This window comes from Thalia democratica, chromosome 8 (genome assembly GCF_965202585.1).
Source record: "Thalia democratica chromosome 8, ktThaDemo2.hap1.1, whole genome shotgun sequence".
NCBI classification, from domain to species: Eukaryota; Metazoa; Chordata; class Thaliacea; order Salpida; family Salpidae; genus Thalia; species Thalia democratica.
The window spans coordinates 44,280,746-44,424,924 of NC_139172.1; the positions used below are offsets into that span (position 1 = coordinate 44,280,746).

Here is a 144,179-nt window from a genome sequence, read left to right on the forward strand (position 1 = left end):
CCCTGTGGTATAAATTAGTTGTTTGTAACTAAGTAACTAAAACATGCTTCTGAACACCTATTGACCATATTTATAAGCTTTTGTTTTCTTTTATAATGTTTTTAAGATAGAATAGTTGTGTTCAACAAGTTTTTTATACTTTGAAGCACTAAAACTTTATATAGGTCTTAAAAAGAAAGTCATACACAACCAGCTTTTTGTTTGAATAATAATTTCTATGCATTAAAATGAAAATGAATTCAAGAAACAACAAAATCTTAAATAATTAAGTGTTTGAAATTTTCAGGAAAATCTTGACTTTTAAAAACTACTATAAACAATGCAAGATAAAAGAAATACCCTTTTAAGAAACTCTTTTAACAACATGCCATATTTACAACAAACAAGTATTTATTTCGGCCATCATCAACAAAACTGAGATATTCGCTTTATCAACAATAAACGATGAACTTCACCACACGGCCAACAACAACAACAACAACAGCTGAGATAACCTACGACCGGTTTCGTCCTTAGTAGAACTCAACAGACAGGCATAATCGCAATAAACCGCTGTTAAGATCTTACTCGCCGTGGTAAAGTTGATTTTTATATAAAAAACACAAAACTTGATTTATTATTTAAAGTTTTGAAGCTTAAAAAAAGACTAAACAAAGTATTTAATGCAAAGCTGGTACCGCAAAAACAATATTTTGCTTTACTTTACTAACAAGTAGTTATTTCGGTTACCTTCATCAAAACAAATTTTTTTTGTTGTTAAAACTTTATAAATACTAAGCAAGCTGCATTTACAATCCAACCATAAACAGTAGTTAACATGCGACAAGTTGTAGCATGGTTTCGTCCTTAATACTACTTAATAAGGACGAAACTAGGTAGAAGATTGACTCATGGACTGTTGTTGATGGTCCATGCGTCTTTACTTTATTTAAAAAACAGTGCTCTGCTTTGTAAAAACTTTTATCTTAGACTAAAACTATGCGGCTTATTTAAATTTAGCGATGTGTCAAAGGTTATATAATTTGTAGATAACATAAGAAAATTGCCAGAAAAACAAGACTGCAAAATATCATTGAGTTTTATGCTTTTTAGCAAAATAAAAGAAACAAACAAAACAGGTTAAACAGCTGCAAATATTATTTAGAACAATCTTATTTTGGCAAAAGTGGTATACAGTTTAAAAAAATAGGAGTTAGTTTGCAAAAAACGTTAAAGTTTAATCTTTTGTTTATGCTCTTTGCAAAATTAAGCAAATAAAAAAACTTTAAAGATTGTAAGTGGTGATAATTTGCATGCAAACACTGACTGTTGTCAAAACATAATTTTAAAATCAAAAACTTCAAATCTGAAGAAATCGCGATTGAAAAGTACGGTTTCAAAAAGATGCTTTGCACTGAAAAACAGCAAAAAATGCTCGCCCTCATATTTAGTTTTAAGAGAAAATTTGCTTTTTGAGTTTTTCAAGTCGCTATTCAATTGTCACAAAGTTAAGCAAGTTTTGTGGAATTAAAAAAATTGTCGTTAAATTTCGATCCTTTTACTGTTGCCAATTATTTTAAAATAGCCGAGTTTTCTTACAAAGGCAACAAACAATATGTGTTAAAACGTTATGGAAAAATTTTAAGTCCAACATTAGATATAAACAAACGCCTGTTCAGAATCAGCTTGCTAAATGGTGACTTTTTTTCTAATTTATTTTAATTTTTAACCATGGTTTTAAAATCATTTCTATGCTCAGATTGCTCGAACATCAACTTAAAATAGTTTTTTATGCGAGATTTTTCTTACATTGATGAGTTGCTACCAGGAATGGTAAAATTTTAAAACCACTAATTACAGCTGTTTGATCGCTTTAGTAACTAGAAAGCTAAAGTAACAAAATATAGTTTTTTTTCTCATATTTTACATTGGATAAAATTTCATAAGTTAATGTTTATTATTTTTGTTGTTATAAACTTACTACTATGTTAAATTACATAAGCTTTAATTTACAATGTATTAAAACAATTTTAACACCTTTATTGTAAAACTAAAACAGTTTATAATAACATTTTTACATATAGCCTTATTTTTTTTTCAATAACAAAAAATGAAGTTCTTTTCAACTTATATTTAGCTTAAAGTTTTGAAAAAAGAATAGAACAATATTTTAATATAAAATGATTTTCTTTTGTAACTTAATCTTTTATTCAACATTATTATTTATTAACTATTATTTTTTTTATAAATATTTTTTAAAGTTAAACACATAAGTTCTTCAAAGTACATTAGACTTAATTGTATTAGTAAGATTTTAGCTTAAATTAATTGTGATATCTTCAGAGTTAGAAAACTAATCCTAAGATTAAAAATTAGTTATTACAAGTAGTTTTTAAAGTTTATTTACATTTGAGATTAAATCCTACTGTCGGGGATTTTTTAATAGTCATATATTTAATTTGCGACGCTTGTTACCTTCTATGGTTGCTATATCACTTTTTATTTTCAAAATAAATTTGAACAAGTAATAAATTTCATAAACAGGTTAAGCTATACAGTTCTAATTTATAACTTACAATATCGTTCTTATTTAAGGTTTAACTAAAATGGCTTGACTATAGTTAGACTTTTTCAAGAGCTTTTGTGGATAAAATGTATTTTAAAATGGGAATTAAAGCAAAGTTTGTTTGTTTTATATTTATATTATAGTTTGGATGACAAATTTAAGTAATACATTATAAAAACAGTTATAAATTAAAACTATAAACTACAATAAAATAACATGTTACATAAATATTTACACATTGTTAGAAAAATATATATCTAATTAATATTGATAATAAATTTTGATTAGTTAGATATATATTTGTATATAAAATTAAAAATTATTTGACACTTTTATATTTATTGTTGGAATGAATTTATTAAACTAAATTTTTCAGAACAATATATATTTCATGCTTCTTTCGTATACAACTGACGAAAGAAGCATGAAATATATATTGTCCTAAAAAGTTGAGTCTTATTTATATTGTTTGAAAGAATATATTTGTTTAACAATGTGTAAATATTTATGTAACATGTTTTTATATTAATTAAGAAATCCTTGAAAACTAAGCTAAAAAAGTAAACTAGAAAAAAAATCATTAAAAATAAAAATATTTAAACAACTATCATACTAAAAATTATTTAAATAGCGCAACATATATTTATAATTGACATTTGAAAAAGTTTAGTTTGTGCTTATTATTTCTCTAGTATTAAATCTGAATTTAAGTTTGAATTACATTAGCCAAACTTTTGTTGATTATGTCGAAAACTTGCAAGTTAATTAAACAATATATTTAAAATAAGTTGTTTTTACAATACAGAATTAATAATAACCAAAACGTTATTTTAAGAAAACATTAAGTTAACTGATGGAATTTACCTATATAGTTATCAAAATTACTTTCTTGATTTATATATTATTTCTACATAAATAATTTTTTGATAAGTGATTGTTAGTGATAAAGTAATCAACTAACATTAAACGCGAACCTTCGTAAAAAGCTATCTTAAATTACAAATAAGTTAACAGATATTTTTTACAAGATCCGGTTGAAATTTAATTTAATAGATCATGAACCGTGATTATCGTGCACCTCTAGGACCAAATATTTTGAATTGTTTTTGACGTTCAATAAACTAATTTTTTTTTTAACTTGCAATAATCTTAATAAAGTTCAACTTTTTTTGTTACACAGTTTTTTTTTCCTACGCTTACTGAACGATGCGGTGCTCTCTGAATTTTGTAAAATAATAAACAAAAAAAATACTCGATGTTAGTTAAATGTAAACTGAAGAATAAAAAAATAAAGCTTATAAAAACATTTTAAATTGGTAAGTTGTAAAATAAAAATACTCTTTATAGTGTACACATAATTTATTGGTCGACAAAAAAAAAACTCAGTTATGAAAATTCTTTAACATATAAACTTCAAACAGAAAAAAGATGAAGATAATAAAAATAACCAGTTCATATTTACCTCAAATAACGTTCACAATCAACTGAACAAAATTTTACAGCTCATTTTTACACATGGCGGCCTTACAAATAACCACAGTTACAATCACACAAACAACCAAGAGCGCAATGATGTAGAGGATGGTACGAAAATGTTGAGTGCACCAACCTCCATTAATATACCTGTTTAAAATCGCAAGATCATCGAGAACGTCTTTTTTGTTGCGACCGCTGTAAAAATGATCCAATCTCTTGGCTTCTTCGACCATGCTGGACGCTTCGTCAATGTAGTCGACTATCGAACGTTCTATTACTTGGCGTTGGTCGGGCCCTGGGTGAGGTCGAACAATGACGGGCACGATAAGTTCTTCTTCTGCTGCGCCTCTGTGGAACTGATTACGACCTGCACTAGGATTAACAGCTTCTCCGGCAAAACCGCTGTTAGTAAGAAAACCATCGTTCAAGACGTTTGTTCTTCGGTTGCTGACCAATTCAGGATGATTCAAACTGGACCGCGAAACCTCGTGGCTATTTAGGATCGAAGACAACGTCCTACCTAGTATTGAAAAGTAACGATTCAAACAACTAGAGCAACAGTCGTCATCGCGATTGCTTGCACATTCGTAACGGACCCCGTGAGAGTTGAGGAGTGAAGAAAATCTACAACCTCTGCTGTTGTGAGCCCCCGCTGCGGCTCGTTGAGACGGTGGTCCAAAGAAGGGAGGTCTGTTGGCGGGCTGATTGCCATTATTCCTCGAGGCTTCAGCTTGCTGCGATCTTCCCTGTTCGCTTGGACTGGGACGTTGTACAGGATTCCTGCCTGGGGAGTTGCGGCTAACCTCATCGTTATATACAAATTCGAAATTCATGGTTAACACTTGTAACTAGCTAGACAAAAGAAACTGGAAAAATTTTGAAAAATAGAAGTTTAGATTAAGCTGCTAAACAGTTTATTAAATGAAGTTATAAAACAAAGTTTGATTATTTTCCTATAAATTGATACTTAAAATTGTTAAAGTTATATATCAATGCTTTAGAAAAATACTTTGCAAGATTTAGTTTCTAACAAAAGAACCCATCTTGAAATAATTACCAAAATATTATATATTTTTATTTGTTATTAAACCATAGATTAGTAAGCTTACTTTATCATTTGAAATATTTAATTTGATTTATATAAAATTTTATTTTTATTTTAAAATTTTAGTCTTAATTAATTAAACTTCTATAACACAAGTTATAAGCTTTTTATTTGAATTACTTTTAATTGCAAACCTTTTAAAGAATATTATAAAGTGGTCAACTCTTATATAAGTATAAACTTTGAAATAATCTAGCATTGTTACAAATTACTTATATTCAACGTTTTAATCAATTAAAAATTTGAACTTTTTTAACAAAAGCTTTTAGTCTTATTAAGCAGTTGAATATATTAGACCATGAATTAATTTAAATACTTTTTGGTGTACCGTATTAACTTAAATTCAAACAATAAAGTATACTAAGATATTATAAACAAATTAATTAAATCATAAAACCAATAATCACTATGAAAACTACACTAGTAATTCTTTTAAGTTTTTCAAGTTTAAGTTGATATAACCTAAACAAGTTTATTTAAAATCATATATATTTTTTTTTGACATACAGCTGTCAGCGTTTAAATTACTATTCTATCTAACCATGCTATATATAGTCTTTTTTTAATATACTGTACTTATATTTATCCATGTTTTATTATTATTTTGTGGGTTTGACTAATAACCAAAACTACTTTTCAGTTTTACAAAAAAGGTCTTTTAAAAATCTTATCAGATCTTTGCAGTCGTTAATTTTTATTAATAATCCAAAATTTAGTTTATAAATAAAACATGTGAAATGACGAGAATTATTAAAAAAATTCTCTTACTAAGTACGAAAAATATAAGAGAAACTATGCTAAACTAACGCTAATAAGTTAAGTTATCATTTATATAAAACGCTAAATAGATTTAATAAACAAGCTAATTAAAAACAGCACCAGTATCTTACATTTAAAGCAACTTTTATATTGACACCTTTTGAGTATTATGAGAAATACTTTTAATAGATACTTTTAGTGGACACTTTTATTGTTTGATGGTAACTTCAATGAAAACAATAGTCAGTTAATTTAGTAAGAGTCGTTAGTAATTTTTAAAATTTCTATTTTTATCTTCCTTTTTTCAGATTCGTTTAAAGCTTTTAAATCAGTTTTAGAAATCAGCACAGCTACTTAAAAGTTTAAAAACAAAATTTTATTCAAAGCTACAAACACGTTTTCGAAACTTTTCATAAACAAATCCACTCTTGTCGTATTGATTTTATGGTGTTGCTTGAAAAAAAATTGATCAAAGAGTTGAACCTTAACTTTTTGAATTTTATTGAGAAAGTTTAAACTCGCTTACAACTATCTTTTAACTTTTTTTAAAATTTTATCGTAAAATTATCTAATACAGCATTACTTATTATATCTTGAGCAATACAAGGTTTATTTTATTAATAGTTTATAAAGTAAGTTATATAAAAGTTTTTTTATAAAGTAAGTAATATGTGTTTTTTATTTAGTTTGATAATGCTTAACAATTGGATAATGCAGTTAGTTTTGTTAACTTCAACAGTGAATCTTGTTTAATTTTTTATGAGCGACGAGTTGTTCTATAACTGTATTTCATTTAAGTAAAGTAAACAAATCTTATTTATGCTATTTTAAGATATTTTCTATCATATTTTTATCTTAAATGTTATGTTTAAAATTCAACCTTTTACTTTGTGCATTACACCATACTATTTAGAAATATCAATTTCGCACACTGAGCGATTTAATTGTCAACTGCATTAACATTCAGCCTAATTTATGTGACCTTTGCTTGCTGTTAATCCAATATATAGACCACTTTTTGGCGAACTTGACCTTTTAACATGCTAAAATAGACCTTTTGAATATTTCTTATTAACAAGCTAAATTAAAACATTTTGGATATTTCTTATAAACAAGTTATAATATATCTTTTAGATACTTTTTATTAACAAGTTAAAATAAAACATTTTATATATTTCTTATCAACAAGTTAAAATAGACCTTTTAAGAATATCTTATCAACAAGTTAAAATAGACCTTTTCTGCTCATTTAATACTCAAGTTATTTGCAAATGTTTTTATTTTGAACATTCAGACACCATATTTTGTTAGAAGTTGAATACGCATATTTTCATAAAAGTAAGAAAACAAATTTTTGTTTTGTAATATATGATAAACGACTTTAGTTAGTTAAACACACAAGAGCATGTTATCATGCAAACGAACAAAGAAGATAATAAAAGAGTATTCAACCGCTAAAATTGTATATTTAATAAAAGTAAAAAAAAAATGCTTACAAGTTCTTTCAAGTTTTTTGTTAACAAGATAAAGTAGCTTTTATAGATAAAAAACACACAAGTGTATGGTAAAATGCTTATTTTTTATTACACGTCAATGTGAATATGTTTTGCTATAAATCCGAAATGAATAAAAAACATTAAAAACTTAAATATCCTAGCGTCTGTATCAATTTAAGATATAATATACTGTGTTTTATTGTTGTCTCTTACAATAAGCTGTTAAGGTCATTTTTAAACAAAGATCATGTTACTTTTAGCTACTTTGTTGCGCATAGATTTATTATGAAAGTTTTTTTTGATTTTAAAGAACCAATTATCATAAAAGTTAATTAAACAGAGTACTCCATGTTTGAATAAACAAAGAGTGTTTTACATTACGTCGTTACTTAGTGTAAAAAACAGCTCACTTTTAAAACATGTTTACTGTTTAGTTTTATTAATTTCATTCACAGTACTTTAGCATAACCAAAACATAGTATGATTTAAATAGCTAAAAATTTTAATAAAACAATCGGAGTAAAATACATTAAACTTAAATTCTATAAAAGTTAAACTTTCATTACAGTCTGTGTTTTGCATATAACTTTGTTTTTATAGTACTTGTTTTCTAAAATTTGTTGACCGTTAAAAAAGGAGAAAATTGTTTTCTTTGTAAACGACATTAAACAGCTTTTGTTTTTTTTTTATGCAAAGCTTAGTTGGCAGGTTTTATACGGTAAACTTTTAAGTCCATTTATTTTATACTGTGAAACATTTCAACACATTTAAAATGAAATATTGCCAAAGTGAAGTGGATTTTACGCGCAAAAAAGGTGTGATGAAATGTAATGCATTTAGTTGATTTCAATTTCACACAATAGAACGAAGACAAGCTGTTTCTTATAGCAATGTTTCTTTTATTTTATTTAAGTTTTTAAGTTTATGTTTTAGAGTAAAAAAAAAAGGTTTATTTGTTTTGGTATTTTTGTTTAAAAAGTAACTTTAGTATTTAACACGTTATTAATAGTTAGAATAAAAAAAAAGTGTCATTTAAAATTAAAAGAAAGGTATTGTGTACTTCAAAAGTATGCAAAGTACTACAATCGACAAAATAAAAAAGTGAATTGATAAAAAGTTTTGTTATGCATACAAAGTACTGACAATATACTGTTAATTACAAATAGCTTACAAGAAAAGTAGTATTATATTGTGATGAGTAGTACCTTTTTATAAGCAGTTTAATATAATCTTGTTTATTAACTTTGGAATGATACTAACAAAGAATTTTAAAAAGTTGCAGACTGTAACAATAGCTTACTTACGTTTCATTAAAAAAAAATACTATTTAAGTTTTAAAGTTAAGTTGTTTAAAGTGATTAGCGGCTAAGCTGTATTAATTTAGATATTTAATATAGAAAGTGTGGTTTAAAATAATATTAAAAAAACAAAAGCCTTTCAAAAGTTAAGTTTTTTATCAAGTTGCGATACTAACTGCCTTGATAAAAGTCACAATTAAAATGTTTAACATCACAACTAGTGAACAGTTAGTAAGTATATATACTTACTACATTGTAGTAAGTAGTATATACTCAAAAAGTAATACTATAAAAACATTACAGTTTGTTTCAAAATCAAAATAAGTTTATTAATGACTCTTGAAAATTAAGAAAAGTCAGCCAGAAGATAACTAAAAAGTGTTTGTAGGTAAAAAAGTTACATTTACATTCGTTAATAATTGTTTTCAGCAACTGTTAAGATTTGTATTAGTTTTAAAGTGTTTTGTATTAGGTCAGTAATTGAAGAAAAATGTATAATAAACTTATAAACTTCAAAGATGACGTTACCCAATAAATTAATTTAAAACGATAGTGTATGACGTATGAGCTGAGAACATAAAATAAATTAGTTTATTTATTATATTGAATTTGAAATTTTTAAAACAAGTTACTCTTGAATTACTTGTTCAACTATCTTTTTTTGATAATCTTGCATAATAATAAAACAATGAATCACCAAAACATGCATTAAAAATAAAAAGAACTCTGTTAAACTTAACCATACCTATTACATTCATAGTATCAATTATTCATCATGTATAATAACAAAAATAAAAAATGCTTATAACTTAGTTGTTAACAGTTTTTTTTTTTGCATAAGTATCAAAAAAGATGAATCAATAAATTAAAGTAGTGACAATACACAATAAAAACTCAATCAAACTGAACAGCAGTCATAGCATTAATTAGCCGAGATGTTCAGTTAAAGCCTTGCTATTGTGCTCTATTCACGAGGCAGATTACGAAAGGCTAATTATACACTGAGCAAGTTCAAACCTTTCTAATTACTACAGTGGCATATGTCGTAGGCTTCAAGTGTGCAATGCTATCATCTTCCAAAATATTTTGCGAGTTGACAAAAGTTTGCATGTATTACTTTTCAGGGAAACTCCGAGAATACGCAAGTGTTTTAATATTAGTTCAGTTTTTCATGTATTGAACTGTTTTGTTAGGCTTTTTTTAGCAAAAAGTTTTTTTTGTAATTTTTATTTGACAAGATTCCAAATGTGTTTTGAGATTTAACAAAAAGTTTGACAAAATAATTTCACTGTTTACAAAAAGTATGACATCATCATAAAATCATTAAAAACTTGCTATACTTTAATTGTGATTTATTCAGATATACAAACTAAAAAGAAATTGTAATAAACATTTTTTAAATGTAAAAAGTTTGCATTTATAATTTTTTAGAAGAACTGCGTACTTTGCACAAGTGTTTAGAGCTTTTAGAGCTTTTTTTTTTAGAGCTTTTTACGATATTTTATCTTTGTTTTACTTGTTTAATTACTTTGTTTAGTTGTAACAGTAAGAACCTTTTTTAATAATTTTAATAGATTCCTATTTTTTTAGGAGGTATATGATAATATTTTTTAAAATTCCTTACGAAATTTCAAACATAAAGGTTTCATTTTAAACGTCGTTGAAATGCATTTGTGTGTTATTTTTGGTTTACTTAAAAAACAGTAGAAAACGTGTAGTTATTCAAATTAAATAATTTCTGGTTCAATTTCTAGTCTTTAATGAGTAAGAGAGAGGTGTTTAGTATTTGTAATAAAGTACTAGATTAAGGCTTTAGAAAGTTGTAGCTTGTAGTTTTATTTGAAAAGTTAAACATTGATTAGGTAAACAGTATCAAAACTTAAACTTAAATTATGTCTTGGTTTTGGACAATTTAAAAACATTGTTTATACCTATAACACATTTTCGTGTTATAAATGTGCTTGTTTTTTTTTTAATTTTGCCTTTAAACAACTAAATTTGTTTGATTTAGCCAAAAAAAAAATTATTTTCTTATAACCAGGCTTTTTGTACTTATAAATGAGTATTCAAAATAAACATATTTCTACATTGTGTAAGACTGATAAAAAAAAGTGTGAAAGAAAAAAGTGCAAATTACTCAACATATGTTCATTAAGCATACTCGTTATGCAAAGTTCATAAAAATATGAATAACTACAGTTTGCATAACCTCAGATTTTATGCTTAGTTTTAATAACTTTATACTGAGTTTTTTCAGCTTTGTTATTAGTTTATATTTTAAAGCTTGAGTTTTTTGTTGACTTACTAAAGAACAAAGAAAAATTAACTGAAACTTAGTTTTTTATTACGATTATTTAAGAAATTTTTAGCAAGGTATGAATATTTAAATACTAGTTATTATTAAAGAAGTTTTGAGGTAATTAGACGTAAAGTAAATTAATAACTTTGTCTTTGTTTCTTTATTAACGCATAGTTGTAACTTTCATTTATTTCTTTTTGAGTGTTTTTTACTTATTTTTACAGTTTGCAAAAAATAAAGTTTAAGTGACCTTGATAAATAGTTCTTGCAAGTGCAGTTTTTTCATAAATACCTCTACTCTACTAAGTTATTTTATAATTTATTATTATACTAATAACGTGTTTCAAAACTTTTATACAAACTTTGAAACCAAACGTGTCGAAAAAAGTTGAGAAATACTTAACTAGTGATGTTTATCAGTTTTTTTTTGTAATAACAACTTAAAAAATGTAAAATAAAGGTATTTAAGTTGTAAAAGTTTTCGCAGTTAAGTTGTTAGTTTTGTGCACATTTTTAAAAAGTTTAAAATATGATCCAATTTTGTTTTTTAAACAGACAGTTGCCAAAGTTTTTTATTTATTTAAGTTTCCCTATAACGACATTAAAATAATTTTTACGTAAATATAACTCTAAAGTTTTTTATTTTTATTTAATCGAAAGTTTTTTTGTTGTTTTGAATTCTTATATACATTTTAAACCGATTTATAACTTATGAATAGTAAAGTTTATTTAAACTGCAGTCGAACACTTTTTTAGTAGTCAGATATTTTCCAAGTTTTATTTTAATCTAAATCTTATTAAATGGCAAATATGTTGAAATTACATTTACCAAGGCTAAAGTTGATCATTTAAAATTACCAGCATTTTTTGTCTAGCATATTTTTTACATAAAAAACCAAGCTCATTACTAATACACAGCGACCTTTGTTTCTAATCGAGCTAAACATACTTTCAACCAGCCACAGTGCAAAACTAAAGTATTGTATACATTGTGTAATACATACATCTGACATGTACAGTTGATGCACATTAGGCTTTTTCATATGTTTAATAAGTTCAAAATCAAAATTTACGTTCAATGCTGACTTTAGAAAAATTTGATTTTTATAAGAAAACAAAAAATAAACTTACAACATTGCAGATTTCTGATTTAAATTTTTAGACTGTCAGTTATACTTACAAAGCCACAGCTTTATGAACTAAAAAAAATATTTTAATTTAACTTCAAGACTTGTAACTTTTGCCAAACTAATGAGACTTGAAAAGTTTAATCAAGTTTTTCTTTTGATTTACTTTGTAAGTAACTAAAATAAATCTCCGCCTCATACAGCCAGCTTAGGTATTGCTCAACCCTTAATCCGCTTTCTATTGTTTTAGAACGCTGCTCATAAAAATTGACTTTATGCCAGCTCAGATCGCTCCATCATGCACAGAGGAGAGGTATATATATATGACACAAGTATATTTAAAACGCCATAAAGTTCGCCAGCTATAAAGGGTTGGCACTGGAACTTTGCTGAGCGGATTTTATGCGGAATTGGATTTATTTTTGTTTATACAAATAGATACAATCGTTTTAGTTTGTTTATAATTTGGTTTTCCTTTTTTTTCAATATGTATAGATTTATAGCTAGGAATGTTTACTTTAAACTGACCTTAACCTGTTTGTGTAAAAAATCTAGCTTAGAGAAGTTAAATATTTATTCAGTGAGAGCTAATTCAAACTTTTAAACAAAATTTTGACCTCTTATTTATAGAAAGTAATGTTTTAAGTTTTGTTTATTTACAAAAATATTGTTTTTTTTTGTTTATACTTTTAAGGTTTATAAGTAGCTAAGCTTAAAAAACCGTTTTTTTTTTGTTTTACCAATCGTGAAACTTTCTTAAATTTAAATATTAGCACTTTTACAAAGTAACTTTTGAAAAAACTTCTGTCAAACAAAAAAACATTTCACACTTTTACTTTTATGAACACAACAAAAAACACAAAAAAAAAGACGAGTTATTATCGATTAACTATATTTCTCGCTTCTCATGCAGTAAAAAGCCTTTTTCTCGACAGAACACTGTTTACATATATATATTGCTTTCTGCTTTCGGGCACTTTTACCACTTCTCAGATGACGATGTCAAGAGTGTCAGGACACATCTTCAGCTCCTACTACAACAAGAGGGGCGACCGGAACCAGTACGTTACCCGCAGGAACACTCTGACCCCGATCATTTACAAATTGCAGGAAAAGTCCAAAAGCGACGAGGTCGGTTGCTAAGTTACTTGTTGATTGTTATGTTCGTTGCTAAGTTACTTGTTGATTGTCATGTTCGTTGCTAAGCAACTTTAACACTTTCAGTTAATATTTTTAATATGTTTATGGTTTTTAGTTATTAGTATTTTTATAAATGTGTTGCTCAAAATAGTAAGCAAGCTAAATTTTGACAAATCATAACTGATTTGAAAACAAAAGCAAATGTTATGAAAACTGTTGTAAATTAGTAATTTGTTTTTACTATTATGGTTTTTTTTAATTGTTTTTATTTTATTTATCTTTACTCCACATTAATTACTAAAATAATTTATGGCTCGTAATAAAAATTTAATGACTACTTTTTGGGTTACAACTTGTGCACTTGGTTTTTCTGTTTTTGAATGTTTAAAACTTTAATTTATTGTAGTATATAGACTATTTATTCGTTACCCTTTAGTATACGTGTTCATAAAAAACCATATACAAAATAAATAAAGCTATTTACCGTAATTTAATAATTTAATGAATGTTAATTTTATATATATAAAGACAGTTTACAGCATTTGTTTAGTTAGTACCTTTAAAATAAGCAAACAGTTTCTTACTATCGTTTTAGTGGTGATAATTTACATCTTTGCTGTTATGCTTTAAACGACTTATACTACTAATTGAATATACTTTATTTTACTTCATACATTATTTACGCATTCTATGAAAAAAAATGATGTTTTTAATACAAACTTTAATGTGTATGCTTCAAGAATGATGAAAGTACATAGTAAGTAAAGTATTTGTTAGCTAAAAAGCTTAAAGTGTAAAACCGCTGCTCACCATATAGTTTTTGGACACATGTAACAATTGCAAAATAAGCGTAAATAAAACTATTAAAAATCTATTACTAAAAATATACGAAGTTCTAATTACTTTACCGTGTACTTTTTAATTGATATTAATCCTAATACATGTTTATTGTAATCTTTAAAAAGTTCTCTGATGTTTTTAAGAAGTGTTGAAACGATTTTAATCGACTAGTTTCAGTTTTTATTGTGAAAGCCTGCTACAAAATCAAGTTAACAAATTACATCGCTGTAAGAGTAATTAAAAAAACTTGGCTGCAGGAATATATTTAATTTTTTTTTTTAATGTTAAAGAATGTAAAGTGCAGTTCCAGTTACTTATATTACTTAAAATTCTAAATTTAACTAATTGTTTAATAAATACCTGTACTTCTTATCATTAAAAAAAATTAGTAGTACATGTTTCACTAACAACAAACGTAACAAAACAAACTTAACAATCATAAAATATTTTGTTTAAAATCAGCGTTCATGTGTATAGTATTATAGTATCATATTTAGCCTGTTTTTTTTTCAAAGCTCTAATAATAAAGAAATAAATATCAATTTTTGTCACATTTATTTATCTTTAGCGCTCAAAATATCGTTCTATAAAGTTGTTTTTATTTCAATATACAATTTGTACTTTATACAATTTTCATTAAACTTTTAATCAAAGTATTCGAAATAGTTTTTATCACTTTATAACTGCTGCAACAAACTTGAACTAACACCAACTTTTATTAGCATAATAAGCACCTTACGCGTTTGTGGTTAATTTACTTTATTTATCTTTTTTAATGAGTTTTATTATATGGATTGATTTCAAAGTGTTTCCATTATTGCTGCAGCATGGAAATCATCTGTAAACCTGCATTTGTATGCTGCAAAAAAGTAACTTTTCATATTGGTTTTTGTTCCTTTCATCGATAATTTGTACTTTTTGAATAGGTAATAATAATAATAATAATAGTTGTTTTAAATATTACTCTGCATACTTAAACAATGGAATTGCTATTGTGTGAATAATATACTTTGTTGTCTGTTTTTTTATACCTGACCAAAAATTTTTTGATCAAAATGCTAAAACTAAAATTTTTAGCTTAAATTTTCTTTCTTATGCAAAAAGTTACTTTACAAAATTTACTAACAATCCTTGAAATTATTGAAACAATTTTAAGCTCGGCTTCAACGCTAATAAATCATTCCTGCAAGCAGTCTTTCAAATCGATAATAGAGCGAAAACTTATTAGAAATATTGTGTCATCCATGTTTCGAAAATATAGATTTTAAGTCGTCTGTGTCTTGCAGCTACTTACAAGAAAATATACAAAAATAAAAGTATTTAGTAAAAATAAAAACCATTTTAAAAGGCTTTTATTTATAAAAATAGTTTTTACTATGGTCATAAACAAGTTATTTCAATGCTTAGCGTGCAGTATTTTGAATCGATAAAAAATATATTTAGAGTCAAAACAAAGTAAAAGTCATAAATGCTGTAAAATAAAATATTTTTAGTAGACAATTTCCAAGCTATGATAAAATAACAAAAAAAAAGGCAATATTTCGAATCGAAAAATTTGAATACTAATAAATTAGACTTTTTTCGAAATTTTTAATTTTATAAATCATTTACAACCTTGTGAAATAGGTTTTTTGATCAATTAAAAAAATTCCCAGCATTTAAAAGTTTTAAAAGTCATGCTTGTTCTAATTTCGTTGAGTTAATTGCGCAGACAATTAAATTTCACCACCAGTGTGACTTGTATTTCTAATTTGGTAACTTTTATACTGTAGGTGCTAATTTGATTTGATTGATAAATTGACAACAATTTGTTTGTGCCAAGATCTACCTTCATTTGTGTTTGAAAAATTCTTACATGTAAAAATAGGTCTTTGATTGAAGTATTTGTGCCTTTATTCACACAGAAAAGTACGTTAGAAATATTCTATTTGTACTTTAGATTCAATTTGGCACTAAAAGAGTATTGGTACAACAAGAATTTTTGAACTTTGTAATAAAAGTATAATAAAAAAAAAATTTCTTGTATTAAAATTTATGTAAAAATGAATCACTATAAACTTAAGTTCTTAAAAAAAAAATTTAAAAGTAAATTATCCTATATAATATTATTTAACAGAAAAATACATAGTTTTCCTACTCCTAAAATTATTAACTTTTTTATACATAAAAAGCATAAACTTTTATAGTTTTGGAAAAGTTTTAGTTATAGACTTCAAAAAAATATGTTTCACTAGTACCAACTATTATCTCATGAAATATTTTGGATAAAAATGTATATGAACCAACTTACCAATACAGTAACCTAAAAACTAGGTACGCACTTTCTAGGTACGAACTGCCGTTATGGTTCGCACGTTAGCCGAAAAACGCTGTGTTTAAAACAGATTGTTTTTACTTTGAAACTTAAAAACTGAAACCAAAACTACTAATAAAAACTATTACTTTATATAAACAAAGTTTTATAAAGTTTAATTGAATTAAAACTTTAGGAACCAGAAACAATAATTTGTCACAAACAGATAGTTTAAACAATTTTAAAACAGTATATAACGTTTGCTTGCTAAGCTTACTCCACAAATACTACACTACATAAATTATCAACTTTAAAGTAGTAGTTTAATGATAAAAGTGTTTTAAATCAAGGTAAAAAATAAATGAATGTTTTACTTTAAAGCTATATTTTATCAAAATTTTGTGATAATTAGACAAGCCTCATTTAAACTTTCAACTTTTGACAGAGACATTTTACCTTAACAGCTACTATTGACTTCAACGATTTTTTTCTGTGGCAATATAATTAAGACTAAAAACCTTTCTCAGCTATAACTTCGTGTAAATATAATCAATACTTAATGAAACACAACTTTTGAGTTAAGCTTCATAACTGTTTTTTGTGATTGACAGTGTTAATTAAAGGAAATCTCCCATCCAGGGTTCGCCTAGGGTTAAACTTGGCTACGTATTACGATTTAAAACGCGGTGCTAAGCATTGTTTACTGCTCTCTATATGATTTGAGTGGGTCATGTTTGTCCTATGTAAACTTCTAAAAATACACTAACACCTCATTAAGGTACTACCATCATTATAATGAATATTAAACAATATAAACTTATCATATTTATGACTAAATAAAATGAGTTTCCATGATACCTATTTTCTTACAATGGTTTCGGTCAAATAAGAAATGCTTATACAAAGGATAAACAAGTTCTAATTAGAAATATAAAAAAAACTAGTATTTGTGTTTGGATATTTAGTTTAAAAAACGTGTAATGACTTTCAAATTAACCCTTTTGTGAGTGTAGTTCTTTATATAAGCACTTTGTAACTTTTCTGTTCGGTTATAAATGTAATAATAAATAGCTTATAGAACTACTGTTGTTTTCTAAGCTATTGTTTAAATATTTTTTGTTGACTGTCATATTGTATTCATTAACTTAATTAGACAGTAATTCTAACTAATACTGTCAGGTTTTCATCTATTGTAAATAAACAAAACTATTTCATTGGTTTATTATTTTTTATATGTACTTATAAAAAAAAAACATAAACTTTATATATTTTTTTCCAGTTAAAAGGGGAAACAAGCGAAAATGACAGAAAACTCAATGAACACAAACTCAAAACATTCGCCAAGCACTGGAAAGACACTTCAGCAGGGTAAATAAAAAATATTATAAAATTAAAACTTTGTGAGGTTAATTAAGTTTTGATAATTATGTTTAAAACTTTTCAATTCCGATTGATTTTGCATGACGGTTGTATAAGCTGTACTTTTTGTAATCAATAATTGTGTCTATAAAACGTTATATAACGTTGATTGATAGGTTATGACAATATTATCGTTTTATAATTGTTTCTATCATTGATAAACGTTATATTATGAAATTTCAATCAATGTGAACATTATTATTTAGATTATTTTCATTATTGTAATAATTTTTGGACTAGTTTGTAATAAGTTCTACCTTAATTAAATTTAGGTTGGTTTATTGTTCTTTAAACTTTTTGTTGTGTTTTTCTTTTTAACATTAAAAAGTATTGAAAAAAATAATTAAGGTTTACAAAACATGTTTTATTAAAAATTCAAAAATTTAACAACTATTTTAAATATTTTTTTCAATGTCTTTAGCTGTTTAACAAAATTTTTAAATTGAATAAATTTTTAGATGCAGTAATAAGAAATCATGGAGGATTGAAGACTATAAAACAAAAAAGCGACACTCAAGTACGTTTTTTATTTGAATATTTTACATATAATACTATTTACATAAAACATGTATGCGTGTTTTCAGATCTTCTCTTGTGTGTACTTAGCTTTAGGTTTACTTATAGTTAATTAAAATTGTAAGTGTGACTTAAAAATGGTTGATCAAACCTTTAATTTTACACGTATTACTTTTTTACATAAAGCAAACTTTAACCAACATCTTTAAAACATAGTATCTATTTAGTATTATTTACATACCATAGAGTTAGCTTTTATACTGGAACACATGACATGTTTTGCATTTAATATCAGCTAACTCGTGTTTATACCAGGCGTTCACGTGTGCACGTGTAGTTTATGTATTTATTATGTCTCAGGAGACTAATGTTAGGCAAGACAGTTTTACAATTTATAACAAAATTATGATATATCACAAAGTGGATGTTTATATCAAATCATTGTTTAAATTTTTAAAAATTAAGTCCCACAGTATTTTTGTTACTATTATACACGTTAGAAATTTTTATATACCAGTTTTATTAACTCACAATAAAAGTTTATGTTTCATAATTTAATTCATGACAAAAAAATTATAAATAAAACAGTTTTTTCAATTGCCATATAACTAGTAATTTTTTAAGAATTTTCAAAAAATGTTGGGATCAAAAAGTTTTAGTTATAAGTTAATGACATTTGATAAATACTATATAGTAGAAATTAATAAAAAATTTTCAACAAAGTTTTTCTAAAACTAATGCTTGATAGTCTAATGAACAGAGAGTATTACTCAAAAGCATTTTTTAAATTTTTATTCGTTAGTAAACTATTATAGTTTTTTAAACATTTACTCGTTTGTAGTTACTGTTAAGCCACACCCGTATGTGCTTAGCTGAAGTTAATTTATAAGAAATGTTTTAACTGTTATTATTACATAAGTTCCATTTATAAATTTAGCAAAATTATAATTTATAATCTACTAATTTCTAATCTAAATTTGAACTTTTTATCATTATTCAATCAAACAATCGGGGGATTAATAAGATTAAATAGTGAGAAACATGTTATTTCAATTTATTTTTATTAAATGTCAGACAAGCGTCTTGTGTCTAATTGTAAATATCGAGCGTCGAAGGCGTGTGATGAGTTAATAAAAGTTGAATTATATAAACTCATTCTATTTCTTGTAAGTTTTATATAAAGTCAATGAAATGTTGTACAACTTAAAATGTGACGCACATATATAAATTAAAATAATATTTTTTAAAAGGGTTATTTCTTTTACAGTTTTATTAAAAATCTGATGATTTTTTTTTAGTCTAAAAGTTAAACATAAATCTCTAGAAAATACCTGTAAAGTAAGACAAAAATTATTTATACTCTTTTTACCGTTGATTTACTTTTTAATTATATACTTGATGCTTCCTTATAAAAGTATGACTTTCCTTCTAAATCCATACTTTAAATAAAAGTACATGTTTAAGACATAGCTTTATTCTTTACTTTTGCTTTAAATTTTCTTACTTAAGCACTTGCCAAAAATAAGCTCAATACCTTTGTAAAAGAAAAGTTTACTCATTGATAAAAAAAAAATACTGCTAAAACTAATCTAAGTTAAATGTTTTAAACGTTTTTTAAGCACTTTCTTTTTTCAAAATTTTGATAAAAAAACTTAAATATGATTATCAACTTATAATCAATCTGTTTGAACTCAATCAAGCTTTACAAATTTAATTTATTTAACACATTTAGACACATAACTTGTCGAAAAGCCTGAAAATATATCAGTGATTTTCTTTCAATACACTAATTTTTTGCTCTAATTTTCCTGAGCTTTAAAGCACTGACTGAATACGTTCGCCACAACTTCTGATATAAAAACATTTAAGCAAAGTGAAGAAATAATCATAAATTATGAATGGGTTGCCGCGACGGATTTCAAATCCATGTAAGACTGTTTAATTTTTTTTCCAGAAAGCTTTCTCAGTTTGGTTTTGATTTTACTGGTTTCTATAGGTCAAGCGAAATGCGTGTTTGCATGTTAGAACCTTTTTTTTTATTGCATTAGATTGTTTGTTGCAAACTTAAATTTTGTTGTTTTTTTGTGTGATATTCATTTTAGTTTGTAAAAGTGGCTAACTACATTTTTACAAACTTTAGTATAGTGTTAGTCAATATCTTTCTAGCTAAAGTATTTAATTTTAGTTTAAAATCAGCTTACAACAATCAGTACATTTTTAGTTTTAACCTAAGTTTAGATCTTTTTATTAGTATTTAAAAAACACTTGGTAAGTGTTGTCTTAGTTAACAGTTTCTAAAATAATGTTACTTTTTTTATATTACTTTACATTAGACGTAAACTTTTTTATTGAGTTGTGGGAGTCAAGTTAGTTCAGGTTTTATTATAATTTTTGTATTTTTAACAGATGTTTTGATATGCAAATTACTATACAGAAATAACTTTATCTTAAAACACCTGACTAGATAAGTACACAGAATATCTATATTAAAAAAAAAGCTGTATTTGTTAAACTTTGACTCAGTTATTTACAGAAAATTCATAAAGAAATGTCTTCTTTTTTATCAGTTCAGTTTCCTGAAGATACCAATTATAACAGGAAAACTTAACAATTTTCTCTTAATTATTAATTAACACTAAAAAACATGTTTTTCATATTTTGCTTAAATTCTACACTGAAAAACAGCTATAAAATGCATTAGCAGGCCTCAGTGAAAAATATTAAGTGGCTGGGATCGATATGGATCAATAGAGTAATTCATTTATTACTTATTGATTTCCATGTATAACCGTGCACCGGTAGTAAAGTCGTGTGGGACAAATTTATTAACAATTCAATTTGCGTTATGCAACGCATGAAAGTATATAGATAATGTTTTGTGGAAACTTTATTTTTAGCTGAAAAAATGTCCTCTAGTTTTTTATATAGCTATAGTAGTTTTCTTCTAAGTTTAGGTTTTCTAGGTAATATAATATTTTTTTGCAATAATTTATACTTTTACCAATAGTTTGAAACTGTAATAATAGTTTTTAGGATACTAATATACTTCAAAATATAACAATGATAATAAAGTTTGTTTGGCAATCTTTTAGTTTAAAAGAGATACTAAAAATTTAGTAACGTTTTTAACTAAAAAACTACAATTAATTTTTCAAATTACAACTAATTAAAAGGTACTTTTCTATCGATTAATAGAAAAATTGTTTACTTTTTGCAATTGAAAGTGCTAATCTTGTCTTTTCAAAAAACAATTACAGTTATTTTCTGAAGTTATAAAAAACAGAAAACAAAATAAGTGAAAGGAATTTAAAAACAAAAATGTTATTTCAAATTGTCGACACTCTAAAACCTACTTATTTCTAACTTTAGAGTTTTGAATAGAGATTTTAAAATTTTTGAATTTTGCAGCTTATAGCAATTTTTTCTTACTAGGAAAAACGAGTACAACGTTTAAATTTTTATGCTTAACATTTAAAGCTAAATATTTTTTAAGATAAAGAAAAACTAAGGAAATGAAAAAGTGGTATAAAAGTTTTCGTAGGTTTCTTAAAATGCAGTTTTATGATTAGTTTTAATTAACGTATTTTTTCGTAAACGTAAAGTCAGGCTCATTTAAAATCAGTCAATTGACACGAATTGATTAAAAATATTCTAAAAAGTTTATAATGACATCTTAGCGGCCTCTACCGGTTATTTTTTGCTAAAAAAACAATCAAGAAAGATACTGAAAGATAAAATGTTTAGAGATAATTTGTATGAAGTTGAATTTGTTGAACCTATGTAACTCAAATAAGTTTTTAAAGCTGTGTTGTACTAAACAATAATTCTAATTATTCAGACTTTGACTCATATATATACGTGACTAAATAGAAGCTTAGTAAGTTTAATGATGCAAATAGTTTTATACATATGTCAAGTTTTAAATCTTATAGTATTATACTCAATTCAACATTTAGATAAAAAAAGTTATAAAAGGTTTTTTGAAAACCCAGAAAAATGTTTACCTTATTTATTTTTAGGATATTTGTTCAATCAATTAAGCTAATTACTTACTAGAAAAGTTGTTAAAAACAAATATTTACTTAAAGCATACTACCATAACGACGTTTCGTTTTTGTTTTTCAGCCTTTGAAACAATTTTTAGTATAACTTAAAATAAAAATCCAACTTAAGAAGATTTATTTTATACTTAAAATTACGTTCAAAAGTTATCTCGTTAACTTTAAAACTATAACATATTCCTTTTATTTAAATTGATGTGTGTAATATGTATAAAAAGTAGTTTTATTAATTATGTCTAAAGGAAAAACTAGCGTTAAATCAGGTCAAACAAAACTAATGAATGGTATACGTACTCATGGTATAACAATTTTATTATATAAACAGTAAAGAGTTTGGTTTCACCTTGTGGTTAAAAAGTATAATTAATTTTAGTTTTAGTCTCAATTGTGTGTCTAACTTAAATATTATCAATCCAACATCTGTTATTTTAATTGTTATTGATTAAAGCTTTAAAGATCAACATTTCAAACAAAAAAAGGTTCGTTAAGTAAAAGGGTTTATATATTTTACCACAGTTTAAAGAAAACAATACTAGTTAATAAAAGACTTTAAGTTCTGTAAAGCTTATTTTTTGGTGCTTTTACAGTATAAGCAGCACGTTAGCAAAACAAGTTTTCACAGTTAATTAATAATACAGCTCTTGACTTTATAAGTTTGTTGAAACTGCTGTTAACATAACAAAGCGTTGTATAAAAGGGAAAAGTTAACTTTTTACTGAAGTTGTGTAAAAAAAATACTTTTTAAAGTTAATATATACTAAAGTTTTGATTATTATTGTTCATTTAAAAAAATAGAGTAGTACACAACTATCTAAATTTGTAATTTACTTTGAGTTTAAAACAACTAGCAATTATTTTTTAGCTTAACTGTTTGTTTACCTCTTTACGGTTGTAAATTTTTTAAAATGTTTTTGGAGTAACAAAAGTAAGCATTAAAATCTTGGATATATAAACACATCTACCAAAAATAAAGATTAAGAATTAAAAAAAAGACGTATCAAAACTTTAAGTTCTTATATTTATTCTAAAGTAAAACTGAATTTAGTTTTGAAATAAACCAAATAGAAAATAAATACCATCTTATAACTTTTTATAATAAACTATTTGTTACTAAAAACGTTTTTTAAGTACTGATACGGGCTAAGACAAAACTTAATCCAGTTAGAAACTTAAACATAACAAAACAGTTGTATTTTTGTTATTAAAATAAATACTTATTCAAGTGTCTGTTTACAATAGAAAATAGTTTTAGTAGGATAAGTGATTTGATTATAGAATTAGATTTCTTTGTTATTAGTTTAAAAATGATTTGTATCAAAAAACTGTTTGCAGGAGATGAAAGTTTTAATTGAGTTCAAACCAGGTTAGAAGAAGACAGTTTTCAATCAAATAATCAATCGAAGTAATTATTCGTTATAAGAAGTGCTCAAAGTTTTAGTGTGACTCAGTGGCGTATGGTTTTATAATACTGGTATTATTAAACGTAGTAAAATCGAAGTGTGAAAAAACTTTTAGCTAGTGATTTTGATAAGTTAGAACTTTGGTCATAAAGTTATTCATTTTAAATAACCGATTCCAAATAAAAACTATTTTGTAATTGCTTTAAAGCTTTTAGAAAATAAATTTAATTTAGGTTACAGTTTTTAAACTGTCATTATATTTATACAAAAAATGTATTTAAACGTTTAAATGCAATATACTGTTTAATAAAGTGTCACAAATGTTTAACTTGTATAAAAAGTTAAAACACCACTTTAGTCATGAAATATTTCAAAAAACAAAACTTATGTTTAAAAGTTGTTATATGTTTCGCAATATGGTATACCAGTAAAACTTACTTTCTGTTTGTAATTAAGCTTATCATTCGATTAGATTTCAAAAAAAAAAAATCCTAAACTAAATAAAATAAACCATTGTTTTTTATATATGTAAGAAAATACACAATAAAAGTATAGTTTATCTTCTATGATTATATAAAACTAGTCAAACCTACACGCAGTTCAACACATAGTTGATAGAACATTTGTTTTATCACTATTAAAATGAAAATTTATTTTTAAGCCTAAAAATAAATTTCCATATAATTATTACTAAGTTCACAATATATCAGTAATATTAAATTAATAGTCTGTTAAGTGTTTTTTAAATTATGTTAACAGAAAGTAGCAAACAGCATTTTTTATCAAGATAATTATTTTACTCAAATTAAAAATTTCAAGTATTAAAATGTCTTCATAATGAACTAATTTAAAAATATGAAGTTGTTAAACTTCTTTTTGAGTTTATAAAAATAGCGCCTATAAACAATAATGTGAGGCTAAGAATTTTTTTTTTGCTAGTACTTTACCAATTTGTTTTTAATGTTTTTATCGTGATTTTATTGAAAAAAAATTCAGAATAATACTTTTCCTATTTTTAAAGTTCATTTTTTTAAACAATACAGGGTTACATAAACTTTGAAAAGTGAAAATAAAAATTGATCTACCGAAAGATAAGGTCGATAAAAAGCATATGTTTTCATGAATTTTTTTCGCTCGACATTATTATTTAATGAACATAAAAATAAATTATTTACGCAGCAGCTGTCTGTAAGAAAATTGTTTTGAACTTGTCAAAGTTCATTTTATTTCGTATAAAACACTTTTTCTGAAATTTAAAAAAATACATACAAGTTACCAAGTTTACGCAAATCGCATAAACTTTAAAATTATTAACTTATAAACTTAAGCAAATTAAATCACTGTTCTTTGGTAAAAGCTTGTATACAAGTTTTAGTATTTGTTTTTTGTCAAACTGAAATTTAAATGCGTGAAGTATAATAAATAACAAAAGGTAAACTAGACTTCCTATAAACGTACAACGAAGTCTGGTTAATACTAATATTTTTGATGCATGATATCTTTTGTTATGAAAACAATTTTGTTTCAATTGTAGAAAAATTAATTTTATAGTAAGACTGACAAATTCAAGATAATAAGTTGTTAAAACAGTTAATATACATACAAATAACAAAATTAGTAAGCTGTAATATAAATTTCAATAAAATATCGAACAGGAATATAAAAGAAGGATATTTGAAACCAGGTTAAATATAAGTAAATTTTAAATTAATACAGCTATCAAATTCACGTTTTAACATGCTTACTCAAAAAATTTCTGATTTTTTGATAAAACTAAAAAGGAATTGCAAAATATCAAAGATTTTAATTGACAATGTGATAAAGTCTTTGTACTTTTTTTGCTGATAAATCAATAGCTACATAAAACTGAAAAAGTTAACCTTTATATTTTAATCTTTAAAAACTTTGACCTAGTATTTGGTGTATATTTTGATGACACAGTTTAAATACTTGAATTAAATTATTTAAATTCACAGTTGCAATATTTGGTCACGAACGAGACAGGAGAACTTCGATTTTTTCTACGAAAATTTCATCCGCTAGTTGTCGCCCGAGGTGCTCGTTAGGATCGGCTGCGTACATGTATGAGCACCACAGAAGATTGTCGGTAAGTTTGATAAGTAAACACATAAAACTAAACAAGTAAATATGTTTACACATCTTAATAAGTTGTCTGTGAGTTATAAACAATATATTTACAAATAATAAAACAAAATATATGCTTAATACAACATATTGATATAAATAAACATACATAATGAACAATATAAAACATTATAAGTTGGTAGTAAACAACAAGATAAATAAAAAAATTAAGTACATGTATGAACATCATAGAAGATTTTCGGTTAGTAGTAGTTTATAAAATAATAAAAAACTAACGTCAACTTAAAAAATATGCGTCGAAAAAACATGCTTTTCAATCTTGTTGTAACCCAGCATTTTGCGAACACTACACAAAACTTTCGGAATTAAAAATGTTTCCATTATAAAAAAGTCAATTGAAACACTCTTACTACAATTAGTTTTTCAAGTTATTCAAGATTCTTTGATCACAAACCTTATTTTGTTGTGCTAAAAACCTAAAGATTAATAATCATATAAATAAATTTAAGATCATACATCAATACAGTATTTGTGCACTTTTTTGATGTTTCCTTGATAAGAACAACAACGTTATTACTCTAATTTCCTCAAAACAAACTTAAGATGTTTTTGATTAATAGATAATTTTATTATTCTCCATAACAAAACGTACATTATAATCACTATAGTATCCATATACTAACCTAAAGAGAGCCATTAAAGTTGTTCATAAACAAACAGAGTAATTCGGTGCAACTAAGTTACTGCTGCAGCTTAATATTAAATAATTAAAAGAGAAACAAAATTTAATCTGAACAATTTTCTATTATGCTTATACTGTTTTGAAGAAGTTGAGCCGTTCGTAAAATAGATTTGTATATTTCTATATACAATTCATACAGTTAAGTTTTGAAATATAAGAAGAATTACCTACAACGCAATCATGTTTTTTAATGAAAGTTATTGAAAATATTTTTCAACGAATGACTCGTTATAATTATTTTTTGAAATAAGTTCATCAATATATATATTTTTTATATTTCTACTCAAATTAATACAATCAAAATTCAGTCGAAACCAGTTTCTCCAGGACTCTTAGAAGAGACAGATGACGATCTTGACAACACAGAAGATGAACTCACTTTTCATAAAAGTTTGTTTTACTTATAAAATTTTATTTTTGAGTTTTATTTTCATTATTCATGCTGCTTTGCCATCAAAAATATTCATATTTAAAAAAACTACACAAATGTTTTATTTTCATCTGATATTTCTAAACTTTCCTAACAGTGTTGATCTTTAAATAAATGTTATTTCTAAAACAAGCAAAAAATATAAAAAATTTCTTAAATCTAAGCTGCTTGAAGTTACCGTACCAATTAAAATGTTTACAATAGATATTTTAAAATTATATTTTATCAATAAGTTTTATACAGTCAAGTTTAGTTTTGCTTAGCTCTTAATGTTACTATTGTTTAACAATATTAAATATTAAGAAGACTAATATATTTATAAACATAGAATATTTCTAATTTTCACTTAGAACGGCTAAAAATAGTTAGGAATGTTATTAAAATCTTCTTGTTTTAAGGTTTGTTACAGCTAGCATAAATATTACCTAAATTTTGTCGAAACTAACTTAAATATAGTCAAAATATTTAATGAAAGAAGAATATTACGAATTAGTACTAAAAACGATAGTTACTTATCATGAAAGAGTTTAACTCATTTTGTTTATAGTTTTAATTTTGCTTTGAATATCAATTAGTGATAACGAGCTGTTAGACTATTAAAAACTAAATAAGAAAACAATTTATCATTCTAACAAAAATTTGAATATGTATTTGGTTAAAACTTAGATAAAAGAATATAGTAACACTAGTTTTTACTACTTCTTATATAATGAAAGAGTTCTTGTTCTGTACATATGTCTTTTATTTACCAAGACTATGGACTTTTCAAAATATGTTTTATTAAAAGTTAACCCATCCAAAACTTTTACAGCAGCTTTGAAGTATAAAGTTTATACATACTAATATATGAATTTTTGATCAAAACACATTATAAAGGAACATAATGCAAGCCTATTGAAACCAGCATTAAATCTTTTTAAAGCGTGTAAAACAATCAATTAACTACTCAACATTTTAATTTTAAGCTGTCTTCAGTATTCAACGCATAATTAAAATATAAAATTTACCAAAAATTATGTATAATTTAACTTTGACATTAAAAGTTAAGCCTATTAACCAATACATAGAAGCAAACATGCAACTACACGATTAATTGACTAATAAATATTTGGTTCAAAGCTGTCTTTATCAGTCAGCACTTACTTAATAAATTTAAATTATTTTTACAATTAAACTTTGATATTAAAACTGAAACCATTGAGAGCAGCTTTTAACTATACTCAAGCAAGTGTGTAATTAACTACTCAAAGTTTTAGTTTATTTTTCTCTTATCATTAAACACCTACTTAAATGTAAAACTATACTTAAGTAAACTTTAATATAAAAATTGAAGCCATTTAAAACACTTTTTAATCAATACACCGAATAATGTAATACCATCAATTAACCACTTTAAAAATTATCCACCGCGCAATTAAAAGTTGCACCGATCTCGCACGGATCACGCCAGACAGCTTTTATCTTGTTATGCCGCGGCATTACATTCCTAATTGACAGGCGACCCGCGCTATGTAACGCGGGATTAAACCGGGATTAAACCCTGTAATTTGAACAATTCAAAGTGGATTTGAGGGTGATTGTTACAATGTGTATTACATATGTACCTTAGGAATACTTGTCGTGTTTTGAATGTAAAAACAAGTTGTTAAACCAGACAGTTGTACAGTACACGTATATAACCAGTTTAAATGAAAAGTTTGTTTTAAGTTGTGTTAATGAAAAGTGTTGTTTGTTTAAATCTACTTGTACTTTTCTTGCATTAAATTTTTAATTTACAATTTTTTATGTTGGTACAAAAAAGTGTAAGGTTACACACACCGACGTTAAAATTAAGATATATCCCATATTTGTTACAATTTATCTCTATATATCATTTAATATTTACAATTCATTAGTTGTTTACGGAATTGATTCAAAATGAACTTTTAGCAAAATTAACTCCAATGAAAAAAAAACGCAAACTATAAAAATTTTATCAATTTAGATATTAAAAAAAATTAAGTATCACAAATTTATAGATGCTCATAAAAGTATACACACTTTACTTAACAATAACTTCAATAATAAACAGTATAAGCTATTTGTAAATAAAGATATTCGAGCGAAACACTTTACAATTCTTTAGTACACATGATTAATTTATTTTTTATTGCGCATAATTTTAAAAGCATCTGAACTTGACAAAACAAATTTCAAAATTGACAATATATAACAAAACGGCATCGTACAGAATATTTTATCATGTGTTTAAAGGATGTTATTCTTAACTAGAAGTTTTTAAATATATATAAAAGTTTTGAGAATTTTAGAGAAGAAATTTAAACTTCTTGAGCATTAAGAAAAAAACAAATCTATGCCTAAAAATAACTTTAAAAAAAGTAAAATAAAAATTGATTTATAAGCAAACTTTCACACTTTTGAGGCTTAATATAGCTTATCAATCAAATATCTTTATTTGTATTTGAAAACGGCTTAATATACGTTTTGTGTATAGTTTTAACAAAAGCAAATGAGCTTTATAAAACACTTAAAGTTGCGCAACAATTTTTATTTAATTCAAAAATTCACACCTACCAAAGTTTGATTTAAAACCGTAATAAAATAACATAACATTCAGAAACCGGAGCTTCTCGTATTATCGTCGCTTAGCAACGCGATAACTTGGCACCGGGTCGCCGTGGCAACTGCTGCCCCCTCAAAAACCTCCCCCTCACAACTTCGGCCCGCCGCAGACGTTTCGATCTCGCCTGAATAATTAATGCCGGTAGATCGAAGCGCATTTTCTCTTCATGGACATGTAACTTCGACAAAAGTGAAAACAGGTGTTTACGTGAAAACAGTGAATTGTCTGCCGTTCCATTTCGATGTTTGTCGACAAAACTCCCTTTCCATTCATTAGCGTCGCTTCTTTGTAAGGAAAATTGAAAATGTGGCGACGCAAAGTCAAGTTCAATTTTTTTTCCTCTCAGTTTTCTTTTTCTCGCCGCTCCGCTGACACTTTTGCGCGTGAGAAGGCTTTGACTCGGCGTGAAAAGCTTTTGAACAAAAAGTTTTATTTTGCAGCTGCTTATTAGAGTTGAGTGCAATCTCCGTATCTCGTGTTGTTATCTCAATTAATCAAGTTTCCTTTGAAGGGCTCGAGTACAAACATGTGCTTTTCAAAGCGTTTTTCTGCAAAGTTTCGAGTTTTGTTACGTCATCAAGTAGCTTTTGCGTCATAATGATGTCAAAGTTTTCTTTTTTTTATTCTAGTTTAAAAAAGCAGTTTATGGAGTTCAAGGTTTAGTACAATAGCTAAGTGAGATATTAAATTATGTTAATTTTGTAGTTGAAAAAGGTGTTCATAGAGTTAAAGACTATTTTTTTTAATTTGCATTTGTTCAAGAATTTTTTCAGTAGACTAAATTTTGAAATAAGTAGTTAGTGTTTACAATAATCAGACTTTTGTGACATGTTTTTATTTTTTAGCCTACTTGAAACTAATAGGTAAAAGTATTTTTTTATACTAAAAAATTGAAATGACAAAGCTGAGTTGAGTATTAGCGCTACAAAAAGAACAGCAGTTAAATGAATAATTCAAAAGACACTCTGTATATAAAATTATATAGATGAAAGTCAAGTTACAAACAAAATATTTTTGAACACTATGTAGTTCTCAAAAATATAATAAATTTCTCACTTTATACCAGAATTTTCTAATTTTAGTTGTTAAAAACTGAAATAAATTGTTTGACGAGTTTAATTAATAATACAAGTTTTATTAAAGTTCAATCAAATTCAAAGTATTGTTTTAAAAAATGTTTAAATATTAGATATAAATTTGAAGCCAAAAAATAACCAAAAGCTTTAATGTTTAATAAACATAAACAAAAAGTTTACCATAACGTACTAAAAAAAATTGTAAAAAATGAAAATAGTTAAACCTAAAATTTGGTTTATAAAGTTTGTACATTTTAGAAATTGTTTGTAAGTCATAATATAGAAAACTTATTAACTCAAAACTAATACCTAATATTTGAAGTCGTATGCTGTACATTTAGCTACATTTTTACTACAATGTTACATTTAAGAAAGTCATTGTGAATTTAAGTTAAAACGAGTTAATCATAATTTGATATTAAAAGAGTAATGGACACAAAATATACCTAGTTTAAGTTTTTACAAAAAGTACGTAAATTTTGCATAAATGTTTGTTTTGTTTAGCTTAAAAGGCTAAAATAAACACATAAACAAACTTTTTTTTCATAAATATCTTGTTTTTAAAACCGATATTCAAAATAATTTGTTTACAAAAATTTAATTTTTATCAAGTTTCATTTTTAGAAAAGTGAAATTAAGTTGTATAATAATTGTCACTTACATTTGTAATATTTGCATTTTTCTAGTTGAAGTTTGAAAATCTAGAAGTGCTAAATTATTTCTCTAGGGGAAATGTAATCATTTTTTACTACAAATATAAACATGTTTTACTTGGATATGGATTTTTTGCATGTTAATATTCTTTTTTGTTCAAAAGATATCATCTCCTATCACTTTTTTTGAAGTAAATTAATACTCTTGTTTGATAACAGACTTTTATGTAGTAAAATAGTGAGATGTGTTGAAAACTTATTAGTATTTTAATTTAGCTTATACTTAACAAAAAACAACTTTGTGTTGTGTTTAAAAAAATACTCAGCAAGAAAGCTTGACAGGCTACTTTGTTTTTTTTAGCTCAAGTTAATTTTTGTCACTTTTGGTTATACAACAGAAATGTTTGAGTTAAAGAAAGTGTTCTCTTTTCACTCAACCTCTGTTACGTAATAATTAATTAATCGTCACTCGGAAAAGAAAAGTCGCTTGTAAGTAAATGTGTTTGATAAAAAGTATCAGCTTGATTTAAACCCTAACAGATTTTTACGAGCTGAAACTATTTTATTTATTTTGTATTTTTGTTTACAAAGCTGTTTTAGAACTAAAAGGAATACCCATAGATTTTATAAAAATATTTTTTTACAAAGTTAGAAATAAGAGTTGGTTCCAACTTTTTTACGTTATTTTTGCATAAAAAAACAACTAGTTGAACATCTAGAACTATTAAGCAGTAAACTAAGCATGTTAAATGACTAACAGTATTTTCTTAAATAAACATGAGTTTTGTAACAGATGGCTACAAGTTTAGCAAAAATTCAGAACCAAGTCGTTTGAAGCTGTAAGAAAACATCAATAAAAGCTTTCAAAAACAATGGATATTATTTAACTATTAAAGTAATTATTAAAGGTTTTCGTTTAGTTAAAAAGTTATTCTTGTATAGATAAATTTAAGAGCTTTAAGTATAGAACTAGTAGGTTTTTAATGAGTAAAATACAAAAAGCTAAATTCAAAAAATTTCAGACTACAAAACAAGTCATGCCCTATAATTTTATTGCCACCAAGGTTATTTAAAACTTCCAAGTTACAATAAACTAACTAAGTTACAACGCAAAAACTAGCTTACAATTATAAAACTTCTTCCTTTGTCTTTTTACATTAACTAGTTTGTACATGTTATTTGATTAGCAATCTAAAGTTAAATATGTTAAAAAAAAACGCAAAGTTCAAAGTTGTTAGGTATCAATCTAATCGAAAAACATTAATCATTTTTTGAAATATTTTTAACTTTAATTTGCTGACAATTATACACACAAAACAATTAAAACTACTCGTATTCAATATATAACAATTAAGTAATCGCTAATGTCAAGTTTTACCGAAAATTCCTAAGAAACCAGAAAAAGCGCCAAATTGCAATCAACGAAATTTCACCGCCAAAATTTTGCCTTCTGCTAGCTAGCAAGCTTCTTGCTGAATATCGATCTGAAGACTCGCGCAATCTGAATATCGATCCGAAGCTTTAATCGGCCATTTCGACTTGACAAGTGTCCAGATTTCGTTTCAATTACAAGTTTGCCGATCGATGGAACGCATCCTGATTCTAAATAATCTGATTCGAAACAATGTTTATCTCTCTCAAGCGAGATTTGCTTGCTGCGTAGCAGAAAAGTATTAGTTTAAACCAGTGATCTTTACTGTGTGCACCCGTGCACACTAGTGTACTCATAAATTATTCTACTGTGCACAGAAAAATTAGAAAATAAAAATCTAAAATAACGTTTATTTTGTCTTTATCTATAATAAAATGCAAATTATAATTTAAGTTAGCTAGTTCTTAACACATTAGTATTTGTATATAGGAACATTCTAAACATGAATATAGTGGAGTTTTTATATAAAGGTTTATACTTTTCGTAGCCTAGTGGGCACAGAATTTAGACTTCAGTAGTTTGGTATTCACAGATTTTCAAAACGTTGAACATCACTGGTTTTAACATTGTGTATTAAAATTTAAAATTTTTAAATAGTTCCATGTTGATAATGCTAATCAAAATAAGTACATACCACGTATTTAAACTGAAATAGTTTTATAAAATTAAGTTTTGAAACACTTATAAGCATATGTTATCAATACTATTATTAAACGCAACAGTTCTACTATAGATCTTTCTCTAGTTAGATTTACATACTGCGTTGAAGATAAGGCTGGTAAGCTTAAATGTCAGTCTGATTTGAATATTTGCTGAGCTAGCAAAAATAGCCTTTTTTCATGTAATTTTCAATTTCAATATCAAAACTTTATGTTTTTATTAATTCTTAACATTTTTGGGTAAAGTTGATTTGGGATAAGGGTATAAATAACAGAAAAAATAACTGTAAAACAAGTTTGCTGACTCAGCAAATATGCAAATTAAACTGACCTTTAAGTATACTTTCCGAAGATAAAAGTACGCTGAAGTTTCGTATTCAAATTGCGCTTTTTTCTGAATTTTGTCATTTGTGCGCTGTCTAAAAATTTGTACTAACATATAAAAATCACTCTATAACCTAAGCACAACTTGCGATAAATCGTGGCCATAAAGTAAACTCAGCACTCAAAATTAAAGCTTGTCCAGCAAACAAAACTTGCTACAATGAGTTGTGTTTTCAAACATTTCGTAAAGCCTTTTCATAAAAGTGTGAAAAATTCCCACATGCAACAAAACAGTTTGTAATCTGTTGAAATTTATGAAAAGCAAATTATTTTTACTACGACTTAAACCCCTCTTTTGGGAATTCATAGAGTGACCTTTTTCGTTTTGGCGCATTGAAGAAAAAATATTTACAAGAGAAATTTTTGTTTGTTTTGCAACAACTTTCGCTGAATACCTTGAGGAAAATCAAAGCGTATTCGATTTGTGTTTGATTTTTTTTCATTGGGTCTTTTGCCAGCATATGCCAGTGTAGATAAATCAATTTTTGTAAAAAGTATTTTTAGGTACGGGAACAGAACTTGTTTTCAAAAATATGGTTTTTGTCATTTGGTGTTTTTTTAGCTTATATAAATACTTGTTAGATTATTTTAGTTTTTTTAGTTATTTTCCTTCTTTAAAGTTGTTTTTATTATTTCAATATATAGTTTTTGTTTAAAATCTTAGATATGACATTTTTTTATGATTTTTTTTTTTAATTTTATGTTTTGATAGCTTTCATAAACAATGGTTAGGACTTTTTATTATAGTTTGTTGCAAACGTTTAAATTTTTGTCTTTCACTAAGCAGTTTTTAGTAAAAGCGTAAGTAGAACTTGTTTTACATAATATTTTTGAGTTATCATTATATTTTTGTAAATATTTTTGTAACTTTTAAACAACGTAAACTAAACAAAAAACTTGTAAATTAAATAGGAAGAACAAAAAAACATTGGAATTGCGTTTTTAGTTAAACACCGTTAAGAGATGTAAAAATTTACAATAAGAGTTATTGTTTAGTAAAGTTAAAAAGATCAAACTAAATACTTGCTAATGAAAACTTTGACGCTTAATAACAAATTATAAAACTAAAACTACTTCATTTTATACAATATTGATGTTTTTTATATTCTTAATGTTGAAATATATTGTTTGATTAATAAGATTTATTAAATTAGAATCATAGTTTTATGCAAATTTTAACAAAAACTCTTAATTTAATTTTGTTATTAGTATAGCTTCTTGCTATTCTTTAAATCATAAAATTTAAGTGACTCGAAATATTTTCAAAAAATGTTATGTTTTATAAATGTTTATAATTTAATAAACTTAGACTTGTACTAAATTGTCACTAAGAGTTTATGCTTTAATGATAGTAAACATATTTTGACAAACCTGACAACTTGAATTTTTTTCTTTATAACATAAACGTACAACTTTAATCTAACAATTATTACGAACACATTTTTTGTTAACAACTTAAAAAGTGCTTAAATTTTTTAATTTTCCAAACAGAAAACTAACTTTTAACAAAAATTATAGGTTAAAACTGTTTTTTATTGATTATTACAGTTGTTCATCATTATACTTTTAAATTTGCTAAAAACCTTCTTTTTAAAATGCAAATTTAAAGTCTTAATTTTTATTTAAAATCTGTTGTTATATGTAAAGTTGTTTTGCTGAAAAATATATATGCTTTATATATATATTATATCAAACAATAAAGCTGTTTTCTTCAATTTTGCTTCCAAAATCTTGTGTGCGAAAATTTTTATATAACTTTATAAAATCGATACCTTTATGGCAGCTGTTACTATTTTTTATATAAGTCCGTTTGTCACAATTTATAAATAAGCCGTCAGTCTAAAAATGCATTTAATTTAATCGATTGTTTTATTTGAGCACCTCAGAATTTTAGATTGGATTTTGAATAAAACGATTGTTTAAAATAGCTACTTATCTTCAAATAAGCTTCAGGGTAATACTTAAATTTCAAATTTTGCAATATTTTTGTATATAAATAAAATTAATAGATCAAAATTTGAAAGAGTTTTAAAGTTACTTTAATTTATTTTGATAGTATACTTTTGTTTCTAAATATATGGTGTTAAATGAAGTCGTAAAGCTAAAAGTTAACACATTTCATTTTATTTTTAATTTGTTTTGTTAATGTCAAAAAAAAGACAAAGTGTTTTTATAAAAACAATAATCTTGGGTAATGAATTTTTTTGAACGCAAGGTTAAGCAAAGCTGGTTGTGATAAAACCTTAAAAATAGTGAAAGTAAAAACACATATTGATCTTAAACTGTCATAAATTAGCTCGTTATAGCACTTTTATGTATATAAGTAAAATACTCTATCATATTTCAAGTAGTAAGTTAACAAAATTAATATTTTTCACAGCAAGTATTGTTACTTTACACATTTTGACTGTAAATATTTATGTCAAAGAAAAGCCACTGAAAATACTTTTTGTTCGCTTGTCTAGCTTGCCTACCTTCAACCACTTAGCTTTATATTCTCTTTATTTAGCTTGAATTTTTATGCAACTTGAGTTTGTGGTTGCTAAGAAAAATTTGTTGTTAAACTCTCGACCTTTAAACTTTAAAGTGGAAAGCAAGCTTATCATTTTAAGAATGCTAGCTGGCCGAGTTTTTTTTAAGTTCTTTCTAAGAATTCAATTTTTATTTATATAATTTAAGTTTTTTTGTATCTAAAATATTTTACTATTCCTAACGCAAAAATACAAAAAAAATAGTAAGCTTAAAACTAAGCATAAAATTTTTGTAAACTAAAATGAACAACGATATCATAAGAAATATGGAAAAACTTAAAAAACATACCAAAGTTCAAATATCTTGTTTATTTTTACGTTTTTTTTAATAGTAATAGTATAATTTTAATATCATTTTAAAGTTTTCAGTCGTTTTTTATTTTAAATATTTATAGCTCGTTAGACAGTTTTGGTTTTACTCTGTCAAAATCTCAATCGAGATAGCAACTTTTAAAAAAGTAAACAGGAAATGACAATAAAAACCTTTATTGTTTAGATTACAAACTTTTTAATCGATACAAATACTTTAGTATTTAGTAGGTGCTAATGACATATTAGTATTGCTCTTACATATCTTAGTTATCACTGCAATATAAAAGTACTTGAACTGCTAACTTTAAAACGATAGTACTTTTTTTCTTGCTTATCTAAAATATTTCAATTGGCCAAGTTCAGTGTTTTTATAGAAATTTCCTATCAAGTCCAACTTTAAAACAAGTCTAACTTTTATTGTTTTGTAGAAGAGTAAGTTTGTATTAAGTCAAAAAGGTTTTGAAAACAATAGTGTAATCCCAATACATGTTTTTAAGCAGCATGAATTTCAAGTTTAAACATTTTGAAACGACATCAAACCGCGGTGTTTTGCGTTAGATTAACAATGCCTCTGGGAGCAGAAAATTTGTGTCTGTTTTCATTTGACGCATTATACACTCATGTTATGTCATAATAGCTCGAATTATGTCATGATAGCCTGTTGGCTGAGCTCGTTTTGTTTTCAAATTGCTTCAAAGTGGCCACCGTCTGCCACCAATTTGAGTTTTATTGAAAATTTAAACAACTTTTTATTCTATCTAAAGAGTAATAGGCAACTTTACATTTTGGTACAAGGAAATAACAACTAAGAGATTTAGGAATTGCAGTTAAACACTTGACTTTGATTGTTTAAAAACATTATTTGTTATTGTATTATTTAACAGAGCAACTTGCTTTGTGGAAACTGCTAATTAGATAAGTATTTTTTTTTATGTTTTAGTTTTAATTAAAAAAAAGCTACTGATAAAAATAAGTGTTACTAAACCAATAAAGTTAAATTATTATGAAAAGCATAGTTTTTGATAAAGTTAGCTCGGTAAAAATTTATGATGAAAAAATAAGTAAAAAAAAATACTAAAACTAAGTTTGATGTTTTAGAACAGATTAGATAGTTAACAGTTTTTCAATCAAGTTAGTTCAGGCAGTAAATAAAGTTTAAAATTTTTGTTAACAAAAGAGCTCTATAAATTCAATGATTAAAGTTTAATGAGATAGTTCATAAAGAAAAGGTGTGTATAAATGCTGTTAGGAAGTTAAAACGTTAAAAATCACTAGTTAGTTAAAAAAAATTCGCTTAAATTGCGTTAAAATTGAATAACGGTATAAAACAAAAAAAAAAATTAAATAAGGCAGTTTAAGATTTTTTCAAAACTGTTTCTTTTTATTTGTTGGGTTTTAACAAAACTAATCCTATTACTCTAAATACTTACCATATTTAAAATTAATATGACTATACTACCTTTATATCAAAAGTATTCAAAAACTTGATACAAGCTTATTACAAAGTTAGGTCCGGTATATTACAATGTAATTTAATATGAATACATTAAATAAGTTTATTATTCTTAAATCATGTGTACTACATTACCTTACTCATGTGTATTACATTACCAAAAAAATCTTAACATAAATAATTTCTTAGTTTTTTACAGCGTGTTTAAAATATTGATACTTTTAACTTTTGTATCACAGTCTTGTACACTAAGTTTTTAGATTATATAAATCAAAATTCCGTTAAGTACAATAACTTGTAAAACTATTTGCTGTAATGCAGACCTATACCAATTCAAATTATAAAATTAAAAAAAAATACTTCAAACAGTATTTGATAACAAAAAAATTTTACTGCTTGTTGCAAATCAACAACAAATATGTTATAGTGGACAGGTCACTACTTACGCTTCTACAGTCTCCAGGGACGCTAAGATAAGGTTTAACTCATTACCACGCCACTTTAATATATAAATCATATTAATTTGATTAATCTTATCAAATTAAAATTAATCTAGCGGTAATCTTATCGGAATTCGTCAGTAAAATTCCAATCACCGCACGAATGTCGCAAAAATTAATAAACCTGTTTAATGAGTTAATTAAAACAAGCATATAGAAACAAAATTTTATGATTTATATGCAGTACACATTTCGGGCTTTATGAAACGGTTTTATAGCTCGATTACTACTTGGATATTTTTTATACGAAGAATTAAAATTTTATAGTTAGCTTGTGAAGATGTTCTTCTTTAAATTTAGTAAAATATAAGATTTGTTTGTAGTAATTTATTTAAATATACACTTATTAATACAGAAAGTTCAAGGATATAAGAATTTAAATATTTTTTTGTTGAGAGTTGTTATTTCTATTCACCACTCAATGCAAAAAACTGTGGTAAATATCAAAGAAAAATTGTTTGTATTTTAATAGTTATTGATTTTGTTAAAAACACACATATATGTTTGTTAGTGAATATGAATACCAAAATGATCTAGTAGACTCTTGTGGGTTTCATAGTAAAAAGTCTTAGTAATTACACATCAATAACACTCTAAAGGTCAAGGTTATACTTATTTGAATATTGGGTTGTAAAGAGCACTATTTTTATTCAACACTACTGTGAATTCTAAATTTCACAAAAAAATGTTTTCGTTCTTTAAGTTTCTATTGATTTTTATCTTTAAGTAAAGTTTAGTATGTTCAACGTATAATGTACATTAGAATACTAGTTAGTAAACATGACACATGCTTAGTTTTCGTTTAGTTTATTGTAACTTTCTTTTCTGAAGATACTTTGCTATGTTTCAACTTTATACACTAAACTAAAACAAATTTTAGTACATAAAATATCCATTAACTTTTTTAAAAGTTTATTAGTTTATTAGGCGAAAGTACTAGATTTGTATTGATTAATCAACAACAGATTTGCTTAAACTCTAAATAAAATTTAAGTTCTTTTTTAAAAATTCTAAATAAAACATTGGTTTATAAGTTTGTTTGAATGTTAAAAAAATTTTTTTGACAAAAAGTAAAAATTATATGAGTAGTACTATAATCTTTTAAGTTTTTGATATTTTTGTCATTAACACAAATCATTGATTACATAACATATTAATTCTTTTTATTTTATACTTGAAAATAATATCTATTATCTACACATGTTAATCATACACGAAAAAAACTGATATTATTGATTCAAACTTAATTGTGATCACTAAATATTATTTATTATAAGACCGAATGTTTATGAATATTACGACGCTTGTTTATACTTTATTTTGAACTTAGTAGCTTAACATGTCTAAACATTAACGAGCCTAATATATTTAAATAAAACTTATCACTAACAAATGTTTTGTGCTGATGATCATTATTAAACCGATATTCTTGTTTAATAATTTACACGTAGTATTAAGATATATAGAAAACAAAAAATTAAATCTATAACAAATACAAGTTAAAAATGCAAAAAGATAGAGTTGTATAAATCATTTTTATTATCAAAGTTGTTACTGTTCATAATCAAATGACTTATGTAAGTACTGCTAAAAGTTTGTTTGTAACTAACTTTTTTTATTCAGTTATTTTACTATTTCTAAATTCTTAAACTTGAATGAACACTTGATAGTTAATCAAAACATAAAAAAGGGCGAAATTAAACATTTTTTTGGTGTTATTAAGTTTAAAGTTTTTGTTTTACTACTTAGGCGGGACATACTAATTATTTTTTGTCATTTCCAGTTACACAGCTAGTCTTAGCCGAACCAAATCAATCTAGTTGAAAATGATATTTTTATGTTTAACAAAAAAAGTTAATTTTTCGAAAAGTAAACAGTTTAACAGTCGGAATATGTAAACTTCGCAGCAAATTTTCTTCTTACGAGCACTGGAACACATATCGATCTTGTTTAGAGCTGCATCTTGCGAGTAAGCTGGCATTTGTGTGTGCTGGGGAAAATGCAAATCAAATCAATAAGGAGAAGTTTCAACTTGACAGTTTTCATTTCGCCTGTACAACCGATACATTGCGCCTACAGTTTTGCAATGCGATTTACTTCTGCATTGAGATATTACTATGCGTTGAGGTGTCACAATAAAACTTTCATAAACTGCGGTTCATTTTCTAAAGATTTAAGTTTAAATCTTAAATAGTGAAAAGACAAAATAAAGATATTCTATGTGAATTAATACTTTGTTAAAGTCTAATGTAATTTATATATGCATACATTAAAGTAAATATTGATAAGTTCTTAGTCTAGAAACTTAAAAACAAAAAAACATTTTATGATAATTGTTTTCACTGTTCTTCTATCGAAAAGTTTGAAAGACAAGCAAAATACTTTTCTTTGTTTTTATTGAGTGTAGTTTAAGCTAGACAGTTGTTGTAGTTTTATGAGGAGACAATTATGTTTTTTTAAACTCTTGTTAGTATAAAGTTTTATAACTTGAGTTAGACGCTTTTACAAACTTTTTATATTTTTTTTTACCTTGAAAAACGTTTATGAATGTTTTTGTTTATTCAAACAAATCAATTTTGTTAAATGATTTATTGATTCTTTCTATTTTTAAACTCAAACGGCTAGACAAAAGCTTACTTAAATTTACTCATTTTGTTGTAATAATACACAAGTTTTTACTCGCGAATAAACTCTTTTTGAAAACGTTAAACTACTGAAATTCTAGTAAAATTGTCAAAACAAGCCAATCTAAACATCGATTAAAAAAACACTGTTGTAATTACGTTACGTTTGGACTTGGTTTTAAAAATTTTATATAAATCCAATAAATAAAAATTTTAATAATTCAAAATTTTAAGACAAAAGAGTTTTAAATTACTTTTGTAGCAATAATGTAGAAGCTAATAGATGTTAAAAGAATTTTTGTAATACATAACTTGTACAAAAGTATATGTTTCTAATAAAGTTTTGATTAAAAAAAAAACAAAGTACAAACATTAATTGAAGTTTTAAAGTTCTTCAGTTTGTTAAAAACTGCGATAAACTTGCAAATGCTTTTAAAACCATGAATTCATTTTGAATAACAAGTTGTTTTGTTTTGACTGTCATCGTGTATTTAAAATCACGAGACAAAAACGAATTAAAACCTTCGCTAATTGAAAAACTTATTGAAATGTTGGTTAGTTCTTTAAAAAAAAAATCCGTTGACAGCTACTTAACTAAAGGCTAGTTGAAGTAAAAGCTTTGAACTCGAATAAAACTTTTAAATTCGTGTTTGATCTAACAACACTATTGACAGTCAATGTTGAAAAAAATACATTCCTATTGTGTGTGGGCTTTTATCTTGAGTTTATTTCAAGTTCAGTGTACGAATGTACATCAGTCTTATTTAGGATTTACTATGTAAAAGTTGCCTGTATTAATTTTTATTGTAGGTTATAGTAAAAAAGTTGATTATATCAGTTTTGTAGTGAATTTACTATGTAAAAATTGCTTGAATAAGTTTTTACTGTACAGCTATAATATAAAAGTTTCTTATATCACTTTTTATAGTGCAGTTATAGTATAATAGCTACTTATAACAGTTCATTATTGTACAGTTAAAATGTAAATATACTTTTATTAGCTTTGTTGTACAGTCACAACGTAAAAGTTGATTATATCAATTTTTATTGTACAGACATAACATAAAAGCTTTTAATTTACAGTTAAAATATAAAGTTGCTGTTCATGTTTTTGATAGCTTATTTAGCAAACTAAATTTACTCAAAGACTTGTTAGAAAATAAAAGAAAGTTTCTAATTCAAATAGAATAAATAAACGTATCTATTTCATTTTTGACTGTACAAACACGATATAAAAGTTTCTTATGCCAGTTTTTATTATACAACTAGAACATGAAACTTTCTTGATTGAGCTGGCAGGTTATTAGCTTCGTTTCAGAGCATGGTTAAATGTCAGCGAGGCTAATAACCGATAATGAGCATGTAGGATAGTTTGAACTAATTAGCCCACGCATGTTACATGCTGTTCATGAAAATATAAGATTACGTAAAAATATCTGCAAATAAGAATGTGTTCTAAGCCAGGAAGAAGTGAACTGTTACTCGTGCAAGAAAAAAGAAGAATTTTTGTTTCAGTTGTTACTTTACACAGAGAGTGATAGGGCGAGATTTAAATCACCCTTAATACTTTGATGCATATTGTTGCATATTGAGAATTATTTTTAGCCGAAGAAGAAAGACACTCTCTTTTAGGGAGCTTTTGAAAAATTAGTCACATCTACTTCGCTAGTTAAAGTACATTTTGTTTAGAAGTATATTGTTTTATTTTTGGTTTACTTATAACAACACATTTTAAGGTCATCAGGTTTGTATTAATAAGGTAATTTATAGATTTAATTGTTTTGTTTGATAGAAATGTCAAAATAAAAATGTATATTGTATAGTTTTTTATGTTTATAAGTGATCAGTCTAATAATCAGTCTAAGTGATCAGTTTAATAATTGTAAAAGTTTATTCGTTGTACATGAGCTAAATAAACTTTTGTTAATTTATTTTATTTTAAAATTTTTTTAATAAGTCTTTCAATAAATAGTAACGGTTCAACAATAAAGATTTGTTTTGTTTTAGTTGAAGATAACTAACTTGTTTTTAAAACACTCTGATATTTTTCAATTTTTGTTTGATATGATTGTAGTAGCTTTTAGATTTTCTGAAAGACATTTTAAAGATTAACAGTACAAAACAAAAACTTTAAATATACAAAAAGATATACAACATAGAACTGAACATAATGTACTAATTATTTAAGTTTTCATTTATGCTTAATAAACAAATTTTTACACTCTATTAACAAAGTAGTTTAAAAACTTGGTCAGTAACTATTATAAAGCTGATTTAATATTTAAATTATAATACATTTCCTGTGAATCTGTAAATAAATCGTCTTTTTATACTTCTTTACTCATTTATTTAAAAAAACATGCGAAATTGAACTTGACTGTGCTTGAGTTAAACAAAATAACTCTTGTTTAGTGTATGTTTTGAATAATAAGAGTTATAGCAGCGTTATAAACTTCGCAGGGTTAATTTTCTTTACTCTGTTCATTCTGAAAAAGCTTGCAGGGCTCAATGAACAAAATCACACTTTACTTAAATAACAATTAAATTTTGTTATAGATTTTTTTTTGTTAAGGGCTTATTTTTATTTAAATTTATATAGTTATAGCGTAGATACACGTCCTCACTTAATGGATTTAAAGATAACTGATACAAAAGTTGTAATAAAAAAATAGTAACTGCCTTAATAAATAACTACAATGGTGTCGGTAGCCACAAAAATTGTGATACGAAATACCTAAACCACTTAGTTATATAGACAAATTATAAAGTTGTGTTTAAAACTTTAAGGAGTTTTGTTAAGTAAGATAAGATAAATAATGGCTGTGACAGCTTATTAGAACTTATATACAAATTGTTATTAATTTGAAGAAATTTGTGTTGTAAGTAATAATGGCAGTGGCTGCAAGCGCGGGTTATGTTCTGGCAAGTTTGTCAATCAACGGGAAAAACGCAAAAAATGCAGGTTGCAACAAAAATGTATACTTGTAAAATTCTTATAACTTTAGATATACAGACAGGAAACAAATTACTTGTAAAACATTAAATTTAAACACACTTCACTTTTTTGATTGTTTTGTACGATAGATTAGTAAAGCAAGAGTAAACACGATTCAAATATTTCACTAAAACTCACTAAACTTATCAAGCTTTCTTCATCAAGTCACAAAAACTTAATTTAATTATTAATTTTAATAAAACTCAGGTGTTAACAGCGACCTCTCGCGGAAGCGACCCAAGACCTTATTGGAGAGGGAACTTGAAAGGAGGGAGCGGCGGAAGAAGCACGGGTGCCGCCACTGCAGGCACACGCACAGGGCGAAGGGGGGAGGCAAGAACGTTGTCATAGCAACCGGGGAGGGGAGACTGATCAAGGTGACGTGCGTGCAGTGCGGCAAGGTGCTCGCCACCAACGTTCCCAAGCAACCCGAGAGCGATGACGTCATCGAAGAGGGTTTTCCCCCGTTTCAGGAGAAGATGGAGGTGGTTTTTGTGAGGTCGTGCTGCGCGGATTTCCGGGGAAGATATTCAAAGGTTGGTTGTTTTATAAATTTTTTATATAAACTTTACTTTCGCAGATGTTTTTATGTTTGTTTGAAAAGTATTTCTTTGACCAAGCTGACAGTACAATTTTTATCGGTTTTGAAGTTTTATAATTTTAAAGGGGTTTTTATATAAGTTGATCAGGATTTTGTTGTTTTAGTTGTTGAATAGTCTAAAAAGCAGTTTTCTAGACGGTTTTAGTTTAGTTTGTTCTACAAAACAAGAACAAAACTTTATTAGTTTACATTATATTTTAATTCTGTTTCTAAAAATTTGCAATATTTGTAAAATAACAAAAAAAAAAAAGATTTAAAACTAAATGTTTAACGTTGTAAGAATACATAAATAGAAAGCTGGTATTTTAATTATTTTTATGTTATACAGATTAAAATACAAATTGTTTTTTTTTTCTACTGATAATAATTTACAATTTAGAAATTCATATGATTGATAGTCTAAAATTTGTGTAAGTAGTTGAACACAATATCAAAGAAACATACCATAAATTTGTTGTTGTATACTTTTTTGTATAAGCCGTTTTGTAAGTTTTAATTGATTTAGACTCTTTAGGAAAAGTGAACTCGTAAAACAATGCTAGTAATCTATGAAGGATTTATTATAAAATTTAATGTGTTTTTAAATCAATAAAACAGTTGTATTTTCACTCATGAAATCAAAAACTAAACAAAGACTTAGCAAAACTGATTGTAAAACTTAAAAAAGACATACTTTTTTGTTTTGTTCACATAAAGCTTCTTAAAAACAACAAACAAATAATTAAGTATTCTTAAGCAATATATTGTTTAAATAATATACTGCAATTTTAGTACATTAATAAAACAAACTATTTCTCCAAAAACTATTTTTAAATAGTTAAAGTATAAAAACTACCATCTTGAAATTCGTGGCTTGAAAAATGTGTACGAGCAGTTTAGATTTTATTTCAGTATTTCTTTACCCCTCTTGATGCTAATCTTTTAATCTTGTAAAAAGCCAAGTTCATCCTTTTTACTCGAATAAAATCAAGATTTATTTTGTTAAGTAGTAAATGCAGAGAAAATTCGAGTAAGCTGATCTATAACTATTTATTCTGAAATGATCAAGCTGGCTTTTCAATCAATATGCAAAGTACCTTAGAAGTTTTGTTTTATGTTAAATTTTATTAGTAGTACATTTTATTTAAAAATGATGAAAAAATATTTATTAATGTTCTTTTCAAAGTTCATTTTTTAAGCTGATGTTTAAGAAAAATATGTTTTTTGTAAAGAAAAACATTTTAACCACCTTCCCTATAGCTTTTAAATTCACTTAGATGGCCATACAGTTTCAAATGAATATATTATATAATAAATAAAATTTAATACAAAACTGTAATGAAATAACTATTTAATAAATAAGCACTACAGTTAGGTTTTGCTACAAATGAGCATTGTAGTACAGTAGTTATATAGTTTTCACTTTGTGATCATTAGTAAATGCTAATTGATGTAATTAAAATATTTACTGCTCATTAAAGCGTTGAAAATAATTTTTACAAACAATTTTTTTATGCTTAGCTAAATTATTTCGTAAAAGTTGTTTTTCTAATGGTTATGTAAAAACTGTTGTGTTTGGTTTAGTTTTGCCAAGTCATAATAACACATAATTTTAACAGTTTATTTAGTTTTCTTTAAAACTATTTTATTGTTTACCTGACTGACTTTAAACTGGAATCTTTTAAATTAAATTTGCTTTTGTAAACTCATAAAGTTAATGGGTTATATTTTTGAATACTTTTATATTTAAACAAACATACTTTAATGTTTTTGTCGTTTATTTTTTAGTGTTAGTGAAGAACAAAGTTTTAAATATAATTTTATACTATCTTTGGTAAGAATACTTAGATCTTAGTATTCCTAAAAGTTTAATTCTATAAACTTTCGATACGCTTTGTTAAATACAATATGAAGTAACAGCTGGTTATAAAACTTATAAATAAAACATATAAAAGTTTAAATAGCTACTAATTGATAAATGTGGTAAACATTTTAATGCATACATATATATTTATAGATTTTTTGTATACATGTTAACTTTTTTGTCTAAAGAGAAAGTTTGTAGTGTATAAAAACTGCTTCTTTTATTTAAACAAAATCTGACAATAATAAGTGATAGCACTTCTTGTTAAAAAATGTCTATATACAACAAAGTTTGTTTTTAGAAACAAATAGTTACAGTTTTTTGTTGTGATGTGCTTTAACACATATGTGTTTCAGTTGAAGCTTGTGTTGTTTTTTAACCTGTAATATGTTATGTTTTTTTTTGTAGATTAACTATCCGATAGATGGTATCAGTGATTTGTTTACCAGTGTATTATGTACAATTAAGTTCCGTTTAAAAACGATTAGTTGCTAAAAGTAAAAGCTCTAAACACGTAAAAAGTATATGATAAAAGCTGAAAAGTTATAAAAGAGTAAACTTAAAAAAATACAATTTGTTTTTTTGTTGAAAAGATTTGGAAAATAAATTAAAAGATAAATTTTAAATTAATTAAGACAAATAATGTGTTTGATTAAAAATAGATAGTTGTTAAAAAATAAAAACATTTAGTAAGCGAAATTTCTATAGACAGGTTACAAGATTGCAAAAAAAAAAAACGTTTAAATAACTACCGATTGGTCAGTTTGTAATTTTCCAGGCTTCTAATTGGCTAACACCAAAGTCGCGTGGCATTACACGGTTGACTGGTCAATTATCGAGTGTCCACTTCAATTTTTTATTGTAGTCATGAAGTTCGTGTTTATTCAAATCAGTCAGTGTGTTGCGAGTTTAGCTAAAAATAGTTTTATTTGTTTTTACAATTCAGTGAAATTACAAAAATTTAACTACCATTAAAGATAAGAATTATAGTCTTAGTGTTTGAAGGAGGCTTATTAAATTTTTTTTTTCAAAAGATTATTGTTAAATAGCTTTTTTACGTGTTGGAATTTTTTGTAACTTTAATTATGTTAACAGATTTTTGGATTTTATAATACTATAAAGTTACGAAATTATCTAAATTACAAAAATCACTACTGTATAGAGTTTTTCTATAATCTCTTACGAAAAGGTATTAATTTTTTCCAAACTGCTTTGAGATATTTATTGTAAACGTTTTTGAAATTGGATCGTTTACTAACAAAATAAGATACTCATAGAAAATAATTTTTTCTCTACAAATGTTAGCAAGCTTCTCAAAAGTATTCATGTATACATCTATAAAGATATCAGACTGTTGAACAACAAAAGTAGAAAGAACTACTGTAAAGTATTTTTTTTCAATAGAAAAGTTCACAAGCGTTTCAAGATTAGATTAAATTTTCCTTGATATTACTAATACAATTGAGTACAGTAATACAATGAAAATATCATAAGTCTTTACGACAAAAGTTTCAAGTTTAGATAAAACTATCCTAAAGTCACTTTTTATACAATGTTCCATAGCAAAAAAATCACAAAGCCGTACAACAACGATTTAAGGCTTTGTAAATTAATTTTATCTTTTTATTAAATAAAAACTTCACAAGGATTTCACAAATAGATAAAATTTTCCTTAAATTAAACATTAATACTATTGAGTACAATGTTACAAAGAAAAAATAAAATAAAAACGATTTCAATTTTAGATAAAATGTTCCTTTAGTTCACCACTTGCACAATATTCCACAAAAAATAAAAGCAACGACTTCACGCTTTCTAGCCTACAATCGCTCGGCAAACAAAACCTCACACCGACAACGATAAAAGCTCCAAATTCGGCTCATCGCGCGCGATGCGGGCTGTAATAACAAAATCCAATTATTTTTATGAAATTCGAGCGCGCAGATTTACCTTTTACTAAAAATCACCTCTCCTCTCCATTGTTACATGTTGTTTGCTTTGCGTTGATGCAGCGTTTAGTTCAGTTTCTGTTACAAATTGCTCGTTTGTAGGTAGTTTTTATATTTAACTTTGACTAAATATAATGTACTAAGTAGCTTACTAGTGTTTTTATACGTTTTTTTATTACGATTAGTTTACTGTTAAGATTAGAGTTTTGTTTGTAAGTATTTGCTTTTATTAAAAGTTAAGTTTAAAGTCATATTTATAATGTTGATTTTTTGTTAATAGCTTTGTTCAGGTTTTATTTGAACATAACTTCAACTAGAATTTTGTTATGAAAATACTTAGGAGATTCACTGAATTTGTTTTATTTTTGTAAATGTTTTAAGTTTTTTTGATGTAGTTTATCTGTTGTTTGATCATAATAAACTCTTACTAAAGTTTTATTTTCAGCAACCTACTTGTGTTGAAGTGTTTACATTCAGTTTTTCTTTAGTTTTACGGTTTAACAAATAAAAAACTTTTTAAAAAAGTACAAGGTTTTTATGCTAAAAAGTTTCATAAAACTTTTGTGTAAGGTTCAAATTCAAGGGTTCTGATTCTACAATCTGCTACTTGTGTTAGAGTTTCGCTTAGGGCACTAAATTGTCGTAATTTTGTTGCAAAAGCTTTAAAGTTTATAAGTTCACGCATCTTAGCTTTGATATCATAAATTTATTTAAACGCAGGCTACTGTAAGACAAAATTGGTTTATATTAACGTTATTTATTTATGCTTAGTCTACATTTTCTAGAATAAACATTAACTAAAAGTGTTCTAATGTAATTTTGATGTTTTATAAGTTTAATAAACTATAAATATATTCAAAAGACTTTTAAAGTTCTTTATATAATATTGAAATAATCAAACTTTTTACATAAATTTACTTTAATTTTGGGCGTGACAACAATTAGAAATGTTTAGTGACTGTTTGCTTGTAAAATAGTTAATCATTAACAAATTGTTGCAATTAAGTGCTTCTCTTTTACATTATTACAATGGTAGAAAAGCAAACATCACTTTTCACGGAAAGCCCTATTCAATTCAGCTCTCAAGGAAAATGTTGTGTTCGTTGTAATACACAAAAGGAATGAAACACGTTAAATGTAATACACAAAAGATAATTGTTTGATTGTTTGAGAGTGTTGTGTATTTTTAGTTCGAATTAAAGTAATTAAAGCATTGTGAATCTGTGAAGAAAAAAGTTTTAAGACTTTTTGTTTTAAAGTGACTTTAGAAAATTTTAAAGTATTTTGTTACAATTAAACCAATAAAAGTAGTTGGTTCGGTTTCTTTGTAAAAATTTTTATACTTAAGGTAGTATTTTAACTTATAAAATAAAGAATAAATACCGAAGGATATCTTAACTTGTAAAGCTTATTGCTTAATTCGAGTAAAGTATAACATTAAAAATGGTTTAAACTATTCCAAATACGTTTGATAGTTGTTTTATTCCGTAGATTTAATAAGAATACTTGTTTTTAAAGTAATGTTTTTGAACTACGATTTAAGAAAAAACTTTTTTTAAACTGTGTTTTTTTTTCAACAAGAAGACTGCTTACAATAAAGTAACTTTTATATGAGAATTTATTTTGATATTTAAAATAAAAAATGGATAGACTGAATAGCCTACCACAAATAAGAATATAGATGACTTGTTTTATAATTATATGTCTTGTTGATATTATTTAAACTAACAATAGAGTAACACTTAGATGAGAATTTATTTCAATATTTAATAAATTTGAATAAAAAATGGAAAAATGGGAGTTTCAGCTCTCTCCCAGGCAGATAGCACCCAGGTACCAAAGCCAAGCTCGCCGGTATTTTTCTATGAAGGAGGTAAGAATACTAATAATTAATTAAATTATTATTATTTTTGTAATCTAAGGTACCAAAGTCAAGTTCGCCGGTATTTTAGTTAAAAGAGGTAAAATAAAAAATTAATAATCAGTTTTATTATTTTTTAATAGTCTAATGTATCAAAGTCAAGTTCATCGGTATTTTTGTGTGAAAGAGGTAAGACTATTATAATTTAAATACTATCAAAAACTTGCTTAATAGCTATTTTAAAAGAAGCAAAATGCATTTAACATCTTTTACAGTATAAAAAATATTTTTTCAGCATATTTTTAGACTTAACTTGATATTTTGATTCAAAAATTTTCTCATTGTTACATCATGATTTACAAAGTTTATCCACTTTTTATCAGAAAACTGATGGTCATGACAGTATATCTTTCGAATATAATGAAGTTTTGATATATTTAAAGTCATAATAGTTGTTTGAATTTTATTTAATCAGAAAATAAAACAAAAATTGTTTATAATTAGCATAACCATGTTTTAACTCGTCCTTGTTTCATAAAAACATGAAATTTTCAACAGTCAGTGTATAAAAAATAGTTTTTTAATGACATTTGTTGTAACTTTATCAAAGTATTGAGTTGAAATTTGTTTTCAAAAATTAAGCTGTTGAACTTTAAATGTTAAGAAAACTACATAACCTTTATTCTTTTTACTTTTTAATTTTAATTGCTTAGTTTTTAAGGTTTTCGTTGCTTACTTGGTTTATACACAACAAAATCTTTCTAGTTTACATGTAAACAAAAAAAATCTATATTAAAGTAGAAAAATTCTAAACATCATTTGTTCTGTTTTAACGTGAAAAAAACTTTTAGCACGTCAATAATTTGTTTTTTTTAAACTCTTAAAAACTATTTAGTCTATTAAGTGCAACTGTTTTATCATTTCTACTTGTGCAAAACGTATCAAGTTGAACTTGTGTATAACGAATGTGTAGGGATTAGTTAAGAATTGATAATTTTAATCAAAAGATTAAATATGTCTGTTACATGTAAGCTTTTAAACTGCAAGTGATTTGTCTTAATTAAGTTTGTTTCTGTTGTCGTGCTTAAAATGCTTGAAAACTGATCTTTTATCTTAAACAAAATATTATTTTTTAATTTACTTAACACAACAAGACAGAAAACATATTCAAAATTTTTAAATACATGCAATTTAATTTTTATTAAAGTCGTAGATGGTGAAGAGTGTTTTATTTAATATTTCATTAATAATAAATGTACCTACGTACTTCGCTGTTTTAACAACGATATTTTATCAAATATTAATAAATTTCTTGTTTTATGATCTTTAAATGCATTTCAATGCCATATTTGAAGGAGTTATAATTTTTTTTTCAAAGTAAAAAACTTATATAAACTTTTTTGCTCAAAACTAGTGCTATATGTTTTAAATTTAACTATAAAAAACTTATAGTTTTACATAATAAAATATGTTACAATACTTTAAACATAACTGCTGACTAATATTAAGAAAAAGTAATTTCAAAGTTTTTAAAACTTCTTTTTTTTGGGATTGAACACAAAAAAAAATCTAAGTTTATTTAACGTGAGCAAAAATTATTTACATTTGATAATATTTTATTAAAGCTGTGCAGATCAGATTATAAATTATTGATAATGATATGATTAGTCAGTGAATATAAAATTTATATCAATTAAAATTAGTTGCCTGTCTTACATATGTTCTGAAACCACGAGTACAAAGGTTGAACTTTCTTTTTTTAAGCTAAAACCGAGTACTGATAGCATAAAAATCAAGCTTTGTTAACTATTTACTTATTTAAGGAAGGCTTACAACTAATTGAACTCAGTTAAACACAAAAATCGTAACAATAATTAAAATTGAAGTAAAATATTGCAAAAGTGCTCACTGTTTATATTTTTTTATACATACCCAGAATTTTGCCACTAACTTACTAACGCAATGTTTATTAATTTTTACGTATCACTACTTCTTTCTTTTGAAATTAAATTAAAGTGAAATAAATGTAGTTATTACCATAAAAATTCTATGCAGTATCTCAGTTTTCCAACTTATTTTACCTATTTTATAGAAGTCGTCAAATGGTTTAAGCTTTATTGTATGCTACTTTAATAAAAGTTTTACGGCAGGATATTGAACTCTAACTATTGAAAAATTAGTATTTATGTGTATTGGAAATTTTTGATGAGTCTATTTAACTATTATAAATAGAGTTTATTTTAAGTATTTATACAATTTAAAGGTTTTCAATTGAACTCAAACAACTATTAAATTTAAATAGTTTATTTAAAAAACTTCAGTGAGTCTATTAAATAGGCAAAAACAAAGTTGTTCGAAATATTTACACAATTTGTAGCTTGGTCTGTTTTATTAAAGGTTTTACTTCTAAAATATTTTAAAACCCTGTATGTTAAGTCGTGGGCAAGTTTCAAAATTTGCTCTATGTTTTTTATTTAAGAAACAGGTTTAAATATTGAATTAAGTAAATATTTTAAACTAAAATATACTATCAAAGTTATGCTACTTTATATCAAAATTAATTAAGTTGTCACTTGCACTCGTAAATTATCTTTGATTATTATATAAAGTTAATGTTTTTTTAGACTGTAACTTATGTAGGATGCAACGTTTTACAAAGTACAAATTAACTTTAGTGATAGAATTTATACGAGCTGTTTTATAGTAGTAACATACTACAATGTTAAATTTTGACTTTGAAACTGGCAACTCAGTGTTAATAAGTTCAAATGCATTGAAAACTATGCTATCACAACTTATGTGTGACACTAATAAAATTTTATACTTTATACGTGAAAAAAACTTATAGTCTATTTCGAGTAAAAAACTAACAAACAAATTGTTTCGAAAAAGTATCGTCACCATACATATCGCGTTTTATAAAACTTCCACGAGAGGTAGCTACAGCACATTACCTTTTGTTTTGATGAAACGACAGAAAAATTGAAAGTGTAAGCTACCGTACATTATAATGTTATAATGGTAAAAGGAACTAAGTTCTTAGCTTTAATTTAAACAAACGGAACTTGGTTGTTGAAATATGGGTTTCTTGCATAAGTTTGGTTTTGTATAGAAATTGCGTATATTCATTTACATACTAGTTTTTGGTTATTTTAAACCTACTTTGTGCCACTAAATTTATGAAAATAGTTAATATTTTTTGTAACACACAAAACAAACAGCGGTCTTATTTACTTTTAACTAAAAGTATATTTGATAACAATAAAACTGTTTATTTAAATTTTTATAAATATAAATTTCATGACTTAATACGCAATTCTATTTTGTCAGGTACATTTTTAGACTTTAAAGAAATTTATGAGCTTTTAAAAAAGATAACTTTCAACTGTAGTTGTTATATTGACCGTGACCATTGTGCTATGAAAAATTGTGCTATGAAAAAAAGGAACTACTATTACATACATGTAGTAATACATTTTTGAAAATCATTAAAAAAAAATTGTATGCGAATATCATGTTTATCCAGGTTAACTTCTGAATTTTAAAAAAGGTAGCAGATATTTTCTACCAAAAGGTAGTTTTAAAAAAATTAAAAAAATTAAAAAACCTTAACTTTTACCTGGTGTCGTGTTATCGCGACCGTTTCCTCATTACAAAACACGAAAGCGCCATAAAAGCACCTGCAAGTAGTAAAAGAAGAAGAAGTGCCTGAATAATTAATAAACTCGAAATTGTGCATGAAAAAAGCAGCCAACGTACTTTAAAGCCAGCCATCAAGAGAAAAAGGCTGGAAAGGGGGAATCGGCAGCGCAAAGTTTCAAAATCGATCTGTGTTCAGAAAGTTTAGGAAGCGGGCTTTAAGTGTTCGGGCTTTTGTCGTTTGTTTGTTTTTATTGTGAAGTTTTTAGTGCGAAAAGAAATTTGTTTTTGTAAGCTGTAAGCATGATGGATAATTAAAAGTTAAACTTGGTTCATCTAAGTTTTAAATTGCTCAGTTTTGAGCATGCAGGAGCTTTTTGTTTTTAACAACTAGTTTTCAGCTTCTAAAAAAACTTGTTTATTTATTTTGCAAGAGTAAAGCTTAAACAAGGTATACCAATAAAAGTTTTTATTATTCAAATTTTTTTTAATTTTTTCAAAGTTTTAGTTAAAAACACTTATTTAATTTATTTTAAAATTCGGTTTCTGTTCAAAGCAGATTCTTTCTTATTTTTATAGCAACAGTTGAAATTTAAACACCAGAGCACCTAGTTTGGGAGCTACGTAACTAAAAAAAAAAAGAATATTTACTTTAAAAAGTGTTGAATTTGTCTGCTAGTTTCAGTCGCGCGTATTTCAGCAAAGGGTGTGGCGATTGTATTGACAAAACAACAAAAAGATTCAAGCACCATGTTGAGCTTCAAGTGCGAGCAACAAATGAAGCAGACTTTTTTGTTGTGCAACTTTATATTGTCTCCAACAGCAAGTTTATTGTCGCAAGCTACTTTGAGTATTTTTGTACTTTGCTTGTCACTGTCTAAGAAGGGTGCTACAAAAGCGTGCTAGACTTGTTGCTTTCTTTTTTTAAAGACATGAATACACTTTTCTTTCAGCGTGACAAAAAGTCTGTTCAAATGTACTAAAAACTAGCTTATCTTGTGTAGTTTACTAGTAAAGTATTAGTGCTTTGTTTCAAATAAAACATTTTTTTAGTTTAATTTAGTTGATTAGTGTTTTTAATTAAAAGCTGGTGGATAGCTGGTGCCAAAAAGCTATTTGTAAAAGTGACGTAATTGTCAGTTTGTGACGACAAAGTTGTTTGTGACAAAATTGTCGGTTTGTGACGACAAAATTGTTGGTGACAAAAATGGTGAGAACGAGTGAAACTTCGTCACTCTGTTCGTTTGTCAGCAATGTGAGTTGCGAGTAACTAAAATAAATAAACTTAAATAGGATAATAATAGCAATAGTTTATATGTTGTTAGCGTTTATATATGAGAACTTCGTTTAAAATTAGCAATAAAATGAACAATTGAATAATACTTAGTAACTAAAAACTATTTCAAATTGATTTTCGACAAAAAAAAAACTCCAAAAAAAAAAACTAACTGTGTAACTATATATTATAAGAACGAAAAAAAAAAACTAAAATACCAATATCTTTAAATTAAAAATTGCTTCATCTTATCTAACTTTTAGTAGACTTCAAATAAGTATTATTGGAAAAGTTTATTGTTATTTTAATTCAAACTATAATTTTTCTCATGTTTCATAAAACTATTTATTTTTGTTATAGGGAGGAGGCGGCAGTCTTTTACGAGCAGCAAGAAGCGGAAATGTTGAAAAATTGATCAGCTTGTTGGATAATGACAATATAGATATACAGACTTCTAATAGTGTGAGTTTGAAAAAATATGAATACATACATATATATGTATTCTATAGTTTGTTGGAAAATGACAATATTGATATACAGACGTCTAATAGTGTAAGTTTAAAAATTAATAAATATAATTAGTCAGTTCGTTGGATAATGATAATATAGATATACAGACGTCTAACAGTGTGAGTTGAAATAGTAACATATATGATTAGTCAGTTTGTTGGATAATGATAATATTGATATACAAACATCTAATAGTGTAAAGTATAAACAAATAACTTATTAAGTATTGCTTAGTATGTAACTATATTTGTAAGTAATCAGTTTACTGGATAATTATAACAAAGACATACAAACATAGACATACACACATCTATTAGTGTAAATTTGAAGTTATATATTGTATAGCATGTAATTTAACTGTGATAAATCAGTTTTTATGATAATAATAATGTCGAAATACAAACTTCTAACAATGTGAGTTTAAACTAAATGTATAGTTAATTTAAGCTGAATGCATCTACTTTACTTGATAATTAAAATATTTATATTTAAACTTGTAGTGAAGTAAATTGGTAAGTTGTAATGATTTTTGCAAAATTAAAAAGTTAGTTTGTTTTATTAACTAGCATAAGTTATTATGTTAGTAATAAGTAATAGTTTAAGTAGGATAATTAAATAGTGATTTAAATACTATACGTTTTTAATAAGTATTATAAACATAGAACTTTTGTCGCCTTAAAGTTTTGGTACTTTAATAGTTTAAATTATTAATGTATGTTTCAAAAAGATAGTTTAAAAAATATAAAAGAAGATGAATTTTTTTTTAAACTCATTGTTAATAAATTATAAATGAAAGAAAAATTAATGTGTGTAATAAATCATAAGCGAAACCCAATAATCAATGACTTTTACTTAAAAAAAAAACGGTTTCGAGTCTAGACGAAAACTTTAACTTTGTGAAACAAATTTCGATATGCAAATGAAAAAAAAAATCACATCTTACATCGAGTTGAACTTACTAGTTAAAAAAATCAGAATGTATTTAAGAATAGCTAAAATTAAAAAGCTCATTATTTAGTTTTAAAACTATTGAATTTTAAATAAACTAATAGATCTATGCATTTTAAAACGTTTAAAAAAGTATTAAGTAAAAACTCCGTACAAAAGATTGAAAAAAACGGCAAGTTAAATATAAAGCCTAAATCAAAAAGCAGTTAAACTTTTTATTATGTAAAAATTATTTTTTCCTAACTAAAAAAAAACAAGTGTTTATGCGTGAACTTGGTAAACAACTTTGTTAAAATCGATCGACGTCTAGGGAAATGACTTTTCCAAACTTTGGTGTTAGCGTCTTATTTTTATTGATTTTTAACATCTTGCTTGTATATTGACTTGTCTATTACGCTGTTATGTTAATTTAACTTATATAGGAAATTTTCTTTAAGAACGAGTATAAAAAGTATAAAATAATAAAGTTAAACTTTAATCTAAAAAAATAAATTAAACTTTTAATTTACACTTACGAACTTGAAAAATATTTAGTTTTGAGAACAATCTCTGTCTGTATAAAATTTTTCGTAATCAGTATTAAAGTAAGAGGATTGTTTCATATATAAATATATATTTATATGTTTATTTATAAACTAGTACCGAAAAATGTGCATAGAATATTGCTCAACTTGAAAATACTTTTAAAGTTTTGAGAATCACTGACTCTTACGTGATAACAAATAAATGTTATCTATTGATTTTATCAACAGAGCGGCCTTGCATCGATACACCTAGCTGCTAAAGAAGGTCATTGTGAGGTCATAAAAGAACTTCTAAAGAGAAACGCACCCGTCGACCAACAGACTAAGGTAGTTTATTTTAATTTGAATAATTTATTTCAAAGAACTTCAAGTTTAATTGAATGAAAATACTTTAAAATAACTTTTCAAAATATACTTATAGTTTTGATTATTCAAAGTCAATTAAAAGTGTAAGAGAATTGCAACTGTCTACTGGCTGATAGAAGTTTATTTTTGTTTGTTTTAATGTTATTGAATGTCAATTTAAGTAAAGTATAATACTTGGATACTATGTAAAGAAAATACAAAGTAAAGTTTTAATTTTATTCTAGAAAAAGCATTCTAAATTTAAAACTTTAGTACAGAGGTCAAAACAATTGTAAATAACTGCTTTAGAGAAACGCGTTTTTCGACTGAAAAAAAAGAAGTAAAATTAGATCATTGAATCCTAAAACTAACTTTTAAAATCGTTAAAAACTATTGCTTTAGCTTATAAAGTAGCAACATTTTCAGCTTTAAAAACTTAAGATTAGTGAAAACTTACAAAAAAATGTTCACGCGTTTTGTGTAATTTTTAATTTTGTTCACACAAGTATACGCTGAATAATTAGAAATTTACAAACAAGTAATAAAATAGTTTAATTGAAGAGTTTTTAAAAGTTTAACCAAAAAAATAGTTTATGAAGTTGGTTGAACTTTATATACTATGTACATTTTTAATGATCATTAGGAAAGGTCTTAGAAAATAAATTACAAGCTATAGTTTTTGTGACGTAATACATAAGTTCATAACTAAAGTTTTGACAAACTTTGAAATCATCTCTAGCTGACGGAGAAAACAAAGATTTATAACCGTTTGTTTGAAACTAAAGTTTAATCTTAAAACTAACAATTTTCTATTTCTTAGAAAAAAGTATTTATACATAAACATAATGAAACTATTATTATAAAAACAATGAAACAGTTGTTATAAAAACAGAGGGGAAACACTGCTCTGCACGTATCAGCTTTGGCGGGAAGAATTTCAGTTGTGAAACTTTTAGTTGAAAGGGGAGCAAATCCCAACTCCAAAGCACAAGTTTGTTATACAAACATATACTGTTTGATAGATGCTTATAAAATATTTGTCATAAAGTCGACAAATGGCTAAAATATTTTCAAATTATAATAACTTTTTTTTAGTTTTTACAGTATTTTTTTTTAATTTTAATTCTCCTTTATTTAATTTTTTGACTAATTTCAAATATAATCTGTATAACTTATAAGAAATAAACAACGAAACAAAACTATTTTTTTATGTAATAGCTTAAATTTTTTCAGAATGCATTCTCTCCATTATACATGGCAGCACAGGAAGGCCACGAAGAAATTGTTGAATATTTACTTAAAAATGGTGCTAATCAGGGAATACCTACTGAGGTATATAGCTTAAAACTGACATATTCTAATTATTTGCTTGTTTGTTATACTAAGGCTATCAAAACTTAAATAGAAGAGTACTAATACAGCGAAAACTTACAAATGATGTACTAAAAAACTTATAAGTTAAAGCTAATACAAGTATAAAGCTGAAAATATTAGATTGTCAAATTTTCGTTAAATATTTGAACGGAATAAAATAAAAGGTTAAGGTGTAAAAATTTCTACAAAAACAAAATAACACTTGTCCACACAAAAAAAACCGGTCAAGTTATTTATCTTCTAATCTCTCACAACAGGACGGTTTCACCCCATTAGCAGTTGCACTACAGGAGAACAAGGACCGAGTGGTGGCGCTGTTGCTCAACAATGACGTCAAAGGTAGGGTGAAGCTGCCCGCATTGCACATTGCGGCGAGGAAGGATGACGTCAAAGCGGCTGCGTTGTTGCTGCAGAACGATAACAATGCCGATCCCACTAATAAGGTAGGTGATTTATTGCACATAATGTATAAATCAGGATTTCATAAGGTAGGGAGCTTTGCTCTTATGTATTATAGGTACTGGTGTACAGTTTTTTGTAATGGACTAAAAGAAGCCTATGTATCATCTTAAAAATCTGTTAATTGATAAAAAAGAATCAATTAAATCATGCAACGTTTTCACAAACAAGCACTACGGCTTTAGTAACATAACTTAAAAATATTAACTTTGACTAAAACTATGACTAGTTGTATAATTGTTATTTAAATTAATTATTTCAAAATATTGTTTCATAAAATGTACAGTTTTTGTACACAGTAATAAAACGAATTTTTTACAGATGATGGTGAACCGGACTACTGAGGTTAGTACTTTGTTATATTTTACACCTACTTAGTGTTTTCTTATATACAGCTTACAAAGATTTTTAAATAAATTGGTAGAACTTTATACTCACTAAAAGTGTTTTTAAGTTGGTACTTTAATAGACTAAAACCTTAAGCTTCTAATACTAAATATTTAATCAAATCATTATACAGAGTGGATTTACAGCACTACATATAGCTGCCCACTACGGAAATGTGAATGTAGCAACACTACTGCTGAACAGAGGCGCAGTGGTTGATTATGAAGCTAAAGTGAGTAAATACTTATTGTAAAATGCAAACAAATTTGGTAATTTGTTTATCTATACTTCAACCTCAATACGTATAACGTTGTAAATTTCCATACAAATTTATAAATATTAGTTTTTTTTTTACATCTACTCTATGAAGCACCATACTTAAAGAAAAATAAAGTAAAACAAAAAACTTAATCAAAATCCTAACATCAAGCATAAGTTTTGTAAGAGTTTTTTTTATGTTTAGAAACTAATCCAAAACTTTTTTTTCTATCAAATGTTGGGCTAACTAGTAAAAATAAGCTACTGAATACATAAACAAAAAAACCACAGAGAAATCTACACAATTAAATATTTGAGACATTTTAAGAACCAAATATATGCAAAAGCAGTTTAACATCCATCTAAACCACCAACAGAGTGGAATAACTCCATTGCACGTGGCAGCCAAGCGAGGTCACTCCAGGTTCTGCTCTTTGGTCATCCAGCACAACGGGCAGCCCTCCAAAGCGACCAAGGACGGTCTTGTGGCGTTGCATTGCGCTTCCAGGTCAGGGCATTCCCCCGTCGTGAAACTTTTGCTGGAACAGGAAACCACACCCAGACTGGCAAGAACTAAAGTTTGTTGTAAAACTATTTTAATTTGTTTTTTAACTTAGAAAGCTCACAAAAGTTTTTATTCTTAATTATTAAAACTGAGGGGTAAATCAGCTGCAAGTTTATTTATTTTTCTAATCATGTTTTAAAATAAATGACCTTTTCCAAGCATACTTATGTGAGCTAACTTCAGTCTCGTATAAGAGAATATTTTTTAATTGCACGTGTTGTTTCAGCCTAATTCTTAAAAACTAAACATTTAAGAGTTTTACTTTTCATTTGAATTTAAGTGTTGTTTGAGAAAAAGTACCAATATATTAGTTACATTTAAAAATTTTGAACAGAATAAGTTCACGACACGTGGTTACTCGTTTATTATTACTGATTTTGTTACTTAATTTTTTAGAACGGACTATCAGCATTACACATGGCAACTCAAGGTGGCCACGCCGATGTCGTGCAACTTTTATTGGAAGAAAAATTTCCTGTCGATGATATTACTTCGGTAATTTTGTTAATCTTTAAAAAAAGTTTACTTTGTAAAGAATTAAAAACAAAATGCTTAATTGTATGAACTTTATTTGTTTTGTTTCGCTTTATGTTTTCAACGTTAACAAACTTTAAGTAGTTATATACTTTTTTAATGTTAGCGCAATCTTTTTTAGTTTAATGTTCAATCTTAAAAATTAGGTTGTAAGAAAGGTAAATCTTTTATATATAAATATGTGATAACTTCACACAGGATTACCTGAGCTCCCTACATATTGCTGCGCACAGCGGTTTCACAGGAATCGCTAAGTTGCTCCTATCAAACGGAGCTAATCCCAACAGGACTGCTCTGGTTAGTGTTTTATTATTTTATACAAAGTTTATAAGCTGCAAGGCTTAGTTTAAGCTGTAAAATGTATATTAAAATGTAAAATTTACTTTACTTGTTTATAATAATTAGGAATTATTTCACATTTTTGAAGTTTAGAACTTCCTTACTGAGTATTAATTATTCATAACTTTTGTATAAAACACGTTAGGATCAAATTAAGGTGTAAAATGCATTAAAGCTTATGCAACAGTTTTATATGGTTTCAAGTTCAAAACTACAAGTCTTATATACAGCAAATACCATTCTTATTATTACATCAGGGGTTAACTTCTCGTTTTTCGGTTTTAAAATTTAGTATTTTAGAATTCTCTTGTGAGAATTATTTGATGCTTTTCACATATAAAAGCTTTTAATTAAGTGTATAGTTGTACACTACATTTGAATGGTTTTTCTTGATAATCAACATTTAATTCAAATAAGCTGAAAATACTTTTAGTTGTTTAGAACTACTCTAGAGGGTATCAATAATTCATAAAGAGTGTAAAACTTGAGCGAGCGTTTAGTACTACGTAAACTACATAAATAAACAAATATATGTACATATTTATTTATTCATATTCGTTTATTTTAATGCATTTTATTGCAAAATACTTATAAGTTGGTAAACAATTTTCTCCACAAAATTAATTGTAATTAAAAGTGCTAACTCACATACTTATACTTCTCTCGCAAACCATTTTTAGTAGCTGAGATTAATAATTCATAACGATTGTAAAAACGGCTGCTCCAGCTCTTAGGTTAGGCTTAGATAAAAGATAAAAAGTAAACGGTTTTATGCATGTATACTACTAAAAAGTCGAATATTCTTAAAAAAGTCCAAAAAATTGACTAGGAGTTTTGTATTAAAAAAACTTTATGAGCGCTAGAGCTGAACTAATAAGAAATGAAGTATTAAAATTTGAGTAATATAATTTTATGTTAAGAGCTTATTTGTGTGAAAATTTTAATATATACCTTTAATGTAATTTTATATCTACTGTAAGTACATTTTTTTAATAAAAATCAAACTAAAAACTCATACTAGACTCCAAAATTTCATTTATTTCTAATTTTATTCACCTAAAACCTCCTAAAAAAATATTTATATCCTCTTAGTTTAAAAAAATTTAAGTTTTTACAATACTTTCGCGTATCATAATCTTAGTAAAATGATATACACTTGTCATAATATTAAATCGTTAGCTTCGATTTTTCAAAATTTCTTTATTGATGACATAGTTATTGTTTTCGGAATTTAACTTTAATCTAAAGCTGCACAAGTTAAAAAGTAGCTTTTTAACTTAAATTAACTACAACAGAACGGATTCACTGCACTACATGTGGCTTGTAAAAAGGACAGAGTTGAAGTCGTTGAACTTTTATTGGAAAATAGTGTCGATGTTGAAGCTATTACTGAAGTTAGTAAAAAATTTTTACTCATAAACTTAATTTTGTATACATTGTAATCGATAGTTGTGAGTTTAAGTTTTTTCTTTTTACGCATTGTAGACCAGAATTTTAATGTAAATGTGCTCATTATATTAAGTATTAAATATTTAGGTTCATTGCTGAAATTCTATTTTTACAAACTAGAAATTATTAAAGTTTGTTTATTGTATTAAGTAAAAGCTACATACTGCAAAGTTATGAAAATACTTTTGTTATTAAAAGCAACAAAAAATGGTGTTTTGAAACTGTTTTAGTTCTTTAACTTTAAGTATGAAAAAGTCAACGACAATAAGAATCATGTTTTATTGATTAAAAGAAATTTTGAGACAATACTCGCGACTTCATCAATAATTCAAACGACCTTTTTCTAGAAAACTATTTGTTGAAAGTCTTATACTAATTATTATACTGACGTTGCAGTATTGAAAAGTTCAAAGTTAGAGATCTTATAATTCTATTCAAAATTTCTAAAATGCGCTGTCAGTACAAAGTATTATTACGTAGTAAAAGTTTAAAAATGTAGGGTTTTAAATGTTTGGTAAAAAAACTGAAATACTATTAAGTTAATCAGCAGTTTTTACTAACTCACGTTGAACTATGCAATACATAAATATTGCTGTGGTTGTTTGATTATTATTTTGTAGTTTCCATGTGTTGTTTCTATAGATTTAATTACCATCTTCTGTAAGTATTTTTCATTGGAAAAGAGTTTAAACACAAGTGTACACTGTACATACACGCCTTAGCAATTTAACTGTGTTAATAATTTAATTTGTAGAATTTACACAGGAATATACGTAATTAAAATATAGTAAATAAACGGTGTAATAAACAGAAATATATATGTGTTTTTTTATTTTACAGTCCGGACTAACGCCCCTGCATATCGCCTGCTTCATGGGAAATTTCGAAGTTGTCAGAATTCTCGTTGAAAAATCAGTAAATCTCAACAGCGTTAATGTGGTCAGTTTGTTTGTTAACATTTGTTTTATAAAACTTGTTTTATTTAATGTAGTGTTTTAGTTGTTTTTGGTACAAGACCTTAAACTAACTTTAAAAAAAAATTGTTTGAAACAAGAATAACATTTTTACAATACTAAAATTTTTTACTATTCTAATAGTCTTAAATTATTTTACTCAAAAATTTTTATACTAACATACAAAAACACTTATTGCAGAAAAATTTAATTATTTTACCTTTTTGTTATTACGTATAATTAATCATTTAGCTGTACAATTAATAATTATTCTTATTAACTTATCACTTACAGAGATTTGAAACAGGATTTCACATGGCTGTTTTTTACAGTTCAAACTTTTTTAATTTTAATCTGTTTGTTATTTGTATCAACATACAAATCAAAATATTTTGTTAGTTAGCTTTACCGTATATACTTACTACAAATAAAATATAAAACTTTCATACTTTAAGTGGCTCACGTTTTGATACTTGAGTCCAGCATTGCACAATACAAAAATAATAGTTATTATCTCACAGAGAGGTGAAACAGCATTACACATGGCAACTAGGTCAGGAAGATACGACATTGTTGAATATTTGCTACAAAAAGGTGCTTTCCCAGACTCGAGAAAACAGGTGAATTGTTTGTTATTGTAGCTAAAATTACAATTTTAGACTTTTTATGTTCCAGCAAATTTTATCTTTAATATTATAAAACATATCTGAATTATTTTTCTGATTTAATTTGAAGTAAGCCGTTACTTAAGAACTGTACAAAGTAGTTAAACCTAAAAACTAATAATCAAAGCTTTGGAAACTTAAACATTGATTCAAAAGCAAGCTAGTGTTTTTTGAATATTTAAATATTATTTCATGGTAAATGAAGTTTATTTTTATCAAAAACTTATCGCTTATTATTTGAAGATTTACGAAGGTTTATATCCAGAGGTGAGGTTTTTGTCGTCAACTATTATTGTTTTGTAATAATTAATGTCGTAAAAAAACAAAATATTATTGAAACTACTGTTTGTTACAATTAAGTTGAAACTATATGTTTGCTGTTTTGATTATTGTAAGATTTAATGTTGACAAAATTAATAATGTGAATATTATGAGTTATTGTCTAAAATTTATCATACTTAAAGCTTTTAAAAGTTTTTTTTAATAACCAAAAACCCTTGTTCTATTGTATGTTGAGATAATTATCTTGTAAGCATTCTCATTACTTGAGATTACATCAGTTTGTTTGTGTTGTATATAAAACTTACTTATTTGTTTTAATAAAAAGGAATCCCAAACATGTCTGCACCTTGCATCAAGACTCGCAAAGAAAGAAGTTATCAAACTACTATTAGAGGTGAGTTTTAAAAATGTTATACAAGCTAAACAAACTGTCTTTTTTTTTAAACTAAAAAAGTATAACAAGGTATAGTAACACCAAGAAGTTTCATAGAAACTAGTTTGTAGAAGAGTAAAATAGTGGTTAATTTTGTAAAACTTTAAAAAAGGTTTTAAAAGCTTACTGTATAAATGTTTTTGTTATTGTCTATAAAAGAAGTTTTCTATTTGTAAAATTGTGTTTAATAATTTGAAAGTAAGTTAGTTCAAAACTAAACAAAAATATACTACCTTACTTCTGAGTGTAATATTGATCGCTTTTTACTTTTATGTTAAAAATTCGATTTCGCTTTTATGTAATGACTATTCTAGCTATACAGTAACTACACTATTTACTGTAAAATCTTTTTAGCCATCTGTCACGGAGATCCTTTACATTACCGAAAAAAAAATAAAAAGATGTACTTTAATTTATGTAGAATCATTAAAATTTCCCTTTGTTTGCTTACAATAAGAAATCATGTTGTTTTGTTTACTACAAACTCAAGCACTTGTAAGCAAGAGAGTTACCAACCCGTAGTAAACAAATCTAATCTATGTTATCATGTTGATTTCCCTGGGGATTTTATATCCTTAACATCGAATATTTTTCAAAAACACGTGTATTATTATCTAAAGTAACAATAAGAATAGTAACAACTGAATTTACTGGAATAAAAAAATTGACTGAAGATCAAAGGTAACCATCCGTGGTAGAAAATTAGTCATGCTTTTGTCTTTAAATCTTTCAAGCTTTCTATCAATGAAATCACTTCCTTTTTAAGAATTAAAAAATAAATACTTTTTTTTATTTATGTAGAGTCATATAAACTAAACAAGATTCTTTTTGTTTACAAAATGTAAAACTTAATACGTCATTTTGTAGTAGTACATTACTTAACAATATAAAAACATCAGAATTACAAAATCAAGAATCACGCTTTTGTCTTTTTGCAAAATTCCCTAGAGATTATTTTTTTCAAAAACGAAGTTTATTCAACTATAAGTTTAGCGGGTAAAGGTGAAACTTTAATTTCATGTACATACAACACATGTAATATTGTTTACAGTAAAGGCAAGCTTACCAAACTAAGAATCACGTTTTCAATTATTTCTGTCAAGGTTCATTCTCTAAAAGTTTTCAACCAAATACTTTATTCGAATACAAAACTTAGCGATGAAATAAGAATTAAACTTGATTTTATAATATTCACACAAAACATATAATTTTGTTTACAGTACAAGGCGGACGTGAACGCTGCGATGCATGACGGTCACACTCCGTTGCACATGGCTTGCAAGGAGAATCACGTGGATGTGTGTCACGTGTTACTTGAAAACGGCGCCAACATACAACTCGCTACTAAGGTGGGTTTTTTATATTGTAAACTTAATAGTATATAATGTTAAAAAGCCACAATCAGCCTCAGCTTAAGGCGTAGTTTTTCATATTATGCTTTATATCTGTATATATGTATACATTTATTTTTAACGAACGACTCAATAACTGAAAGGTATTTTTGAACAATAGGTCTTTAGACCAAACTGTTTCAACGTTATTTTTATCTTTCAATAAACATTAATAATATACTGTACATTAAGCATAATATTTTTTCAGTACATACACATAAAACATAAAGCTAATAATGTTTTTTTATCAAAGTTAAACTAAGTTATTTTCGGTTCAAATAAGTTTATATTATAACTAATAGTGAGTTGATAGCCTCTTTCAGTGACAAAGTTATTTCAAGTAGTACTTAACCTACTTTTATTACGTTTTTTATTATCTTCAAAAAAATTTAAGAAATTACAGTTATCAAGTATAGCGGTAAAATTGTTCATAACTTTTATTATTTTCTCTGTTAAATTAGAAACTTTAACAAAACTAAGAGTTGTTATTGTTATTTGGTTTTTAAAAGTATTATAAGACAGCATCTTTTCACTTCTACAGAAAGGATTTTCAGCCCTGCATCTGGCTTCCAAATACGACAGACATGAAATTGCTAGTTTGTTGCTGAAAAATAAGGCAGACCCAAATATGAGCGGAAAGGTAAGACAAAATTATATATTCTAAGTTGTAATTTACTAATTATAACAATATAAAAAAAACTATGATCTGTTGAAATGACTTTATTGTTTTGAAATAGTACATGGTTTAAATAGTAATTTTGTACAAACTTGATGCTTTCTATTTAGGTATAATTAATATAAAAGAAACTATTTAACTAATATTTCACTGTAATAGAATATAATAAATTTTTATTTAAAATACTCATTTTTTAAATACAAATATTTGTCACAGGACGGCCTAACACCCCTACATGTAGCTGCTCACTATGACAATCAAAATGTAGCTCTATTGCTCCTTGAGAATGGTGCTGATCCTCAAAATGCCGGCAAAGTTTTTTTAGTTTATAATAAAAATACTGTAAAGTTTTATATTTTATTTACTTGGTTTAAGCTACATATACATTGCAGTCACTTGATGTGTACAAGTTTTACTTTTATTTAATTGTAATAATTTAATAAATAAGTTTGCGACGCTAGAAATACATTATATTTAAAAATTAAACATGATTAAAGTAGTTATAAACAACAGCAGGAGCTTAAAGTTTAAAACATTGTTCCACAAATTATTTCTTGTAAAATAAAGTAAAAAATAATAGTTCCAATCTGTTTTTCCAAACACAGAACGGATACCTTCCACTGCACATAGCAGCTATGAGAAACCAATCTGAAATGGTTTGTAGTTTGCTGGAGTACAATTCCTCTCCTGATTGCAAGACACGTATGGGAATCACTCCTCTACATCTGAGTGCTAGGTAATTTACTGACAAATTTGGAATTATTTGACAAATACTAATGATTTTAACAAGTTAAGGAGCACATGGATGATAGTTTAAGTAAAATTTTAATCAAGAGCAATTATTTTTATTTAAGTATGGACACATTGACGATAAACTTTAAACATTTAAAAATTGTTAAATTATTTTAAGAAACGGACATATTGACTATGCTCTTAATTTTTTTTTTAGATTATTTTTTTTGTACTGTTTACTGTTGTTATTATATTTCATTTATCCTTTCAGGTACGGACATATTGACGTTTGCTCTTTATTACTGTTGAAGGATGCAGGTGTCAATGCTTCAGCTAAGGTTAGAGTTTGATTGTTAAAATTAAATAAACTTAAAAGTTAAATGTTTTACTTCTAAAGCTTTTACTTAAAGAAAATCTTTTGAACAGATAACGCTTAGAAATCTATAAAAGTGCTTAGAAATTAACAAGATGGTTAAAAAATCGAGTATTAGAAAATACTGCATCCGTTTATATAAACAAAAAAGTAAAAGAAAAAGTAAATAGAGTTAATGAAAAATTCACACTATTGGCATATTTTCTCTAAAGCTTTACAGATTCTGACTTAAAATTTAACTGGAAAATATTTATGTTTGTCTGTTTTACTTATGTTCGTCTGACGTGTTTATTTTATTTATATTGACGCGTATTGACGTCTGTAATCAACTTGACAGCATTTTTATGCGGATTTAATTTATACAGACAATTTGTTGACCAGTCAATTAGAACGTTGACAGCAAAACACGTCAGCAAATAAATCAATTAACAGCTCAATCAGCTGATTTAAAAAAAAATTGAAAACATTTTCAAACATGTTTTTTAAATTATACTTATCAATAATTAAATAAAATATTAGACCAGTTACGCTCAAAAGTAAAAAACTAATCAAAAAGCACATCATATGTAATTAAACAAAATATTATACTTTTATGGTTTTCCTTAGAAAATTCAAAATATTTGACCAATTACACTCCCGAGCAGCTGTGATCATCCAGCAGCCATTGTGACGTCACTGCTAAACCATTATGACGTAACGAGGAAAGTGCAGAGTTAAGTGGCCGCCAAATTAACCTCGCTGAGGCAGTGTCAATTTAAATGTTATTTCGGGAGCAACAATTTTCATTATTATGTCAATACACAATGTTTAGCCGTAATCTCTTATTTCAAAAGCGTACAATCAATCAGCAAAAGTTTACAGTAGGATATTTACGGTAGAGAAACTTGCTTACTCGAAAAACTAACTGACAGTATAACTTCATATTATAATTTCAATTCTTTGTGCAGCTTATCAAAATACGCGGATTTCAAAGGTTTTTATGATAAAAGCAATACTTTCAGTTCAACTTAAAATTTCTTAAAAAAACTGTTAAACGCGTTGATCATTTCAAGTTTACTTATATGACATAAGTTTGTTTGTGGTATCAATGTTACTTTAACGCCATTAAGTAAGTTTTTTTTTATTTGCAAAAGTTTTGTAGCGGCCCAATTTTAAAGTTTAACTTTTACTAAAACCTTAACTATTTAACGTAAAGCTCTGCATTTACTTGCTTATATTTTAAACACACTAGTAATGGTTTTATATACTAACTGCAGGTTCAACTATATATGTTTTCTGTAACTTTAATAATTTTACACAAACAGTTCGGACTCACCCCAATGCATCTGGCTGCCCAGGAAGATCGGGTCGCAGTGGCCAAGATTTTGTACGACAACGGGTCATTGATTGATCCCCTGACGAAATCAGGTTTGAATATTTGAAATATGTTTTCTAAAACTATTAAACGAGTATTGTATGACAAAAAGTCACTAATCGACCGAATGACTAAATCAGGCTTGATATTTATTAGTTTTTTTTATTTGTTATTATAAATATTTTGTATGACAACGGTTTACTAATTGACCCCTGACTAAATCAAGTGCGAAAAATTTCAATAGTTTTAGCTAAATTGATTGAAACTAAAAACTATTCACTTTCTTTACTAACTTTAAAATTATTAAATCTGATTTTAGTTGTGATAGTTTTTTTGACATGTTGAACTTCTTAAAAAAAGTTTTTAGAATCTATTAAGTTAAAACCTTCAAAGTATATTTGTTTTATATTGCTTCAATTTTAATTATTTCCAGGTTGCACACCACTGCATATAGCGGCTCACCACGGAAATGTAAAAGTAGCGGATTTTCTAATTACCTACGGAGCTAAAGTCAACGCTAAAACTAAAGTTAGAACTTGTTTATCTTTTTTGATTGTTTGAAATGATATTTTAATTATAAAAGATTTCTTATAAAACTTTTCTTGTTGTAAAAGTACCAGTAAAATTCACATAACTAAAACAATTTTGAGTGCAGTTTGTTATAGATATAAAAAACCAGTAACAGTTATTTTGTTTATGATTTTAAAAAACACTTCTGTTTACAGACAAGTTAATTAAACTGAGTATAAAAATTACATAGTTTATTTTAGAAAAACTAGTTGAATAACTTAAAAATAAAATATCTGTTCTAAGTTTTTTATAATTTACAGAACGGTTACACGCCCCTCCATCAGGCGGCCCAGCAAGGGCACACCCACGTGGTCAATTTGCTTCTCAAGAACGGGGCTTCCCCAGATGAGCTCACTCATGTCAGTTTGGTTTAAGTTACAAAGACTTATAGTTGTTTAAAACTTTTATTTTATTGCAATTCAACCTTATATGTAATTAACTATTTTAGACTAGTTTATACAAAGTAAAAAATAAAATTTTTGTTTGAAATACTAAATAAAATAGTTTTAAAACTCATTTTGACAGTTTTTTATAAAGTAACACGAAACGAAACTAACTAATAAATTTTTAACAGAGCGGGAATACTGCGCTGTCATTGGCCAACAGGCTCGGTTACGTGACTCTGGTGGAGGTTTTGAAGAAAGTCACAACGGAAACAACTACCACTGTTAGTTTGTTAACATATTTTCTTTATTGTAAATATATATAAAGTAATATTTATTAACATAAAATTATTAAGTACAACTTTTGTCTTGTAATTGAATCAAGTAGACAATTTTTCGGAATTTATTTTTTTTTGTTATAGCTATTTTTATCAAAACGAACATGCTTTTCTAACAGTAATTTACTAAAGTTTGACTAGATATATCTTTAAAAATTATACTCGCATAAATTGTAAGACTCTTTTGTATTTTTAAACAGACCTTGCAGGTATTGTAATGTATTTGTGAAACAATAATTAAAAAAACATTTTTGGTTTTTATTTCTACTTAGTTAACTTTTTGCAACACAAAGTAATCCTTTTGTTTGAGCTAAAAAAGTAAAAACAAATAGTTGTTATGTACGTAATAAAACAAAATAACTTAAGTTCAGACAAAGCTATTGGTATGTATTTATATTTTTTGTTATCAGTCATATGAGAGAACAAAAAAGACCAAAAATAAATTTAAACAAAATTTTCATATTACGCTCCTGTCAAAGCTCTTAGAAAATCTCTATGCGGTCGCTTTATAGAAAATAAAAAATAAATTATCGGCCTGACAGCTCTAAATAATTCATTGGCAATTTCTGCGCAGTGTCGCTTTGTTCGTTCCGTTATCGAGTTTTTCGTTGCTTAAATTAAAAGCAGGGTTTGAAGGCAATTTTGATAAAAATTTGAAACAGCTGTGGTGATAGTAGTTTTAGATTGCGCGCATTTGAAAAGTGTGATGAATTATTCAGTTCAAATTATAAATTTTAGGTATGCTTATATTTCAGGAGCCAATTTTTAAATACAAACTGTTTTATTTATTTAATTTTTGCAAACTACCTTGTTATGCCCATTTTTATATGTTGCAATCTATTTTACTAACTTGTTTATCTAAGTGTTTTTGTTTTATCTAAACACCATAAAAAATTAAAAAAGTGTTACAACTTACAGTATTTAATAATTAAGATCACATTTCAAATCTGTACAAAAGTTAAAGTACAACTAGCTGTAAAAATCTTATTTCCTTATGTTATCACGATGATAAAACACAAATTTTTTCAGCGCTTCCGTATTCAAAATAGGAAAAAGTCATAAGATGAGTTTAATCCGCTTAGTTCACAAAAGCAGTTTATTTAAGAACGCTTTAAAAATTTAAGCCGAGTTTATATTGAGATTTTCAATTAACTTATCTCTTTCAGCCGTTTGAAGAGACGACTTCTTTGTCGCGTTTTTTCTTTTGTCTTCGGCTAAATACCTTGTGACAGTCATTTAGTTTAAGTTGTTAGGTGTTCAGCAGACAGTATTTTTAGTTTACGCTTGGTGTTTAAGTTTGGTAGGTTTATATAGTTATTTTTTATGATCAAGTAAAAGTTACACTCGATAATAGTTATTATCATATATGTACTAGGATTAATTTTACTTTTAAACAGTTTTGGTATTAAAGTTATAGATTTTATATAATTAACTTATCATAAAAAAAGTTTGTATAATTTTACTTTGTTATTGAAGTAAACTATGTTTAAAAAACAAATCCTTAATAATATCAACTATGAAAGAATATTGTATTATGCTTGGTTTTTGTAGACAAAAAATGATCTTATACTTTATTGTTCATGTAGTACGAGACTGAATGTCTAGTCAGCAAACACAACTTGATAACATGCTTGTGTATTTATACATGATTATGTTTATGTTTATGTTTTTATTTTTGTATAGGTGATAGAAGAAAAAAAGAAGTTATTTGTTCCTGAAACAATTGGTGAAGTTTTTATGTCGGATGCATCTGACGACGAAGGTAGTGTTTTTTTTTATTTTTTATTGTCTATTTAGTTTGTGTTTATGATAACTATTGCTTATTATATTTTTCATTGTTATATTATTTATATAATTTTGAAGCTTTTTGTTAATTTATTTTGTCGTAAACGCACTGAAAGTTAGTGTACTTTAAAACTAATTTAAATAACCAAAGTTGAATTAAATTAAAAACTAAAATCTGTTGTTTTACTATTTAACTATTTAATGTTGTTTATTATTTTTTTTAGTAAGCATGTCAAAGAGTTCATGATAAAAAATGTAGAGTTTTATTATAAATAAAAGATTAAGCTTTTATTTAGTTTAAGCTTAAAGCTCTAGTAATACTTTAGCACAAAGAAGTTGTTTTTATAGTAGTTTTTTAAACGCTTCTCCTTTGTTATACACACAAGCTAGTTGTTATAAAATTTCATGTCAATGAATATCAGTGTTTTAAAACTCAAAAACAAAGGCATATTTTTATTAACCCAAATAAAATATTTTCTAGTGATTAAAACACATATAGTTAGAAAATTCTATGCTTATAGCAACCGACAAGAACACAAGTTTTACAACTACATAAGTAGAAGCAGAGTTTATAAAATACAAGTTCAAGCAGAACATGATTGAGCAAATAAGCTTTAGTTATTAAACAAAAACAACATATGCTGGTACTGCATAATTTTTTGATAAATAAAACTAGTATCGAAATATTTTCTTACACATCTCATTTAGTTTTTTAAAAGCTTTTTAATTTGTTTTTTAATTTAAGAAAACCAATAACAAAAGTTTGCAAACTTACTTTTAATATACTTTTTGTTTTTTTTACTACTTTTAATAAATCAAACGTAAGTCCTCGCGGTTTTTAATAACTACTTAACATAAACAAAATTTGTTTGCTTTCCTTTTTTCTAAAACTCAATACTATTTATATAAACTCTTATATTATAAAAATTTGAAACTTATTGTTAAAATTCATGTTATCATGTTATCTAAACAAACTTTTTGTTTTTGTGATGTAATTTTGTGATTTGGTTTTATATCATTTAAAACTATAAAAACTAACCAGAGCAAGTTATGTAGAACATATAAATAAACAATTATGTATTAAATGTTGGTATTTTCGAAACATAAAAGTTAATTAATATTTGGTAACTTTTGAACTTTTTATTGATAATAAAAAGTTAATTATGTTAACCCACTTTTTAACTAGCTCATACCTTTCTTAGAAAATTTGAACTTTTAAATTTGATTGATTTAAATTACCAGTGCTGCAGGTCATCTTTGTAAATATAGAAGTATGTAGCATTATGACGTAATAATGTTGCGCATAGCAACATGTCGTTATGCGGCATTTCTCAACAAGTTCAATAAACTCAGAATGTCGTGTTTATATTTGATCATTGCTGCTAAAAGACTATAACTTGTAGGTATTAGCAATTTTGAAATTTTTTTGATGGTTCTTTAGTTTTTTGTCAGTTTTATGCTTGGAACTTTAGTTTAAACAAGTTAAACTAAAATAGTTTGTTTCACAGAGCTTCATTTAAAAATTAACTAAAATTTACAGAAGTAAATAAACTTCAAACCTAGTAGTTTTGAATTTAATTTGTCAACTAAGAAGCAATGACTTAAACAAACATTTATATGAAGACTTTGTTACAACTAAGATTTTTTTTTACTTCGAATTTATAGTCTAGCTTACAAATTACTATACGGTAAATTGAAAAATTGATTAACGTTTACAAACAACTTTTCGTTTCATATTTTATTTATAAGTTTTTATTGTTATTTACAGCTGACGGAGTAGGAGGTGATTTTTTAACGACAAACGAAATGAAGGAATTAGGAGATGATTCGATAGTTCCAACTCAGGCTTCACTTCAAGCCGCCGGAAAGTAAGTTTTTTAGTTGTTTATATTTATTTTTTTTTTGTTTCCGACTCGATAGCTCCTACCCTACCAAAGCTGCTGGAAAATTATTAGTTTAATTGTTTATTTTAATTTTGTTTGAGAGGACTTTATAGTTTCTACTTAAGCATCTCTACAAACTGCAAGAAAGTAAGTAGTGACTTTATAAAGTTGTAAGATTATACTGGTTCCTCAAAAAAATAAAGCTTTTGACAGTGTTAAGAGTACTTGTATATTGTGGTAAGTTTTATGAACAAGTATGTAATTGTGTTAGCATCTACCAATTATTGATTTCTTATATTGATTTTATTTAATAAAGTTGCAGCAACTCTGAGTTCTGAGTTCTATAAAAAGATGTGTTAGTAGCTTACTGTCTAGTATTCTTTAAAAATGTTACACAGTATACTATTACACATTAAGTATTGCAGAAATTATGTTACTTTGAAATTTACTAAGCTCCTTGTCGTTTGAGATAAAGCCTGACTCCTGTTAAACTTGTTAAAGACTGCTTACTTCATAGTTTGTAGGAATGTCAATAATTTAAGCACTTATTTTTATAAATAATTTATTATTTATACATTATTTTACATGCAGTGATGCGCGCTACACGGTAGGAAAAGGACCTGGGAGCATCTTGGAAAGGAGATCTTCATTCAACTCATCAATCAGTGGATCTGTTGACAATTCGAGGAGTGGAAGCAAAACTGGAGGGTTGGTTTTTTTACAAAAATAATCTATTATTTTTTTAACATTTATAAAATCTTATAATCGAGTAGAAACTACATAATTCTTAGTAAAAACGTCCAAAAATGGTTTGAGTGCCTACAGTTCGAATAATTAGTTATAGTGAGTGTAAAAGTATTAGTTAGGGTTATTACTAAGCTAAAAAGTACAACTGCAGTAAAAGCTTTTATAATCATCATATGGTTGTTACCTATAAAAACCTTAACTATGTATACATTAGTCACAAAAATACCAAATAAATTATAAACTGTATTCATTAACCTACTGTATATTAAAAAAGCATAAATTTGAAACAAGGCTGTTTCTATGTATTTTAAATAACTTTACTTTTACCTTGATATCACCTACCACAGATTCCAAGTCTCGTTCGTAGTGGATGCGAGAGGGGGCCAGATGAAGTCGAGGAGAAACTCCCAGCTGCGGGTGGTGGTTCCCCCCAAAGCGTGCACCCAACCGACCCGCATCACGTGCAGGTTCACCAGAAGGAGACCACTGATGTTGTCACAGCAACACCAGAGCAGCAACAACCCCTCCATGTTCGACGGGGAGGGGAAGGCCAACAGGGTGATCGAGATCGGGCCCCACGGAACTTCGTTTCTCGAGTGAGGGGATTTTTAAATAAATGTTTTGTTGAACATCAAATGTTTGTAATTGTGGTTGTGTAAAAGTGTTATTAAGTTACAGCACATATGATAGGATACACCTGTAGGTTTTAGTGTACGAACCAACGCATTTTTTTGTGACTTAGAAAACAAGTTATATTTTTGACTTTAATTTTAATATTTTGTTTTAGTTAAGTCAATTTGAGCTTTTTTTTGTTATGGAAATTAAATTTTGTTATTTTATTTTTAAACAACTTGCGTTTCTCTTGGCTACTAAACATCAAAATGATTGTTTAACTTGAAAATGACAAAAAAAAACTTATCATTTGAACTGATTTGAAAAGTATTTTCATATAGCAACTAAAATGTTGTTTTAGTCGCTTATGTTTGAAGATTAAAGCTCGTAAGCAGCACTTTGAAAAACCCTTGATCTAGCTGGATTTTGAAATAAAAAGCAGCTTTTTTGCAAGCATCGGCATAAAGCTTTATTACGTCATACGCTAAGAATTTCTTAGAGTTATTCAAATCTGCCCTTTGAAAGCGAACTTTGTCATTGTGTGATTTTTTTCTTTTTTGTTTATAAAGCTCACTCTTACTTACAATGATTTTATTTTTACTTCAGCTTGAGGTCTTTTTTAAAAGCTGTTAGTGTCCGTCCATACATTTAACAAGTATTTTATGATTTTCATTTGAAGTTTATCCTAACTAGACTGTTTAGCCACAAACAAAAAATAAACTTTTGTCATTTTCCATTAAAAAGTCTTTATATTTCTGTTAATTGCGTTTTATACCAGAAATTTAATCTGTTAAATTTTAGTTCCCTACGTTCTCCAAAATCTTATCCCGAACTAGATGATGTGTCAGGACTAGCCGTTCATGTTCTGCAAATTATTGCGAATAATGAAACAAAATTTGACAAGTAAAAGATAAACCAGCAATTATGTAGACAGTTAATTTAGACAAAATCTTAATCATAATACCGTTTTAAATTAAATTTTGACATAACAATAATAATGTCAATATTTATTTTATTTCTTCCAAAATAGTCAAATGCTTTTAAATTTTGTAAAAATGCTAAGTACATAAATAATTTTTTTTTTTCAACTAATTGGTCATGATCTGATTTACTTATAATAGTCTCAATAATTTGAATAAACATCACTAATTAGACTTCAAAGAACAAAAAATTAAAAAAAAAATCATGTTAAATATAATATTTTTTACTGTAGCATAGTTTATCTAACATTTTTATAGTTTGTTGTTGATTACCAAGGTAAATGAAGTTGTATTTTACAAAAGAGAGAAAATTTATAAGTTTATGATTGATAAACTTTAGCCTATAAGCTTAGAGAGTTATAGTACCAAATATCATGAAATGACATTGGTATTGTTAATTTAAATATGTCTACTAACGTAAAACTAATACTACTGTTCTTATAGTATTTACATGCTAAACTTCTTATCATTTTGTTCTGAGAACTTTACTAAACCTTCTATAACTTGACCAATTGCAAACTTATAACAATTTTGTTCTTACGTTCTTACTTTTTTGCACTGGCTAAAACGTTTAAATTTGTATTTTTTTAGTCTCGTGATTAAAAGGAAAAAAAAACATATTTGTGATTTCTTTTCTTTTATGAAATACTTGATAATTTGCCTTTATTTTTTGTAAATGTTATATTTCAGTTAAGTATTTTCTTATTTTAATAATAAAAGTCCTATGTCAATCAAGACTTATTTTGTTTATTGTCAAAACGTTTCCTTAAAATGATATAATTAAAAAAATTTTTAAAAAGAAAGAATAAAACATTTTGAAAAAAAAATATCAATCTATAAATAATTTTTTTCTATAGCCTACGTGTGTTTAAGCTTATAACAAGCACATTTTTCAGTATTATAGAAACTAGCATGATATTTTTATAATGTTCCACTTCAAATTACTGCAACCGCCTCGTTGATAATGATCATATCAAGCTATTTCTGAACCAAGTGTTTTTAACAGACCGGTAGCAATAGAAGTTCCCCACTTCGCTTCACTGTACAGTAAGACGAGACAACTGGCAGTATTAAGGAGTAACGACGGAGAAACGTGGAAGGAACATAAAGCTCCCTGCAATGAGCATGTATTCAATAAGCAGTATGCTTCAGAAGGTTGTTAATTTTAGTTTATCAAATTTATTTAGTTTGTAAGTGTATTACAAGGAACAAGCTTTTAATAAACATTATACATCTGAGCGTTTTTAGTTTATGAACTTAATAAAAAGCGATTACAAAAAAAAAATGTAGTGAATAAATATAACTTAAAAAAACCGCATTCGAAGTTTATAAGAAACTCCTGGTAGAAAGTTTTTTTTATTAGAAACTATTAAGTTAAAAAGAACTACTGAAGTAATTAATCAATGTTACGTTGATAAAAATCAAATTTGTTTCACATTTCAAACCAGCACTAAAAGTCGGGGAGAAATTCCTTGTTGAAAAACGAGTCAATCGCGTCATAAAATATAATAAGTAACAAATAAAATAAAGAACAATATAAAATTCAATCAGCGCTCGAAGTCGGGGAGAAACAGCTTGTTGAAAAACGAGTCGATCGCGTCATAATATACAACAAATAAGTAAAAAATAAAACAATAAACAAAATATCACACACAGCACTCGAAGTCGGGGAGAAACTGCTTGTAGAGAAACGCGTCTTGCGCGTCATCACCTCCTCCTTTCCCAGGTACTTCGCCATCGTATCCCGCCCCATCGAGAACTCGACGCTGATTGGCGCGGACGGCGGCAACATCCAATCGACGGTGGTAGAGGGCGCCAGAGCGTTCTTCCCGAACGGGGCGTTGACCAAAAGAATCGCGATCGCGCTGCAAGTAAGCTATATGTAAATTATTATTTTTCTATACAACAAGTTTAATATTTCTGAACATACCTTGTGCAAACCTTTTTTTTTAAACTCTTATGATAACTTACTTGTTTTTTTCCAAACGGGGCGTTAACCAAAAGAATCGCAATCGCACTGCAGGTAAGTTGGTCTTTGTAGTAAGATAAATTAACTAAAAACTCAAAAAGTATCAGATGTTTTACCGCTAAGTATTTTTACAAGAAAAACTTAATAAAATACTTTAGTGTATAAATTACTAAGTGAGTTGTTGACGACTGGTTCAGTTTGATTTGAGCGAGTTATACATAACGAGTTATAATATGATAAATTAATTTAAAAAGCGTTTATTTTTCTTAATTTTTTTTTTACCACAACGAAATGTTCATTTTGGTTAGATAATTTAACTTAAATATAGAAATATTAGATGTTTTATCGCTAAGTGTTTTCACGAGAAATACTTAATAAAATATTTTAAAGTATGAATAGTTAAGTGACAATCGCGCTGAGGTAAATTTCTAAACAATCAGTTTAGTTTGTTTAAAAAAAACGAGCTGTAATGTAATAACTCACTTTCAATTGAACTATTTTTTTTTGCCGGCAAATATTTAAAAGCTGACCAAATAAAGAAATAAAAACTTATTATATCTAAAAAAATTCTTTTTAAGATATAAATTTTAGACAAATAGAGAACTTTTATTATATCTGAAAAAGTATTTTTTTTAACAAAAAATCTTTTCAAAAAGGTGTTACCAGTACCGAGTGATCTTTGCAAGAGAGCGATAGGATCAAAAGCGAAAGCGAGTTCAATATTAACAATCGAACCGAGAAGAAGAAAATTTCATAAACCAATCAAATTAACCGTTCCGCTACCAGGTACATAAGTTTAAGTAATTTTTAAGTATTTTTAATACTAGTTATAGATACATACTTTTTCTTTATAATAACTAGGGGAGGTTAAATTTTTATAAAATTTAAATTTTTAAAAGTTTGTTTTATAATTGTAAATATAATATATGCAAAATCCAAAACGTCAAAGAAAAGAACAAGTTTTTGTAAATATGTACCGTTTTATTATTTGTTTTAAGTACAATCAATTAAATAAAAATCTTAATAGAGGGAACAAATATGAAAGACTACCTTAGTACAACAGAAGAATCATCATTACGCCTTCTTTGTAGTATATCAGGTATTTACATTCAAGAGTAGCCACATTTTGCTTTTATCACGAGTTAATTTAATAAATATTTTAGTTGTTATACTTTTAGAATTTAACTATTTTGAAAACGTTTTAGTATAAAGCTAAATACAGTCTTAACTTAAACTTTAAATATGTTTGATTTACTTCTAAACTACCTATTTTTGAACTACTATTCTTATAGTATTTAATTCTTAGGTGGTGCGGACCCTGCACACTGGGAGGACATTACTGGGTCGACCCCCTTAAATTTCCTTGACAACTGCGTCTCCTTCACATCCACCGTTTCCGCCAGGTAAATATAAAACTAATAAAGTATAAATACAATGGTTTTTAAATACTTATTTTTGTTATGTTTAAACTTAAATTTAAGTTTAGATGGCAAAAAACTATAAAAAAAAACATTTATACAAATTAAAATTATAAAATTTTTGTTTTATAAATTAAAGAACTAGCTTTTGTAACTTAAGTTGTTAAAAAATATGTTGTCAACTCAAAAGCAATAAAAGTACTTAAAACAAAGTAACCTAAACTTCTTTCCACCCCTTTCAGGTTCTGGCTGATTGACTGCAGGAACGCGGTTGACTCGTGCCCCATCGCCCACCAGATATACGCTGAAGCGACCAGGGTGCCGTACATGAGCAGGTTCGTGGTGTACGCCCTGACCAGGGACCAGGGACAGGAGGCTGACGTCAGGGTGTTCTGCACCACTGAGAAGAGGTAATTTTTGTTTATTATAATTTGTTTCTAATTTTTTTCATGATTTTAGTTTTTGTATTTTGTTTTATTGTTACTAGTTATTTAAATTTTATTTATTTATTTTGTTACTGAAAAATGGGTGTTCTGCATCACTGAGAAGAGGTAGCTGTTATTTTAATATTATTTAATACCATTTTGATGTCTTTTTTTTTGCATTCTATGTTTTACAACTCAGAATATTAGATTCATAGTTGTTTTAATACTATAATTTTTTTTGATTTATATACAATCGAAATGCTGTATGCAGTTTCGCATAGCTTAGTGTACTTAGTACTGAAAAATTTTAATTATGATAACGATTATTCTAAATAACACAAAAGGTTGATTACATTTCCTTAAGTGTCTAAATTCTATTTTAAATGTCCTTAAATACTTTGGTGTTATAGTTTTTTTTAAGCATGATTTTGTTTTATAAACATTCATTATGTAGAGTTGCAAATGAAAAATGCAAATAAAAAAGTTTTAAAAAATTTTAAAGTTCTCGTGCTTAGTTTCTTGCTTTTAGAAAATTTGCTGTAGGTTTATCTTAATTCTAAACGTACTTATAATTATCTTTTAAAAGTTTACTTTGCTACATTTTGTAAAACTGAAAAAAATTAAAAAAAGTTTTCTAACTGCTTCGTTTATATTAAATTATACAAAAAAGTTTTCTTTTATTTATAAGCATAATCAAAAAGAAATCGTTCCATAGTAGTGAACTTTATAATTTGTTGGTTTTTAAACTTTAATGAAAGTTTTCACACCTATCACAATAAACAAATATACAAATACTGCTTCATATGTTTTTTTGTATTTTTTTGTAAAATTTAAGTTTGGCACGCTTTTTAAAGACTTTTTTAAAGATAAGAACTTATTTTACTGCTAAAATTAAGAATACTTTTTACCTAAAACTTTGTTTATTTTATCTGGTAATGCAACAAAAAAGTTTTTATTAGTTTTTTAAATTGCAACAGTGTATGTTTATTATTTAAAACATGTTTTGTATGACTCACTAGTAATTACACTCTCAATTCTTTTTTTTAATTTTTGTTAAATCTCAAACTACATAAGTTATAGTATAGACTTAACTACAATACAAACTTTTTTGCGAGAATATAAAACTATAAAATGTAGCAGTGTATTTGTTTGTTGTTTACTAGAGAAATTTAAAGCTGTCAATATGTACTAGTTTTATACAAACAAAATATAATCCTCTTATCTATTTAAACAGATGTTAATGTTTAACTGTATTATTTTTCAACTTATTAAATTTGCTGTTTCGTTTACAAACACATTAGGGTTGATTTGATTACTGATTTTTATAGCATTTTTATCATTATAATGTTGTTTTAATTGGTGATTAATACCAAATTATTTTATTACCACATTAAACTTTCATATGCAAAAAGGTAAAATGACAACGTTATTTCTGCCTTTTTATATCAAAAATTTTTATTAATGAACTAATGAATGTTTTTGAAAGTTTTTACGACTTAATTTTTACGTGTGTCAATATGTCATTTCAAATTATTGTTCTACGTACTAATTCAACTAAATGTTCAACTTTTATTATCGATTTTTTAAAGGCACTTATAAACACTACAGTTTCAAGTATTAACGCATTAATAAATTTCTAAAGTTTAAGCATTGTAATGTTAAGATCCTTAGTAAGTAAATTTATTTTGAAATTTAAAAAACTTTATCGTGCAAAAACTCTGACACAATAACATCTGTGTCTGACAAAATTTTTAAGTACTAAAGCGTCGCTTCGTAAAATCAAAGATTATCTAAGACATCAGGAAAGTGGTATATGTTTATAAAAGCATAAAAAGCTACAAGCAAAATGTATCAAAAACTTGTTAATATATAAAAAAAATTAATATATATATAAACTATATAAATAATTAATAAAATATATAAACTTTGTAAAAAAATAAAGCTACATAACTACAAAAAAGTTGCTTAATATTATACTTATGTACATAACCTATTTTTACCTATACAGAACATCAAAGACGTTAGAGGAGCGACAGAAGTTCTCGGAGGTGGCACGCAGCAAGGACATTGAGGTGTTCGAGGGAAGCAGCATCTGCGTGGAGTGCAGTGGTAACCTGAACATGGGCAGTAAAAATTCAAGTAACAACAAGAAGCACGTTTTCAACCCCTTCTCCGAGAACCAGATGCAAATGGTTTTGAAGGTTTGTGGTTACTTTGCTGTGATACAATGATTTCTGAACTCTCTGTGAAGTATTATACGTTTTCGTTTGTACAAATTATTTATGTTTCGAATATGTTTGAACTTATTAAGCTAAATTTAAAGTTTTAGAGAACAAATAAATAAACGTGTTCTTTTCTAACTTTAAATTTAATAATACATGTAATTAATTTGTAAAAAAAATAACGTGTTTTGTAGCTAAATAGCTGTTTTTTTTTGTATTCGAACTTTCATTCTGAATTATTTCTCAGGTCAGGGATTCCACCCAAGACCCGTGCGGAAGATTGACGTTCTACAGGGCGTCTGGGGGTCCTCCTAAAAGTCACGGGGCTCGAAAAACCTTATGTAGTCTCAACATCACACTACCCGCGTTTGATCAGGTAAATGCACTATTAAAATTATTTTATAGTTATGGTATTATGTAGCTCATAATAATTACAAATTTTTGTTTTCTAAATAAAAATGCATACAAATTTTAAATTATTGATTAATGCCAGTTTAAAACATTTATGTAATTTAATTAAACAGCAGATTTTTGAATAACTTTTGAATAGAAAGCAGCTACTCTGCTAAAATGTTAATTAAATCTAGGCATAATTTATAGAACAAAATTCCTATCAATTTAATAGCTGTAGTTTTACTGTCTATTATAATTGAAGTGTTGAATCGTAAACAAAACTCAATTAAAAAATTGTGTTATCAAATTGCTACTAGATGATGATAACATTGCATTATCAAAATAAAGCATAACAATTGTATAGATTCAACTAAAAAGAAGAAACGAAAAACATTTTTTGTAATATTTTCAAAGAAAATATTATGCTAATTCACAGCATCAAAAAGCTTTAATGAAACTTTTTATTCTCACCACATAAATATAATTAAACTAATAATTTTAATTTTGTAATTTATCACGTGACTAACGAGCATGCGACACGTGTGACAGGTTTCCGATTCCGAAGGAGAAATGACGCAAGAGGATGTAAAGACGCCGCATAATCAGGTTGTTGTTACGTCATAGTTGTAATTTGTCATGTTGTAATTCATCGTGTAATTTAGCTTGCGGTCACTGTTTTAAAAATTAATAAAGTTTCAGCTTCAGTTTGCACAGATTTTTTATTCAAATTTAAAAGCATAGAAAACACTTATACAAATTCTACTTTTATTGATTTTATATTTTTATTCAATTTCTTTGCTCAGTCAAAAAAGCTACTTGACATTAACTTTAGAGTTGTTTGTAGTTAAAATGGATTTTAAGTTCTTAAAATATTTTAACTGATTTTTCCAATTTATTTTTTATAAAAGTTTTGTATGTGTAATGTGTATACTTTAAATTATAGAACTATTTATTAATAACAAAATAACTACAATTAATGATAATAATAATAATTTTCATACCATTAAACTAAACTATTTTATAACTATTCAAGATACTCAAGATGAACGATAAAAATCTTATTAAGTGTTATCATTATTCCCATCCCGTATGTATTTATTTTGTTATTTATAAATAAATATGTATCTAAGATTTGCAAATTTTCAAAACTTACTTGTTAATGATTTAATTAAAAGAAAATTTACGATGAAAATGGTTTTTACATATAGTCTTATTAGTTTTATTTTACAAAGCAATTTTTTTTCAGCTAAAACCTATAATAGTGTAAAATACATTGTTTTTGTTCAAAAATAACTACTCGGTTTAAAGGCATAAAATAAGAAAATTGTATTTTAATGAATAAAGAATTTTTAATAATTTATTTATAATAAAATTTTCAGGAAAACCCAGCTACTCAACCAGATAAGAAGAGATACTATCTTGTCGATCCTAAATCAGGTAGTTATTTTATAATATATATATACATATATACAAATAGACACGATGTTTTAAAGTTAGTGTTATATAATTTAGCCTTTGATATATACGGTAAATAATAAATGGTAGCTGTATAAACTGAAACAGCAATATTGAAAAGGTTTTATTTTTAATAATGTTATAAACTAAAAGTCTTATCTTCTTCAAAATTTTACATTAAAATCTAATATATTCATTTATATCACAAAAAAAGTACTTTATTTTAGCGCTGCTGTAAAACCAATTTTTTAATTAGCGAAGCATAAACTCATTTTTACTTTAACGGTATTTTTTATTCGACTATCAGTGCTTCCTTTAATCTTTTTCTTTAAGTAATATATGGACACGAATACTGTTTAAATTATAGCAAAATAACAAGTAGTAGCAATCTAGTTTTGTAATGTTTTGGTTTTCCGTCTAACTAGATTTATTTTCGCTTGCTTTCTCTTGGACATTGGTTGATCTTCCAAAAAACTGGTAATTTAATTATTCGTTGCACTTGGTTGTTAATACGTGTATGAAAATACCTGTTGAACTTATGTACTTGTGCTTGTTATTGTTTTGATGTTTGCTTGTTGTCGTTTCGCATCAGTGATCACGCCCGATACCGTCCAATCGCCGTCGGGATTGGCCCGTGACATCCACTCAGTACTGACCCAACTCAACGAGGTAAAAACTCTGCTTGAGTCGCCACCCGGTGACAAAACCTCTCGTCCAATCACGGATAAGCATTTACCGAACGAGCCAATCGGAAGCGAGGACTGTCAGGTCACAGACGCGTGCGAGGTGGTGGGCGAGGTGAAGAGGGGACTGTCGAAAGTGATGAACATCCTGAGCATGGACGATATTGAGGGCGCTGCTCAAAAAGTTTTGAACCAGGGAAACTCCCCAAACGTGATAACCAGCACCATCGAGCAGATCGAGAACGACGAGGACCTGAAGCGCTTATTGGCCGACGGCGCGGAGAGCGTCGACGAAAATCCCCGCGACCAAAACTTCAAGAGCTCCTTCTCCTCGAGCTCCTTGGAGAAAAGGTACTTTGCAGGGAGGCGAAGAAGTTCACTCAAGCATGTCTTCAGGAGGTCCTTGTCCTTCGAAGGCGCAAAAACCGTACGCTTCAGCGGCTCCGTGGAAGTCATCAACTCCGGCGTTCCCCTCGGCTCCAGCCAATCACGGGAGCCGCTCAGACTGACGCCCGTCTCCGATTCGATGAGCAGCTTGCCGAAAGAGGTGAAAAACTTCCCCTCGCCCGGCAGAAGGTCGAGCTCGGACAGCTCGTTGGACTCGGTGACTGAGAACTGCCAGAACTTCCTGAGGGACTTTTACTGCAGGGTGGACCCGTCGAAAAGCTTCCAGGAGAGGATGGCGGCGTACCAGAAGGCGAAGGAGGAGCTGCACGTCGAGATCGAGAGGTTCAAGGTTCTCACCTCGCCCAAGCCGGTGAAGGGTGCGGGAAATTCCCCGAAACAGAGTAAAAGTTTGAGCGTTGAAAATTTGGATTTCCAAAACCAAAATATAGCTTCCCTGGTTGAAAAGGGGCCTGGATTGGTCGAGGAGTTTGATAGACTGACTTTGACGATGCAGAGGAAGTCTACAGAAAGCTCCCCGGAACAGGATAAGTTGGCGGAAAACGGAAGTGCGCCTCTGCCGGCTAAAAGGACGAGTCTGGAAAAACGAAGCTTATCTGTTGATGAAAAGAGGGAAATACCCGCGACTGAAATTTCACCGAAAATAATCGAGGAATCGCACACAGTGGGCGAACTGCTTAAGACGTGGGAGCAAAAGTCCCCCATTAAGGTAGCTAAAACTAAAACTAAAAATTCCCCTAAACTTTCAGACTCGACACTTGCTGGTGGTAGAGAGCAGATTGGGACAGGAGAAAAGAGACCGGTGGCGGCCAAGCGTGTTAAATCGGTGTCTTTCGACCAACCGGAAGCTAGCAGCGTTGGTGAGGTTAGCCAATCACAGAAGACCGAGGTAACTGTAGATAAAGCGCAATCAATTAACCAATCAAAAGACTTGCCGGCGAATAATTCGACTAATCAGAATGCTGCTAGCTCGTTCGACTCGCCGGCTTCGGTAATTGAAGCTGGCGATGTCAAACCTGCCAATGAGCTCAAAACAACAAAAGATGACGTTTTTGAAAGTAATGAGTTATCATCTGGAATCGATCAATGTTTGGAGTCGCCGGAAAAACCAGAAACCAAAACTTTTAACAAAACTGATAATGAAAACGTTAGTTCTGAACGTAAGGAAGAAGAAAGCAGTGGTAATGAAACGAAACCTATTACTGAGCTGGTAGAAAAAAGACATAGCTCTCCCATAGATAACAAACCATATAGCAGTAACACTTCAACAAAACTTGAAGAAAGGCCTGATATGTCTCAAAATGAACTTCGCGTTGACAAAACTACAGAGAAAGTTAACGATGAAGTCAAAGCTACGAATACCGATCAGAGTTCTGACAATAAAAATTCTAAACATAAAAGTGTGAGTGAGTCGCTTGAAGACAAAGCTACTGTTGGGACAGGCACAGACACTAAAATCGAAAACGAGAACATAATTTCTCCTGTTGGCCAAATATTACCAGGCGAAATTTCAGGAGAAAATGTAGCGCTTGAAGGTACGGATGCCAGTAAAGTTAATGACATAAGAGCAAGTCTTGACAGTGAAAATGGTAAAAAAGAAGCTGAAAGTCCGGTCAAACAAAATATTTATAAAGACGATGTTAAAAACTTAGATCTTTCTGCAAACAAAACCGACGCTGAAAGTGAAAGTTTTGCTGAGAATAAAAACAAGGAAAATCAGGGTGAAACTGCTCGCGATAGTTTTGTGGAACCAGCCGAAAACAAAACTGATGAAACCGTTGCTAAAGTTTGCAAAAGTCCCATTGTTGTCACACTTGATTCTGGAGAAAGTAAATCGATTATTTCAGAACAAACCAGGAAAAATGATAATGAAATAAGACCTTTAAAAGATGACGTAGGTACAAACGACGATAAAACTATGGTTGATAATTCACCAATAAGTAAAAGAAATGAATACGGCAATCATGAAATTGAAAACGACTATTGTAAAGAAAGTTCGGATAACTCACTCTCTGATAAAAATAACGATAGTTTGAAAGCAGAAAAGCAAAAAGAAACACCTGAAAACATAAAATCTAAGCCGATGAGTTCTACATTAGAAACGTTGTCTGACTCAGAAGCAAATGATACACAATGTAGTACAAAGATCATTAAGGAAACATCAGAGGACTTAAATAAAGATGATGAAGCGTTTCCAGTAAGCAAAAAGATTACACCGATTAATTCGAATCTAAATACGCTAACAAAGTTTGAAACCGATGCAAAAACGTTCGCCGAATTGTCGAAAGACAACCAAAATAATGCGAATTTAGACGAAAATGATGAGAAACAAAAAGTTGTGGACTCAAAGAAAACACCTCAGAGCTTGTTGAAATCGGCCGCACTCATCCGCGGCGACGAATTCACTGACAACGAATCGGAATGCTCCACCGTGCACTACTCCGACAACGAGGCTTCTCATTGGCCGGTACTTCCCAGAGAGGAAACCGTCACCCCGGTGGTGAGGAGAAAGGTGGAAACTAACTACGACGACCTGAGCTTCTCGGATGACGACGATGATGACGTCAGCAAGCTGATGGAGAACTTGCAGGAGCAGCAAAAGTTGCAGGAAAATTTGAAAGATAAAATGAGGGCAGATATGACTGTTGAGGTCGATTCTGAGGTTTCTTCCAACGGCACCGTCACCCCTCCCATTGTGGAGGAAGGCAAAATATTTCCGGTTTTCGCGAAACACGGTAGCGTGAGCAACTTGGCTGTTGATACGAACGTTGGTGGTAACAAGAGCGAAACAAGCGAAGGAAACGCAGTTGAGCAGCTTGGCAACTTGGCCGATGATGCAAGTGTTGACTGTAGCAAGAGTGAAGCATCTGAAGCAAAAATCAGGTGCGATCAGATTGGTAGCTTGGGTAAAGACGAGTTGTATGCTGACACAGAAGATGTTGTGGATGCACAGTCAGAACCTAAAACTCCTAGTTTTGAAAATGAACCAGCATCGCATCAGAGTAGTGAAACCGATACTTTGCAAAACACAGATTCAGACTTGAAAAGTGACTTGAGTGAGAGTCCTACAGCAGGAGAAAAAAGTATTAAAAACAATTTTGACGAGCTAGAAACTCAAACAAACAAAATGTCTAGTGATAAAGTGTTAACCGATAACTTTTCTCATGCAAGCAATGATTCAAAGGATAAACATGAGGGTACTGACGAAAATGAAGCGGTAAAAAGTTTCCCAACATATCAACCAGGTGAATCTGGTAAACAAGCGCATGAAAAAAGTGAAATTGACGACCTCAAGTTAAGCCTAGATACTAGTTTAGCTGGTAAAGTATCGGAGCCAAATGAAATTGCCGATAGTACAGATGGTCTGAATCTGTTTGAAAGCGATTCTACTGAAAACGACTTGACGGTTATTTCAGAAGCTTCCGTGGTTTCAGACAGCGACAATGAGCTGGAACGTTTTGAGTACTCGGAAGAAATAAAAACAGAAGTGGTTAATGAGCCTGCTGTATCTGAATCTGACTCTGATGATGATATGGCACACTTTATGTCTTTTAAAGTCGTCAGCAAAAGCAGAGAAGACCTCGTTTCAGACTCTGACGTTGCAACAGAAGGCGAAAACGAAGAAGTGAAAAATTGTCAGAAAGATCTGGAAAACGAAATTTGCCTTGATTTTCCCGAAACCAAATCATCAGACGGCGTGACAAAATATGATGTTACAGGTGAACAAATTTCTGAATTGCTAAATTCCGATACATCTACGCCACCAGAACTAAACACTGATGAAACAAAATCAACAGAGTTAAACCAAGATAATAATGTTAAGCCACAAAAACTTGATTTTGAAGAAACGATTTCATCAGACTTAAAAACGGACAAAGTAACATCACCGAAACCAACAACAAAGTTGAACTTTCCGTCGGACGACAACACAAAACTATCAGACTTAAACAAAACTGATGAATCGCAGAGGTTCAGTTTCGGAGAAACGACCCCATCAGATTTAAAAGCGAACAAAGTCGCGTCACCGAGGTTAACAAAAAAATTCAGCTTCGAGTCAGACGATATCGAAAATGCTACGTCACCAAAGTTCAATTTTGAGTCGACCGAGCTCGAAAAAGTGGCGTCACCGGAATTAAAAACGAATGTAGTCACGTCACCAGAACTAAACTCTGACGAAAACACGGCGTCTAAACAAGCAACTGGCGAAATTAATCCATCAAAGTTCAGTTTTGACAACTTTACTCCACCCGACCACAATATTGTCACATCACCTAAACTAAAAACTATGACGTCATCTGAGGAAACGTCAGACGAAGCATGCAAAGTCGCGCAAACAGAACCAACATCAAAGTTTGACTTTGAGTCGACCGAGCTCGAAACTGTGACGTCATCGAAACCTAATTTCGGCGAAACGACGTCACTCGAATCGGCAGACGGCGAAGCAAAAGCGCCAAAGTTCGGCTTTGAAGACTCGACTTTGTCCAAGTTGAAAACATCCGGTCGCAATGTTTTGACACCGAAACTAAGAGCCATGATGTCATCGGACGAAACGTCAGAGGCCAGCTCCGACAACGAGATCGGCAAGTGCGCTCTGTTGGATCAGAAGTCCGACGCAAAGTACGAGGAGACGGCCAGCCAGGGAACCTCGGTGTTCTCGGAGGAGGAAAGCAGCGGGGTGGAAGCGTCGAAGCCGGTTTACTCGCAACCGCCCTGCTTCAACTGCGACGTGGTGAGGGATGAGGGTGACAAGAATGTCAGTAAAGTGAGAGTTTCGTCAGACAGTGACGATTTCAAGACAAAACGTGAACCAGCTGAAGTTTTCGCTGATAAAGAACTACATGTTGAAACTGGTAAAATCACAACTGCGGTTACCGCTGGCTCTGAAGTCAGTCAAAATGTTGGGTCGAAAAACGAGAATGTGAGTGAAAACGAAATTAGTGATAGTGCAAATTTAGCGGTAGATGATGTAAAAAGTATAACAAGCATGCGTGGTGACGATTCTGCGGTCACTGCTTCGTCAGCAGAGAAAAGTACACTTGAAAGTAGTGGTGATTCTAAACTAAGTAAAAACAACAAGCTTTTGACTGATGAAGCAAAAATGGTAAAAGATACAAAGGATAACGAAGAAACATCTACTTCAAAGCTTGTAGAAACACAACTCAGCCAAAGTGAAGAAGGTGACACTTTACAAAATATCCAACTAGACAAGAAATCAGATTTACAAAGTAGTCTGGTACTCGATGAAACAACTTCAGCTGAGACGGAAAGCAATGAAGGCAATACTGTTGAAGCAAACTTTCACAACGACGGTAGTGAGGATGGTTTTCCTAGGATAAAAACCAATTTGGTTCAGAAATCTTTTGCGGACATTTTTGATTTTTCCGCAACTGAAGTTGAGAGCATTGAGAACGACGACAAGTACCTGCTCATTAAAAGCGACTCCATCGACATGTTTGCAGAAAAAATCAAAACCGATACGGTGGAAGAAAAACCAACGAACGAAACAGTAGAAAGTTCTGATTTTGTAAGTATTTCTACAGCAAAAGAACAGCCTGAGAGTTCAGAAGAGCAAAATAAAAACCAAAAACTGAGCGAGAAGAACAAGCTGGTAAAAGACTATTCTTATGACAAAGTAATGAATAGCACGTTTCATGTAGAACTGTCTAGTTATGAAAACTCCCCTAATGTAGAAAATACACAAGGTGTAACTCAATTTTACTTGGGTGAACAAACAGAAATCGACAGTACTTTTACTGTACAACATAAAAGTATTGTGCATGATGAATACATTCAAAGTGAAACTTTGAGTGAATCTTTTGATAAAGCACAAGTGAACAGTCAAGCAGGTATGGACGAAACTTTTGATGACCAAGATACTAAAAAGACTTATAAAGGGAGTTTAGAAGACAGTAGTTTACAGAGTGAGTCTTTTGATAAAGCGCAAGTGAACAGTCAGGCAAGCAAGGACGAAACTTTTGATCACAAAGATACTAACAAGGCTTATGTAAATTATGAAGAAAGCTTCGAAGATGGTAGCTTACAAAGTGCGTCATTTCCAACCAACCCTTCTGAAATCAAAACTTCAAATGAACAAAGCAAACAGCTTTTAAACAGAGAAGATAACTTCTCTGAGCTAAAAATTCTTGAAAACAAGTATCTTAAAAATTATGACGAAGGTGAACAGACCGTGCTTACGAAAGAAGACTTTCAAAAAGAAGTTTCTACTACTTGTGCAAACATTGAAGACCTTACAAGTCAGCTTAAACTTGAAGATGATCCATTTTTGATGAAAGCTAGTGAAAAAGTAACGAGTGTTGCAGATGAACTTGATTCTGAAAATGATAACACGCAAAGAAATTTTGAAAGCAAGTTTAACACTGAATATAATTCAGATAAAGTTAAAGAAGAAATTGAAAATGATACGTATAATGTTAGTACAGTAAGTGCAAGTAAAATCGAACATCCAGACAAAACCAAAAAGTCGGACGTCGTTACCGATGATTATAAAATTGAAACTAAACAACAAATGACAAGTTCAACTAAAGAAAGTATGAATGCTAGTGAAAAACTAACGGGTGAAACGGCTACAAATAAACTAGGTAACAACGAAGAAAGTTTTAAATCCAGCTTTAACATAGCAGATAGTTCAGTAATCAAAGTTAAAGAAGAACTTGAAAGTATTACGTACAATAGTAGTACAACAAAAGCAAGTAAAACCGAAATGCCTGACAAATCAAAAATGTTAGATGTAGTTTCCGATGATTCTAAGTTTGGAATTAAACAAGAAACGGCTAGTGTGAAACAAGCTCCTATTAATGCAGATAAAACAAACGATGAAAATGCATCTGAAAAAGCTGAAGTTGTTGATAATGGCGATTTAATGCTTGATCAAAACGTCTCAAACTCAAGTTTTTTAGATTCTGAAATGCTTGATAAAGTAGCACAAGACAAACCATTGACAGTAAAAAAATTCAAAACGTTGAGTATTGATACTAGCGCTGAAACTTTAAACAAATCTTATGAATGTTCAAGCGAAGTTTCTGCGTCACAATCTAAATATTTAGTTGAAAATACTTTAAAAGATATTGATAATTGTAAAAACGAGTCAGTAAAAGGATCAAGTGATGATTTAAACGAAGAAACTATTAATGCAGATAAAACAAACGATGAAAATGTATCTGACAAAGCTAAAGTTGTTGATGCTAGCGATTTAATGCTCGATCACAACGTCTCAAATAAAAGTTGTCTAGATTCTGGAAGGCTTGATAAAGTAGTACAAGACGAATCAATCATTGAAGAAAATGTCGAAACATTAAGTACTGGTGTAAGCGTTGAACCTTTATACGAAATTTGTAAAAAGTCAAGCAAAGTTTCTACGTCACAATCTGAAAATTTAGTTGAAAATACTTTAAGAGATAGTGAAAAACGTAAAGACGATTCAGCAAAAGAACTTATTAGTGGTTTTTTGAATGAACAGAGTGTATCGAACAATGGAAGTAGTGATTTGAATAACGTAGAGGTTAAAACCTACGATTTAAATACTAAAAGTTCTGATAGCTTCCAAAATGAGAGTTTTAAAGCAACTAAAGCTTCAAATGATCATTATGAACCAAGTACAAGCGGTCTTGTCTCGCCTGAACAAGGAAACAACAATGACTATACATCAAACTTAGACACAAAAAATGATTCAGTGAATAAACAATACACTTCGAAAGTAACTCCTGAAAATAGCGAAGATTCTGTAACCGAACACAACACTAGTTCCACGCTGGTTGATAAATTTGATGTGGCAGTGAGCTTTAATGATTTTGAAGCTTTTGATAGCAGCTCAAAAGTTGAACATGCTTCAACACCTACCGCAGAAAACAGTGTTGAAAAAGAAGTTGTCGAACGTGAATGCGTTGGTTTGGGGTCTGATACAAATAGTAACTCTACTATATATAAAGATTCGACGAGAAATTTTGAAGAGGTTTCGAGTGTGATCGAGCATGAAAGTCTTGCTACTGGAAGTAAAAATGAGAGTGAAACTTGTTTAGAGTCGAAGTCAAAGAATGAAAAAACTCAGTTTATTCAAAATACAGGTGAAGACACTGAAATTAGGTTGTCAAATGACTTAAACGAAAAAGTTTTTGGCAATGTTGACTTTTTAGGTGTTGAAACCATGAACAATGATAAAAATGAAGTTAAAAACGCAGATTTAGTTTCAAATGAGGTTGAGTTTAAAGAACAAAATATTAGTGATGACGAATATAGCAAAAAAATATCAAATACTTCTAGTGTAACTAAACACTTAATAGAGGATTCAAAAAGTAAGAACGAATTTCTAGCACCAAAAAACTTTTCGGACAACGAAGACGCTAGTTCGGTAAAAAGTGCAGATTTTAATAAGTTTTTTTCAATCATTGAATCTAGTTCATTAATTAAAAGTGAAAACTTATTCAAAAATCCTTCTACCAGTAGTCGTTTGGACAAAGATGACAAAGCCGAAAGACCTACATCTGAAGAAAAGTCTACGGACTTTGACGAAAAAGTAACTGTACAAATTAAAGTATCTAGTGAAATGCAAAACGAACAAGATATAGACGAAGACAGCTGTATGGACAGTCTGAAGCTAAAAAGCGGTGACGTGATAGACGAAGACTCCATTGACGTTAGCAAACAGCTTTCGGTGGATTCCCTCGACAAAAACATGGCGGTTTCATCAGACTCCCTGAACGAGGTTACCATAGCTACCGACTCGCTGAGCGTTGGCAACGAGCTGTCACCCGGTTTCCAGGGAGCTTTTGACAGGTTCGATGATAGTGCTGAAAAATGCAAAGAAAGCAATGAAGTTTTAAGCTCGACAATTCATGATATTGTACAGTCACCTGACCTGATTAAATCAACAAATCGTAATCATGAGGCAGAGTTTGAAAGTTTAGACGTCGTAAACGATGCAGAAAAAGCAGATACTAATGTTTTAACGGGTAGACAGTGCATATTTGAAGAGTCTGCAGTCAAAACAAATGACGAGCTAAAAGGTTCTGGAATCTTACAAAGTGTTTACGAAAGCACGGGAAACAAAAATGACCAAACATCAGGAAATGAAAATATTTTGCTGTCAGAAAACAGTAATAATGTGTTCGGCAACACAGCAGAATTTATTGGCACCGATGCAAGCGTTTTACAGAAAAATGAACAAAGGGAAAGTTCTGACAGAGATAATAGTAGCTGCACGGATAAAGTGCAACAAGAAATTGCAAAAACTGAAACTCCAGCAGACAACTGGGGAGAGTTCGTAGAAAATCGCCTGTTTAAAAACGATCAAGAAACTTCAAACGTAACTAGTGATAAAACGGAAAATAATTCTGACAAAAATGATCTTCAACATGTGGTGAGCTTGAAAGAAATTCTGTTGGAATCGGAAGACTGCGAAAGTGACGAAAGTGAAGACAGTCCGTTGCTACTAACAAAAGCACAGAAAAATGTTGATATCTCTGAAGCAAAATACTTGAGTGACTCAGACGGTAGTGAAACCGATAAACTGCTCCCAACTAAAAAGGACTATCCCCTCGACAGCTTGAAACCAGTTTACGCTGAAAACCCTAGTTTGTTGCACAATGAGTACGAAGATTTAAAAAGTACCAAGAAAAACGAGCATGAACAAAGTAGCTCTTGTAAAGTCGGAATACCGAAAAGTCCATCCACGTATGATTTTAGCAAAACGTTTTTAGGTGAAAACTTCACTGACGAAACGAAATACGGTAATGCTTCTACTAATTTACAAAAGCAAGATATTAAAGATTCAATGAGTGAAGGACTTAATCACGCTGAATTTAATCCAGAAGTCACGAGTCATAATATAGCAATTTCATCGCAAAAAGCGATTGAAAAGAGTACTGATAAGTTGCTTGAAGACTACGAAAGACCAGCTTTTTTAACAGACTTTAAAGAAAGTACTGATACTTTGGAGTGCAGTAAAGCAATAAGAAAAGGTCTGCAAAGCTTGAAAATGACCCAAAAAAGCTTCGACTCGGCCGCCGTGACACCAAAACTAGAACAACGTAGTTCGTCTAGTGACAAATCTCAAGCAAGTGTGGTTTTAGATGACATATCTTCGTCAAGCCTAGCAAGACATAACGTACCTTCTACAGGCTCGTTAAACAAGTTTAAAGATGAAATTTTTCCGGATGATTTAGACGAAATACCTGCAAGCCCGTTACTTGAAACTACATATGACATATCTCCACTAACCGATGAAAGACCTATTGTAAGTTCACTGAACAGAACTACATACGACATGTCTCCTACCAACGACAATGTACCTGCGAGTTCGTTGCATAGAACTACATATGACATATCTCCAGAGAACCTGATAACAGACGATAAACATACTACAGGTACGCAAAAAAGACCTACATACGACATATCTCCTACCAACGATATTATACCTGCAAGCTCGTTGCATGAAACTACATATGACACATCTCCAGACAGTCCGGTACGAGATGACAATCCTCCTGCCAACGACATACCCGCAAGCTCGTTGCATAGACCTACATGTGACACATCTCCAGACAGTCCGGTACGAAATGACAATCCTCCTGCCAACGACATACCCGCAAGCTCGTTGCATAGACCTACATGTGACACTTCTCCAGGCAGTCCGGTACGAGATGACAATTCTCCTGCCAACGACATACCTGCAAGCTCTTTGCACGGAAACAACCAAAGCGGTCGCGCGACGAGCGTCAGTCCCGACAATCTGCACGGAACCCACAAGGGTTCCATCGACGATCTGAGGGCAACCAGTTCGGTGAACATCGCAGACGCGTTTGATTCGCTGAAAAGTGCAGAAGTTGCGGATTGTTTGGAGGAGCGCAAGAGTGGAAGCTCGTCAGAAAGGAAACCTTCGGAGAGCACAGACTCGACGAAAACGGCAGTGGCTGTCCCGTCGAGCGAGCCCCGGTCTTCCGAAAGCACGTCCCTGGTCGGGAGCTACAACGCCGATTTCGACAACGGGGATTTCCCGAAACAGAAGGAAGAGGACGAGTACATGTCGATGGGGCGCGAGTCGAGCTACTCGAACCTGGAGGACTCGGTTGCCTCGCAACCGCTGCAGGCCATCCCTGAGAACGAGGTTCTCTCGCCTCTCTCGAAAAGCTGGGGATTCCTGTCGGACGAGGAGAGCGACGAGCAGAAGGAGCAGCACATGCGCAGCTTCACGGAGAAATTCTCCCAGTTCGTCGCCACCGTAAACGTCGATGCTCCTTTAGATTCTCCGTCCACAGTCGTCAGTCAGAAAGACAACATGACACTTCAACTGCAGCCTAGTAGTGACGTCCAAGTTGTTGGAAAGTCGCCGATGTCGACATCTTCCATCAGTAGCTATTTGGAATTGGAGAAGGTGGCGTTCGAGTCGACCAACGAGGACTACGTGTACCTGAGCGGGCACCACGGGGTAATACCCGAGAAAGAAACGAATATTAATGACAACGAATCGTTTGCAACCAGCGCCAGCTTCACCGACTCGATAATGTCCGAGCAGATCTTTCACACCACTTCCTTCGAGGAGCTGGACTGCAGAAGCGTGACTAGTGACGTCACAATGATAAAGAAGAAGCCGAGGAGCAAGATTCCGGTGCTGAGGGAGCAGAGGTCGTTGAGGAGCTCGAAGTCGAGCAATGTCAGCAAGAAATCGGTTGGTAGTAGGTTGGCATCAGCAACCAAGGCGTCTAGTAGCAGATCTTTAGCATCTAAGACGAGGCAAAGAAGCTTACACGATCGAACGACGCCGAAACGAGCAGTAAAAGCTAAAAAAGACCTCAACAAGAACGTTGTGGAAAGGCCTGTTAGGACGCAAAAATCAAAACCGCCTGTAAAGCAGTCTAGCAGCGGCAAAACGAAAACAAGCGTGGAAAAAACCCCCGTTAAGAAACCGGAATCCAAGAAAACGTTGGCGAAGAAGCAGCTTCAGTCAGTCAACAAGCTGTCCTCACCTCGCCCCATGTCCCCACTTTCCCGCTCATCCTCCAACAACTCTCTCAAGTCGGCTCGCTCCAGGAGCATGGTCTCTTCGCCGGGGAACCCCGAAGACAGGTCAATCACGCTGAAGGGCCAGGCTCAAGCGGGCAAAAAGTACATAGCGTTGAAGGAAGGCGTGTACACCTACAAGATGTCTTTACAGGAGGAAAAAGAGAGGCAGGTCCAGTCTCCGATGAGCCAGGACTCGATGGGCTCGAGTCAGAATGTGTCGGCGGTTCTCGGGGGCAGTGCTAACTTGAAGAGCAAGAGCGGTTCTTTTTTAGCTGATTGCCTGGGGTCAGGCGGTGAGGTTTTGAAGGGGGATTTTCCCGTAAATAAAACCGCTGCCCCAGGCAACCACAAGTTCGTGTCGAAGATTCCGAGGTCCAACTTCAACGAGAACTCGAACGTAACGACTCGAAAAGAAATCAAAAAGGAATTATTAGCTACTTTAGAGAAAATATCTGACTCAACAAACGTATCAACTAGAAGAAAAATGAAAAAGGAATTATTAGTACCTTTGGAAAAAAAATCTGAATCAACAAAGCCAAACGTAAAACCAACAAAGAAATCCAAAAAAGAGCCTTCTAATACCGAAAAAGTTCCGAAAAAGCGCGCAAAAATTCTGTCGGTAAAACGAAGCAAGCCACCAGCCCACAAACGGATAATCGAGATATCGGCGCCGATCAGAAAAGGCAATTATTCGGTGTTGTTATGTATGCTAGGTGGCGTAATAGCGAGCTCGTTTTGTCGCCTGTATGTTTCTCGTTGTGTTGCCTTGCAGTTGACATATTTCACATCTAGTTGTTTCCATATGAGTAATGTGAACACCGTGTATTCAGTCCCTCATTTGAACTTTTAAGTTTATTGAATGTATATTGTGTAAGACCTTGTTGTAAACTGTTGTTGCTTGTTTACAGTCGTATAACTTATGTACTTGTTTGTTTTTTTTTTTCAGCATTACTTGTTGTTTTTTATGCACTAGTAATGGGGCTTTGTTGTAAACTACTGTTGTTTGTTTTGTTTGTGTTGTGTCATTTATGTTGTACTACTATACTTTGTTGCTTTTTTATTTAATATGATATACTAACCATGATTCAAAAACTTACCAGGCAATATTACTATCAATCTTATGTATGAAAAAGCTTTTTTTGTTTGAACTGTTTAACTCGTATTGAATCCTTTTAAATGCTTTTTTTGTTTGTAACTTTTTTAGATGTATCCGGCCAAAAAACTGTTAAATGTATATCCGACCAAAACTGAGAAAGTACCGTATTATTTTTGGTTTACTGCTATATCTTACTTTTATCCGACCAAATGTACATCAAATCACTGTCAACATTAAAATCTTAGCTTTAAAAAATCAATTACTGTTCCAATTAGTTTTTGTTACTTTAACATTAAAAAACATTTGTCAATTTTATCCTACTAAAAAGTATCATTGTCAAAATGTACTGTCTTTTTTCATACGAGAAGAAAAAGTTGTTGCAATATCTTTTTACCCAAACACCATTTACTTCGCAGTCATTAATTTCTTCTTATTAGCAAACAAACTAACTTTCCAATTTGAACAATTCAGAGGGTCTCAAACCCCAACGAGACGTGAGACCCCAACTCATTCGCGTCGCCACGGGGGTGGGGATCCAGTGGCCGCGGTTGGCAAGGCAACTGGAAATCCCCGGAGAGAGAGTTAGGAGGATCCAGATGGAGATAGACTCCTCAGATTTCGTGGGTCAGTGCGTTGCCATGTTTGATGCTTGGAAGGAAGGGAAAGATGAGGGTGATGAGAAAGTTCTTGGTGAGAAATAATTACATTACAGAAATAGACGATAAAATTTAATTAGTTTTGCTTTGTTTATAAGGTATTGTATAAATTTTAAAACACATTTATTAAAGTCTCTCTTTGTTTTCATAACTATTTTTGTTAAAAATATTTTAATTATACCAACAAGTATTTTAGTTACACTACTAAGTATAAAGATACGTTTTTTAACTTTGTTACCTGAAGTTCAGAAAAGTTTGCTTGTTTTATCGAAACAAGCTCTACCAGAACAACTTATTCAAAAATAAATATCTTTCATTATTTTATCTATGTAAACATTTGCTGTTAACTTAACTATTTTTTGTAAATATAATAAAAAAAAATTAAGTATTGTTCATATTTTTCCATGCTTTAGCTATGCCTTTAGTTTATATACTCTTAACCTTTACAGACACTGAGTTGAAAGATGCACTCACTAAAATCGGTCAAAACGAACTAGCACAAAGCTTTGATAAAAATGAAAGTGATGAGACATTTGAAGCAAACCAGTCAATATCATTAGACTCTCATGACCTATCAGGTTACAAATACCTTTTATTTTGGCTCTAACCATGTGTATAGCTAAAGTTATCGTTTGATTATTAATCCTCTTCGTCTTGTTTTTAATCTATCTAATATTTCGAACATTCTCGCTATTGACAATGTCTTTGGTTATTATTTATGACAAGTAGTTTCATAATCAAGCTAGCTTTACTCAAACTTGCTTGTATTTTAAACATTTTAATTTTCATAATTCTCCTAAATTTAGGTTCTGTGAGTAGATTTTTTAGAACTTTTTTTGAATAATTTTTATCATTTAACAGCATTCAACGCATTGGAAGCAGAGTTGGGATCACCTCGATCTAACGCCAACTTGCACGTCAGTTCTCCTTATCCGCACAGGAAACCCTCTCTACCGCCTCAAGTAGATGTCGACGCTACAAAGGTTTGTGTTGTTAACTGTTAGTTAAATTACATTAAATGTAAGCTGTTAAATTTTGTAGGTTTAGTTTAAAAACCTGAGTACTTTTCCATACAAGTAACGTCAATAGTTGATAGCTTTAAATAGTTGCATATAAGTATTTCAAATGTGTGATATTATACTAAGTTTATATTTTTGTAAGTTAAGATCACTAAGACATCAATTTTGTAATGTTTATACCTCTAAATTCTCCCACATTATCAACAAAACTAAAAAAAAGAATCGTTTTTCAACGATCAGAACTTTTATACTTACTCTATTTGAAAGGCAGAAATATAAGAATAATCTAAAAACTTTTATAACTCAAATATTAAATAGTAAAACAAATATTTAAAAACTCTTCATTTTTTTCAAAAGGCTGAAGAAGAAGACGAGAACATCAGTATTCAGAACGAATCTTCAGTTTGCAGCGGATCAATTACTGGATACGATTCAGATAAACCTCATTTCGTATATCTGCCAGAAAATGAAGGTTAATTAAATAAAATAAATATTTAATGATATTTGAAATTATTTAAGTTTAATGACTGGATACGACTCAGATAAACCTCATTTCGTATATTTGCCCGAAAATAAAGGTAAAAGTTAATAAACAAAGTATTTAAAGGTATTTCAAATTGTTTAAGTTTAATGACTGAATACGGTTCAGACAAACCTCATTCGTATATTTGCCCGAAAGTAAAGGTAAAAGTAATTCTTGAATTAAAGTTTTCTGTTTGTTATAAGGATGTAGTATATAGATTAGAATTATTAAGTAAGTCATATATCTAAGGATCAATGAAAAAAGAAAAAAACATAAAATAAACAAACTTTCAGGTGAGACATCTTCTGCACAGGAAGACGAAAATGGTTCAAGGTTAGTACTTTTTTTGTTTAAACTAAATTATAAAGTTTTATCCAACTAACTGAGTATAAATTTGCGCATTGTAAGCCTTTAATTTAGTTCATCATTGTATTTTAGAGTTGTTAAGAAAACGCATATAAATCAAGCCATAACTAAATTAAACAAACATAACTATTCCATTGTTGTACTTATATTTCAGTCATTTTCTTTTTTTGTTCTCTAGTTATCATAAGGCTATTTGGTTTTATATAAACATTGTGTTGAAACTTTGTTCTACTTTTAACCAATTTGTTTATTAATTTTTGAAACTGTTAGTAATTTTATTTCAATTAATTTTTTCATCACAGCAACGACAGCAATGACAAAAACTCGACAACAAACAGTCAGAACTCGGTGTGCAGCGAAATTAACAACAAAGGTTAGCATGTTTGTTTACAGATTTTTATATTTTTCTTATCAAAAATCACCAGTATTTGACTTAAGATAGTAGTGTTGAAAACCAGTGTGCTATACTAAGTAGTTTAAAATGTCACAGCCATAAAATAAATGTATACTATATTGAGATCTCTTACCGAAAAGCTAACAAAGAAAAGGCTTAAACGATTTTATTTTACAACACATTACAAGCACAAAGTTTATGATTTGCTTTATTGCTTTTGACACTAAAATTTTACAGTTTTTATTGTTTCTTTGTACTTTGCTATTGGGATTATTAGCTTTAGCCTCTTTAAAGATAATAAAGCTGCATTGAGAGTGGTCTTGTTTGTCAAAAACAAAACAACAAAAATACAGATATTAAAACTTTAAAGTGTGCATCTTTAAGGTATTTTAAAAAAAAGTTACAAGTCTAGTTTGAAGTAAACAAAAACTTCGTGATAGTTTAACATGAATGTTTACTACAAGTACCGTTGTTCCACAGTTATACAATTAGCTAAACACAGTCTAGTTGAAAACTATAGTTCTGAGATGTTTATATATATATAACTTATTTAACTCCATGGTTTATGATGCAAACTAGCAAAACGTACTAATATATTTTTAGAAATAGAGAACGAAACGAAGGAAGAGTATGTAGACGCGTCCTTGGAAGATATCCACAAGACAAACTCCGTAGAAGACGAAGGAAACTCTGATGGAGACATCAACGAAGGGAAGGCAAGCTCCGAGGAAGAAGTCGACATCAGCTCGAGATACACCTTCACAGTTCAGGAGGTTGGTGCTGAAAAAAAACGTTGGTTTTTATTATAATATTTTTTTATACAACAATTATCAAAATTAAAGTAAAAATGATATTTTTATTTTAAGTTCTTTCATTAAAAAAGAGAAGTATGCCTTAACTAATATTAAATATTAGTTTAATGGGTGTTGTAGAAAATTAGTTTGCTAGCTTTTTTTTTTAAACTAAAGTGAACTTTTAAAACTAAAGTTCAAGTGTTTGATAATCAAGTTTTGTATAACAGAAATGAAAAGAAGAAAGATTCAATTTGAAAAACCTCAGTAAAATACAGACCGAATTGAACAGCAAAATATCCATCAAACTACTTATCACATTCATTTACTTTTTATTAGAACATTTTATTTAAGTCGGTCGCTTCACTTAATATATATACTAAAAGCTATACTTAATAGCTGCTACACAAACTTATTTCCAAATAAACAAACAATTAAATTTTTTTATAATTTTCTGTAAAAGAGTCGATTAGGTTTTCTAGTGCATATTCAAGTTACTGCTGTTGTATTAAACGCTCAACTTTTTTTTATTTTCTGCTCTCTTTTCATTTTCTCTCAGCTTTATTTTCCTACAGAATCAAGTGTGCAAATATTTAATTACATTAATTTGTTCGTAGTTTTTTTATTTAAATGTAAATTACATATACACGTATTTCTTTAACTCACCTTAATAAAACGTTAAAGCTAAGATAAAATTCTCTTTATAAAAAAATGCAAGTGTTTTTTTCAATTAGTCTTCAAGTGAGAATTTATAAATGATAAGTAAGCATTTGTAATTTAAAGTAATATAAATTTATATTAAATTTAAAAAATAATAATTTTTACTTAAAATTACAGTTTACTAAACTGTGGCATGTAATATATCTCAATTTAAAATGCTGAAAGATGATAAAATGCTAAACTTAAGCAGAAACTTACACTGGCTAGTAAAACTTACTAGTTTAAAGTTAACATTTGTAAATGATTTAAAAATAAGTTCTAAAATGAATAAAGTAAGAAAACAAGTTCAAAATTAGAAAAGAAATACCTTTACAAATTTTTTTCCTTATTGAGTTTACTTTTTTTATATATAACATTTTAACCATACTATCACTTGTAAACAACTATAAAAGATAAAGTTCACATACAAGCTATTTATAAACTTTATTTCCAAACAAACTAGTTAGCGTATGTTCCGAAAATTACCCAAATTAAGAAGCAGCTACGGTAGAATTTAAGCAGCACAGTAGGAGCTAAATAAAATCTACTAAAATCCAAAAACCTCTCAGCCACAACCACATGTGCTTAGTGTATATATATGTATATAAGTATATATATGTTAACTTGGTAACTTTCTATATAGTGTGGCCTCAAGAAGCTTATACTCTAGATACTGGCCAATGACTTAATTCTAAAAAAGGCAGCCGACAACTGCATTATAACATGTAAACACTAATACTGTAAACCAGTTTATAACCGAAATAAATATTTTTACATGTAATTCACAACTGCATTTTAAAGAACTAATTACAAATAAAAATTTGAAAATTTTTCAATCATAAAAAAACTATTGCTTTTAACATTGTTGCTGTCAGCATTGGACAGCGTAATGTAAAACAATTAAAACTTGTTTTTTTATTTTAAATGGAATCCGAAAAATAGTTTTGAATCCAGAGATAAAACAGAACAAACAACTTAAACAAAGGTATTTTTCATTTTTGTAGACATTTTTGTGTCGCATAAAACCTTAAAAACAGCTAAAATTAGTGAGTTTTTGGCTCTGATTAAAAACAATCCCAATATGCATGAACTAAGTTATATTTTCAAGTCAACGGTAAGATTTTTAAAACAAAAAGTTATTGTGTATCTATGATATCAAATGAGAAACTCAATGCTGAAATTGAAAACTTTTATAAGTTTGCAATAACTATTTTATCAGTTATTTAATTTTAAACAGGATAAAAAAGTTTGATACATTAAAAACTTAAGTGGATAGGTTGAAAAATACTTTAACCTTCTTTTTTTTTGCATTTTACACTTTATGAAAAAATGCTTGAAAAAATCAAAGCTTCAACGTTTGAAAACCTTATTTGATTTCAGAGCAAAAAAGATTCATCTTTTATCACAATAATATAGTTAATTAAACGACAATAAAAATACAATCAAAATGTTTGGTCCGAGGACCCGAAGCACGAAGAACCTTTCGGTTACCGGGTCGCCAGCTCTTAGATACCTTTTAACGTCTTGTCCAGGACATTATATTAACATACATGAATTAATATACTAAGTTAAATTAGCAGTAACCATAGCAAAACACTTTTCTGTTTGTTTAAGAGTTTTTAATGCTTAAAACTTATCAGCTTCAATTAAGCAATTTAATATTCAGTTCTCAAAAAAAAATTATTGATTAATTTTCACAAAAGACATGTTTAAGCTTTGCTTTAATTGTTTTAAAAAGTAAAATTTAAGAAGTTTTAGCTCATTTGATAATAGGAGACCTATAAGCTAACTTTACCAATACTTAGTTAAGTATTTTTTATAGATTTTAAGAATACACTTATTAGTTTAAATCAGGGGTCGGCAAACTGCGGCCCGCGGGCCAATTGCGGCCCGCGAAGGGTAAATCTGCGGCCTGCGAGCACGTTATTTTTTTGAATGGAATGCGGCCCGCGAAAGAAAATTTTGTGGCCCGCTGAGCAAAAATATCTTTCAAGTTAAATTTTTTTCGGTAACTCGATTTAATTTGATTAGTTTGGTTTTAAGTCTCTGTATAACATTTAAAAATAATTAGAAGAAATTACTGCTTTAGTTTAAAAATGTGAAAAAGACAAATTAGCATTTTAACAGGATATTTTTCTGAGTTTCATAATAACTTCTTTTTTACAACAGCAAGTAATTATCTGAAAAAAGAGTGTAAAGATTGCTTGAACTTAATAAGTTAGTTATATAATATCTATTTATTAAATAAACTAAATGCAAGTGTTTTCCATTTTGTACAAAAGTAATTCACAGTAATTAACTAAAGTGTCATTTCTTTATAGCTTAGATATTCTTTTTCACTGTTTTTTATACCTAGTTATATAGAATTCTTTTATAGATTTTTTAATTTGTAAATGTTATATTTTAGTGTAAAAACATTTAAAATAACATAGTAATAAGAAATAAGGTTTTTTTAATTTTTCTTTTGACACATTTTAATTTTTTAGAAGTTTTCTTTGCACTTAAATTAATTTATATGTACACCAACTTAAAAAGTTGCTCATATTTTAAACCACTTTTTATTTAATACTTTAGTTAGTCTAAGTTTAGTTTATGCATAAGTATCTAACATTGTTGTTTCTACATGTATCATCTAAATTTGTACAGACACATTTAAAAGAGTATATATGATATAAATTCAAATAGATTTCGTTAGGTATACATTTTCATTTTTCAAACATTGTTTTTGTAAAACTAAGTTAACTTTTATGCCTTGCATATCAATACACACATTTGCTGATTTTTGGAGCTACCTAATTAATATAAACTAGACTTTGGGATGGTAAATTTATCAAGGTTGTACACTGTTAATCAAAATAGTTCAAATTCAAGCTAATAAACAACTAAACATTGACACACACTTAGACTATCGCTATTTGTAGACTTCAAATCTCAAGCCAACTAAGTCATTTTATAGTTTTTGGCTAGAACTGTTTTTTGTATACAAAAATATCAGAAATGGTTTTGTTGACTTAGGCTGGCTTTTTGCTTGAAAAAGTGGCAAATTAAACTTATGATGTATGTTTTGCTCAATCCACAGTGTTAGTTTGAGTTATAATATATGTTAAATTTTAAGTCTTGCTGCTGATATAATTCAATATATTATTTATATTATTGTGTACATTTAAGTGTGAACAATCAGTGTTGCCAAAAAAACTTGAATCCCGGAAAAGCTTTGAACTTGAAATATAATGCTTAAAAGTTCTGGAAAAAAACTTGAATTTGTGATTTTTTGAATATACCTGGAATTTCAAACAATTTTTCAATGTAAAGTAATGAAATTTCGATTCGACACAAAAAGTTTAGCAAATAAACATTTCTTTATTAAAAAATATACTAAAATAGCTTAACAGTGTTTTTTAATATTGATATATTTTTTAAGAAACATTATAAACTTTAATTAAACTTTATACTAAAATAAAAAGAAGGAGTTGTACTTCTAAAACCTTTGTATTGGTGCATTGCAGCTTTACTTGTAAAATTTCACCGATTGTTGTGCTTCGTGTTGGAACTAAATCAAGAAGTTCTACTAAAATGTCAAAGTTAGTAAAAACATCTCTGACAAAAATTCTCAGGTGAGCAATAGTTTTTCTATCAGTGTTCTTTTGTTAACATATTGATTAAAGTCTTAATTTGATTTATGCGACTTTATAACCTTAATGCATTTCCTAAATACGACCTTTTGTTGTCATTGAAGAAATAAACAAAAAATTTTCATTACTACCAACATAAATTCTTTAAAAAAGTTTTCAATTATAAACGGTATCTCATTTTAAATAATAAATTTTGCTACTTTATAACTTTCCTTAACAATCTTTTTCTGATAATTCTGTAGTTACTAAAGATAATCTTGTGCTTTGTTGGAACTGATTTTGGTGATTTGTTTTTTTATCGTTTCTCGCAATAACTCTTAAATAGCTTTTTCTTTTTTGTAGCTCGTCTTATATTTTGCAATTAATAATTTTAAATGCAATATTCTTATTGCAGATAAAGAATTGCTATAATGCTTAATAAAAAACAAGTTTTTCTATTCCGCTAATGATTCAATAAAGTTTAATACTTTTGTTAAAATTGTTTAAGAAACTTAATTGTCTATTCCAGCTGACTTGTAAGTTTTTTTGGCATGTAATTTATTTACTGTTAATAACTTTCGTTATTTCTTTATGCTGTGAACTTTGTTTTAACTGGGTTGCTACACAAACAGGCTATTTTAAAAACTTAAAAACTTAGGTTTGTGTGAAACTTTTATTTCAAACACTTTAAACGAATCTTTTAATTTCCAGAATTGTCTTTATGATTGTAGTGTAGTTTACTAATTGTAGTTTTTTCTTGTTTTCTTACACTTTGTGTACTTTTTGAAGATGATGATATTTTACTAGGTATTTAAGCTTAATTACCAACGATTTATTTTTTTTTCAACTTTTAATAAACTTAGGCTGGTTTGATACAACTCAGACATTTTTGCTTTCTAAGTGGCAACTATGTAAAAGACTAGTTACTAATAAGATATTTTATTTAAGTATTCGAGAATTAATTATGTTAAAGAATTTGTTCTAGCTTTCTGGAATACAAACAGGTATTAACCTTATAAGTTAACTAATTACTAAACTTTTTAATTAATGTAAACTGTTTAACACGCAAAAACATTTTTTTGAAGTAAATATTCTTAGAAATATGAAAAAAGGGGTTAATAGTATGTCAAATATATAAAAGTAACCTATAAATTGTCTTTCAAATTTGTTTTTTATAAAGAGTTAGGTAGTTAGTAAAGTTACAAAAGTATTAAGTTTAACTTATAAATGCTTCTGAAAGTACATAGTTATTAACACTTAAGTATATTAGTCAATGTAAATTTTTATTTAAATAAATGTTTATTTAAATAAGCATTCTATGTATAGCTAAAAGTCATTTGAAATGATAAGGTGAATAAAAGTAAAACTTTTCTATCGTGTGACTAAAACTAAAACTAAAAGATTATTCAAATTTCACTAAAACTAAAACTGCGGCCCGCGAGGACTTCGTAAACTTGAAATTTGGACCGCGACCACCAACTGCCTGCCGACCCCTGGTTTAAATGTTATATAATGGTAATGGCATAAATGCATTATATTTATCACTAATTGAAAATTAATAACTGCATATCAGTTATATTAATTATTAATCAAGCTTACTGCCTATATAAGAACATAGTGTTAGTTATGGAAAAGTTTAATGTAAATAATTTACAAGCCTAAATTGACTTCATTAAAGTTTTTTTTACAAATTATATTATCTATTATTTAAGTCACATATAAATTCATTTCAAAGCTTTTATAAACATTTTGTTGTTAAATACTTTTTAAAATGAAATATTGCATTATAACATTGAGATCTTGAATGAAATTAAATTATAATTTTTCAAATAAAGTTTGTTTATACTTTTTTAATTATGCATGAGGAACTATAAAAATAACATGTCTTCTATGTACAGTTTTATTATTTAATTTCATATCAATTTATTTAGACAAGTTATAGTTTGTGTTAGGTGTTTTGTATTTGTTACTGTTTTTATGCATCTGTAAAAATTTATCAATTCAGTTTGCTAACTAAAATTAAGTTTTAAAACTTACCTCGAGTTTTTTTTCTTTTAATATTAACAAAAAATTTGATAGTTTTGATCACTTTGCTTCAGAGACCTTATGTCAGTTAAGATGCAATGTTTGTTTTAATCCGAGTTACTAATCGTTAGGATTTTATAGAATTAATAAAATAATTTCCAATTCGATCTACTTAAATCCAAATCATTTCATTATATACTTTTGTTTCGTGTGTATGGTTATAACTGAAGATCTCTTAAGGGTAAACATTATTTTGTAGTGGAATCATTTTCTTTAAATAAAAATGTTTGTGCTTATCATCTTCATCCAACTTAAGAACTCTAGCTGTTGAATTTAAAACCAAAATTACTGAAATTCAATATATCATTATAAGAATCAAGTCATTCCCTGAAATATTGCTCTACTCCAAACTACATATAACTCAATAAAATTTTCTTAGTTTATTTTATAAAAATAAAAACTATAAGTTATACGTTGTAAAAATAAAAATTAAAGCAACATTAAAATGGAAAAAGGAAGTTTGAACCCTTTTATCTTAACTAGAAATTGCTGTAGTAGGAACTTATGGGTAGAATTTTTGAAAATGTGAATAAATTTTTAGAGTATTGTTTTGAACGGGTTGCCCTTGTGTCTTTTGTTTTCTTTCGTTTTTTATTTTTAACTTTAATTTGTTTTAAAATGATATGCCCATATAAACTGTTTATGCTTGTTTTTGTGATCGTTGTAACTGATTTATCGTTGTTTACGCTTCAGAAGTTGTAACTTAAGTCTGACAAATAAAACTACTTATAGTTTTACTAAAAAGTATGTATAAAATTTTAGTTGGTAGTAAACGCGATGAAGAATTTGACCGTTTTTAATAATTATCAAACTAAACATATATAAACTAGTAAAAAAAAACATTATAAAGCAATTATGTTCAGTGTTTTTAACAACTTTATTCCAATAAAATAAGTTCGACAAAAAGTAACAAGATTGATATTATTTAATTGTGATTTTCCAACAGCTAAATAAAACAAAGTTTCAAGTGCGTGTAAACTTTACACTTTTATAAATACAAAAATCGCAACTACTTCATCTTTTTATCTTACACAGAGATTTAAAGTTAGAATGGTACAAAGAGACTATCGACCGAAACGAGGTTTACCGCCGGCGCGCATCCGGGAATTTCGAACGTTCCGCGTGACTGAACACGGGACGCGTAATTGCAGAATTTGCATTGAGGATGTGTAAGTCGGGACAATCGTGACGAGACCGGACTGCGATGGAGAACATGTATTCTGTAAAAAGCGCATCGAAGAGCGATTCAAGGAGACCACCACATGCCCTCTGTGCAGGTACCAATTCGATACCAGGAACGTGGAGGGAGACTTTGCAGATCACGATGACAGATCTTACAGACATGTTTGCGTTCCCTATTTGAATGCCGATGTTGTGGATCAATACGTGAATGCTGGACAAGATGTTGGTCCCGGTTGGACCGATGGTGCTTGTTATGTTTGTGCAGCGCTTTCGCCTGCATATCCATTTATATCATGTATAGATAACAATATAAAATTGATTACCAATCAATTTTTTTAATTCTTTTATTGTGTTTTATAGTGATTTTCGTTGCTTTTACTCGCGATGAGGCAGAAAAATAAATAAACTCGTGTAAAAGAGGATTGTGTGTATAACTTTAAAAGAAAAAAGCTTAGTATTTTTTCATGGCCAAAATTTAAAATTAATTATTTAAACATTCTGTAATAACTTTCTTTGAAAGTTTGGTCATAAAAAAGGTAGCCCGTTTGAAATTGTAAAAAGGTTTACTTGTTTTTTACAATTAAAAAATATACTTTTAGCCTTAATTTTTTTTTTTAGTTTCAAACACAGAGTTTGATTTCAGCACAACTAAAAATTGAACTTTTTTTTTTGTAAATCCTAAAGTAAAAACATTATACTAAGAGTTACAAAATTATTCAATATTTTTTTAAACTTTTATTACTATTTAAAGATACTCCGGTCAGCAGTAGCTAATAACTTTACAATAACATGTTAATTACGTCAAAAAAAGTTTCTGTTGATGTTAAAAATAAACACAAATTCGCGATTACGCAGTTAGCTAGAATCGCGCTGGGCTTGGAACTAAATTTCGCACAAATCAAAGGGTTGCGGTTCATTAAAAAAGTATATCAACAAAATTTTTAAACTAGGCCAAAAAGTGTTACTTAGTGAGAATAACTTTTGATTAAGTGTTGTTTTTGAACTAGTAAGTACCATTTTACTTAAAAAATTCCAATATAATCACTAAAGTTTTGTTTTACTTAGTTTATTGTATATAATAATGTTGTGTGAGGCTTTTGTGTTATGTTGTCGTATAACAATATTGTGTTTCTACTTGAACATTTATATTATTTAATTATGTGTCAACCAACTGGGTTTAAACCTTAAAAAGTTCAATTCAGAGAGTTTTCAAAATCATTTTTAGACAACTACACCACCTTGCAATCTATTATTTTATCATAAAATGGTGTTTTAATATTTTTGTTTAAGTTCTTTTATTTTTGTATATATGTTGGCCACAAAATAGATTCATGATTTTTTGAAACTTTCAACTCAAAGAGATTTCAAAACCATTTGTAGAATCCCTGCACCATCAGGCAAACATTTATATAAAATTTAAAGGTATTTTAATTACATTTTATAAGTCTAAACAGTTTTTTAATGAAATTTCAATTTTATAGATTAAATTACTTGAAAAAGTATATTTTTATTATAAGTAGATATATAAACGTAAAGAGTTTTAAATTTAAAAGAAAAATTTGTAAAAACTCAATTTATACTAACATTTTAATCAAAATTGAAATTCTCTTTAATTTTTATTAAAATGTTATGAACTTACAAATTGTACATCAAAATTCAAATCTGTTATTTAAAACAAAAATATTATAGACATAACTAACATACTCTATAAAAAATTAACTTTTTTATCAGAAAACAATACTATAAAATAATAAAAACTAGAATAAATTTTTATAAAGATATTTTTTAATTTAATTGCATAAGTCTAAACATTTTTTAGTGAAATTTCAATTTTTATAGATTAAATTACTTGAAAAAAAGAATTTACAATAAGTAGATACATAATTGTAAAGAGTTTAAAATTTAAAATAAAAATTTGTAAGAACTCCATCTATACTAACATTTAATTCAAAATTTAAATTCTCTTTATAAAAATTTATTCTAGTTTTAATTAGTATAATACTGTTTACTGATAAAAAAGACTTTTTTTATAGAGTAAGTTAGTTATGTCTGTAATATTTTTGTTTTAGATAACAGATTTGAATTTAATATACAACTTGTAAGCTAATAACTTTTTCCTGGTTCTTTTAGTTTCAATTTATCTAAATTTAATACATTATAACAAATAAAAAATATAACGTTTTTCTACTACTATTTATATGTCTTTTTAAGCAGAAAAAAAAAGCATTTTAAACACAGGGTTTTTCGGGTAAATATTGCGTACTTAAATGGCAGTGCATACCTAAGAAATGCGTACTTAAGCGGCAAATTAGAAACAAAAAAATATGTCTCTTTGAAAAAGTCTAGACAGGCCCCTGATTAAAACAACGCAAATCGAAACAAATCTATTGAGCTTGATTGTAGTTAAAAATTTACAAAACTTAAGTTTTTTCAACACAGCGTTAAGGTTAGTATTAGTTGTTAATGACTAAAGTGCAGTATGTTGCTAGGCATTTTTGTCGCCTGCGTCTTTAAGAACCTTAAGTAGGTATACTAAGTGACTATTTGAGAAAAATTACCTTCTAAATTTCATAGATTTTTATAGTTTTCAAGATGTTAGTCTTGAAATTTTTACCATTAAAACACTGACTAAAATATTAAATGTAAGGCTAGATTAGTATAAGAAGAGACTCAACTGTTTTTATGTAGTAACATAGCTATTAAAAAAAAAACAATATCTACAGACACGCACTTTGCCTAATAAATACATTTTTTGTTTATAAAATAGTCAGTTGCACTGAAAATCAAGTTATACAGACTTAAAGATCTGTTAATTACTTTATTTTTTGTTTCAATAATAAATTGCATATTAATTACAATATTTTTTTAAAGGAAAATATAAACCATTGGTTTAAAAAAATGTTATAAAAATGTTTTATTATTTACCACTTTTTGAAATATATACGAACAAACATTTCAAGCTGTCTAAAAATTTAAAATGTTTATTATAAAAACTATAAGCGTTTCAGCAGCCTTTATTGAAACTGTAAAACTTCAAACACAAAATACAATTAATACGAAAGTTTATTCAAATAAATATATTTGTACGTATAGGCTCAAATAGTGCAAATGAAAAATGTAAGGAATGATTAGAAAATGTGCAAAATAAGATTAATAAAAGTTTTTATTTGTTTTCAAACTCTTCAAGGGTCTCCAGTAGCTTTTCGTTCTGTAAAATAATTTAATTTGTTTAAATCTATGCATTACTCGAAATACCATTTACAAAATATTTAGTATTAACCGTAACTGTGACAAAAATAGTTGTTACAGTTAACACAAGGCTGTTTTCATATATTAAACCTTGTGAAATTTTTTTCTTAACTTATTTGAAAATCAATATAAAACTGATTTAAATTTTATTCAAACACACCTCATTTAGTAGCTTACTCTCGTCATTTTTAAGGTTTGATAAATTTTCAACAGTTTTGTCAACTACCGCCTTCATTTTACCTTCGGATTTGGTTGCTAGTTTTTCCATTGCATTCTGTATTTACGTTGTTTCATTAGATTATCTTTAGAGTAGTAATATTAGTGAGTAACACCTAACAGACATCAATATAAAATAGTTTTTTTTTAAGTAAGTTTTATATACTTTTTTTAAGTTCGATAGTTTTCATAACACAAACCTTGTTACATTGCTTGGTTTTTTGAGGAAAAAAAAGGGATATACTTATTTTTATTTAAATACCACTTTTGAGCATACATATCACAATGTTATGTTTTTAGCAATTAGTAAAGCTTAACCGATTTTTAAAGGCAGCTAGCTTTCTAATTGTCAGGTAATAAAGCTTTTTCTCGCATTTAAGTTCTTTCAACTTGTCTCACCTTAATTTTAGCAGCTTGTTTCTGCTCACCACTTATATCTCCTTCAACTTCTTCCTCGAGACTTTCCAGCATCTCGTTTATGGAGTTCTGCAACTTCTCAGGGATCTCGTCTTCATCTGGGAGTTCCTTCAAACCAGCTTCAACGCTCTCTTTGAAGTTTTCATTTGAATCTAATTCCTGTGGTTGACAATTTAGGAATTAAATTGTTTCGTGTTTGTTGTGAAAGTTTTACCAAGCGAGAACTTTGTTTAATTTCAGTTACACCGTGTTTAAGATAAAAAAACAATTAAGTGTTTAAAAATTAAGTGTTTAAACAATTAAGTGTTTAAAAATTTGATGAAAAATACAGTTTAAGAATTTATGTGATTATAGCTAAAACAATGTATAATAAGATATTAATACAAATTATACACTTACAAATGATTCAACAAACCTGTTTAACTTTCTCATCGATGCTCTCAATCTCCTTTTCATCTTCCAAATCACCTTCTTCAATCTCACCAATCAGATCGTTCACCCTCCTCTCGATATTGATCACCTCACTGCTTCCACCACTTGAGGAGCAGCAGAGCACCCTCACCTCGTAGTCCTCGCACACGGGGTGGGTGGTCTGCTTGCTTCCCTCGCACAACAGACCCTGATCGGTGTCACAGCTCACCACCTGCCACTCCTTGTACTTTTCAAAGTCCTCCACGTTGCCTCCCACAGGCCTGCACTCGATGTCCACAGGGTTGGAACAGACCATGTCGCCCATGTGGGCGAAGGTCTCGTTGTCGTCCCTGTACGGTAATTTAGGAGTATCAGAGTCGATCCATGATGTCCACTCGCAAGTGATTGTGGTTGTTTCTGGCACGGTTGTGGTTGGTACTGTAGTTGCCGGTGTCGTGGTAGTTAGGTCGTGGGTTATGATTTCAGGGGTGGTAGTTGTCGGAGCTACGGTGGTTGTTGTAGCTTCTGTTGTAGTGGTGGATTTTGTAGTGGTAGTAGCTTCTGTAGTGGTTGTAGCTTCTGTCGTTGTAGTGGTTGCTTCTGTTGTAGTGGTCATATCTCCACTTCCGCTGCCAGACTCTTCTTCTTCAGTCGTGGTTGTTGGAGCCACAGTAGTTGTGGTTGCTTCGGAAATGGTTGTCACTTCTACGGTCGTGGTAGGAGCTTGCGTGGTAGTGGTGGCAACTGTTGTTGTCGTCGCCTCTGTGGTAGTAGTCATATCTCCACTGCCGCTACCAGATTCCTCTTCAGTAGTTGTTTCAGCTACGGTAGTAGTCGTAGGAGCTGCAGTAGTAGTGGTCGCTTGAGTTGTTGTGGTCGCCACAGTAGTTGTTACGTCACCGCTACCTGACCCAGACTCTTCTTCTGTTGTTGTAGTTGCAGCCTCAGTAGTTGTCGTTGGGGCTGGTGTAGTAGTGGCAGCTATAGTAGTAGTTGTTGCCTCTGTAGTGGTAGTTGCTTCGGTTGTAGTTGTTACATCTCCACTACCTGAACCAGACTCTTCTTCAGTGGTTGTAGTTGCTGCCTCTGTCGTGGTGGTTGCTTTGGGAGTGGTGGTAGTGTCCTCTACGGTTGTAGTTGTTGGTGCCACTGTAGTCGTAGTAGCCTCAGTTGTTGTAGTAACTACGTCTCCGCTGCCCGAACCTGACTCCTCTTCAGTTGTAGTTTCAGCCACGGTGGTGGTTGTAGGAACCACAGTTGTTGTGGTGGCTTCTGTAGTTGTGGTTGCTTGTGTAGTAGTTGTTGCCACGGGGGTCGTTGCTTCTCCGCTTCCGCTACCTGATCCAGATTCCTCTTCCTCAGCAGTTGTAGTTTCAGCTACTGTTGTTGTAGTAGGAGCGGCGGTAGTTGTGGTTGCTTCTGTAGTGGTTGTCGTTTGAACAGTTGTAGTTGTCGGAGCTTCAGTCGTCTCTTCACCGCTACCTGAACCAGAACCGGATTCTTCCGCTTCTGTGGTCGTTGTAGGAGCAACTGTTGTAGTAGTTGCTTCTGGATTTGTAGTTGCTTCTACGGTTGTGGTCGTTGCTTGAGTAGTCGTAGTTGCTACTGGGGTAGTGACATCACCACTGCCAGAGCCGGATTCTTCTTCAGTTGTGGTAGTAGGAGCTACAGTAGTCGTAGTTTGAGCTTGAGTTGTTTCAGCTTCAGTACTAGTGGTAGCTTCTGTGGTTGTTGTTGCCACAGGAGTGGTTGCTTCTCCGCTTCCGCTACCTGAGCCAGACTCTTCTTCTTCAGTCGTAGTTTCAACTACGGTGGTTGTGGTTGGGGCTTCTGTGGTTGTCGTTGCTTCTGTAATAGTAGCTGTCGTTGTCGTAGGAGCTACAGTTGTTTCTTCACCGCTTCCACTACCAGACTCTTCTACCTCTGTAGTTGTAGTTTCAACTACTGTTGTCGTTGTCGGTGCTACAGTGGTTGTAGTAGCTTCTGTTGTTGTTGCTTCACTTGTAGTTGTAGCAACTTCTCCACTACCACTTCCAGATTCTTCATCTTCAGTTGTTGTAGTTGGAGCAACAGTGGTCGTTGTTCTAACTGGGGTTGTTGTTTCTGCTTCTGTTGTGGTGGTAGCTTCTGTTGTGGTTGTAGCAACTTCTCCGCTACCAGAGCCGGATTCCTCTTCGGTGGTGGTCGTAGGGGCCTGGGTTGTTGTAGCGGCCACAGTAGTAGTTGTTGCCGCTTCTGTTGTGGTTGTTGCCTCTGTGGTAGTGGTCATATCTCCACTACCGCTTCCTGATTCTTCCTCTTCTGTAGTTGTCGTTGGTGCAACAGTCGTAGTTGTTGCTGCTTCAGTAGTAGTAGTTGATTCTGTAGTGGTAGTCATTTCACCGCTACCGCTTCCGGATTCTTCCTCAGTAGTCGGTGCTGGCGTGGTAGCCACTGTTGTGGTAACTTCCTCGGTGGTTGTTGTTACTGGAACTGTCGTAGTTGTTGTTGCCATTCCGGTTGTTGTTGTAGCTGCTTCTGTGGTGGTAACATCCCCGCTACCGCTACCAGATTCCTCCTCTTCTGTCGTGGTAGTTGGAGCTACAGTTGTCGTTGTCGGTGCTACAGTGGTTGTAGTAGCTTCTGTAGTTGTTGTTGCCTCTGTAGTTGTAGTAACTTCCCCACTTCCTGAACCAGATTCTTCTTCTTCAGTTGTAGTAGTTGGAGCTACAGTGGTCGTTGTTCTAACCGGGGTTGTTGTTTCTGCTTCTGTAGTCGTGGTAGCTTCTGTTGTGGTTGTAGCCTCTGTCGTAGTAACAACTTCTCCGCTACCCGAACCAGATTCCTCTTCCTCAGTCGTGGTTGTAGGCGCTACTGTAGTTGTGGTTTTAGCTTGGGTAGTCGTTGCTTTGACTGTGGTGGTAGTTGCCTCGGTTGTGGTAGTTGCCTCTCCGCTACCACTTCCAGATTCTTCTTCAGTTGTAGTCGTAGGTGCCTGAGCTGTTGTAGTTGCTGCAGTTGTTGTTGTTCTAACAGGAGTCGTGGTTTCAGCTTCTGTTGTGGTGGTAGCTACAGTTGTTGTCGTTGCTTCTGTAGTCGTAGTAGCTCTCGTTGTAGTTGTAACTACATCTCCGCTTCCTGAGCCAGATTCTTCTTCCTCAGTTGTCGTAGTTGGCGCCACAGTGGTTGTTGTTCTTTGAGCAGTTGTGGTTCTTACAGGAGTCGTCGTAGTAGCTACAGTTGTCGTAGTTTCGACTTTGGTTGTGGTAGTAGGAGCTTCAGTTGTCTCTTCACCGCTACCAGATCCCGACTCTTCCTCCTCTGTGGTAGTGGTTGGCGCCACAGTGGTAGTTGTTCTTACAGGAGTCGTAGTTTCTGCTTGAGTAGTTGTAGTCGTAGATGCCACAGTGGTCTCCTCTTCGCCTGAGCCCGATCCAGACATCTCTTCAGTGGTGGTTGTTGGAGCTGCAGTGGTAGTTGTCTGAACCACTGTTGTTGTGGTGGGAGCTTCGGTGGTGGTGGTGGTTTGTGGAGGCACTGTTGGAGGCTTGGGCACGTCGTCGTTGGTGCAAGTTGGTGTGCATCCGCAAGATAAGACGTCTTCGTACTCGTATAATACTTCAGTTCCGTTCCTGCACTTCAGAGATGCGTACTTGATGTCCATGGAAGTCGGATTGCAGCAGGAACAACCTCCTTCGCCTTTAAAACAAAAAGTGTTTGAAATATCTTCCTTATATGGTTAAAAAAAGCAATAAAAAGAGTATTTGAAAACTTTAATTACTCATATAAAGATATATGAACTTGAGTATCATAATGACATCATAAGAAAACGAATAAGTTTAAATATACAGATATTTTATAAAAAACCAAACACACTAACCTTCAAGCGGTGAGTATTTTCCCCTGCAAAAACCGTCACAGTACGAGTGAGCTACCGTGTTAGTCGAAACGCACTCATCCACGACGAGGTACTCAAGCGTTACGTGACGCTGACACTCGAAGCACTCGTTGTACTGACACTTGAGGCAGCACCCGTCATCGCTGGTTATGACGTCACCGCCGTTCGTCACGCACGAGTCGGCATCGAACGGAGGGCACGGGTTCTTGAAGCAGGTCTCCTCGTGGAATCCTGAATCTTCCGAGTGGGAGTCTCCTGAGCAGTAACAGGTGTGGCATGCGTCGGGGTTCCATGAAGAACCCGGCTGAAAATTGGTTGTTTATGAACCAATAATTGTTTTTATAGTATATAACAGAGTAAATTAAAGTAACGTTTGCTTAACTAAAGTTTACAATAAACGGTACTGCGGTTGTAAATAAAAGCAGCTAAAAAGGATAATATAAGATAATGTATGCCCATCAAATTGAAATATGTGTACAGAATTTATGGGCTTTTCACTTTATATTTCGAAAACAACTATATTTATGTCTATATACTTTAAAATAATTAGTACAATAGCATTACAATAACTGCATGAATTCAGACTTGACGAAAAAAAATACAGTTGTAATCCAACTTACAGGTTTGGCCATTCCGTCGTCGCAACATACATCATCGGGGACGCAGCTCAGCACCGGGCAGCAACCCTCAACAGTTTCAACAAGCACGTGACAAGCGGGACACGTGGGAATGACGAGCGGTGGGCAGGTGTAGTTGGTGTGCACTATGTGGGTTCCACCGGCACCAGGCTTGTTCTTGCACACGAAACCCAAGCACGTTTTCTCGTTCTCCCGACTTTCTCCTATCTGAGGTGTTACGTTTTAGTTATAGTTAATATTTGCTAGTTATTATATTTAACAGTGTGTGAACCGCGGTACTAAAAAGTTTGAGGCAATTTTTTTATTTTCTTGTTGTACTTTTAGCTTTATATGTTTAATAGTTAGATATTTTCATTTAAGTTTCAAAAATCTAAAATTTTTGAACCATTACTACTACATGAACAATAAATTAAAAATTCAATGTTTTAATTACTTAGCCTATTTCATACTTTTATAAAACAAAATGATCAAAAACCAAGCTTGATATACTTTAAGTATTGATAGTATTTAGCATTTTTTAGAATAGAATAAAATCTTCAAAAACCAACATCCATGCACTTGTTGTCGCCATGGTGATGCGGCACGTGACAACCGGTTGCCACGCAACTTCCGCAGCAATCCCCTTCGTTTGTGACGTAATCGTGGCAGGGCGGGCACCTGGTGTCGCACTTTGTGACGACACAGTGAACGTTCAAACACATTGTGACGTCATCGTTTGTTTCCGGTTGGCACTGGCATTCGGTGCAAACGTTTGGTTTCCACTCGTCGCCAGGCTGTTAACAACAATAAACAAAATAAATTTTTTATTATTTTATAAAATTAGTAATAAACATTTTGTTCTCTAATATCAATATTTTTTCAGTTTTCGTTAGAAGTAACTCAGTTTAAAAAATATATAATGTTTTCCTTTGTATTCTTTTTGTACTTCCGATTTACAGACAAAGTTTACAAAAGGCCTACTTTAACATATAAATAACTAAGACAAATTTGAGTAGGTAAAACCTTAACAAGTATCACAAACTGGTTCTAACAAATAATCATCAAGCATGTTTTGTGTGGTTTTCCAATAAATAATTAATTTTTAGGGATGAACAACTTTTTTGAGTAATATTTTTGTATAGTTTATTTTAACAAAAACCAACATATTTGATGGTGTTGTTGGTGTAGCAGACATTTAATGGGGTGCATGTAGTATGATGGCATCCACAATAATCAACTTCTACAGTCATCTGCTCACACGGTGAACAACTAACTACATCCGCCTTACATTTGTTACACTCTGTTTGTAAATATTGTTAATTTATTTACAAGTATTTTTAGTATTGTTCAACTGTTAATTTTATAAAGTCAAGTTTAGTTCTACTACAGTTTCAAATAAATTATAATATCCATAGTAATTCATCCATAAAAACATTACATCAGTGTTTTTAGTTTTAAGTCAAACAGAAGCAACAAAAACTTATCAAAAAGTCTATTTGATTAACTGCGCAAAGCTTTTCAAACAAAGAAAAATAAAATAACACGCACCACATGAGTATTCAGGGCAACAATCGGTTTCCTGAGCAACAACGTGTTCAAGTGGTCCGCATGTAGGTGGTTTGGGACACGGGTTTCTGCCCTGGTCGCATTTACATTTGTACTCTGGTATGCACTGGTCGTCCACTTTGGCTGGTACCTTTCCGGGTCCGCACGCAGGGATTTCCACTAGCGGGCAGTCCTCTGTGCCTTTCTCCATGTCGTAGTTGCATACTGTTATTAAAAGTTATCTTTTTTTTTTTTGATAATACTATTAGAGCTAGCTATTATTAACATTTATAGTTTTACTTTGATTTGTGGTCAGGCTAAATGATGAAAACTTTAATTCTAAAAAGTAAACATAATTTATAGACAAAAACATTAGCAGATAAAACAGTTTTATACTTAATATAACTATTTACATAAGAATCAGAAAACTTTAGTCATTTTACGCTAAAAGCTTGAGATGTATTGTAAGAGCGATAACATTTATAGACTTACAACTTATAAGCATAAAATCCAAAAACTTGTTCACACTAACCGCACTCGTATTCGGGACAGCAAGGTTCTGACGTCACCACCCTCATCGCGTCATAGCAACTACCGCATTGGGGAGGGTTGGGGTCGTGTCCCTTGGGGCAGGACACCTTGTTCTCAACTATTTCGTTGCCATGCGTGCAAGACGCTATGGTGCAGTTGTCCACGTACCATGACTCCCCTATCTGTTTCGGAATAAAAATATTTGTTAAAATGAGAACTCTGAATTTTCTTTAACATTTGTATTCATAAGACTTACTGGTGCTAGCTGTTAAATGCGAAACAGGTAGTTATGTTTAAAGTTACTAATTTGATAAGTTATTTTAAAATCTTTTTTTTTAAGCAATCATAGTTAATTATTATTCCAATTTTTTTTTTGTAATATTCTAAGGCAACTCTAAAAGTTATAAAACCATTCTTTACCTAATTAAATTTTTTTTATTATTTCATAAGTTTTTAAACACCCCATACAGCATTGAAAGCAATCATTGTACCGGTCTTCATATAAAGTTTGTAAATATAGTATATAGAACACCGAACTTCATAAGTGTTGTTGTACGCATCAATGCATTTTATATAACTAATTATCACAACAATGAACCTCGTAAGTGTTGTTGTACGCATCAATGCACTTGGTGTCGCACTTCCAGCAGCATCCGTCGTCGGTGGGGACGATCTGGCCTCCCACCTTCTTGCAACCCTCCTCGTCGAAATGGGGGCAGTACTTGTGGTCGCAGGTGAACCTGTTGAAGCCCGTGTCCTCGTCCTTGCTCCAGAGACACACGCACGTGGTGCAAGAGTCCATCGGCCAAGTTTCGTTCGGCTGTTGATTTGAAAATAATGTCATTTAATAAAAGGAAGGTGTAGTTAAGATAGCTAAATACATATATAAACTTCTTGCAATAGAAAAAATTAATATTGAAAATTTAAACTTTTATTTAGTTATATGATTACTAGTATTTAAGGTTAGTAAATAAGAAATAAACCATAAAAGTTTATATCAAGTGTAAAGCTTTTTTGAATAATAAACAAAAAATAGGTTTTTTATCTAAATTACGATTGTTTATAAGAAACGTTATTTATATATAATAGATAGTTATATTTTATTATATTCTGCTAGCCTGTTTACACAAAAACAATAGAACAACTAACCTGTTTAACAAACATGCCATCAACGCAGCACACGTCATCGGGCACGCACTCGTACTTGGGGCAGCAACCGTCCTGCACTGTGGTCAGTTTGTAGCACGAGTCGCACTTGACGTCTTCGAGCGGTGGACAGGACATGTCATTCTGCTGAACATTTGTGGATCCGTCAGGAAGGAGTTGGCAGGTCTTTGAAGAGCAAGATGAATGGTCTGGCCATGATTCTCCTATCTGTAAAATTAAGCTTTAGCTAGTAAGTATGCTATACAATGACCTAAAGTGTTTTTAAAATGTGTTAGATTTTCTCTAATAATTTAGTTCATGAGTAAGTTATGTTTGCCTACTGTTTGAATATATTTTTTGATATTTATATCTCAATAAATTCTTATATGTTCGTAGCAACTGCTAAAAGTGTTATACATTAATACAAGGCACGTCTAAACATCATTCCGTATGTTTTCTATTAAACAAATTTCAAAAGGCACAAAAAGTTCTTATTACACAAACTAACATCCTTGCACTCCTTGTTAACGCTGCACCCTGTAGCCTTGCAAACCCCGCAACATCTTCCCTCCTCATACACGAGTTCGTGACACGGAGGGCAGTAGACGTCGCAGGTGGTCTCGAAGCACTCGTGGTTCAAGCATCCTGAATCCTGGTGGGTGTACGATCCTGTGCACTGGCAGTTGGTGCATGGACTCGGTTGCCACGTTTCACCAGGCTGTGTTGAGAATTTTTTTTTTTGTTATCAAACAATTTTTGTTTCTTTAATGAAACTGCTTATAAGTATTTTGCTTTTTAAAACTTGAGTAGTATTGACTAGATCTGCAAAACAGTATGGGAGAAAATTTGCAATATTTAAGAAAAATGTAATCCTTAGATTTTTCTACGTTTAAACGTAACAATATACAATTTTTCATAACCATAACACAAACTGACCAGCTTGTCGGTTCCGTTAAAACTGCAAACGTTTCTGCTTTCACAACTATAATGTTCGCATCCACAACTGTCAACTGTGGTTACTTTCTGCTCACACAATCCACATTCCGTCTTGTCTGGTCTACACTTGTTGCATTCTGTTGTGATTCAAATTGATCAAAACCGTGCAAGGTGTTTTAATTTATGTGTTTGTGGTTAATACAGTTAAAAAAGTGTTGTAGAAAAAGCGAAGCAAAACAAATCAATAGCCCTATTTATCATGCATTACTAAAATGATTAACAAGTTTCTTGAATTATTTTTTTTTTTGTTCAACTGTAAACGAAAATTCAACTTTAAGTATCAAAGCAAACTTTTATAGAACGCTAAACCACTACAAACCACAGTGATACTCAGGGCAACAATCTGTTTCCTCAGCAACGACGTGTTCCAGTGGTCCGCATGTTGGTGGTTTGGGGCACGGGTTCCTTGTATGGTTGCAGTGGCAGTGGTACTCCGGTATGCAGGTGTCCTCGTCAACTTTGACAGGAATGTATCCCGGTCCGCATTGAGGAACTTCAACTGTGGCGCAGTTGTCTTCACCATGACCGAGGTCGTAGTTGCATACTGGTGGAATTTATTTTATTTAGTTTTTTTATGAATTATTTTTGCATTAGATTATTAAGTTTTATAATAGCGGATTATAAAAGACAGAGATAGCATTTTTTCTCCATTTTTTCAAATGAAAAAATAAAAACTTAGTATGCTAAATATCGGTTTTGTAGTTTTATTACGTAATAATAACTTATTTTCAAGTTTTAATGACAAAAGTTTTAGCTTGGTATAAAATGTATTTTATGTTTATTGAAAAATCATCACCATAGCAACTAACCACACTGGTACTCCGGGCAACAAGGGTCCGATCCCCTCACCATCTCCGCAACGTGACATTTCCCACACTCGGGTATTCCCGGGTTGTAGTCGGCCCCGCAGTATTTAGGGGTGCACACAATTTGCTGACCCTCCATACAGCTGCATATTTCGCAAGTTTCTCCCTCCGGTATCCAACTTTCTCCTAACTGTATAAAATATTTTGAACATGAATTTAAAGAATTTATTCTTGTTAACTTTATTGAAATACTTTATTTAAATTCTTGTTAACTGTATAAAAATAAAGGTTTTAAACTTCTACAAGTTTCAAATCGGGCTTGAATTTTATACTAAGTAGATTTCAAACTTTAAAAATAAAGTTCTAGTGAATAAAATTTTAGAGAAATTCTTATAAAAGAGAAGAACATAAAACTATATTAAATTTTATGTAATACTATTTTGTCTTTCTCAAACAGTACGTATAAATTCTTACCTGAAGGATATCACCATTGTCAGCAACGCAGTTGGTGCAGTTACTAGTAGCAACGCACTCCCCTCCAACCAAAACGGTTCCCTCCGGACAGAAGCATCCCTCCGCTGATTGTTCCTCGTAACAGGGGATTCCCGATATGAAGTCCCCGCAAGTCTTTTCGCAATCTGGTTTGCACGCTTGGTACACACGGTCCGATGGACACTCGAGTGCTGTGAAATATTTACTTTTGGTAATTATTAATAACAAAACAGAAGTTTTAACTGTTATAATTAATCTTGTAAAAAAATTGCTTTAGTTTTAGCAGTTATTTATAATAAAAGTATATTATCTTCGGGGAAAAGTTTTAGTTGAAATTTTTAATAATTTTTTTTTCAAATTCACACAAGAACAAAGCGTAATTTGCTGTTGTTTGATTTTTAACTCGGATTAACTACGTTGTAAAACACCCTCGAAAAAATTTGTATTATATGTGTTGAAATACTAAAAACAAAGGTCATCAAGTAAGTAGTTGTTTAAATAAAGTGTTTAGCCTTATTTTGTTAAAGATTTGAAACTAAAATATCAAAGTAGCAAAGACAAAAAATAACTAACGACAAAGATCATCAGATCTCCAGTCCAAGCAAACTCCCTGTTTCAAACAAGCAAGAGCGTATCCATAAAGAGCCTCGCATACAGAGTAATTCCTGCACTCCGCTGTATCGTATGTGCAAATTTTGTAAAACTGCTCCACGTCTACTGCGTCGTGGCATGGCTGTTGAAAATTTGTAAGTCGAAGTTTTAAATATTAAGACACATGGCAAAGTTAAATTACTGTAAAACTTTAAAAGGACAATTTAAGCTTATATTGTATTAATTACTATCATTACATATTACGGTTATAGAAAATAAGTACAAGTTTATTCAACATGTCAAAAATTTAAAAACTTTTTTGTGTATAACAAAAAGTTTGTCAAGAATTTAAATGCTAGATAAACTTTAAAATTGGCTATGGTTCATGATGTTTATCTACCTATGAAATAAAGGTTTTAACTATTTTAACACTACAAAGATGCAAAGATATAAAAGTATATATCAAATTAAACACATATAAATCACTAACCGCGAAAACATCGGACTTGAGTATCTCGCACTTCTTATCCGGCTTGGGACGCTCGCATGTTTGTTCCTCCTTCATGCAGTCCGTCTTGTTCTCGACTACCAACCACGACATGGCGAAATCGATCACTTCCAACTCGATCGTTCCCTCTCTGTTGGTCAGCTCGTCCGATTGGTCGTTGTTACACACTCCTGTATTTTGATTGGTTTATAAATATTAGTGGTAGGTTATTTAACGTTTAAACTAAGATCAAGTGAAAACCTCTAGTTATGTTTCGCTCAATTATTTTACAATAAGTTGTGTTTTATTTGAAATTAGAGACATAATTTATGTTAAAAACTGTATAGTACATGATGGTCTTATTTTAAACTAAGCAAAAGTAAGTAAAAAATAGCAGCAATTTACAAATGATGTAATACAACTTAACAAGCAATTTTAACAAAAAGTTATTTAAAAAAAATTCACTAACCGCAAAGTCCCTCTGTTCTGTTGAAGTAGTGTTGCCACGGCACGGCCAAGCTCCAGCTGTAATCTTCTCCTGTGTACGTCAGAGTAAGGTCTATGCTCTTGATTGTGACGTAGAAGAGAGAAATTCCCCTCAGTTCCACGTGGATGCCTGATACGTGGGTTATTGGAAGAGTGGACCAATCCAACAGTGGACCGTTGTTGAATGAGTACTATAAAATGGAATTACAAGATTAAGATGTCAATGTAAAATGAGTACTGATAAGGTAATAAACTTTAGTATATCGAAAATATATTTTTGCTTATTTTTTTTAGCCTGAATTGTTGAAAAAGTAGATTTTCGTAAGTTTCATTATTTTTTTAAGCCAAAAACTTAAAGGTTATCCAATCTCTTACAGCAATAACTATGCTTATCAGTCTTAAAATAAAACTGATAATATTTCAATCTTATATGCAAATAAACTAACAGTGTAGTTCTTGTAAATGATCAGTGTTGTCTCGTTGTATCTGATGTACATTTTTCTTGTACAAGTCGTATCCGGTGCCTCTGGGCAGGCAACATTGTCCATCCAGATCTAATTTTATACATTTATAGTTAGTTTCTGTTTTCTAATGTTGTGTTTTCAGTTTTTTACACTAAAAATATAACTAATTGACTACTAAATTTTAAAATATCAGTATGATAAATGCTGAATTTACTTTTAGAATTTTAAATTGGTTCTATATTACTTTAAGACAGTTTCAACGCTTTTTAAACATTTAAAATGAATATACAGTACATCAATAGTTAAATAACAACATAATGGTATAAATAATAAATAATTAACTAAATATCAAAACAAACTTCGTATTCGTGAGGCCAGTTGGAGTGGTGCTCGTTCATGTCACGTGACAATACAAATGTGCAGTTTCCTTGGAACGGGTAGTAGTATCCGTCGAATGTGAAAAAGTGAGGGTCTCCTTGACCAAAGCAGTAACCTTAAATATATAATTTGTTTAAGACTGGCACTTAAAGTATAACTTTTATTTCAATAAACTTTATGGTTTATCGAAAGTGAAAGTTGAGGGTCTCTTTGACCAAAGCAGTATCCTATTATTAGTTTTCATTGTGTCTAAAACTAGTCAGTTAGAACTTATATACAATCTTATGAGTAAAAAAACGTAAATTTTAAGACACTTACAAACATCAAGTACATTTGCAAGTAAAAACCGTCATACAAATACAACAACTACCAACATTGACACTCCCATTCACAAGAGCATCCGTCCTCCTTCATGACAGGTTGGAACCCGTTCCTGCAAACAGGCTTGTCCTCAGGTCTGCAAACTTTTCTGACATCCTCACTTTCGATGATGCAGCTTCCATCAGGCACCTCCAAGCAGGTTGATGTGACGCATAGTGATTCGTCACCGCGCATCGGCCACGTTTCACCCGGTAAGTGGTCTCCTCCCTGTGTGTAAGAAAGATTAAAATGTATTTATACCATACTAAATTCGCATGTTAAATTTCTTTGTTGGTGTGTTTGAGAAAAGAAACAATTTTTATTTTTTATAGATAACTAAACATTTATGTTTGTTAATAACCTCTGAGAACACTATTTTAAGCTTCAAAACTGACATGACTGTTTTAATATATTTTTACAAGCCGATCACAATTAGCTTTTATACTACTTCTATAGGTTTGTATTTCTTTCATCGTCATTTTGTTGCAGTTTTATACTATTGAAAGCAATACTTATAATAAAACATCACATACGTTAGAGTCGACGCATTTGCACGGTTCCGGTTGAGTTGTTGTTGTGGGGGCAGGTGTTGTGGTGGTCCTGGGCGTAGTGGTGGTCTTGGGTCTGGTTGTCGTGGTAGCCGGGATGGTTGTCGTGGTAACGGGGGGAGGGGTGGGTTTTGGCGGGCACTCGCTCACGTGTTTGCATTTCATTTGTTCATAATCGAACACCTCGTCTGATAATAAAAATTTTAGATGAGTATTTTATTTAAATAAAGTTTAAAAGTTTTATCACAAAGTTAAAAGTTTTAATTACGTACAGTTTACTAATAATAAAATATTTAAATTTTTTATTAGTTACAAAGAAAATGTTATTACCATACGTACTCAACAAAAAAGTTACTCTTTTAATTAAACTATTAGTAAAAACCAGTTTTACATTTGGTACATAAATTAAAATATCATATCTATATTTTTATCATTAATATAGAAAGACATCATTTAATAACAATAGTTATCAAACCGGGTTTGCATTCGGTGTAGCAGCCCTCCAAGTTCTTCCACGGGCAATCCTTGGGTTTTGGGTCGTCGCAGGTGGGTGGGCACGGGTTTCCACAGGGTTCGTACTTCCACGAGCACGTGCCGTTCACCCCGAAATCGGGGGTTCCCCACGTTGGGTCGTAAGTCTCGCACATGATGGGGCAAATTTCGTTGCTACGCCAACTGATACAAACTCCTGCCTCGCTACAAGCCTGTTGGGTGGTAAAGTTTAATTAGTTTTCTATTAAGTTTCTGTTTTATTTATTGTTTTATATAACTATTAAGAATGTCATATTGTTATTACGTGGGTTACTTTTTTATACATTATTTACTACTTTCTGACACCTTTTTTGTGCCTTTTATGTTTATAGAGCGTTTATTGTAAATTTTTGACACATATAACACTTTTACATTAATTTTGTTTTAAACAAATATCGTTATATATGTTTGTTTGATTTTTTTTTAATACATTATTGTTTAACACTTATTTATCCTTTAAATTTAAGTTTTTAAAAGTTATTTGTATTAGTATTAATTTACATTGACCTTTCACTGTGAGCCTTAAATAAGATTGTTAAAGATATCAAATAACTGAAGCATAACATTTAGCCATTCGACGAAAATAAAAACATACAACTATAATACAAACCTGCGCATATGCAGCCACTGCGTTACAGAAGCACTCGCAGTCCCCACCGTCAGTACACCCGCATGTGTCGAACAGGCAGTCCTCGTAGAAAGTCGTGGGGTCCACCACTGGGTGGCACTCTTCAAAAACGTCCCTGATGATCACCGCGCATTTCTCGTGCGCCCATTCTTGACGTTCTGGGTTCACCTCGCACGGGTTGCCCGGGGAACTGCCGTCTGGGCAGGACTCTGATGTCTGTTTAAGAATTTGTGTTTTTTATATACTTTTTTTTGATGTTAATTTTTTTGTGTAGTAGTTGTTTTTTTTTAACTTGTTTCTTTATTGTTTATAAAAAAGACTAAAACATAATTTCAAATTTTTTTTTTCTGTTTCAGGTAAAATTAAATTCTAACAAAAACTTTTGCTTGAAACTTTGGCAACAAAACAGTTTATGCAAAACAATTAAACTTTCTGTGTGAAAAATTTACCTTCCAATCGTTACCGAAGTCAGTTTCTGAAGTTATTTGATCTCCGTCTCTTCCTTCGAAATCATTGGATGAATCTCCATCAAAATCTCCGCACAAGCCTCTGACCTTGTTCATATGTTTAGCTCCCAGTTTCACTTTTACCTGGAACAATGTTGATAGTTTAATCAGAAGTTTATCTAATGATAACAAAAAGTCCCAAGCATTTGAAATTCAAGATAAGTTTCAGTTGTTAATACTGAGTAAGCAACATCACTTTAATTCTACATAAACAATTTAGTTAAGTTTGCTACAAGCATTTTGTTTTTTTTTTCTCAATCACTTTTATACAATATTATGTAATCGAAGTTAGATAGTTCATGAAAAACTACGTAAATAAAACCTAAAACTAGCATGTCAGCAATCAAATTAGTTATTAATTTTTCACAAACCTTGGTGCTGGAATCCCACATGACATCGATACCATCATTAGTTTCTATGATGTGGTAGATGGATCCCTTCCTGACCGTGTAATACTTTCCTGTGGGGATCTTTCCAAAACCACCGTTCTCTGCGTCATATTCCTGGATTATCTGTATGTTTTGTTTTATTACAAAAGTTTTGTTCTTATTGATGGTACAAAAAGACATGCTTAAATTAACTGAAAATTTATATGGTATACAATAAATAAGTTTATTAATTTGGGTTTTAAAACATCAGTAGTAACGCTTAACAAAAAGAGCTTAATTCTTTTATTTTACGTTAACACTACACTTTATTTTTTTACTTATTCTAACAAAAATAAAATTTCAAAAACTAAACGTTATCTGCTGAGTTTTAAGCCTTATCTAAAAGTTATGACTAACTGGTTCATTTTCGCCCCTTGTGAGACGGAACACTTTGCTGTACCAGTAAAAGGTTACTGATTTGGAGCAGGTAAGATGCTTGTTGGCATCTCCACACGGTACATTCTCAACCTTAACCCTGAATGTTCCGTTGTTCTCTACCATCACGTATGAACAGTCTCCCTGTGAGAAAGTGATTTGTTATTATTTATGTTTTAAATGAAACTGTGTATTGATTAGTTTGGGTATAATTATTTTGTTAATAATCGTTATTTTCTATGATCAGTACATTTTCGGAAATATATAAATATATTGCTTTGATTAGTTTTCAACAAACTAAAGCTCTTGTTTTCTTTTAAGTTCTAAACTAACTCTAACAAGTAAAGATGTTATAGCTGTAAGTCATGTTTGAGACAAACTTCTTAGTTTGAAAAATCAAACAAACCTGGAAATCGTATTCCCTGCCATCGAAAGTTTTGTAATGGGGATCTCCCCAAGCCGAGCACTCCTGGGGGCACTGCTTCTCCGTGCACACCCACGCTCCCCCTTCGCAAGTACAGTCGTTGCAATCCTGCTTGATGCTGCTTCCTGATTGGTGGATTTCACCGTTGTGCTCGCACGGACAATGAGATTGCTTCACACATTTACCTGATCTCTCGTCTGTTGTTTGGTTTATATATTAAAAAAAGTTTTTCAATTCTTTCTATCAGTAGAAATTATGTTAATCATTTTCTATATTGATAAAACCTTAATTCATCTTATAATCAGTTAAAATAACGGAAGATTTAGATTTAAACATGTATGTATACTTTTACTGACTTTTATTTAAGCAAGATTAATTTTATTACCATTCATTTAATTAAATTTTTTTAACTTTTAAATTTACTTATATACATTTCTTTAATAAAATTTGAAAATTCAATATTTATGTAAATTATAGTACCAAAACATTTTTCAAATATTAGTTGTTAAAACTAATTACAAACTATCCTACCAAGTATTTTTCCTTTGGGACAGGCGCATCCAGGGGTACAATACTTCTCATCTACGGAGCAGAAAAGGTTGGAAGTCTGACAAGTTGATAGGCAACCAACCCCCTTGTGGTTGTCGTGGCAACCCACGAATTCCATGGGGGCCTCGCACTTGGTCGGTTCCTCTTGGATGAGCTCACACTCAAGTTTTCCACCGGTGCACACGCTGGTGAAGTTGGTAAGTTGTTAATCTAGTAAGCTTTTTTTTATATTAGATACGATTTTACGAAAACGCATACAGAATTTAGACAGACTAGTATATTATTTAAAAGCAAAAAAAATCAAGTTTCATTTATATAAAATTAAGTTATTCTTTCAATTTAGTTTAATTATTTAAACATAGTTTTAGGACTTCAAACGTCTTTTTTACATAGTACTTTAAAGCAAGTTAATGTTTAAAAAGAATTTTAACTGAGCGCTGTAAATGTCATTAAAAATCGTTTAGGTAGCAAGTTCATGCTTTGCAACCGTAATGCAAAAAATTCCACAACCATAAAACCAACCAAGCGTATGAATCCCTTTCAACCTTCTCTCCTGGTTGGTAAACCTCACCGTTGTCATAACACTGGCATTCTTCCTTAGCAACGCACTCCCCACCCTGCAGGAGGGTACCTGGTGGGCAGTAGCAACCCGGGTAGCAACCGTGGGTGCACTCACTGACCCCCAGCATTTTGCAGGAAGATTGGCAGACCTCACCGCATTCGCTGTACATCAGACCGTCAGGGCAGGTTACAGCTGAAGAATATAAAATATTTTTATAAGAAGTACAAAGTAGAAGTGTATTTAGTTTATATTAGGCGAGCTACGTATAAAACTTCACAATTTTCATGATGATGAATAAATTTATTTTTTATACCTCAAACTATACTTCTGTTAAACTTTCAAAACTCCCACAAAAAATAAATGTTGTAACCATTTGAATTGTTTTATGGGTTTTATAAAAAAAAGTGTTTTAACTCACGACAAACAGTAGCGTTTCTCCAGTTATTAATAATTCCCTGTTTGGCACACTGCCTCGCGTAATCTGAAAATATTTCGCAAGCGCACTCCATTTCGTTTGTACATTCACATACATCTTGTCTGTTGGGAAAAATAAGAAGTTAATAGTTTGTCAAACATAGTAGATTTGGAACTAATCAGTATTTGACTTATGAATGACAAGTACAAAACTGATTAAGTTTTTAGGTTTGAAAACTATTAAGATAATTCCCGTGGTTTTCATTCATAAAAAATTTTATCGAAAATTGACGACACTTACTAACAAAATAACAGTTAATACAAACTACTACATATATTAAAAAAAGAAAGAAAGAAGTTTAATTAAATAATACCAACTTGCACTTGGAGTAGGCGACGTTGGGATCAACAGCGGAGTGGCAACTAGCGAACACATCAGATTTCAAAACACCGCAAATTTTCTCCGCTTGATGGCGCTTCGTGACGTCATCGAGACACGTGACTGGCGGGGAGGCGGGAGGCATGTCGCCGCAACTTCCTGATGCCTGCAAGCAATAAGTTATGTAAGCATTTTATTTGTCTAAAGGTATTATCGTTACTCAAACGTCGAAGCACTTTTTAGCAAGTGTTGACTTTTTTCTTAAGTTTTGTTCTTTCTAGAGATTTTAAGTTATTGTTTAAAATTATTTTAAACTAAAATTTGTCGTATTTATACAACCAAGAAAGTAGACTACACAACTATATTTAAAAAAGTAATATTGTTATTGTTAAAAACTTATCAAATGCTTTATTATTGTACTATTTATAAACAAAACAAACCTTCCAGGAGTTACCAAAGTTGGTGGTGTCAGAGGTGAGGGAGTTCTTTGAAGTCCTGAGATCATCTGTTTTCAGCTGATTAAAGTTTCCGCAAAGACCGCACACCTTAGACTGCCACTCTGGTGCAAGCTGTTTGAGTGATAAAATACTAAATAGAGTGAAATATTGTATAGTAATAGCTTGGATAAAGTTTTTGTTTTACGAATAAAACTAACGAGTTTTGAAATTTGTCTTTTAGTGAAAAAATTATGAAAAAGTCTTAATGACCGTTTTCTAGTTTATGCTAATTTTATGACATTAAAATAAACGCTTGTCTAAGCCTGTTTTTAATGAAGATTTTAATTCAAACTAACTCTTAGATAGACACGCATTTCTCCGTCCCATTCGATTTCTATTCCGTTGTCAGTTTTCAATAATGTCATCATATCACTGATACTTTCGACATTTACACCACCTAAGTTAAACAAGTTGTATCATTTTTAAGGCTACTAGTATTTAATATTTTTCAATAATTTCATCATATCGCTTAAGATTTAAACATTTACATTACCTAGGTTGATATTAAAACTCGAAAATATTGTTCGAAAGCTAATATAACTTTACTTTTAACGATTAAAATAGCTACTTTGGTAAATTTTAAACACTTAATGCTTTTCAAAATATTTACAAAACTTGAAGAAATTTAATAATAAGTATATAAAATAGAAAGAGTTTTTTTTTAAATGTTGATTTTTTTTTTATATCTTAAATTACAAACCATGTTCATAAGGTAACTCGATTGTAGCGCCATCTACCGAAACTACACCCTTCTGTTCCAATTTGAAAGTGGTCTGGACGCTTGGACTGGTCTTCAGTACCAAAGTCGCCGCTTTCACGCAAGTCTTGCCCGGCTGGTCACCACATTCCACGTTCTCTACTACAACCTGTAAATTAGTGAATATTTTTTTAATAAGTAGCTAAAAAACTAAGATGTTTTTGAATAAAAATAACTAGCTAAACTGCTATCACTTTGTTACAACTTTAACTAACAGAGGTGCAATAGCTAATCTTAGACTTACAGCGAGTTTGAACAATTATAAAGTTTAGGTTTAAGTTTAGAAATGTTTAAATAACGAAAAGTCAATATAAAACAGCAAAAGTGAACTTTTACTTCCCTGTACCCACAGTGCAACAATGTATTGAAAATATTATATGTATATAGTATTATTAAACAAATAAGACTATTAAATAAAACTAACAGCGAAAGTAAACTGATCCTTTCCACTACCCACAGTGCACCCATCAGTAGATAGAACGTACTTGCAAGTACCGCTGAACGTGTAATCGACCCCGTCAAACGTGTTGAAATGGGGATCTCCCAAAGCCGAACATTCACCCCAACAAGGTGTCGACTCGCACAACCACTCGCCAGAATTGCATGTGCTGATTAGGAAATTATTTTTTATAAGTTTAAGTAGAAAACTTTGATAAAAACAGGCTAATTTACTGATAACAATATTGAATAAAAATTATTTAAAAGTGTAAGGTAACAAAATAAGTTAAGTGTACTTGTTATCGCAAATGTTCATAAAATATTTTATATGTACCGTTTGAAATACCAAGAAGGTTTATGTGAAACTGTTAGATAAAAAACAAATATTTTTGCATACAAAAAAAAACGTTTAAGTGCCTTGATGTACAGAAAATCGTTAACAAAATAGGCTCATAAAAATTGTTAATACGAGTTAAAACCAGTTTTTACAGCACTTTTGAACTACCAAAAAATCTATTTGATAATAAAAGTGAATGTTTAAATCTTAAAAGTTGAACATCGTTGTTATATAACTATAAAATAATACACAAAAATTTTGTGCCCAATGTTGCCAATAAATCTTAACTCCAAGTGTCGACAATAGAGAGCAAGATGCTGATAGCGATTTAACACCCGTTAAGCAATCAAACACAAGCATTCTAGCGTGCGCAAACACAAGCTGAAATTTACACAGGGGTTTGGAAATATAAAAGTTTGCTCAGTGGGTGTGTTAAAACTTTTACTTGAAATGAAGTTGTTTTGTTTGAGCTTTTAAGACGTGAGAGAGTTTGAACGGTGTCACAATGAGCCAACGTCATAATCGTAATCGATATACGTCATAGTAATAATTGAATGCGTCGCAATAATAATTTGTACGCGTAGTTGCATAAGTAATAATTGACTTTGTGACGTATAAACTTAATTCTTATAATATGTTGTCCTGAAAGTTATTTAGCTTGAACTTCTAATACTCCATAGTAATAATTATTTGCTTAGCTAGTCAAACCAATTTTAACACTTTGACCTGTAAAAACGTGAGAGTGAACTGGAAATTATGTTAGTCAAATAAAAGAAGAACAAGTAAGCTGTTACGAAAAACATCTTTGAACTTTGCCACTTCTTGTTGTAATTTAATCTGATTGGTCTTGTTTTGATCTGATTATATTCAAAGCTTTTAAAAAATTTGTAATATATGTATGTGCACAAGCTTTGTTAAAACTTAAAACCTTGATCAAAAAAGGAAATTAACATTTTAAAGATAATAACAACATTTTAAAATAAAATGTTTTTGAAAGAATTGTTAGTTGTAGTGTTAGTTAAACTTTTATAAGTTAAAGGATAACTATCGATTAGTTTATAAGTCTTTAATTGTTTATTTAGTGCTTTATACTTGGCTATTTTCGTTTATTGTTTCGATTTTAACTTAAAACAAACTTATTTAACTTCTAACTGAAAGTTAATAAAACCTATACACAAGTTATAATTCCAGTAAATTCTCTTAACAACTGTAGTAAACAAACTGAAATGAAAGAGTAAACATTTTAAAATTAACTTTCCTGCGTCGTAAAATGACCATAAAAGTTTAAACCACGCGTAGAATACGTGATACTAGAAAGTTTGTTTTAGTTTGATGTTATAAAATGATTTATATGACTTGGTGTTTGAAATTTGCTTTATTAATTAACTTGACAACTTAACATTTACAGTATGACAATTTAAACTTTATACATGTATATTTCAATAAGCACCCGCGTAAGGTAACTTATATCTAGGTTTGCAATATATACGATAAAAATAGATGATATCTTTAAAATTACTTGAAAATATAGGCACTTAAAACTTTATTGTTTAACAATGGAAGATATTTTCTAGATTAATTATAGTCTGCATAAAACTTTTCTCAGCTTAAAATGACCAGAAAACAAGTAAAAACGTTTTATAAAAATGCACAATTCGATATCTAGACAACACTTTTTTGAAAATTTTTTCAATGTAAAAAAAGTTTGACAAATAAACGAAACAGTTTAAATTATTGAAACATAATTTAAGCATGTCAAAAACTTCTTTTATCAATTCTTAGTAATATAAAACAACATTTAACTATACCATCATGAACACTTACTAAGAAACAAAACATAAACACTAAAAAAACAACTAACACGTCACAAAACCAACCATTGTTCGCAGCTTCCTTCCCTCACTTGCCCGGATGCAAACTCAACACCCTCGTGCACGCACTTGCACTCGTCTTGTGGCACGCAACTGTCACCTTCCAGCACGTGGCCGTCAGGGCAGAAGCAGCCGTCCAAGCAAGTTGATGGACAGTCCATCTCCTCGTCCTTGTTCTTGCAGGTTGGAACGCACGGGTTTCCGCACTCCTTGTACACCATGTTGGTCGGACACGTTTTTGCTGAAATAGTTAATAATAATAAGAAGAATTACTAAATTTACAAATCATGGTATAAAAGTGATGCTTAAAGAACTTTAAAAATTGTGCTCAGTGCTAAGTAAAATAAAAAAATGTTTATTTATTTTATGTATTATTCATTTTCACTTAAACAACTTGAAAAACTCTGCTTAAATAAAAAGTTCTTTTAAACATCATTAAAAACACTTTTTCAAAAGTATTGTAGTGTATTATGAACACTCATAAGAAAGATATTTATTATAAAAAACAATTACAAGCAACTCACGACAAAACTCGTCACTCCTCCACACTCCATCGAACACCCCATCACCCATCTGCACGCACATCCTCGAGTATGACGTCACAGCGTCGCACACACACGCCTCCAAGCGGCCGGATGCACAGCTGCATATTAATTGGACGCACATCTGTTCGAGCACTTCGGCTCCCACCTTGCAGTTGAATGATGAGCCCTGGTTGGCTAGATACGTACAATCACGTGTCACGTTCTGTTGTGACGTAGTAATGATCAATTATGACATAGTAATAGTGTAATTTGACGTAATAATGATAAGTTATGTCGTAGTAATAGTGAATTTGTGACGTAACAGAGATAATTATTTTTGTTATTGTTGTGAGCTCTGGTTGGCTAAGTACGTGTCATTATCTGTTGTTACGTAATAATGATCGATTAGTAGTAATTTATTATCTATGTTGTAAAGGTGATGCATATTGGTTATAAATGATAAGATGCAGGCAAGGATTAAAAAACTGGAACCTTCTCTTAGTTTAAATAATAAATAAAAAACGTCGATTTATATTTTATAGTTTAATTCATTAAAATGTACACAAATAATTTATTTTACTAGGCTATTATACTTTACTGTTTGAAAATTCAAGAATAAAATATTGAAAAATAAATTTAATTAGTTTTTGTCTAGTCACAATTCGGTGCTTTATAAGCACAATAAAAACCTAAAACTAATTAAGTGTCGTAAAAACTATTTTATTACAAGATTATAAAAAGATATTTGTAGCATTAAACTTTCAATTCTCCTTGATTTTTAATATTATTTTAAAAGCGCAATAAAAACTTTACGACTTATTAAGCGTTCAATTTATGCCCAGGCAACGCTTGAAACTAAACTATTTTATCCTTTTAAATTTTAACAAAACTTTTGTTTTCTTTTTTAGATCAAAACTTTTATACTGTTATTAAATTTTTTAATAAGTAAACAAAATCAAATAACTATTTTGATAGACTTTAAAGTTATAGTTCATATATTTTTAAATACATTATATTTAATATAATCTATATAAACGTAAAATATTATGAAATCCTAACCTATTAAGACAAATTTAATTGTAAAAGCTGAAGATTTAAAAGTTATAGTATCTTTAAAATCTTTTAAAAGTTTTAGTTAATCTAACTTTTAATTTTTACTAGGTACCAAAGTCAAGCAGAATTTTCAAACGTAGCACAAAAATTTGTAATTACTCAACATAGTATTGCTTTAAAAACTTTGAAAAAAACTTCTAAAAAAGTTATAGTTGTAAAAGCTGTTCATAGAACTAAAGTTTTGTATTCATAACTAAAAACCAACATGTGCAAACAATATAATTTGCAAATGAATATTTTTTATTGATTTTTTAGTTTAAAACAAACTTGTAATTGTTCAGGAGTCAGTCCAGCACAGTAGTCTGGTGCATTCTCAGTTTTACAAGTAGGATTTTCAATATCTTCTACCTTCCAACTCTCAATAACCACTGCTGAGTCGTAGTTTGGTTCAGCTGTTTAAAAATAGATATGTTGTTGAAGGTTTTTTACAACAAGTATTTGTAAATCAAATTATTTTTAAATTAATTGAAGTTTTATAAGTATTATATTTTGATTTAAGTAAGTACTATTTCAAGTATTGCCATAATATACCTTAATGTTGTTTATCAATAGCTTACTATGCATTACAACTAAGTTTAAGGTAAACTTTTTAATCTAATACTATGTTTGGACTTTAAACACTAAAAAATTTCAACTGGGCATTGTTTATTTTTCGTAATTTGTTCAAACACTTCAATTATTTTCTTAAAAATCATACTTATATACATAAATAACTAGTGTAAGTCAGCATATTATAAACAAATACAGTCTGTAGCTTTATCGTATTTTTAATTCCAAAATCTTCAATATCATTGTGACGTCACAAACTTTCTCCTTTCGGCACGTAGTCGTCCTTCATGTTTCCGTTGAAGTTTCCGCAAACTCCGCACAAACCTCCCCTCAAACTCTCGTCGGTCACCTTGATCAGGAACGAGTCGAGTGTGACGTCGTAGTGGATCTGACCGTGTCGTGACGTGATCAGCGTGACGTCACTGAACTGCGGCTTCCAAACGCTGACGTCGAACTCGACGAAAGGTAATGCTCGTCTGTGACGTAAAATTTGATTCTTATGATGCAAGTTATGTCAGTAGTTTGTTTTGGTCTACAGTTAAATTTTGTTATATACAGTTTTTTTTTTTTGAAAATCATACAACATTATACTGCGTCAAAAAATTAGTTCAATTGTTTAAACTTTTATTATTATATCAATGAAGTCTTTGTGATCTGAAATTTGAAAATTATATATATATATATATATAGTATAGAATTTAAAGTACTTTACTAAAGTTTATTAGCTTGTTTTATTAAAACTTTCTTCATAAAAACTAAGTTATGTCAAGCTATTCAAATCAAAAAAGCAGCTGTCAATCAAAACATCTAACTTTTCATCGTTTACAAAAACTCCGTTCCTTCCGACACGGATCTCATTATCTCCCAGCATCAACTTCACCTCCGGACTCTCACCGTCGGGAAATCCCATACTGACCATAAAACTTCCCTCGCTGCAATCCCCAGTTAATTGGTACTCGCACTTGCCATCATGCTCGAACCTTGCACCGTCGTAGCTGATCAGGGAATTTCCCTTCCACACGGCGCACACATCAGTGCCACCTTGCGGCCACGCGTCGATCACGTCTGTGATGCCATAGTTGAGTTAATATAAAAATTATGTTGTGACGTCATGATTAAATTAGTATGAAATTTTAAAGTGCTATAATACGGATGAATAAAAGCTTCTTGCAAATTATAAAAACCTCTGAAAATTTAACGCTGTTTTAGACGGCTTTGCTAAAGACAAATGCCGAAGTACTAACAAATGCATTCATTTCAAATTGGCTAAAAACTACACCACCGTATGTCAACTGCACTTTCGGTAAAAGGTATATAACCGAAATTATATAGTTTTATAGACCAATGTGTTAGTTAGAATACTAAGAAACTAACGGTTTTGACACTGGTCTCCTTCGTACCCAACTGGACAAGAGCATTCGTCTTGAGCAACGCAAACACCTCCGTTTTTGCATGATTTTGAACAAGTAACTGTAAAAATATAAACATAAGTTTAAGTAAAATGTATGTTTTCAAACTTCACGTTAACATTATACTTTTTTACCTCCGTTTTTACATGGTTTTGAACAAGTAACTGTAAAATTAATTTAAATAAATCAATGATAAAAAAACTTCCGATTTTATATGGTTTTTTGCAAGTAGCTATTAAAATCAATTTAAAATTAATTAATTTATACACAAATACCACCGTTTTTACATGGTTTTGTGCACGTCACTGCAAAAATAAGATTGTAATGTGTAATTTAAATTTTAACAAAAGAGTGCTTAATTAAAGAAAAAGCTCCATAGTTTTTGAGATGCTTTACAAATCTTTTTCTTTTCAAAATACATTTTAGTTGACATAAAAATAGGTGTAAAAAATATATGCACTTTTTAAATTAAACAGACTTAATATACAAAAACATAAATTTATGTTTAATATTTGTTTTCAAACTTCACGTTTAACATTATACTTGTTAAAATTATCAAAAATTTATATTATAAAAGAAGACTTGATTAGTGGTTTTACCGTTTTTTTATAAGAATAATAACAATTTACAAAAGTTTTGTATGTTAACTTATGTTATTTCAAATTTTAAAAAAATAGGTAATGAAATTTAAGCTTAGAAATAACATTAAAAAACAAACAGACTAAACACACAAACACATAACTCACAAGAACAAGCATCATAATTTGCAGGTTTGTCACATTTTCCCTCGTACGGGTTGAACACCATTCCTGATTCGCACTTCCTGAGCTTAACTTTCAGGTCTGAGTCGCACTCGTGGTAGTGCTGGCAATCGTACGGGATCTCAATTACCTGACCCGATTCCTGACATTGCGCTGTTTGGAAAAAGTATTTAAAGTACTTAAAATTTTACTGATGTTATGCAACGTAGGCTTTTATTTTTAGTTTTCAACGCGTAAAATATGATTAAGGCAAAACTTTTCTTACAATATTTTATAAGTTTATTAAAATAGCCTACAGTTATTGTGCTGTGAAACATATAAATGTAGTATTAGGTATAGAATGTAGATAAAAATTTTGAAAATGTGAAAGATTATCACTTCAATAAAAATAATTCGTGACTAAAATTGCGTGTAAGTATTAAAATTCCAAGTAAAGTGTTTTGTGCCGTCAGAAAAATACTTTGATATTAATTAAATAAAATATTTTACTGAAGTTGTGAGAATTTTGTTTTGAAAGCTTAAAATGGTAAACCGCGAACAATTACATGAATTTATTTCACCGCTTTCTCCGAAACTGATAAGTTGCTTCGTCCGAGCAAAAGTTTAGTATTGATGTTGAGCTACAGCAAGGCTAACCACAAAGCTGATGTGAATTTTGATAAGCTTAACGTATTGAATTGATTTAAATCCTTAATTCTCAAAAACCAAAATTTAAAAAGAAGTTAAAACTAACGTGTTTTTTGTTTGATGTGTTTTTGAAAACTTTAAATCCAAGTGAAACCGCTTTAACACATAAAATTGCAATTTGAACCGGTATTTCCATAAATTTAAATGCAAATCATACAATTTACAGTTTAGCAAAAAAATTTAATAAAAATACTTTGCACATTTCGAAATACGGAATATATTTTTCAACAAAAGTAAGCAGTTACAAATAACAAGTAAATGTGGAAGCGGCATTAAATATTTGCTTATTTTTTATTTGTCAACCGGGCGTACCCAGCTACAACACAATGAACTTGAAATATTTTCTAGATTTTTCTTACTTCTTAACACTGCAATACTTTGTGAATAAAATATTTTTCAACGTATTCTGACGGAGTTAAATGTTAAACACACGCGGAATTAAGTGTTCTATTGTATGAAGAATTTGTAAAATACATAGAACTAAACTGCTTGAATGTAACTTTATTTTTACGCAGGTTTTATGTATGAACTCACCTACTTTACTAAGCATTAGTAAACAAAAACTTATTTTTGTACTTAAAATATTTTCTTTATATAAAAGCCTTATCAGTTTGTGCGCTTTAAACAAAAAAATCTTGTTATTAACCACAATTTACACAGAGTTATACTTAAATGTTAAGTAGCAATAAAATGGCAAAAAAGTAAGACTGTATACAAAAGAATATTCACGGGGTCTAGACCTGCTTGGTTTAAATTAATTTTTAACTTCATTCTTGTCGTTTTATAGTAACTTTAATTTGCGGTATTTTGTAGTTAAACCTTGTTCATTGTTTGCTTTAATTGGTTTTTGAACTTAAAAGTTCTTTCTGAATATAAAGCACAATTTTAGATAACACTAAGTAATTAAAATTTATACAAGAATAATTCAACGCATGGAATTAAGTAAAAGTTAAAAAATATCAATCACAAACAACGAATCTACCGAATCTACTTTGATAAAAAAGCGAATATTTATGATTGAAACATGTTTTAAAATTTCTAAAAAATGGTTTTGTTTTATAGTACTGAATAAAAAGTTTAATTTCATAAAAAAACTCACAATCGCAAACGGCGAATCTTCCCTCGAACGATGATGTTTTTGAGCACCAAGAACCGTCAACAATACCGCCATCAGTGGTACAGGTGTAGTACAGTTCACCGTTGAACTCGAATGGAAACACACACTCTGGTTGCCATGCTGGAATAGTTTGTTTTAGTTGGAAGTGTTTATAACTTTTATCTGCTGTACAAGCTGTTAATAGAATTATTTTTTTTATTACGTAACTATGCTGAATTGATAAGAACGAAAACTAGCGTTCTGATTTTCGTGCTAAAAAATTTTTAGGCCGGTTTTAATTTTTTCAGTTGTATTAGTGTTCTTTGTAAACTATAGATGCAGATTCAAAATAAAAAGTAACAGTATATAAAAATGTATGAACAGAGCGAGATTTTTGATGTAAAAGGGTGAATTCATCATAGCTTATACTAAAATATTGTTTAGCTCACAAAATTATTGGTTTAAAACTCTTATGCTTAATTCTTGAATCATTAATTATTTAAATTACGATAGGTTCAATTTAGTAAAAACAGTAAAATAAAATTTCCAAACTATTCTAAACAAAGAACTATTTCGGAACGTTTAAATAAAGTGAACTATAAAAATTTTAATCAAACATTGTTTATAAAGCTTTATTAATTTCAGCCGTTTAGTATTTTCAAGTAAAAAAACACTTTTTCACAAAACTTTTAAACCTTATTGAAGTTTTATTGTATATAACACCACACAGCAAGATTAAAATATATGTAAAAACTAACGAATTTGGCAGAAAGCTCCCTCGAAACCGTGTGGACAGCTGCAAACCCCTGGTGTTGAACAAAAACCACCGTTTTCACAATCGTGCAGACAGAATGCTGTTAGAAAATATATATAATTATATTTTTTATTTTTGGTTTATGTTTAAAGTTTAAATAGTGAATATATACCACAATGTAGATAGACAACGTAAGTATAACCATTAAATACAATTAATTTCCAAAACGTTTTGACCTTGAAAGAAAAGCTTGT

General features: G+C 29.5%; 2 protein-coding genes across 2 annotated transcripts; both read left to right on the top strand.

Moving 5' to 3' along the window:
- Window positions 1-13,046: 13,046 nt before the first annotated feature.
- Window positions 13,047-45,286, top strand: LOC145843257 (uncharacterized). The gene is made up of 7 exons (XM_082950720.1): window positions 13,047-13,236; window positions 17,658-17,746; window positions 18,256-18,314; window positions 25,751-25,881; window positions 26,931-27,012; window positions 44,502-44,830; window positions 45,275-45,286. Exons 1-7 carry the CDS (start codon window positions 13,099-13,101, stop codon window positions 45,284-45,286), a joined length of 840 nt encoding a protein of 279 aa, XP_082806846.1. The 5' UTR covers window positions 13,047-13,098.
- A 5,145-nt stretch (window positions 45,287-50,431) lies between these two features.
- Window positions 50,432-103,824, top strand: LOC145841981 (uncharacterized). Its single transcript, XM_082949308.1, has 46 exons — window positions 50,432-50,560; window positions 55,824-55,925; window positions 57,674-57,772; window positions 58,683-58,781; window positions 59,024-59,122; window positions 59,422-59,607; window positions 59,945-59,968; window positions 60,144-60,242; window positions 60,646-60,846; window positions 61,230-61,328; window positions 61,566-61,664; window positions 63,002-63,100; window positions 63,996-64,094; window positions 64,630-64,728; window positions 65,381-65,449; window positions 66,709-66,837; window positions 67,421-67,519; window positions 67,772-67,870; window positions 68,161-68,291; window positions 68,559-68,625; window positions 69,965-70,067; window positions 70,448-70,542; window positions 70,845-70,943; window positions 71,159-71,251; window positions 72,989-73,067; window positions 74,859-74,958; window positions 75,565-75,681; window positions 76,068-76,316; window positions 78,319-78,467; window positions 78,969-79,183; window positions 79,938-80,067; window positions 80,309-80,380; window positions 80,588-80,684; window positions 80,942-81,109; window positions 83,133-83,325; window positions 83,594-83,722; window positions 84,289-84,345; window positions 85,119-85,176; window positions 99,865-100,083; window positions 100,499-100,627; window positions 100,911-101,032; window positions 101,426-101,540; window positions 101,885-101,924; window positions 102,260-102,330; window positions 102,955-103,143; window positions 103,373-103,824. Exons 1-46 carry the CDS (start codon window positions 50,474-50,476, stop codon window positions 103,411-103,413), a joined length of 5,214 nt encoding a protein of 1,737 aa, XP_082805434.1. The 5' UTR covers window positions 50,432-50,473; the 3' UTR covers window positions 103,414-103,824.
- The last annotated feature ends 40,355 nt before the right edge of the window (window positions 103,825-144,179 follow it).

What these genes read in the sequence shown, in the direction of transcription:
- LOC145843257 (XM_082950720.1), top strand. Translation starts at nt 13,099, where the DNA reads ATGACGATGTCAAGAGTGTCAGGACACATCTTCAGCTCCTACTACAAC. An exon ending in AACAAAAAAGCGACACTCAA is followed by an intron (nt 18,315 to 25,750) that starts GTACGTTTTTTA and finishes TTAAATTCACAG; the next exon opens with TTGCAATATTTGGTCACGAA. An exon ending in AGCACCACAGAAGATTGTCG is followed by an intron (nt 25,882 to 26,930) that starts GTAAGTTTGATA and finishes ATCAAAATTCAG; the next exon opens with TCGAAACCAGTTTCTCCAGG.
- LOC145841981 (XM_082949308.1), top strand. Translation starts at nt 50,474, where the DNA reads ATGGAAAAATGGGAGTTTCAGCTCTCTCCCAGGCAGATAGCACCCAGG. An exon ending in GGATGCATCTGACGACGAAG is followed by an intron (nt 73,068 to 74,858) that starts GTAGTGTTTTTT and finishes TGTTATTTACAG; the next exon opens with CTGACGGAGTAGGAGGTGAT. An exon ending in ACATCCACCGTTTCCGCCAG is followed by an intron (nt 80,685 to 80,941) that starts GTAAATATAAAA and finishes CACCCCTTTCAG; the next exon opens with GTTCTGGCTGATTGACTGCA.